The sequence below is a fragment of the Corythoichthys intestinalis genome, chromosome 9 (assembly GCF_030265065.1).
Source record: "Corythoichthys intestinalis isolate RoL2023-P3 chromosome 9, ASM3026506v1, whole genome shotgun sequence".
NCBI classification, from domain to species: Eukaryota; Metazoa; Chordata; class Actinopteri; order Syngnathiformes; family Syngnathidae; genus Corythoichthys; species Corythoichthys intestinalis.
In genome coordinates, this window is record NC_080403.1 from 10843049 (window position 1) to 10949567 (window position 106519).

The 106519-nt window shown below is 38.7% G+C and overlaps 5 protein-coding genes across 6 annotated transcripts; 3 read left to right on the forward strand and 2 right to left on the reverse strand.

Moving 5' to 3' along the window:
* Positions 1–849: 849 nt before the first annotated feature.
* Positions 850–21504, forward strand: LOC130921662 (rho-related GTP-binding protein RhoA-B). Its single transcript, XM_057845812.1, has 5 exons — positions 850–1010; positions 8342–8499; positions 11996–12116; positions 12224–12354; positions 20802–21504. Exons 2-5 carry the CDS (start codon positions 8344–8346, stop codon positions 20973–20975), a joined length of 582 nt encoding a protein of 193 aa, XP_057701795.1. The 5' UTR covers positions 850–1010; positions 8342–8343; the 3' UTR covers positions 20976–21504.
* A 2000-nt stretch (positions 21505–23504) lies between these two features.
* LOC130921661 (transmembrane protein 43) lies at positions 23505–40512 on the reverse strand. Its single transcript, XM_057845811.1, has 12 exons — positions 40365–40512; positions 34568–34708; positions 34178–34312; positions 32587–32681; positions 32437–32486; positions 31882–31951; positions 29651–29721; positions 27089–27216; positions 26959–27009; positions 24613–24714; positions 24442–24559; positions 23505–24050 (listed from the first exon to the last, which is right to left on the reverse strand). The coding sequence occupies exons 1-12, from the start codon at positions 40380–40382 to the stop codon at positions 23848–23850; spliced, it is 1182 nt and encodes a 393-aa protein (XP_057701794.1). The 5' UTR covers positions 40383–40512; the 3' UTR covers positions 23505–23847.
* Positions 40513–42090: 1578 nt separating this feature from the next.
* Positions 42091–55217, forward strand: zgc:112334 (uncharacterized protein LOC619199 homolog). Its single transcript, XM_057846540.1, has 11 exons — positions 42091–42165; positions 43478–43585; positions 43659–43755; positions 43843–43977; positions 47353–47551; positions 47624–47755; positions 48628–48727; positions 48802–48973; positions 49056–49200; positions 50858–50912; positions 50983–55217. The coding sequence occupies exons 1-11, from the start codon at positions 42124–42126 to the stop codon at positions 51124–51126; spliced, it is 1329 nt and encodes a 442-aa protein (XP_057702523.1). The 5' UTR covers positions 42091–42123; the 3' UTR covers positions 51127–55217.
* Positions 55153–63604, reverse strand: ndufaf3 (NADH:ubiquinone oxidoreductase complex assembly factor). 2 transcript variants are annotated; one of them, XM_057846542.1, is made up of 6 exons: positions 63471–63604; positions 58312–58507; positions 57009–57075; positions 56840–56940; positions 55787–55894; positions 55153–55656 (listed from the first exon to the last, which is right to left on the reverse strand). In XM_057846542.1, exons 1-5 carry the CDS (start codon positions 63557–63559, stop codon positions 55787–55789), a joined length of 561 nt encoding a protein of 186 aa, XP_057702525.1. In that variant the 5' UTR covers positions 63560–63604; the 3' UTR covers positions 55153–55656. The 2 variants fall into 2 exon arrangements, with proteins under 2 accessions (XP_057702525.1, XP_057702524.1); XM_057846541.1 differs by having other exon boundaries at positions 55153–55703.
* A 255-nt stretch (positions 63605–63859) lies between these two features.
* Positions 63860–102998, forward strand: LOC130922279 (NCK-interacting protein with SH3 domain-like). The gene is made up of 13 exons (XM_057846955.1): positions 63860–64246; positions 72620–72732; positions 75915–76119; positions 77667–77742; positions 77848–78356; positions 85631–85801; positions 86378–86464; positions 88352–88490; positions 88585–88665; positions 94650–94778; positions 97463–97552; positions 97630–97802; positions 101493–102998. The coding sequence occupies exons 1-13, from the start codon at positions 64067–64069 to the stop codon at positions 101715–101717; spliced, it is 2178 nt and encodes a 725-aa protein (XP_057702938.1). The 5' UTR covers positions 63860–64066; the 3' UTR covers positions 101718–102998.
* Positions 102999–106519: the final 3521 nt, after the last annotated feature.

Here is a 106519-nt window from a genome sequence, read left to right on the forward strand (position 1 = left end):
ACTTTCTTCAGCAAGGGGACACGTCTGGCAGTGCAGGATTTGAGTCCCTGGCGGCGCATTGTGTTACTGATAGTAGCCTTTGTTACTGTGGTCCCAGCTATCTGTAGGTCATTCACTAGCTCCCCCCGTGTGGTTCTGGGATTTTTGCTCACCGTTCTTATCATTTTGAGGCCACAGGGTGAGATCTTGCATGGAGCCCCAGATCGAGGGAGATTATCAGTGGTCTTGTTTGGCTTCCATTTTCTAATAATTGCTCCCACAGTTGATTTCGTTACACCAAGCGTTTCACCTATTTCAGATTCAGTCTTCCCAGCCTGGTGCTGATGTCCTTCGACAGCTCTTTGGTCTTGACCACAGTGGAGTTTGGATTGTGACTGACTGAGGTTATAGACAGGTGCCTTTTATACCGATAATGAGTTAAAACAGGTGCACTTAATACAGGTAACGAGTGGAGCCTCGTTAGACCTCGTTAGAAGAAGTTAGACCTCTTTGACAGCCAGAATTCTTGCTTGATTGTAGGTGACCAAGTACTTATTTTCCACTCTAATTTGGAAATAAATTCTTTTTAAAAAATTGCCTCATGTGTTAGGCAAAAATGTTTATTATGAACTTGTTTCAGTCTTATTTTGTGTTAGCCTAATCCCATACAATTTTTTAAACCCTCTGAACGTTTTAGGGGCACAAGAAAAACAAACAAGAAAGGTCAAAAATAAAATAAAAGATTAATTTAACCTTTCCAGATTACCATAAACTTGATGTCTAAAAATCTACAAAGAAATACAGAAAAAGTAAACTTTGACAAGAACGTTAGTTTTCATATAGATATTGTGTTGAAGCTGATGACGATACTGACATTGACGATTCGTGCTGGTAGTAGACCACCCTCTTCCTCCCCCTCATCCTGACCCCCTTACTTCCCTTCTCTTGATCCTCCAGCGGCGCACTCAGCGACGGAGGCCAACAAAGCACAACTTGGAATTCATTTGGATATATTCGAAAACAGTCACCGGGTAAGCACGTCGTCATTCGAGAACAATCGCACCCGCCTTCTATAATGACAAAGGTTCTCCGCCGGCTGGCGGATGCCGCATCAACCTCTTTTTTCTGGCCGCTGCTCGGCTAATGTTAGCTGAAAAACTAACGGACCCGTAAAGTCGCATTGACTTCCGGTGACGCTAAGCTAATTAGCTAGCTAGCTACTATCTCACCTAAAAGCTGCTTTTGACTTATTGTTTTTGACGGGCATTCCAGCGGGAGCATTATATAGATAATGTTGCCCATTTTAATCTCACTACAAAGATGAATTGTGAATGTTTTGTATTTTATCCAGCCAGCTATTGTGACGCTAGCGTCGATCCTTTAGTAAACAGAAGGACTTCCTCCTTTGGGGAAATCAGGCCTGCTGCGATCCCGAAAGCTAGTTAAAACGCCAACTTCATCGCTTTATTGTTACCTTTACAACGCACCAGCAATGATTTTACATAATTATAATTTACGATCTTGTTGAACGTGAAAGTTGTCCAACCTATCTGCCTTGTAGGTGAGAGTAAGGAAAGACAGATGATGGATATGGCCAGTATTTATCGTACAAATTCAACAGTCTGGCCCGTAATACTCCATTCTGCGACTTTCATGTTTTATATTTAGTCATGGAATTGTTCATTAGACTTAAATCTTTGAAATGACTTTGTCAGGTCATCTGGAGGCTTCTTTATGGCGTCACCATAATCGTCAACGTAATGGTGCAGTGTGAAACTCGTTTGCCCAACATCACCGATCCCGTTAGAGTGGCTGCCATTATTTGATATAGCAGGCAAAGGGCATGCAAAATGCAGGATTATACCACACGATTTTTCATAACAAAACCTTTGTGTGTGTCAAGTGAAACACGCCATTGCTGCTGAGTGGTACCCCGCAGAAAAATAAAATCCTTCATAGTACCAACACAACAAATCCAGCAATTCCAGTACTGTACTGGGTTTACCGGTGCAGGCACTGTCAAAAGACTGTTGTAATCATGATAGGTGTCATTAAACCTATTTCAGACTGACAGGCAAAATCTGATATTTAGCCTATCCAGATAGAAACTGGATGGCTCTTTTTTTAGTCTGAACAGTCACAAAGCCCAGACATGATGATTAATGAATTTTGCGAGACTGATTGAAACCACATACAAGAGGTATTTTCATATTATATATGGACAAGATGCTTCTCAGTCTAAACAGACCAGATGGGGTTTGACTGTCCATGATGTCACTATGCTGCCTGACACTTTTGTTCCCATAGCAACCTGTCGGGTGTGTCAATAATATGGCCCGGTCAGAACAGGCCCAAATCCAATTTGGACACTTGCTACAGTAGCGTGAACAGTCAGCCCAAAAATCAGATTTGAGGAGGAATCTGATTGGAATGAGATATTCCTGTAGTCTAAACACAGCCTAAGTGTCATTCAGTAAATTATTTCACTTTTGATACAAAGTTGTTTCAAGATACAAAGTTATGACACTTAATGGCATCTGTCATAAAAACATTCATTAATGTTCATTACAGGTGTCATGTCATGATTATGACAATTTTATGACTATGTCTTATAAGCATGTCATTAAAGGGCTTAAGCATATATACAGGACTGTCTCAGGAAATTAGAATATTGTGATAAAGTTCCTTACTCTCTGTAATGCAATTAAAAAAACAAAAATGTCATACATTCTGGATTCATTACACATCAACTGAACTATTTCAAGGCTTTTATTATTTGAATATTGCTGATTTTGGCTTACAGCTTAAGAAACCTCAAAAATCCTATATCAAAAAATTAGAATACTTCCTCAGACCAAGTAAAAAAATAATTTTATAACAGCAAAACTAAATCAAACATTTGAAAATGTCCATTGATGCACTCAGTACTTGGTTGGGAATCCTTTTGCACGGATTACTGCATCAATCCGGCGTGGCATGGAGGCAATCAGCCTGTGGCATTGCTGAGGTGTTATTGATGCCCAGGATGCTTCGATAGCGGCCTTCAGCTCATTTGCATTTGTAGGTCTGGTGTCTTTCATCTTCTTCTTAACTATACCCCACAAATTCTCGATGGGGTTCAGGTCAGGGGAATTAGCAGGCCAATCAAGGACAGTGATGCCATGGTCAGTGCACCAGTTACTGGTGGTTTTGGCACTGTGGGCAGGTGCCAGATCATGCTGGAAAATGAAATCCTCATCTCCATAGAGCTTTTCAGCAGATGGAAGCATGTAGTGCTCTAAAATCTCTTGGTACACAGTTGCATTTACTCTGGACTTGATGAAACACAGTGGACCAACACCAGCAGCTGACATGGCTCCCCAAACCATTGCTGACTGGGGGAACTTCACACTGGATTTCAAGCAACTTGGATTTTGCTCCTCTCGAGCCTTTCTCCAGACTCTGGCGCCTTGACTTCCAAATGAAATGCAAAACTTGCTTTCGTCTGAAAAGAGGACTTTGGACCACTCTGCAACTGTCCAGTGCTTCTTCTCCATAGCCCAAGTCAGACGCTTCTTCCGTTGTCTTGAGTTCAGAAGTGGCTTGACCATGGGAATACGGCTATTGTAGCCCATTTCCCGGACACGTCTGTGAACTGTGGCTTTTGATACCTGGACTCCAGCTTCAGCCCACTGTCTTTGAAGCTCCCCCAAATTCTGGAAGCGGCTCTTCTTCACAATTTTGTTAAGGCTGCGGTCATCTCTCTTGGTTGTGCAGCGTTTCCAGCCACATTTTTCCCTTCCAACAGACTTTTTGTGGATATGCTTTGAAACTGCACTCTGTGAACAGCCTGCTCTTTGAGAAATTTCTTTTTGTGTCTTACCCTCCTGATGGAGGGTATCAATGATGGTCCTCTGGACAGCAGTCAGATCAGCAGTCTTCCCCATACTTGTGATTTAGTTTACTGAACCAAGCTGAGTGTTTTTAAGGCTCAGGAAACCCTCGCAGGTGTTTCGAGTTAATTAGATGATTCAGGTGATTAGTTGAATAGCCTACTTGTATACTTTTTCATGATATTCTAATATTTTGAGATAGGATTTTTGAGTTTTCTTAAGCTGTAAGCCAAATTCAGCAATATTAAAATAATAAAAGGCTTGAAATAGTTCAGTTGATGTGTAATGAATCCAGAATGTATGACATTTTTGTTTTTTTAATTGCATTACAGAAAGTAAAGAACTTTATCACAATATTCTAATTATCTGAGACAGTCCTGTATACTGTGTATATGTATATGGTGGAAAACACTCAGGTGACTTGAAGTTCCGCTCTGGGACACCCAGTTTGTCCAAATTTCAAAATTGTCCTAAATGCATGTGTGATACATCATTGGAAAGCTAAAAATCTAAATTTTCTGGGGGAAGAAATTTTTTTAACAGGGGGGCATTTAAAAGAAAAAAATTAAACAGCAAAACACTATCTCGAGGTGAGTGCATGAGAGAGCATACCGTAATTTCCCGAATATAACGCACTTTTTTCCCCCAAAATCAACTTGTAAAATCATGGTGTGCATTATAAACGGGTACATGGATGGAGACAGTAATATATAACATATATATATAAACCGATTTTTTTTATTGACACGGCCACGTTGTGTTGAAGAAACGTATGCGGCGACCCGTTGCCGACCATTACGGTACGTGACGTCACCGTTTTGTTTCGGTAATACTTCACTTTGATCGGCCGAATGATTCCGTCTATGTTAAATTCTGCTTTTTTCACTCTTCATAAAGCACAGGATTTAGTTTCTTAAACTCATTTGAGTCAACGTTTATTGCAGCTCCGCAACTCGGACCATAACAAACGTAAGCACACAGACTTCCTGTGTCCGTCAACTATATCTGTCCTTCGGGAAACTCAGACCCAAATAACAATAGTTCCTATTGTTACTGTCCTGTTGACAGCGATGAGCTCTCACGGATTTCTGACTTAGGTTCTCACTTTCATTTTACCGTATCAATCCATGGAAGAAACATTTATTCATCATGATGAAACGAGCAAGTTATACAGCAACCTTTAAAAGAAAAGTCACATCTGTTTTGTTCTCTCCTAGATTCTGGTAAGTTGGAGAAGTTGTCAAATCATATTATTACCGTAAATATTGTCTGTTTATGGTAATGTTTTGAACTACCAATGTGCTATGCTTGTGCTGTGTTTCACCAGTCAGTAAAATGACATTTCTGTATCTGTACACAAGCTCTGTTTTCTTGTATTCTTCTATTTATTGGTGCTAAAATTAGGGTGTGCGTTATAAACGGGTACAATAATTTTCCCTAGATTTTACAAGTAAATTTGGGGTGTGCATTATACACGGTTGCGCCTTATATTCGGGAAATTACGGTAATTAAAGACACCATGATTTTAATGAGATAGTATCGCGTACTTACCTTGTTTTGATCAAAAAACTCCATGTAGCATGTCTCACCGAGTGTCAAGACATAGCTGTGAATGGCCGCAGCCGGAATTTTTGGGGATTTTATGGGTCAAACACGGACCACGGTAATATAACAAAGGTTGTGATGCAGAAATCGACGACATCAAGGATTGGTCAAGATTTTTTTTTTCAAATATTTCCCCTTTTTAAAAAATTTTTCAATATTTCTTTGTTTGGATAGATTATTTATCATCTAAAATATCGGGGAAAATGCGACAGTAACAAAATAAAAATACAATTAAGCGATAGTTATGAGGTAAATATCCGTGACCTATTTACAGCCACTATTTTTTTCAATGTGATGTAATTTGTTTAAAAGTTTAAAATATGCGAGTGAATAATTTTATAAAGTCGTTTTATTTTTTAACTAAATATTAGACATCAATTAATGACTAAGCTTAAAATGATCGGCATTTCGAATAATAACTATAATTACTTACCTTCTTTTTATGGCTGGGTTGAAACAAAAGCGGTTGCACAGTGTCTGTAAGCGGGGGTCTCCAGGGTAAAACGGACAAATTAAAAATAATTTGGGGGCTGAATGCACCATTAAACTGCTATGGCATCATACAGACATATTGCTCTATCAAACACAACAGTTCTTTTTGCTTAAAATACAGCAGTTTATTTTAAAGAGGGGTGCAAGGGCAGAAACTGATTTTTCAGCCTTGTCTGTGTTTTCCGCCTTATATATACAGCGGGGCAAATAAGTATTTGGTCAACCACTAATTGTACAAGTTCTCCCACTTGAAAATATTAGAGAGACCTGTAATTGTCAACATGGGTAAACCTCAACCATGAGAGACAGAATGTGAAAAAAAAAAACCAGAAAATCACTTTTTTGGATTTTTAAAGAATTTATTTGCAAATCATGGAGGAAAATAAGTATTTGGTCAATACCAAAAGTTCATCTCAATACTTTGTTAAATACCCTTTGTTGGCAATAACGGAGGCCAAACGTTTTCTGTTACTCTTCACGAGCTTTTCACACATTGTTGCTGGTATTTTGCCCCATTCCCCATGCAGATCTCCTCTAGAGCAGTGATGTTTTGGGGCTGTCGTTGGGCAACACGGTCTTTCAACTCCCTCCACAGATTTTCTATGGGGTTGACATCTGGAGACTGGCTAGGCCACTCCAGGACCTTAAAATGCTTCTTCTGAAGCCACTCCTTTGTTGCCCTGGCTGTGTGTTTGGGATCATTGTCATGCTGAAAGACCCAGCCATGTCTCATCTTCAATGCCCCTGCTGATGGCAGGAGATTTTCACTCAAAATCTCTCGATACATGGCCCCATTCATTCTTTCCTTTACACAGATCAGTCGTCCTGGTCTCTTTGCAGAAAAACAGCCCTAAAGCATGATGTTTCAACCCCCATTCTTCACAGTGGGTATGGTGTTCTTCGGATGCAATTCAGTATTCTTTCTCCTCCAAACACGAGAACCTGTGTTTTTACCAAAAAGTTCTATTTTGGTTTCATCTGACCATAACACGTTCTCCCAGTCCTCTTCTGGATCATCCAAATGCTCTCTATCGAACCGCAGACGGGCCTGGACGTGTACTGGCTTCAGCAGGGGGACACGTCTGGCAGTGCAGGATTTGAGTCCCTGGCGGCGCATTGTGTTACTGATAGCAGCCTTTGTTACTGTGGTCCCAGCTCTCTGTAGGTCATTCACTAGATCCCCCCGTGTGGTTCTGGGATTTTCGCTCACCGTTCTTGTTATCATTTGGACGCCACGGGGTGAGATCTTGCATCGAGCCCCAGATCAAGGGAGATTATCAGTGATCTTGTATGTCTTCCATTTTCTAATAATTGCTCCCACGGTTTATTTCTTTACACCAAACGTTTTACCTATTTCAGATTCAGTCTTCCCAGCCTGGTGCAGGTCTACAATTTTGTCTCTGGTGTCTTTCGACAGCTCTTTGGTCTTGGCCACAGTGGAGTTTGGAGTGTGACTGACTGAGGTTGTGGACAGGTCTTTTATACCGATAATGAGTTAAAACAGGTGCCATTAATACAGGTAACGAATGGAGCCTCGTTAGAAGAAGTTAGACCTCTTTAACAGCCAGAAATCTTGCTTGTTTGTAGGTGACCAAATACTTATTTTCCACTCTAATTTGGAAATATTAAAAATCAAAAAATGTGACTTTCTGTTTTTGTTTTTTTTTCACATTCTGTCTCCCATGGTTGAAGTTTACCCATGTTGACCATTACAGGCCTTTCTAATCTTTTCAAGTAGGAGAACTTGCACAATTGGTGGTTGACTAAATACTTATTTGCCCCACTGTATATCAGTGATCCCTCGTTTTTCGTGGTTAATGTGGACAGCACCCCCCGCGAAGTAGAGACGGAGCCTATTTACATATATGTATATTTTTACAAATGTTTTTTTTTAACACTGCAAATGTAATAATTATGATAAACAATTATTTGTCCATGTATACATGCATATATCTTAACATTTTAAAACAAAATAACAATTGCATTAGCCTACAGTAGCTCCTCCCTTAACTGACAATGATGACCATGAAACACCTGTGCACTTCGATAAAGATGACACAATGCACAAGTATCAAGGGAGCCTTTATAATGTACCTCAAAAATCTGCAAATAAGTGAAACCGCAAATTTTGAAGTGCCTTCTGTCATTGTTTGCATGCTATCCTCTTTAAAATATGAAAACCTATAAATGGTTTTAGTTAAAACAGACAGTTTTTTCATCTGTGTAATTTTTTAAAATTATTTGTTATACAGAGTTGATCCCTGTGTGTGTGTGTGTGTGTGTGTGTGTGTGTGTGGGTGTGGGGGGGGGGGGGTCCAGCAACTTCAACAAAAAAAAAAGCAAAATGGCAGCAAATTGGTTACACAGCCTGTTCTCCATCCTCTCATCTGCAGCTATGGCGGCAATCAGGAAAAAGCTGGTTATAGTGGGAGATGGTGCATGCGGTAAGACCTGCCTGCTGATTGTCTTCAGCAAGGACCAGTTTCCTGAGGTCTACGTGCCTACTGTGTTCGAGAACTACGTGGCAGATATCGAAGTGGACTGTAAACAGGTATGAAGCCAGTTGAATCTGTCTTGTTCCGAGAGAGTTACAAGATTCTTGTGCATATTTCTAAGCACAGGTGTGTTCTCACACCCTTGCCAACCTTTAATCTGTGCTTCAATTAGCAAGAACATTTTTATGAGGTATATTTTCAGAGACTTTGTCTTTGATGGTCGTCATACTTTCCGGGGAGTTCATGTTCATGGGAAGACATTAGATTTTTAAGTGATTGGTCAACAAATAGCCTCATAATTGATGGAAATTTGATACTGAAATTGATCCGACACGATTCATGTTTCCCATCTTCACCGCCAGAGGTCGCCATCCCCACATTAATCTGAATCACTTGAAGGTGATCAAAGCATTCAAAAGATTCCAAAGGTTTTATTGGGTCTCAAACAAAGAGAATGAAATCATTTAAACTAGTGGTGTGATACTTCGTATCCCAAAAGGTTATCAATATGCTCCTGCCAAGAATCGAGATATCGTTTTAAAAAGGTGCCAATGTCTTTAAAAAAATAAAAATGAACCAACAAATCTTCCACCATAATATGGTATAATAATAATATAATAATATAACCATAGTATCTCAGTTAACTCTAAAGGCTGAGTTGTACTTCTGCGGCAGACCTACGCCACCAAGGCAGTCCCGATTTACGACTCTTCGGCGTAGCCTGACGTGCATCTCCTCATTTTTCTGACTTTGCGTCGCGTCAACGCATGGAGACGTGACGCTAGTGGACTGTGATTGGTCCGCTCAGACTGTTCCATCCGGTTCAGCGCGAAATCACCGCCATTTGAAAACATTGTTGTGCTATACGAAAAAATAGAGCAAGCCGACGAGAGGATCATCAAAGAGGTCCGCAAGAACGACAACCTCTACGATGTCTCGTCAAGACATTATAAAAATTGCCAAATGGCAAACAATTCGTGAAGATCCACATTCAAGTGTTCCATATTGTATTGTTTATTTTTTTTCTCCGTTGGCATTGTTTAACTGGAAGAAAACTCGAAGAAGTCAACAAGCGTCCCCCAAAACCGTACAAACACAACGCCACACTCTAGTGGTTTGGCGGTGAATTACAGAGCAACGCGTTCGCTTGCGGCAGAACTATCAAATGCTCATTGACGCCATAGTTGCTTCGCTGTCACCGCAACGTAGGAGCATAACTCAGGCTTAAGGCTGCATTGACGGTGCTAGACGCCCAAACCATTTAGACTGGGTTCGTTCGTTCATTCGAAACCAGAGCATTCACAGTCATTCTGTCTGATTTTCAGGGCATTTACAGGTCACTTGCTGTTCACTTTAGGGCATTTACAGGTCATTTCCTGTTGAGTTTGAGTCACTGCCTATTCATTGGGGTGATTCCCAGGTCACTTCCTGTTCTGTAACTCAAAATTACCAGGAAGAGACTCATAAAATACCCCAAAATCAACAGGACGTAACTGAATATCAACAGGTAAATGACATTAAATGGCCCAAAATGACCTCATTGCCTGGCATTGGCTGCCACTGAAGGCCATTGACATTCAATCCGTTTGAAGTGGGAGGGATGGCAGCGAATGAACGTTCGTTCATTCGACGGAGCTTCGTAGGTACAGTCGTTTCCATTTCGTTTCACTCAAACAGCCTACTCTTTCACAGCGAGTGAGCAGGCAAGATCAAGCACATGGGAGAGGCGCGCCTATTGTTTTGTTTCCGGGTTACAACTTTTTTTGTCACGTTGCAACCAGTGGCCACAGTTTATAAAAACTACAAATCCACTTGGTCTCAATGAACGTTAATCTCGCGATAAAAGAAACGACGCCGTTAAAATTGATTTTCGTTAACGCGTTAATAACGCGTTATTTTTGACAGCAACAATCTGAACATTTTAAAATAAAATAACACTTGCATTAGCCTCCAGCAGCTCCTCCCTTAACTGACAATGATGATGATGATGAAACACCTGTGCACTTCGATGAAGATGAGACAATGCACAAGTATCAAGGGAGCCTTTATACTGTACCTCAAAAATCTGCGAATAAGTGAAACTGCAAATTTCGAAGTGCCTTCTCTCATTGTGTGCTCCTCTTTAAAATATGAAAACCTATAAATGTTTGGATGGTTTTAGTTAAAGCAGACACTGTTTTTTCATCTGTGTAATTTTTGCAAAGATCAGATCACATTTGATGGTGATTTGATGTAGAAATGTGAGAAATTCCAACAGGTTCTGATACTTTTTCATACCACTGTACCTTAGCTGAATTCAGCATCTCGAATACCACTTTAAAAAGAGTTTCAGTCAAATTTGTTTTTTTTCTTCACTTTAATCCATGCATACTGCGACCATTGTTAAGACACACACACTTTTGTCATAACATAGCAAAAATATTATGTTAGTGCATGTATTCTTCTCCAATTCCTGCAATGAATTAAGCTCTGGTGGTCCCATTAAAGTTTTCAACGATTGATCAATCTTAATTTGTAAATCTATTGACGAGATAGAAAAATTTCCCCTTATTATCAGTATAACCGTATATGCTAGTTTCTACACACTTTCCTTTCACCCATCCTACATTATTATTTGCTATACAGAGTTGATCCCTGTGTGTGTGTGTGTTTTTCGTTCATTCGCTGCCACCCTCCCAGTTCAAATGGATTGGACTTCTACAAGTGATAAACTCATTCCAATTCACAGCAGAAGCTTGTTATTCTTTTTATTAATTGTTTGTAGAATATCCTAGAATGATTTCCTGACCAATGTATCGATAATCGTTGTATCACCATATCGTCAGATCATCGTTATTGTGTGCTTTGTATCACAAATCGTATCGTATCGTGAGGTACCAAGAGGTTCCCACTCCTAATTTAAACTGTGTGTTAAACCTTTGACAATTATTACTTCTTATATATACCGTATTATTATGACAGAATTTGTGCCATATCATGCCGTCACTGATATTACTGTTGTATTTTTAGTGGTGATATGAATTTTGAAATATAAAATATAAATGATGAGGTTAAGGAAAACGTCACTACAGACATCACTGTGTATACCTTTCTTTGAAATCTTATTTTTTCCTTTCTGTTAGATGTTAAAATGCAAAAACTAAATTAAGTTTTAAACTCTTCATTTTAAAACGTTATGTTGTATTTTATTTCTTACTCGCCGCACTAGATTTGCACTATTTTAAGTAATTGTGTAAAACAAGGTTGGCTTAAATATTGTGTGCATTAAAAATGCTGTTAATCCTAAACAAAGATTACATACATGTTTTTATTCCTATATTGTAAAAAATAAGGTCATCATAAATTTGAATTAGATATCATGATATAGTTTTTGGGGCTAAATTGCCCACAACTAATTACTACTTTTGTGAGGCTACGTGATTGCCAGAGAAGAAGAATTTTAATGTGAATTTTTTTCTTGGAGGGGGACATACAGTGTCCTGTGACTGTATAAAACCCATTTTTAAACATGATATTTATTAAAAGTGCTTGCATGGTTCCCTCTTTTGCCAGGTGGAGTTAGCCCTGTGGGACACAGCAGGTCAAGAAGACTACGACCGACTACGACCTCTCTCGTATCCAGACACTGATGTCATTCTTATGTGCTTCTCCATCGACAGTCCTGACAGTCTTGGTAAGCACAAACGTCCGGCTTTCCATAACTGTTGATTTGAAACTGCTGTGGCCTCAGGTTTAGACTGCCGAACACATGTACTGACTGAACTCTTGTTTTATTTTCAGAGAATATCCCAGAGAAGTGGACCCCAGAAGTGAAACACTTCTGCCCCAACGTGCCCATTATCTTGGTGGGTAACAAAAAGGACCTGCGCAATGATGAGCATACCCGCAGGGAGCTTGCCAAAATGAAGCAGGTAAAAATGCATGAAACTGGAAGAGCACCCATCAAGCCAAATGATGTGGGATTGTCTTCTTGGCTAAGAAATATGATTAAAATATGACTAGTCTTGCTCAACGTTAATTAAGCCTCGATGCCTAAATTTGCATTTAACAAATATACATTATAAAAAAGCATTGGGGAAATACGGTCATGTGAAAAGGATTAGGACTAGGATTAGGATTAACACCCCATGAAATATTCAGTTCTTTATTAAGAAATGTTCACATATCTATGTCTGATCTTGTTTTTCTTTATCTCTGGAAAAGAAAGTGATTTAATTGCAGGTAAATAACAAACATTAACATTGTTTTATTCATTAAACTAAATACAGTGGGGAGAACAAGTATTTGATACACTGCCGATTTTGCTGGTTTTCCCACTTGCAAGCCATGTAGAGGTCTGTAATTTGTATCATAAATTCGCTTCAACTGTGAGGGACGGAATCTAATACAAAAATCCAGAAAATCACATTGTATAATTTTTAAATAATAAATTTGTTATTTAACTGCATGAAATAAGTATTTGATACATTACCAACTAGTAAATGTTTCGGCTCTTAGTTCTTTTTTAAGAACCCCTCCTGTTCTCCACTCATTACCGGAAATAACTGCACCTGTATGAACTTGTTACCTGTATTCACATGGCCAAACAACAAACTCCAACCTCTCCACAATGGCCAACACCAAAGAGCTGTGCAAGGACATCAGGGATAAAACAGACCTACACAAGGCTGGGATGGGCTACAGGAAAATAAGTTAGCAGCTTGGTGAGAAGGTAACAACTGTTGGAGCGATTATTAGAAAATGGAAGAAGTTCAAGTTGACGGTCAGTCTGCCTCGTTCTGGGGCTCCATGCAAGATCTCACCTCGTGGGGCATTACTGATCATGAGGAAGGTGAGGGATCATCCAAGAACTACACGGCAGGACCTGGTCAATGACCTGAAGAGAGCTGGGACCTGAAGAGAGCTGGAACCACAATCTCGAAGAAAACCATCGGAAACACATTACGCCGTCATGGATTAAAATCCTACAGCGCACGCAAGGTCCCGCTGCTGAAGCCAGTGCATGTCCAGACACGTCTGAAGTTTGCCACTGACCATCTGGATGATCCAGAGGAGCAATCGGAGAAGGTCATGTGGTCGGATGAGACCAAAATTGAACTTGTTGGTCTAAACTCGGCTCATCATGTTTGGAGGAAAAAGAAGGATGAATACAGCCCCAAGAACACCATCCCAACCGTGAAACATGGAGGAGGAAACATCATTTTTTGGGGCTGCTTCTCTGCCAAGGGTACAGGACGACTGCACCGTATTGAGGGGAGGATGGATGGGGCTATGTATCGCCAGATCTTGGCTGACAACCTCCTTCATTCAGTGAGAGCCCTGAAAATGGGTCGTGGCTGGGTCTTCCAGCATGACAACGACCCAAAGCACACAGCCGAGGCAACTAAAGAGTGGCTCCGTAAGAAGCATCTTAAGGTCCTGGAGTGGCCTAGTGTTGCGTCCGCTAGGTTAAACGTGTTTAAATTGTGCCTCACCTGCGATCTTGTCCGGGAAAGGGTTAATTCACTGTCAATCGGGAAAGGGGTGTGGATTCGCATTTAAGCGGAAGCTGGGTCGGCGTGGCTGTCATTCACGTTCACGTTGCTGAAAGACACGCACCGCCGGTGAGTTTGTGCTCATTTGCTTTTATTTATGTTGTGTATTGTCACCTACTGCATTGCTTTGGACGGTTCGGTGTTTCTTTCATGGCGATCGCCTGATAGCCTTCCAGTTTGTGTGTTAAGAGATCCGCTGAGAGTTGACAGTTGGCGACTAGCGCGTTGGTTTAGCGTAGCCACTGAGTCAATCTCGCAGCGAATCAACGAGCGGTGCAGGGCTCGTAGTGAACCATGGGTAATGTAGTCTCGGGACCCGCTGTATTGGTGCTTTTAATCTGAATGCTTGCGGGAAAAAACTACATTTCCTCATGCTGTGAGCCGCCACCTTTTCAAAGCATTGGACGGCGTTCGTGACTTGAAGTGTCTAAATGATGCAACTATTGCCTAAAGAATAACGATTAAACGGTTAAAAAATGTAAAAATGTGATTTTAAAATAATGCATAATATTTGGTTATTGCAATCTGAGCAACTTAATTGTGAATGAATTATATATATTATGCACAGCGTATTATTCATTTATATATAGAGAAGCTTTGTATATATTTGTATTTAGCATGATCATTATTTGTATATTTATACACACATATACATTCTTTGTTTGCATTTATAGGTTTATAACCTGCTTGGTGTTTGCTATTTACTACTCCAAAAAAATCAACAATAAAAAAAACAACAATATACTGTGAGCACAAGCTGAGTTATCCAGTGTGTTCTCTTTCGGATCCCTTTCGGTGGGGAAAACGCCACAAAAAAGCGTAAACGGCCGAACACCTAGCCAGTCACCAGATCTGAACCCGATAGAAAATCTATGGAGGGAGCTGAAAGTCCGTGTTGCCCGGCATCAGCCCCGCAACCTAAAGGCTCTGCAGAAGATCTGCATGGAGGAGTGGGCCAAAATCCCTGCTGCAGTGTGTGCAAACCTTGTCAAGGACTACAGGAAACGTTTGGTATCTGTAATAGCAAACAAAGGTTTCTGTACCAAATATTAAGTTCGATTTTTGTGGTGTATCAAATACTTATTTAATGCAAATTAAATGCAAATTTATTATTTAAAAATCATACAACGTGATTTTCTGTTTTTTTGTATTAGATTCCGTCCCTCACAGTTCAAGAGAACTTATGATACAAATTACAGACCTCTACATGCTTTGCAAGTGGTAAAACCAGCAAAATCGGCAGTGTATCAAATACTTGTTCTCCCCACTGTATACAACAAAAATGCATATTCTAACTGAGAACACCGTACCACCTAATAGCTAGTGATACCCCCTTTGGCTGAAATAACTTCAGCGAGATGCTTTTTGTAGCCATCTCCCAAGTTATTGACATCAGTCTGAAGAAAGTTTGCCCCACTCCTCATCCCAGAATACTGTCAGCTGTGAGATGTTTGAGGGGTTTCTTGCGTGCACAGCCCGTTTCAAGTCAGCCCACATTCATCTCTATGGAATTAAGATCTGGGCTTTGATTCAGCCATTCCAGGACTCTCCATTTCTTCCTTTTCAGCCAGTCCTTGGTGGATTTACTGGTATGTTTTGGGTCATTGTCATGTAGCCGGTCCAGTTTCGCTTCAGCTTGAATTTTTTTCACAGATGATGTCAAATGTTCCTTAAGCACCCTCTGCTACACGATAGAATTCGTGGTGGATTCTATGATGGTGAGCTGGCCAGGTCCTGCTGTAGCAAAGCATCCTCAAACCATGATACTTCCACCTCCATGCTTCACAGTTGGTATGAGGTTCTTTTCCTGGAATGCTGTATTGGCCAAACATGTCCTCTGTTCTGGTGTCCAAATAATTCAATTTTAGATTCAACTGTCCAAAGAACATTATTCCAGAAGTCCCGGTCTCTGTCTACATTCACTCTGGCAATCTTCAGTCAGGCCTTCATGTTCTTCTTGGAGAGCAAAGGTTTCCTCCTTGCACACCTCCCATGAAGGTTAAACTTGTGAAGTCTCTTTCTGATTGTAGAGGCATGCAGTTTCACATCAACAGTAGCAAGAGCCTGGTGTAGGTCCCATGGTGACATTTTAGGGTTTTTTGAGACCTGTTTTAGCATCTTGCGGTCTGCTCTCGGGTCCCAGCCAGACCTGGGCATGTTGGCAGTTGTTTTGAATGTCCTCCATTTGTAGACTATTTTCCGGACAGTGGAATGGCTGATTTTATATTCTTTTGAAATCCCTTACCAGACTCATAAGCGTCTACAATATAATTTTTTAAGACCTCAGACAGCTCCTTTCATCTCACCATGGTGTTTACTCTCACTTCAACAGTCAGGGGCACACCAAGCTAAATATGAGGTTTAAATAAGGCAAGCCTCCTTCAAAAAAACTGCGTAATGATGCTCTAATCATGTGCACCTGATGTAATACACTTGTGTGTAATTTTAGCCATTTTAAGTGGGAATGAGTGTGGGGGTGTCCTAATTTATTCCTCAACTGAAATTGCATTTAAAATTACATTTTACAGAAAGCTATAAAAAAATATTTTTTTCAGTTTTAATTGTTTAGTTCTATTACTTGAATCACTCAATCTTGTTAAAATTGATATTTGATATCCATATGACCAAATGTGTGAGAAAACACACAGGCTTCCATAGGGTGTCCTAATTTTTTTACATGACTGCATGACATACAGATACTGTACCTAAAAAAAATAGTAATAATAACATCTACGGTGTGTATAGAAAATAAAATGTAAAAATTCAACTAAAATTGTGAAATCCTTAATTAATAAATTAGATAAATATAGAAAAAATATTGAAAAAGGATTAAAAATACAAAATTAAATACAGATTAATCTATTAATATATTAATGAATTTTTATATATTTTTAGAAATGTTTATTTTGGATTGAAAAAAAAGTTTTCATATTTACGCTTATCCTTTCTATTTTTGATATGATTTTTCTTTTAGTTTAGGATTTTTTTTTTTTTTTTTTTTTTTTGTAGAACAGGTAGTCCCGGGGTTACTTACGAGTTCAGTTCCAACGCTGGCGACGTAACCCAAATTTCCGCCTATGTCGGAATTAACCCTTTAAGTACACCAAAATACCCCCTAAATAAATTTTAAAAAACTATCCAAAAATATGTATTATATGCCATTGTTCTTTCCTAGCCAAGATGTTGGAGCAAAGTCCTAGCTAGACAGCGAGCTCAGCTCCGAAATGATGTCAGACGTCCGTGTGGTTTGCTGACTTTATTCAGCTGCCAATGACACCAACACTTGCAGAATGAAACTAAAATAAAAATGAAATGAAATCAGTTTCATCTTCAATAACAAATTCAAATTTGCGTTTATAACTAGCTGCTGATGCAGCAATAAGAATTCACAGAGACGATTAGCATGTATCAGTTAGCGACCACACATCATCGAAAACAATCACATCAACTCGCCCCAAGTATTCGACCACAATAGAAAACGCACAATAGACAGTACAAAAAGTAATATATACGGGCGTTGCCTCTGTGGATGCTGCATAAGCAACTAATGTGCATGTAGGCTTGCAGCTCTTTCCCCTCTCACTCCAGGCATGCAAACTTGCCACCTTTCGGCGAAATTTCGCCGTTTGGAAATATAAATGGGTCATTCTTCTGAATCAAGTAGATCCGAGGAGAAAAAAATGGGGCGGGGTGGGGGTTTCAACGAGCGAGTGAAACCGCTAACTTCAAAACCGTAGTCCATGCTCAAAACTACACTCTAGTCCGATGACCTAGACCTATCACCGCCACTCTCTTCTCGTGACAACAAATGACTGACAATAGTGAGAGACGGGAGCACAGTTATCACCAATCAGCAATGAGGAGGCGGAACCCCTCCCCATCCCAGCTTCTCGCCCGGACCCGTTGGAAATGGCGTACCGCACGCAGGCTATTTTTAGACCGTGACGTCGCATCGTAAAGCCGAAGTGGGACATCATAGACCCGCCCTCGCATAGACCCAACGTAATTAGTGCTACTTTTCTCCGGTAATCTTTCAAAAACGAACATGCCGATCACGCCTTGCTTTTTTGGAACTTGTAGAAACGACTCTAGACATTACGACACATGAAGGATGTTTTCTTCATACGTTTCCGGAAACCAAAAACTCGGGAGGAAAAAATGTGAAGACCGAATCAACTTGCGCGGACTTTAACACCAGCTCGGCGAATCCATTCACGTTTCATTTGCAGTAAACATTATGTTGGGTTGGCATGGTCTTTAAGAGGACAAAGAGGTAAGCCATTTTTATATTTTTAACTTATTTTTTTTGCGTAACGTTGTGCCGTACTGCTTCTGTCTGACAATAAATGACCTGAAAAGAATTACAATGGTATCTGATTGCCACTGTTACCGTTTCTGTTATATATATATAAAAAAACAACTTTAGTAAGGGGGAAGTGTAAATAAATTATAGGATTAAGATGTGTTATCAATGAAAAAATTAAAAGTGTTCGTTGGCTGTCACTGAGTAGCATTTGCGATCGCTACACAAAGCTAACTAAATTACCCCCAAGAACGGTAAGAGACGTAGGACAACCAGAGGATATATAAGAAAGACAGGGCTGATGGTAAAGGATAGCTTGTTGAAACAGGAGAATGCCATTGTCAGTCGCGTCAATAAAAAGCTAAAGCTATGCTTAGGTCGGCTTGTTTTTTTTTTCGTCTTTTTCAGCCTTCGACACTAAAGCCATCTCTTTAACTGAACATTTTTATGTTCTTCCACATCTTTGCCAGTCATTTGGGCACCAGGCACATCATTTTCGGAGAGAATTGGTAGGTTTAGCTCTGTAAACCTCTCCTTCGTACACGATTTCCATTCATTTCCTATTAGGGACAAACGGTGGCTTGTTCCTACTTAGCAACAGTAGCTAATGTCATGAATATTAATGAGCGGAAGTGACGTGTGGCTTGCGGTACACCATTGCGGCAAGGTAAGGCATTAATGTAAAAAATTGTTAACTTCTTAAAGCTAAAAGTTAGAGTGATGGCCTATAATAGTCTTCATAAATCATTCAATGGTGTCGGTCGATCAATTCCTGCGCTTGTAATGGTGTCCATAACACAAGTATTCGCTTAATTTCTTGATAACTGACTTCAGATAGTCCTCAATATTTCACCGCCTCGTAGAACGCAGTTACTCGAGGTAGCTCTAACTGCGGAGGGGCTAACTAGCGCCTTTTTCACAGGGCTTTGCTAGTAAAGTTAGCGAACGTCACTTGGGATCTGAATTGTCGCCAGTTGGCGTTGTGACGAGTTTTTTAAGGCCCCTTTGTAAAGCGCTTGTTAACGATAAAAAAATTATTTAAAAAATAAATAAATAAATATGAGCAATGAGGTAACTAGAGTGATGAACTAGTGCCTTCCATACAAGTCATGTTCAGGGCTTTGTTAGTAAAGTTCTGAATGGTAAGTTATTTTTGACAACAAGTTATTTAAGGCCCCTCTATACTCACCGATAATTACAGAAAGGGAAGAGTTTTGCCTTGTTGTGGAGGTCGTTTCATTTGTTTAGCCATCGAGAGTTTATCAAACCGGAGAGCTCATTTGAAAGTACCCCCATTCCCGCGCTGTTCGTACACACACCCCGATTATAAAACAGCCTACAGTTGTACTTCTGTTTATCCAGTATGATGCCCTATCACTCGAAGTTAAGGACCATGGGACTAATTGCTTTGGTTGAATGTAAATAGTTATGATCACTACGGTTAATGCTTTTGAAGACTTGTAATTTTTTTTTTAAATTCTATCTATCTATCTATCTATCTATCTATCTATCTATCTATCTATCTATCTATCTATCTATCTATCTATCTATCTATCTATCTATCTATCTATCTATCTATCTATCTATCTATCTATCTATCTATCTATCTATCTATCTATCTATCTATCTATCACATAATAGTTAAGTGAATAGAATTTATACTGTACCTGTAAATTCATATTTTATGCTGTACAGCTTTTCTAATGGGACATACTGTATATTTTATCATTTAGATTTTGTATAATTTGCTACTTAATGCGTCTTGTATGTTCTGATTTCAGGATGAGAGATTTAGACTTGAATATGTTAAATTATGTACTGTGTTTAATTCGAGATGTCTCTGGTTGCACTATGAAATGCACTTTTCCACGCATGCCGTGTGTCCATGCTACTTTGTCACCTTTTTCACCCCTAACCAGTTTGCATGCCTGCACTCGGCTCCGCGAATTCTTTGTGGGAGCAAATGACTTCCTCGTGTGTGCTTGCTCTCTTCTTTATGTGTGCAAATACGTTGATCTTTGTGTGTTTATGTGCTATTACTCGCGTGCGGAAGGACTACCTGGTCTACACTTCCTGCGCCAAACTAAAAGCATGCATCACAAAAATAAGTCAACCTTATTTAAAAAAAAAAAAAAAAAAAACGACTGGAGACTTCTGAAGTAGAAATTAAGTCGGGTACGTTGTAAACCGGGGACTACTTGTATATGCAAGCATATAATTTTATATATTTTGTATTTTTGTATTACTAGTAATTTTAATTACTGATGTATTCCTCCAAAGTTTTATGTATATTTATCAAATGTAAATTCAGGCATCAAGTAGTTAAATGAACCTAGCAGAGCTGATAAAAATCTACTGATTATGATCAGGTTTCAATCGGCTCCACCTTTAAATATTTTCCCCTGCTAACATCATGAGTTCACAACAGGAGACTTAAACTGCTTGGATGAGGTAACACACAAACACAATAGTGCTGTGTATAAAGATATCTATCTTGTGTTGTTTTTTTTTTACCCCCTAGGAACCGGTGAAGCAGGAGGATGGACGGGACATGGCCAACAGGATCGGTGCCTTTGGATACATGGAGTGCTCAGCCAAAACAAAGGATGGCGTGAGGGAAGTCTTTGAGATGGCCACCAGGGCAGCACTACAGGCCCGGCGAGGAAAGAAGAGCAATAAATGCACCCTCCTGTAAACGGGGGTGGCATGGGACTGCTACCTTTTTGATAAAAAGGAGCAGCAGGCCAATGTCCCCTCCAAAGAAACACCCACAAAAAGACTGTTCTCACCAGTTTTTACGAAAGATGCAACGCTTTTACTTTTGTTTGTTTTTGTCTTAAGCTTGAAGTAGGTTCTGTCAGTATTGGGAAACCCTTTTTTTTTAATACTAAAGCATAAATCCATCGGCCATAACGAAAGCTCCAGTATCAGCACGTAGTTTCATGAGAAGTCAGCAATCCTGCCAACGACAGTCAAGTGCTGAAGCCCTGCCTGCTGACCCGACGAATGTTTCCACAGCCAATTAGGGTTCAAGTACCTGATCACTGTGACTTCTTCAAAAAGCTAACGCACACGTGAAGTCAGCGTTTGTTTGCCGAGCTCCATTGACAAATCCTCGTGTGCGTCGTGACCATGTGCACGATATGAGACTGGAATCCCCAATTTTGTTAACACGCAAATGGAAACTTAGTGTTTGTGTAATAAATTACTTTGTAAGAATCTTCCTTCTTTTCAGCATCAGTCTCACAATTTCAGTTCGCAAGAAGAACAACAAGAACTAACAAAAATGGCTATTTCTCCACTATTTGTGCGTGGACCAGAATGAAAATTAGTTGGTATAGTTTAGCCACATATACGCATCGATCCCCAGAGCAGTTTCCAATTTTTTTTTTTTTTTTGTCTCAGGGCTGATTAATTACATTACAGTATTTTCGGACTTCTGTAGCTGTAAGCCACCACCCACCAAATTTGACACAAAAACGGCATTTGTTCAATGATAAGCCGCACCAGACTACGTGCCACAGCTGTCCTCACTGTATTATGTGATATTTACACCAATAGACATTAACCGGAAATACTTTGACAGCGGCGTTATAAGGCCGTCATAATTATGACACTGTCATGAGCATTAATGAATGCTTATGACTGATGTCAGTGTCATCCAGCAAATTATCTCTTTTGAATGGGTGTAAAAGATCCAAGCTGGACATAAATGGAGTTAGTGACAAAATTTGCCAGATGACACTTGATGACATCTGTCGTAAGCATTCATTAATGCCCATGACATTGTCATAATTATGACGCCACTGTCAAAGTGTTACCTATTAACCCAAATAAGCCTCACTTAACTACGGGTAATTAACCGGTAATTGACTAAACGTCCAATCCGATTTGACTGGGAGGTTTGGCAGTGAAGGAATCTGACCTTTTAGCCAGATTGCCAGAATCACGCTAGCTGCGCCCGTGCTGGCGCTGCTCCATCGACCCGGGCCGGTGAGAAACCGACAACCCAGCCAAACTCTGTGCGTTCACCTTAGTCTTAACCTCTTGTAGTGACTCCATTTTGAAAGCTGGAAAAAGGTTTCGAAACACGAGTTGACAATTTATTCAGGTCGACAGCGATCAAACGGCAAGGCAAAACAGCAACAGACCCAGACGAGGAGGCAGACCGGTTCAAGGGTCACCATATCATACGTCAACTAAAGATTCCTGAGAAAAATGACAATTAGTTAAACATTCTTTTAAGGCTGCGGGCAGGAAGAAGGGTGTGTTTGGGCGTTGTGTAGGATTGTCTGTTTGTGGATTGGCTAGGAGGATTTGCGAGTTACTGTTGTCAGGGAAAAGAGGGTTGTGGATTTTGCCATCTCATTGCCACGTGAGTGCTGAGTGTTCACTTCTTGGACGCGGGTTCCTTATCAGATGTTCCTTGTCAAGACAAGATGTCCCGCCATTTATTCTGGACTGTCCGGAATAACTGATCGCGGGAGTTGGTGGTGCTGACGTGGGCTTGTAGATGTCTTGCCTATCACCTGGTAGTCAGCGTCAATCTAGCTGCAGCTGCAAAACACACGCGTTGGGCTTCCGTGTTCAGACGGCATCATGTATCTCTTACGCCCTATGTCAAATATATTCTGCTTGTTTTCCTTTAACTATGATAAAAATGCTATTTATTTTATATTGGGTATGTTAGAGTAATACAAACAGTAAATACTATTACCGGTATTACTATTATAATACTATTCCTTCAGCAGTGATCGTTCAAACATGAGTGAAGAAATGTACATCAAAATCGATAGGGGGTACATGAGCACAGAAAAATTGGTAAATCAAACATTTAAAAAAAACTCAGAAAATTGTAAAAAGAAAAAAATGTTACAATATGTATTTTAATAAAGTATGAAAAAAGTAGGAAATTATAATACCCACCATAACTTTTTAAATGTGTAACAAAATGTTTTTCAATTTTCCAATTTACTGTTTTTATCTTTAAGAATTTTCTCATTTTAGCCCCATTTTTCAATTTGTTTCAATATTGAGTATTGTTCCAAATTATACTATTCTTATGTACTTATTCCTCAAGTTTTTTATGTATACGTGAAATGTCAATTCAGGCAATAAAGGATTAATTGCACTTATTGTTACCTGTAGGTTCCGAGTTAGCCAGCAGAGGGACCCAGTCGATCGTTCATTTTGAACTTGTTTTCTGTGTTTTAAAACGAATGAGTTGCACAATGGATCTTCTGAGCCTTTTTATATGTCAATATTTATTCATCTTCAAGTAAAGCCCAACACATTCCACATTAAAAGTCTTGAGAAACGAACACTCGGAGCTACAAAAGTCTTATTTTTGGTTCAAAAGTGGCTTGAAACATTTCAAACAGAAGAATACACAAAGAACAAAGTATTGCAGTAAAGATATATGTGCCCCAACTATATTTTATCGGCTAAAACACTTGCAAATGTCTGCAAATATCATATTTGGTTGAATTTCAGACTGTTCCTTTTATTGCCTCGGAGTAGTCTTTTTGAAGCCCACATTTGCATTGTTGCTTCAGCCTCGCACTTAATCACAGTTCCTTTTTGGCTGGGAGTTTCGAACGTGCAAGGAGCATGGGAAGAAACGCTAAAGCTCCCAGAGCGGCCGCCATCAGGGGTCTGTAAAAGAACCACCCGGCTGCGATGGTGAGGAGGGAGAGCGAGGAGGACACGCACAAGGCGAAGATCTTCAGCCCCACAGAAACAAGGTCTCTGAGGATAGGAACCCAGTCCACTGTGAACACAAAAGTGGAAAAATACGTCAGTGTTGAATTCAAAGGTCTAAAGTCTAGATCAGTGGTTCTTAACTGGGGTTCGGTGAGTGAGCCTCAGCAGTGAAGGTTAAGAAACGCAGAGCCCTATTTTGTATGCTGACTAAATCTAGGCATAGATCTTGCATAGGCAAAGTGCCATTTTATTTTATATTTTATTTTACAAAGCCACAAAATAATCACGAACAAGGATATTGTCAAAAGAAACAAAAAAAATGTATGTATTGTAATAAATTATCAAATTGCCGAGGTATCGTATGATATTGGCAGTTCCTCAAAATCAGGTGACTTGGACCCAAACTCGGGTGGAAAAACGTGATCGGGGGAACCCTTGCATTGTTTATGTGTATTTACCCAGCGTGTAGATGATGCGCATGGTCAACTGAATGGCAAGAAACATGAGGGCCCATCCAGCAGCTCGAAGTCCCCACGTCTTCATGCTGTTGGACTGCTGCTCCTTTGCAAACACCTCCTGCACATAATCAAGTTATTTTTTGCATGATTTTTTAAAAAAGTCCAACACACCTCTGCGGAGAGATCATCCAGGTACAAGATCTCCAAAACATCTCCGGACTTGGTTTTGAAAGGTAGCAGCTTCTCTCCTTTCTGCTTGGCTACGACGCTGATCTGGAACAAAGTTGTTTGCTTCAAAATTATATAGCATGGATCACAGAGAATTTACAGTACAAATCTACGGTAGCGTTATGATATGTACTTTAATAAAACACAAAATCTGAACTTAAACAAAATTCTATTTACATTTTGACAAATTGAAAAAGTGTAGTAAAATGGTGAATTGAATTTTTTCCTCAAACATTGTGTCCTTCACTTCAGTCATAGATTTTTATCATTTCTATCATATTCCATTGCTTTCCGTTGTAGATGTGACAGAAGTCCTGCTTGATTTCAATGTATTTTTTCCTGTTGTGTCCTAATTTTAAAGGGACACATGTATTCAAAGTTCTTATGCTGGTGGGAGGGGGAATGAAGGCAAGTCAATTTTTTTTATGATTCATTGATTTTATTTATTTTAAACTGCCCACTTTTTGTTTAGCAGCAAACTTAAAGCCATTTTCAAAATATGTAATCATATAACAAACATTTGTATCATCTGTTTTATAGTCAGGTTTTTGAAAAACCCTCCAACATATTGTAGTCATGTACACTGCAAAAACACACCTTAAAACTAGTTAAATTCTCTTGTTTTCTGTGTAAATCTTTCTGTGTAAATCTACTGGAAATAAGTGAAATTATCTGCCAGTGATTCAAGTTAAATTTACTCAAATAGATTTCTTGAAATAAGAAAAATAGCTAGCTGAAAATAAACACTTTTTTTTAAAGCAATGAATTAGTATACAGTGATCTTGCCAGAGACGCTTGGAAGCAAAAACCTTAAAGCGCCACATACGTCAACATCGTTTAACTTGTTAAACAGTTGCTGTGGCAGCTCTTGTGTTTAAGGGAGCAGCCTGACTGGATTTGAGTGGACTCACTCAATGAAGCATTTTAATAAAGACAAGTATTTTTCGATTTTATTCTTGTTTAAAAATAATTCGGTGGGACAGTAACATGTTTAAAACTTCATAATATAACATTCATAACATACTTCAAATGTAATCATAATTAATACATCTGAAGTGCTTGAAAACCATTTATTAAAATTAGGGCTGTCAAAATTATCGCGTTAACGGGCGTTAATTTTTTTAAATTAATCACGTTAAAATATTTGACGCAATTAACGCAGATGCCCCGCTCAGACAGATTTAAATGAAAGTACAGTGAAACGCTCACTTGTTGTGTTTTATGGAGTTTTGCCGCCCTCTGCTGGCGCTTGGGTGCGACTGATTTTATAGGCTTCTGCATCCATGAGCATTGTGTAAGTAATTATTGACATCAACAATGGCGGGCTACTAGTTTATTTTTTGATTGAAAATTTTACAAATTTTATTAAAACGAAAACATTAAGAGGGGTTTTGATATAAAATTTCTATAACTTGTACTAACATTTTTCTTTTAAGAACTACAAGTCTTTCTATCCATGGATCGCTTTAACAGAACGTTAATGTTAATGCCATCTTGTTGATTTATTGTTATAAACAAATACAGTCCTTATGTACCGTATGTTGAATGTATATATCCATCTTGTGTCTTATCTTTCCATTCCAACAATAATTTACAGAAAAATATGGCATATTTTATAGATGGTTTGAATTGCGATTAATTGCGATTAATTACGATTAATTAATTTTTAAGCTGTAATTAACTCGATTAAAAATTTTAATCATTTGACAGCCCTAATTAAAATACATATACAGTATACAGTTTTTTTTTTAAATTATACTTTTGGGAAAAAAAGTGAAAAAAATGTCTTATATGTTTCTCTTTTCAATGATAAATCTGAATAAATACAATACATTGAACACACAATAAATAAATAAATAAATACTTCGCAGTTTTTCACTTATCGCGGCGGGTTCTGGTCTTCATTAAAGCAAAAAATGAGGGATCACTGTATTTAATTTTTAACAGAACATGTTCAAAACAATATTAGAAAGGATTTTTTCTTGATTTAGGTGATTACCAAATTTTAGATGTATTGGCTTAATAAGAACAAATAGTAAAATTTATTTAAAATAAATGGAATCATCTGACGCAATAATCTGTTCACTAGTCTTTAACACTCAAAACAAGATAGAGAAAATTATGTGATTAAGACGTTATAAATTTCCAATGTAACCTCCTTAAAACATATTTAATAACATTTTCAATTGTGTAGTTAATGTTTTTAGACTTTTTAGATTTTTTTTTTCACTTGACCAACTAAGAATTGTAAGCAAATTCTCAGAGAATGCTCAAGTGTTGAGAACTCACAGTGTCACCACTTGTTCCTGCGAAGAAGAATTGCACGCGGACATCTCCGACCTTCCAAAAAATACAAATTTAAAAATTTAAAAAATCTGTTTGAACAGTACTTCATAGATAACGTCGTTAAGGCGCTCACCTCTGGTCTCTTTGGCTGCCGAGTGTGATAAAAATAATCATCACTGATGGTGAAGAAAGGGTCCGACTTATAGGAATTCAAATCCTTTAGGCTCAGTGTCTGGAAGTTATTAATTTTTTCTACCAGTCCTGAGGAGAAGCAAATACATATAAGTCGAACAGTGGAGCAAAGAAGTACCTATTTACTCAGCTACTGATTGTGCGAATTCTCCCATTTGATGAGCAAGGACTGTAATATTCACCTCAACTGTTTTGACTATAAACGACTTTGTATGGGAACCCATCACACGGCAAGAATAAATCTTGGCCGGTGTGAAAACAGCATTAAAGAAGTCAAGGGCGTAGGTTTGCATAGGGACGATAGGGAAATAACACTAGCAACTTTTCCGGATGCTCAAGTTGTCCCCACCAACCTTTAAGCCAGTGTTTTTCAACCTTTTCTGAGTCACGGCACATTTTTACATTGGAAAATGTCACGCGGCACACCACAAACCAAATTACTTTCTGTACAGCATATTTAATTATAAAATAATTTCTCAGTATTTGTACTTTGTCAGTGTGAAACTTGAGCCTGTTTAGATGAACACAAAGACGATAACCTGGCAGGAATCTTCTTCAACAGCTCTGAGTCTCTTTGTTTTTATTTTATATGGCTGTTAGGCTTGAAAAGCTAAGAATTATCAGACAGGGGGACTTAAGCAATGTCTTTAACAGCATCAGGGCCGAGCATCTCACCAACAATGGCTTTGATGGCAGGTAGTATTAAAGCCCTTGTCACAGTGTGGGACTTTTTGCATTTAGCAACAAGTTAAGCAAAAAGGTAACTGGATTTGAGGGCTTTCTCATTTGACCTTTGTAGTTTTTCTATGTTAAGGCCAACAAAATAGTCCAAAGACTTGTTTTAAAGCGGTGGGTGTTTGGTTTGGAGATGACTTTTAAGCTTGCTTGGCACCATGGCACTGTTGGATAGAGTTTAAAAACTGCTTGGATTTCTAGCCATCAGCCAACTTGCTGTCCTCGACAATGTGTTGGAATAAAACACAGGAGGAGGATAAGTTGTCACATATGGATAAAATGGAAAGGACACTTTTGTGTATATCGACGCTTGACGAGTCTAATCAAATGATGTACTGTACAGTAGATGTGCTGGGGTTCACATTGTGGACAGCAAGGTGGCTGAGCGCTAGAAATCCAAGCAGTTGTTGAATGCGACACGAGCAATACCGCGCAAAACTCCTTCCTACTACAACTCCGCACGACAACAACAAAAAAAATGCGATATTGGGGAATTTTTCGCGGCACACCTAACGATCTCTCACGGCACACCGGTTGAAAAACACTGCTTTAAGCAACCTGATATGCATTATATAATGAGTTCAGTTATACAGGCAATTTAGATTGTCTTCCGATATGTTGTAAGGATAGAATTGACCCTACCATTATTAAGTGATTTTTTTTAAATTATATTCAAACTTACATTCACCCCTTTTCACTTGCTGAATGCGGCGCCCCCCCCCCACCCATGCACATTTGATTGGCTGATGATTTGACCCAACCCCGACACACACAAGCACGTTCACACTCACACAGCCCTGACAGAAATACATGTCGACAACATGCCGCCTCCTCCGCCTCCTTCAAGGACGAGGGATATTAGATTTTTTTTTTCGGCCAGCAGCAGCCACTGTAAGTAAGTAAATAAGAGGCGAATGTTGTGGAGGGGGGAAACACACCAATAATTTTGCTACTGAAAGTCTGACCTGCATCAGAGTTAGCATAATATTAAACTGTGTGAACTGTCTAACCTGCAAAACTAGAGTAGGAAGCTGCTTAGAAGTGTCATTCTGTTTGTGTTTTCTACTGTTAACATTAAATAAACTGTGAGAAATGTAGTGAACACTGCTGGAAATTATAGAACTAGAAAAACGTGAGCAAAAAGCTGCTTAGAGAGAGATGGGTGCTGCATAACCTCATATGTTGCTCACACAACACAACATTATCATAATTAACTATGTACATTAAAAAAATTTGATGCCTTGAGCTACCAACACTAGCGTTGCGATCGACTGGTCGATCGTGATCGATATAATGAGCACCCCTGATTTAGCATATCAATTAATTAGGTTCATATTCGTGAGAAACGTAGCCTAGACCCTCACTGACCCAATATGTTTGGTCATATTAATGTCCCGTCCCGATCAAAAAGTGTACATTGTGGTTATGCTGTTATATCGCCCCTTCCAATATTGAGATCAAACCCACACCCTTGAAAGAAGTTACAGGTCTGTGAAATCTCGCTTGTTTGTAGGTGTCCAAATAATTATTTTCCACCATAACTTGCAAATCAATTTCTTTAAAAATCCAACAATGTGACTTTCTTGATTCTCTTAGTGGGGGTATACTTATTATGAAAATAGTTACAGGCTCTCTCATCTTACACCAACTTACACAATTGGTGGCTGACTAAATACTTTTTTGCCCCACTGTACTACAATAAGGCACATACAAAAATCACTATTTTATCACAGCAAAGTGTTGATGGCAGTTGCTTCTGACGGATTACCTTGAGAGAGAGTAAAAGGTCCAACTTGGACTTGAGGAGCTACAACAGTCACGCTCTCAACTGCCATGGCGCTGACATGCAAAGACATTAAAGGTATCTTGTGATTAGGAGTGGGCAATATAGCCTCAAATATTTATTATGGTATTTCAATAAAATTTGCAATGACGATTTTCAAATAGAAATACTGAAAAATTAGTATGCAATCTTTGCTTTGCATTAACAGCCATTTTTATGGCATACAATATTTAAGACTCCTTTGTTTTACCCTATTACACTCTGTGTGTGTGAAGGTGTAGGAATATATTTTCACATAATCATATACTAGTATATTTGATTATTGCTGTTCTGTTACTGTGGGGAAGTGGCTGTCCCAATTTTGTACACAAAATGTACTTTCCTCTAGATAGCTCACTAACGATAAGGTAGGCATTTTTTGTTTACTCGTTGCGGGCAGCTAGTAATTTTCCTCGGGTTTTTAGCCCAGGTTCGTCCTAGGGGCGGGTGTTAACTTGCTCATTTGCATAGGAACGATATAAACTCTGGCCTGGTCGCCACTCGGGTCAGTCCCCCGGGAGAAGAAGCCTTTATACTATTTTTTTACCGCCGAGGACTTTTGCTTACATTTGTTTTGTACTTTTTTTCCACGTTTGATTTATTATTCTTATTAGGGATATCTCGATCTAATCACGTGGTCAGAAACCGGGTTGATCGCGCCATTTTTCAGAGGATCGGAATTGGGTGAAAAGGATCGGGTTTGTAAAAAAATAAATAAAATAAAATTATGTTTTTCTACTTCATGCTCATACAGCATCACGCCTCTCACCCTCCCTCCTGCTAAGCAGTGCGCCCAAACTGTCAAGCTTGCGTTTGGTACTTAAAGTTAATGATGATTGATAGCTTTGTAGTTTTGATTGTGCCAGAGAAGCTTGGTAGCTCTACAATCAACAGCAGAAATGTGTCAATCATCATTAAACTTGCATAAGTGTGCTGTGGAACTCATTGTGTACGTGAGAGGCTGTTCTCAGCAGCGTGATTGGATTTGAGTGGACTCAGGATCAGGTATCGAAACAGGACTCTGTATTGGCAGATTCTCAAAATCAGGTGACTCGCACTTGGACTTGGGCGCAAAAATATGCAATCAGGACATTCCAAATTCTAATTATTGTTTTTGTTATGTTTTGTCATGTCGTCTTGTTACAAAACGTGCATCTTCCAGTAGAATAATACAGTAATAATAATACAAGCTGTAGAGAATTTCGGATCAGACTGTTATTGCAGAAAATTTTTTAATTTTTTCCCACTACAATAGGTGACTGAAAGCTTGAAATGGAAACAAAAATTTACCTTGTCGAATTTAACCTCAGAAGTCAAACGTAACATAACAGTTTAAAAATTGAACTTTAGTTCTAAGAGCAACGAAAATCAAGATGTTCAAGAAAGCTGCAGCCAGTGACATTTCTAGAAGAGTCTCTCAGACTTTCAAAAACAGAAAACGTATTGTTCCACAGAAGCACTTATTTTAACAAGTGACAGTGCCTTATATTATATGGTTATATTTGTAGCAATCAGTGTTAAAATTGTGTAAAGATTTGGCCTACGACTAGAGTTGTCTGATATTATCGGGCAGCTGATAATATGACATTATTGGGTAGCCGATAATATCAGTCGATAAAAGCATTTTAAAATGATATCGGTTAATATCACTAATCGGATAATATCAACATCGGTTCGAAATTATCGGTTTTGGGCCAATACACATGTTGCCTTCAAAGTGAATGTAGAAGCCTTTGTACAAGGGCTGGTCACAGCTTAGCACATTAGTTATGCTTATTGACCATTAGATGTCTCCAAACTGAATGTAGAAGCCTTTGTACAAGGGCTGGTCACAGCTTAGCACATTAGTTATGCTTATTGACCATTAGATGTCTCCAAACTAAGATGTTTGGGATTTGTTATGTGAGCATTATTACTATTATAGCACCCAGGGGAGCATCAAAATACAATTAGGCATAATATGTTGAGTCAACTACTGCACATATCGGTATCGATTTGATGTTAGTATCGGATTTTTTGAGTTGGACAATATCAAGATATATATAGTTAGCAGTTAAAAAGTCATTTTCATGTATAACTCTACCTTTGGCCATTCATAAATAAATGCAATCGAATCGGGTGTGACACATCCAACATGGCGGCTGTCTGGTACGTCAAATAAAAGTTGAATGAAGCACCTTGGGTTCTGGTGACCAATTTCTTTATCAAAAGAGCGACTGTTGATCAGCTCGGTTTTCCACTCGGTATCTAGGGGTGAAAAAAAAGTTGCAGGCAGGCATTTGGGCAATGTTTCCTTTACATAATACAACAGTAGACTTAAAATAAATAAAACATTTAGATTCGTATAAGGCTTTCATGGTCAAGGGATGTCACATAAAAGGCCATTGAATATGATGATTTTCAGTAGCTCAATGACATTTAAAATGCAAGCAAAAAATGCAACCGTTGCATATCTGGTTGGAGCTGGAACCTACCCTGGACTGGTCATCCACCAGTCACTGACAATTTTAAACCTTGGGTGAAAATCATTTATGACCACTGAAGTGCAAAGTATTGAATTTATAAGTCCAAAATGAATCTTATATTATCCAAAACAATGAGGTTTTTTTTTTTAGATGTCTTTAAATACGCCTTTTTATTTATTTATTTATTTATTTTTACATCTTTGAATCAAATCCACTGTTGTGGCATTTATCCAAACACTTCACTTGAATTTAATTCCAACTACTCACTGTAGGTGTATGTGGTCTCAGTTTTAGTTTCACCGTTCTCTTGATAGTCTCTGAAATGAATCATACAGTGAAGAACTCGCATGACTATTCTGTGCTGAAGACAAAAAAAGTTGAGGCCTCACCCTGCCACACAATGTCAGTAACACTCACCTGCTCTCCTGGTACTCCACCCACTGATACATCTCCACCTCTCTCTTCAGTTTTACAGCTTGCACTGCTACATTGTAGTTGGGGTCATGTAAAGGCTATCCACACAAAAAAACACAGATGATTTGGCTATTATCCACATAGGTTTTTGGTTAAGCTGTTTGAGTGCTGCGCTGCCATTGTGGCGGCTTAGGTTCAATTCCCGCGTATGTGTTGTGTCAGGAAGCTCATCCAGCGTAAGAAAGTGTAGGAAACTATAGAATTTCAGTGTTTTGTTTTACCCTGAATCAACGAATATAAAAAAGAATCCATTTTGATAAACTGAGGCCTCTTGGTTCTGGACTAGTTTCTGGACTTTTTTGTTGCTGGACATTTTCCCTTTGTTCTGCAGTTTGTTTCAGTAGGGTAAATAAATATAAATATATGCTGTATATTTTGCAATGTCCTTATACCTCAGCTAATCAGTTAATACTTAAAAATAAATACATACATTTTAAAGAGATCCACAGATAGAAAGACATGTAGTTCTTAAAAGATAAACGTTATTCTGAGTTAAAATAATTTGATATTGAAACACCTCTTAATGTTTTCATTTTCATGCAATTGTAAAATTAGTTTAACTAGTAGGCCACCATTGTTGTTGACGTCGCAGGGCGGTGACGTCACATGGTTACACTGCCGGGCTTCCAGAGTATGACTCTAGCGACATTAACATGTCATCTGCTCAACCCTTTCAATTTGAACCCGAGAGGAACATTAATGAGCATGAAGCACTTTCGATATTTCACAAAACGAGCAGCAAATGCAAAATGAACAGGAAAGACGCGATGAGACGAGACGAGAGTCGGGGGGAAAAAAACAGTGTTCTGCCAAAATGTACTACACCGGTGAAAAGTCCTACAAGAGGCGAGTTTGACATCTAAAGTTCTACCGTGCACTTTCAGCTTGTTTTGTTTAGATGCATACAGACAGAACATACTAAAGATGCCTTAAAAAAATACTTAAACGTAGTAATATCAAATAAGGGTGGTTTTAATATGCTGCTATGTGACTAATGTGGTCAACAGATCAACAATCAATGCTTAAAAGTATGAGAGCACATGCAAAAATTATTTTGAGGTAAAGAAAAGGTAATGAAAGACTCAATAAAAACACAAATAGTAAGTATTTGCCGCTTTTCCTCAATGAGCGCATGTGTTGGATGTCTCGCAGCGTAGAAGGAATTGCAGTAACCCGGTAGTATTCGTCGAGTGATAGTGACAATCTACGTCATCACTCCGACGTCCATTACGTGCTTAAAACATGGCGCCCTCCGTAGGTCAAAAAATGTACTAAATATTATAGATTTTTAAATCAATGGCAATATTTTATGTGTTTCTAATAAGATATTTTAGTAAAACAGGACAATTGTGGCTTACGAGAGCCTACAAGTCTTTAAGTTCAAAGTTCCCTCTAAAAACCCGATCTTTTTGACCCATTTCCGATCCTGTTTAATGAACGAAAGTGGAAGGGTTTCAAGTTGTCCTTAAACCAATAAACTAAAATACAGTCATCTGGATACTACAATAAAGAAAGATGACAGGCTCAGGTCTACCTTTGAAGTGTGCAGTGGTGCAGACAGATGCACCAAGCGGTTGTCGTTCTGGAGGTCAAGGCTGGCTGAAGTTTCTAGTGACACCACTTGAGCGAGTCCTTCATCCAGAGAGGACGCTGTCCGCAGAGCCCGTCCCTAATGTGAGGAATAAACACGCATGTGCTGCAATGACACATCCATTTTTTCTAGTGCTTGCTATGGTCATGAAACACATCCTAGTTGACTTTGGGCAAGAGAAACTTGACATTTACTACTTAAATGTTGACGGTTGAGTGTTTGTTAACATTTTGGATTGACCAGGAGCACGTTGGTTGGACAATAACAAAATGAATCCACAAAAAATACGACCTGCCCAATAACTACGCATGCAGTGTTGTGCATGAGTCTCACCTCATTGGTGAAAAGAATATGGATGGAGAGGAAAAACAGTCCAACACCAACAAACGTTCCTCCCGCAGTGTCACTTAATCGTTCCAGAAATCCTGGGTTAGTCTTAGTTGTTACACGCTTGTGAGAGTCTCTGCCTGAAAACTGAAACCAACAATGTCAGCAAAAAAAAAAAGAAACACAACAACGAGCCAGCGATATAAATGTAGTATAACTTGAACCTAAATTGGACATGTATACTTTACTGTTGTCAAAATACTAACATTTTCAAATCGATATCGATACTCCAAAAATAATTGATATCATTTGCGATACTACATAAATAAAAATACCAAAATTAAATGTTATTTTTTGATTAACTTTTTGTGCCATTGGCAATGACTGACGTCCAATCGTGTGGCATCCAATCATATGTCAGCTGTCGACTGGAATTTGTCTCTAGTAGACGTCCAATCCATTTGAAGTGGAAGGCTAGTTGCAAATGAACATTACGCCATCAATCACAGCCAATAAGTTGATAGGAACGAAATTAAAATATCCTTCAGGTCACTTCCTATTGATTTGGGGCAATCCTATGTCACTTCCTGTTGATTTAGCTCCAATTCCAGGCCACTTCCTGTTTATTTTGGGTCACATCCTGGCTGTGAATGCTTATCTGTCAGTGCCATTTACGGCAATAGACGTTTTTACCGGTCATAATGGATTGGACATCCATCGCCATCAATGGTGGTTAATGAGTCAACAAGGAAAATGCAGAAATTTCCTCCATTACTATTAAGTAGGGTTGTCGTGTAACGGTACACAAAAATCTCGGTTCGGTACGTACCTCGGTTTTGAGGTCACGGTTCGGTTCATTTTCGGTACAGTAAGAAAACAAAATGCAAAATATAAACGTGCTAGTTGTTTATCACACACCTTTGTGCTTTCAACAATAGGAACATTAGCCTATACAAAGCTAGAATTCTGCTCAAAAAGTGGCGGGTATTTAAAGATAATCCAACAACAATTTGCCTTTTAGACCCCGTATATTGGTCAGTTTTCTTTAAGAAAAAAAGAAGAAAAAAGTCCTGTGCTGAAGAGAAAAGCAATCCCAATGACAAAGATTTTAACATGTATTTTACAAATGAAATGCCTCAATGAATCATTTCTTTTTTCTTATGAATGGTTTTCAAAAGCTTTTATTGGTGGATTTTCTCAAGTTAAAGCGCCACACAGAAATTAATAAATTTAATTGTGTAAGCACTAAGCAGGATTTGTGTAATATTCTTATTATTTAATTACAGGTGTTTTAGCTCATTTCAATTTATTTTATTTAAATGGGCTATTATTTATTGTAGTGATGTAGTATTCATTTATGTTGTATATTTTATGTTGCATAACTTTAGTTCCTATGTGAATATTAGTTCCTACTTGTTTTGTTGTGGTAGGAGGGTTTTGTATTGAACACGGGGCCGTGTTGGTTATTATTATAGCAGAGAAGACAGCAATAAGTCAACATAGACAAGTCAACTGTGCCCCGATCTACCACTCAAGAGATCTGATGGACTCAAAAAGTGGGTTACGATTGCATATTAGTTTGAAAATCGACCGGATCCACCGTATTTTTACACGAGTGACTCCCGGTCCTGCCGATCCTAGCTACCGGTAGGCAGTATTGACGCAGGAGGGTCGCGTCTCGCGTCAAATAATAAACTCTGCCGTTCTTTTCGCATGCGTCGTGTTGAGCCGCTTCTGGGACGCGTCTAACACGCGGCTGCACGGCGACTGATGTGCATTGGCTGATTGACTTTAACGCCCGCGTTTCACCGCGTTCTTGCGGCGGCCATGTTGTCGTGCCGTTGACGTTTCTGGGTTATACTGTCCTACCGTGTTGTTCCTCATTATAGTAGAGAAGACGGAGTAAATATAATCTAAACAAAGAAACTGTAACCCGATCGACTCACAGCCTCGAAAAGTAAGGTTTACATTACGTCAGAAACTCGTTCGGTACGCCTCCGTTCCGTTAACTCATTGGCTGCCATTGACGACGCTAAACTTCCAATCCATTTCGACTAGGAGGAGCGAATGAACCCACCTCAATGGCACTGAAAGATGAGCATTACAGCCATAATCCCAGTTTTAATGAATTAGAATGGCAGGCAATTAGTTAATGTTGTGTCACTTACTTGTTAATTTTAGGGTCCTTACAGGTCCTGTTAATTTTGGGGCAATCCGGGGTCACTATGTGTATATTTTGAATAATTTCCTGTTGATTTTGGGGTGTTTCCGAGTAACTTCCTGTTGATTTTGGGACTTTTTAAGGTCACTTTCTGTTGATATTGGGTCATTTCTTTGGCCTTGATTTCGTGATTTCTTTTATGTGTAAATTATGTGAATTGGATGTAGAAATGCAACAACTAATCGATTAGCAAAATGATCGACAACTATTTTGAGAACCGATTACTGTAATTTTCGCACTATAAGGCGAACCTGACTATAAGCTGGCACCCACCAAATTTGACACGAAAATGGCATTTGTTCATAGATAAGCCGCACCGGACTATAAGCCGCAGCTGTCCTCACTGTATTATGGGATATTTACACCAAAAGATATTAACCGGTAACACTTTATTTGACAATGGAATAGTGCTGCAACGATTAATCGATTAACTCGAGTATTCGATTAGAAAAAATATCGAATAAAATGTTGTTGCCTCGAGTATTCGTTTAATTGAAGTGGCGTTGTAATGTTTCGTTTTGAAAGTGTTTACATTTAGTTTATTGATTAGGGTGGATACATTGCCCTCTGGTCTGCCTCATTTCACATGGCTGACTCCAACTGCTCCCTGTTAAGACCAACGTGAGCTAAGTTTTTCTTTGGGCTAATGTTTTCTAATGTATTCATAATTTAGTTTATATGTTGTTTGGCCGTTTTTTGTGGGAATATGAGTCTGAACCATTTGTTAAGAGCATTGGAATTTTTTTTGTTTTTAGCATTTTCTAGCAATTAAGCTAGTGGACTTTTGCCATGTAAGCTAGCCCGTTGTTCTTTTGTTGTACATAGATCCTCATTTATTTATTTCAATACCGTTTGAGGCTTAGCTCAGGTATTTTAATTTTTCATGTTCCTTTTCCGATTACTCGATCATTCGAACTAACTAGTTCATCGATTAATTGGCTACTAAATTAATCGATAGCTGCAGCCCTACAATGGCATCATACGACTGTCATTAGACCAAATGAACCACCATGAAGCTTTGAATCAATTGGCTGCAAACCTTCATTGCTTCAAGAAGGTTCATTTGGGCATCGCTGCTCCCTTAGGAGAGACAGTCAACCTCTGCTGCCACCTGCTGTCAACACTTGTTGTCCAACATACCTCCTAGTAGGCCTGAACGATATTGGAAAAAACCATTGCTGCGATTTTTGGGGGGCTTGAAATATCATATATTCGCTTTTTTTAAAAGAAATTTTCACTAGATGACTTGAATAGCTTTTTGGAAAGACTTTGGATGACTCACAATGACCACAGCTTACAGTGATCACTCGTTTTTCGCGGTTAATGGGGACCAGAACCCGCCGCGATAAGTAAAAAACCGTGAAGTTGCGCCCCCCGCCCCCCAAATTTTTATTTTTTTGTGTGTGTGCTCAATGTATTTATTCAGATTTAGCATTGGAAAGAGATACATATTAGGCATGTTTTTTTCTCACTTTTCCCCCAAAGTATGACTTTTAAAAATGTGTATATATTAGGCCTGAACAATATTGGAAAAAACTATTGCTGCGATTTTTGGGGGTTTGCGATATTATATTGCGATATTAAAAAAAATAATCTTTTTTTTAAAGAAATTTTGACTAGATGACTTGAATAGCTTTTTGGAAAGACTTTGGATGACTCACAATGACCACAGTGTACAGTGATCCCTCGTTTTTCGCGGTTAATGGGGACCAGAACCCGCCGCGATAAGTGAAAAACCGCGAAGTTGCGCGCCCCGCCCCCCAAATTATTATTTTTTTGTGTGTGTGCTCAATGTATTTATTCAGATTTAGCATTGGAAAGAGATACATACAGTGGGGAGAACCAGTATTTGATACACTGCCAATGGGAAAACCCATTGGCAGTGTATCAAATACTGGTTCTCCCCACTGTATAAGGCATGTTTTTTTCTCACCTTTCCCCCAAAGTATGATTTTTTTTTAAAAATTATATATATATATATATTAATAAATGGTTTTAAGCTGGGACTATCGCGCACGCACACATCGTGATGGCGATGTTTAAACGATATATCGTTCAGGCTTACCTCCTAGCATACATTGTAGCGCTCCAGATGTAAATAGCAATCAAAATTCATGTTATGTGATAATTATTTATTCAATTGCTGTTCCAGTTGTTTCATGAATTGCTAGTTATGGTATTTGATAACACTCACTGACAATGGCGCCATAAGACTGTTATTAGACAATCATGATTATGACATGAAACTGTCACGAGCATTAATAAATGCTTAGAACAGATGTCATTTAGTGTTAACTGCCAAATGATCTCACTTTTGAATGGATTTAAAGATCCGAGCTGGACATATATGGAGTTAGTAACATAATTTGCTGGATGACACTTAATGGCATCTGTCATAAGCATTCAGTAATGTCCATGATAGTGTCATGTCATAATCATCATAACAATCATGATGCTGCTGTCAAATAAAGTGTTACCAAATATCATAACTAGCAGTTAATGAAACAAGTGGATCAGGAAATTAATAAATAATTAGCACAGAACATGAATTGTGATTGTTATTTACATCTGGAGCGCTGCATTGCATGCTAGGAGGCATGTGTTACATACTAACCCAAATAAATCAACAAATAAGCCACACTGGACTATAACAGCAGGCTTCAAAATGAAGGAAACAAGTAGCGGCTTATAGTCCAAAAATTACGGGAATCGTTTAGGACCTTCTTCGCCTTAAACTTGTCTAAATTCTTGAAATTATAACACACATATAACTTCTCAGTTGTAAATATTATCAGATTTGTTCATTATATTTTTGTTAAGTCAAAGTAGGACATGAACAAAAATCTGCTTTTACTTTGGAAAACAACAATTCACATTTCTGCTAATTTTCGGACATCTTACTGCCTAAAATAGCTTTTTAATAAGGCTGCAACAACTAATCAATTATATTAAAATTTTAATTAATCGATTTAACTGAATGAAAAAAAATGTAAGACGAGATACATGTGGAAATTTTAAGCATTTTTGCCGTTGGAAACTAATGAAGCTTATGATTGGTTAAAGGGCGAGGGTGTGAATATTATACACAAATAACAATAATAAATTATCTGTGCGAGATGCTTTCCTGGCGCTTGAGGTAAATCCATCGCAATGTGCGTGACGTCACTCGCGTCTGCTAAATGTTCTGGTCCCAGCAAAGATTGAAATCAAACAAACTGCAGTGTATGGTTATAAAAATTTAGCAGTGTCTATTAGCGGTTAATAGAAACATACTAAAACAATGTTTTAAATCGCATTTGCTCCATGTCACGCAGCACAAATTGATACATATTTTCCTACACGATGTCGCGTAGAACTCGGCTGATGGGTTCCTCATGAGCGAGACAACAAGAACATTTATGGAGGGCATTTTATGCCAAAGTATACAATTGAATTACACTTGCTTGCATCATAGTACACTGATACACGGTTCCTGGTCAGAAAGCTAGCCTGATAAGCATAGAGCAAATGCCAACATAACTACAAAATGGTTAAATCTTACGATATAAAAACCTAATCAAGGTATTTATGTGATTTACTTACTGTTGTCGACGAAGACATTTTAACAACAGTCCAGAAGTAAAGTTAATCGCGATGGAGCCAGACACTACAAACTTCAACTACCACCAATGAGATCATGGCTCTTTTTCTTTTTCTAGTTCGACTTGATTGCTGCTTGCAACCAGCAAAAAACTACATACTGCCATCTCATGGTATGTGGCGTGAATTGCTGATGTCAATTTGTGCAGATTTTTAGACGGATGATTCATAGAACAAAGTACAGTAAATGTTGCACATTTACAGCATCTCGCAGAACATTTTGTATGAAATTACAACAATGGTTTTAAAAGTGTTGAACAAGTACCACTTTAGATGTAGGCAAACAGTACATGAATCACAATAGTGCACAAATTAACAAGTCCATTAGTTACAATACATTAGTTAAGAATGGTTCAGTTGCATCTGACTTTAAAGTACTGTACTATAAAAGCATTTCATCTATTTAAATGTATTTATTGAACTATTTATTTATGTTGTTATTTATTTTTAATATTTCAACCGTTTCAGGGACAGTGGACGTCTATTCAAAAGTTTACATTAGTTTAAAGCAACACTGGGTAACTTTTCAATTTTGGTCGATTTTAGCGACGCCGGTGGACAAAAGTGGAAATGTTTTCCCTTAAAGTGCCTGTGAAATCATAAAAAAAAAAAAAAAAATCTTAAATACGATTATTATTTGAATTAAAATCATATTTTGAGACGATTCCACAATAACCAACAATTTGGCAAAGCACAGATGACGAGAAGTGAGTCTTTTAATCTGCCGCCTGTTATTATAGCGCTCTAGCGCCTCCATCTGGGTGATGACGTGAGCAGAGTAATGATTTCTGCTGATTTAGAATTCAGCCCATTGAGGGGGAAGATTCAGAACAAGGAAAATGCGACAGGGAGCAGCAAATGTCATCACTGTTTTAATATCTCTGCTCCTTAATTTCCCTAATTGCTAAATAAATTATATGGTCATGACAAATAACAGTGTTGTGCTAAATGGAATATGAAATATTAAAAATGCATTCATTCAGTACAACAGGGCAAAATTACTGCATAATGGTCAAAACTGCTGACTTCTTAAACCTCCCCAACGGTAGTTTATGCCACCAGAGTTAGTCCGGCTTTTGTCATTTCATTTCATTATTTTATTTAGAATAATTTATATATTTATTTTTTAATACTATTTAAAACTTGCATTTTTTTCTCATTTTTTCTTTCCCCTTAATATTTAAATAATTGATTTCTTTTTCCCGAAATGGACCCTTCAGTTAATTAATTCAATTTATCTAAAATGATTTATATATTTTTCTTTTTTATATTGCCATATGCATACAGGCAACACTAATGCTAATGCTATGATTGTCAAATGATATTGCCCCTTGAGCCGCAATTGGCCCCTGGGCTGCCGTTTGAGACCCCTGTCCTATATGAATGTAATCAAAACCTTTTTATAAAAGAAATAATTTGTGCATGAAAGGGTTAAATTCACTTGCATGGTGTAAAATGTTTGACGCCACTGAACTGCAACATGTAGAAACGGCTGTAGTCAATAGAATAGAATAGAATAGAATTATGTGGTTTTACACACATTTTAATAAATAAATAAAAGATTAGGAACAATAAAATACATGCTTGCAGACACAATAATACATGGATATACCAGTACCATTTGTAAGAGGATTACTGCAAAGTAATCACTGCCACTGATCATCCTGAAACTACACAGCCAGAAAGGGGGGAGACAGTCAAGATGCAGGAATATGATATTATAGTGCTTGGAACAGGGCTTAAGGTAAGTACTATTTTTTTTGTCATCCGTCAACTCAGGAGCTGAATTCCAAGATGTAGAAGTTTGTGGAGTAAAGGATCTAGAGATTAAATATCCTGGTGGTTTTAAACGTCTCTATTAGTCAAGGGCGTAGGTTTGGTCTCAACATTGGCTGGGACGATATAACAGCATAACCTGCATATACACTTTTTGCTGGTGACGGGAAATTAACCAAACAGATTACTGAATGGGTGTCTACATTTCTCGCGAATATGAACCTAATTAATATCTAGGCTGAATGATCAATGCAATATAAATCTGTATTGACTCACTTTTGTTGCCAGGGGTTTAGATATTAATGGCTATATTCATTATTATTATATATATTATATATATATATATTTATTATTATAGTTATTTTGAGGGAGAAATAAATTAACTCTATTCTATAAGCTGCACACAGACTACTTTTCATTGTGTCAAAGTGTCATTTGGTCAGTGTTGTCCCATGAAAAGATATACTTAAATATCTGCAGAAATGCGAGGGCTGTACTCACTTTTGTGATATACTGCAATACAAACAATGATCCTAACGAGGGACAGCTAGCTTGACGTCGTTGTTCCTTGTGGAGGCTGGCCTGACCACAGTAGTGGATGCAGGTCGGATTTTCAATGGCAAAAATAGTGGTGTTTCCCCCACCTCCACAACATTGACGTCTTTTTACATTATATACAGTGGCTGCTGCTGGCTATAAAAACTTCTGATATCCCTCATCTGCAAAGGGGGCTAAGGAGACGGCATGTTTTCTAAATGAATCTGTTGGGGCTGTGTGTGTGTGCGTGTGTGTGTGTGTGTGTGTGTGTGTCTGTCTGTCTGTCTGTGTGGCTTGGAGGGGTCATCAGACAATCAAACCTGCGTTAGAGGGGGGGAGGGGGAAATGGACCATCACATTCAGCAAGTGAAAAGGGAGAAATGTAAGTCTAAAAAATGAAAATAATTCACTTAATAACGGTAGGGTCAATTCTATCCTTACAACAAATGGAAAGACAATCTAAATTACCGATAAAACTGAACTCATTATATAATGCAAATAAGGTTGCATAAAAGTTGGTGGGGACAATTTGAGCATCCTGAAAAGTTGGTAGTGTCCCTATGCAAACCTACGCCCTTGCTATTACTAAAGTATACCTGTACTTGATATTTTCACCTGATAGTGGCTAGAGGGACATGAAATTCGGAGAGTAACATAATGCAATGATTCAGGTTCCAAGAGCTTTCCATCATTTGCCTTTTTTTTTTTTTTTTTTTAATTGTCCCCTTGCCTGTCTCTTTCAGGAATGTGTCCTCTCAGGTTTAATGTTACTAAAAGGTAAAAAGGTCCTTCATATTGACAAGAATGCTTACTGCGGAGGAGAGAGTGCGTCAATATCTCCCCTCGAGCAGGTGTGCTCGCCCAAACAGAAGCACATGCATTGTTACATATATTTGCTCTTACTTACTTGGATTCTCTTTTCAGCTGTACAGGAGGTTCAAGGTTTCTGGACCAGTCACAGCTACTGGTCGTGGTAAAGAGTGGAACATTGATCTTATTCCCAAGTTTTTCCTTGCCAATGGTAATTTCCTGTCGCAGAGAGACTTTTGGCTATTTTTTTCTACTCTCATGTAATCATTTCATGCCATGTGTGTTGTGGATGGATTAGGTCAACTAGTGAAAATGTTAGTGTATACTGATGTAACTCGCTATCTGGACTTCCGAGTGGTGGAAGGAAACTACGCGTACAAAGCGGGAAAACTGCACAAGGTCCCTGTCACTGAGGACGACGTCCACAGTTCAGGTCTGTTATGCAGTGTCGTTTGCTTTGGCATTGCAGGTTTAAGACATCTATTAATTACTTTAAATATCATGTTAACGGGGAAATGTTGCTTGATTACTATATACATACTAGGCATGTGCCGGTATGAGATTTTGACGGTATGATAACCCTTAAAATACCCCGGTTTCACAGTATCAATCATAGCTCTAAAATGTTATTTTGAGATGTATTTAATAAAAAAATACTTTTTTTTCAATTGAACAGGATTTTTTTTTTTCACAACATATTTGAAAATTGGAACAAGAATATAATGTTAAATAAATAAAATATATAACATATAACTGAAATATTTTATATAAAATTGAAATTAGTAGAATTTATCAACAAACCCACAGCCACAGCTCAAGTTGCTAAACATTAAAACAAAAATAATTATTTTCCATATAAACAGTAAAAACACTTCTAAATAAAATTTATATACAATATATATATGGCGGAAAACACTCAGGTGACTTGAAGTTGCGCTCTGAGACCCCCAATATGGCTAAATTTCAGAATTGTCCTATATGCATGTGTTATACATCATTGGAAAGCTTAAAATGTAAATTTTTGGGGGGGGGAGAAAAATTTTGAACAGGAGGGCATTTAAAAAAAACAATTTAAGAGCAAAACCCTAACTGGAGGTGAGAGCACGCGAGAGCATTATTAAAGATGCCATGGTTTTAACGAGATATTATCGCGTACTTACCTTGTTTCGATCCAAAAACTCCATGTAGCATGTATCATCGAGTGTCAAGACACAGATGTGAATGGCCACAGTCGGATTTTGGGGGGATTTTATGGGTGAAACATGGTAATATAACAAGGGTCGCAATGCAGAAATCGCAGACATCAAGGAGTGGTCGAGATGTTCTTTTTCATATATTTAGCCTTTTAAACTTTTTTTCCCCATTTTTATTTGTTTGGATCGATTATTTATCATCTAACATATCGGGGAACATGCGACAGTAACAAAAAAAAAAAAAAAAAAAGCCATAGTTATGAAGTAGATATCCGTGACTTATTTACAGACACCATTTTTTTCATTGTGACGTAATTTGTTTAAAAGTTTAAAATATGCGAGTGAATCATTTTTTCATAGTTTTTTTTTTTTTTTTTTTTTTTTCAAACGAAATATTAGACATCAATTAATGATTCTAAGCTAAAAATCACAGACATTTTGAATAAGAAATATAACCCGACCCCGGACTAAGCGGAAGATAATGGATGGATGGATGGATGGATGGATGGATGGATGGATGGATGGATGGATGGATGGATGGATGGATGGATTACTCACCTTCTTTTTATGGCTGGCTTGAAACAAAAGCAGTTGCGTGACGTCTGTAAACGGGGGTTTCTAGGTTAAAACGGACAAATTAAAAATAGTTCGGAGGCTTAATGCGCCACGAATCTGCTATGGCAGCATAAAGACATATTGTTCTATCAAACACAACAGTTCTTTTGGCTTAAAATACAGCAGTTTATTTTAAAGAGGGGCGCAATAGCAGAAACTTCTTTTTCAGTCTTGTCTGTGTTTTCCGCCATGTACAGTATATATTTTTTTGATATATATTTTGCAGACACTTCACTGACTTTAAAGCTCCATCTCAACATTTTTAGAGACTTGTGCATTTCCTACATATTTCTCTCTCAGTCCAAGTTATGATGAAGGAATGCGAGTATGTTCATCTTTTCTGAGTTAATATACCACTACTACTATTAATATTAATTAGTTGAATATTAATGGAGAGTGAGAGCAAGAGACAGAGCGCGCGTGTATGACTCGTATCATTTGTTACACATTATACACACACACCCTCTCTCAACACAGAAAGAGAAAAAAAAAAAACACAGGCTGTATTATGAAAATGTTATTTTGAACAGATGTTTACAATGGTGGAAGACTTTACAAAAAGTACTCTTTTCGTGAGGAAACTAGCAGGCCATCTTGGCATGCAAACTAACCACGTTAACAAGCTTACGTTATAGTGTTTGTTTTACCATCGCTACACACATGAAACACGCTGAACTCTCGTAGATGGTGGGAAACATTCATGACAGCATTTGCTTACCTTAAAATTTTGTATAAAGTGACGGATGATGGTCGCGTAAATGTGAAATCATGTTGGAGGCGTTGCCTGAATGTCATCTGTCTTTCTTCTTCTAAGTCGCCTGTTTCTTTTCGGTAGCTGAAATACTCCCATACTAGACCAGACTTTTTTGAGGGGGTTTTGCAAAAGCTCAAGTGTAGTTTTGACAGCAACATCTGTGTCACCAACAGAGTGAACAACGGAGGGGGAGGGGTGAGCGCTGCTGCTCCAAGCCATTCCTCGCTGCATTTTTGGGATATAAAAAATAGCTAATACCATACTACAGTATGATGGAAAATTTTAGTGGTTTTGAAACTGTGACATTTTCATACCACGGGAAACCTTGAAACCGGTAACCGGCACATGCCTAATACATACTAAAGAAAACATTATTTAAACACCATCCAAAGAATGAGTTAAATTCCATTTAAAATAACACAAGAAATTAGCAAAAGCAAACAAAAATAATCCGAAGTACCGTGAAGTTGTAAATGCTTCACATTATGCTATTGGTGATTATAGTTTTTATAAAAATTTCCTCTCCCCTCCCTGATGGACATCTACACCTGGTGCCTCAGCAGAGCTCTAAACATCCTCAAGGACAACATCCTGGTTTCCAGCTGTTTGAACTGCTCCTCTGGGAGACGCAATAGGTGTTTAAAAGCAAGAACAAACAGACTGAGGAACAGTTTCTTTGCTAAAGCCATCTGCACCCTGAACTGCCACACGTAACACCACATCACACAATGTCCATTATTCATTTACATGCAATATTCTACTGTATGTGCAGTACTTACTTACGTGCAATATTCATTGCCTTCACTGTCAAACTGCTGCTACTTCACTTCTATTCACACATATTCTATGTGCAATACTTATTTAAGTGCAATATTAACATGCAATATTCAAATCCTTCACTGTTAAACTGCTGCTACTTCACTTCGATTATTTGTACTGCCTGAACATAGGACTACCTCATACACATACTTGCAAGTCACTTTTGATATGTTTACTTGTCCTGCACTGTAAAGGGAGATGCTCCACAATTTCATTGTACAACTGTATAATGACAATAAAGGGCTATTTTATTGTCTTCTAAAAAAAAAAAAAAAAAAAGTCATGGATGAGAATATTTTAACCTCCTGGCACCAGTTTTTTATTGATTTAATTCCAGAATCACCAAATGTGGCGTGCTTACATTTTTGTCATAGTTTTGGATAATTGTTTTTCGGCTTGGCGTTAAACAATCAAACACATCTTTCAGATCTGATGGGCATGTTTGACAAGAGGAGGTTCAGGAAGTTGTTGCTTTTCGCCCAAACATTTGACGTGACAAAACCTCACACACATCAGGATTTGGACCCACAAGAAACCACAACTCGAGATCTGTTCTCTCACTTTGACCTTGGCCTGGACGTTGTGGAGTTTATTGGTCATGCCGTAGCCCTGCACAGCAGCGAGAGGTTGGTCACAAGTGACAAAACAAATGAAGTTGTGGCTTTAAAATAATAAAAATGTTTTGGTTTACGTGGTAGTTATCTGGACCAGCCCTGCGTGGAAACCATCAAACGGATCAGATTGTATGCTGACTCTCTTGCTCGCCACAACACCAGCCCATACCTTTATCCTGTGTTTGGACTGGCAGAACTACCGCAAGGATTTGCCAGGTAGAACTTCTAAATTGAGATTTCATGGAATGGACAAAACTATTGGGACACACAGTGACGGCCCTCAGCATAGGAGAGCTAGTTGCCTAAAACACCATCTTGTAGAGGGGGCACCAAATTGCTTTGGGGGTAAATACTCGGGGAAAGAAAAATATTCGTACTAGGCTTCCCAAATGTTTTCAAACATATCAAGTACATTTCAATATGCTACATATGAAAAAACTTATTATATTAATTGTTTTCAAATTGACTTCTGATCTGAATCCGTAACCGTGAGTCAGGCCATGACCTGGCGCCCTGAACCTCTTGTTGCTCTTGTTTTGTTCCTCTTGCTCTCTTGGTGACAATGAAAGGTGTTGGGAGAGATAGTGAATTATCTCACTTTATTAGCGGCTAATGCTATTGACAAATACATCATCATCATCATCTCAAACATCTCACTTCTGTTCCTGTCGAAATGACACCTATGACTTGAATATGAAAAGGTCTAAGCCCTTAGATGCTCCTTTAAAAAGTAATGAAAGGAGGTGGAGGAACAACGAGCACTTTAAATTGGACTTTAATGCACGGGGCAGAACCTTTATTCACTCGTTTCAAGTCAACCATAAACAGTGACGAACATACACCCTTTACGATGCGGAAATACAATATTTACAAGATATACAATATTTTTGCAAATATGTTCCCATTTTTTGGGGAGGCTCCTAGCTACACTTTTGCCGATGGCACCTAGTCACCCCGGACACACATAATCAATTATTTCATTTGCCGTTCATGGCAGTGAATAAGGTAAACTTCCAAGCTATTGGCCTGATACTTTTGTTCATCCACGACCTGAATGGTTTGTATATTTCAGTAAATATGTGCTTCAGATTGAATGCAGAGTACGGAGGAACGTTCCTGCTTAACCAAACGGTGGATGAGATCGTGATGGATGACGGCAAAGTGACAGCTGTGAAATCTAAAGGGAAGGCAAGTGTGCCTTGGGAATTGTTATGAGGAGCTTATGTGAATTCTTTGTTATTCTCCTTGTTGTGGCTCTCCAGTTGTTCCGCTGTAAACAGCTCATCTGCGGCCCCAGCTACGTTCCCAACCGAGTGAGGAAAGTGGGGCGAGTCATCAGGGTTATCTGTTTATTAAATCATCCGGTTAAAAACACTCAAGAGGCCAAATCGTGCCAGATTATCATCCCTCAAACACAACTAAACAGGAAGTCTGGTGTGTTGTTCTCCAAAGACTATGTGTGCGTTATTTTGCAATTTTACTTCATAATTATGATAATCCCTATGTGTCCATGCAGACATCTTCATATCTGTAGTGTCCTATGTACACAACGTGGCCTCGGATGGGTTTTACATCGCCACAGTGAGCACCATTGTTGAAACCAAACACCCAGAGAAAGAAGTGCAGCCAGCCTTGGAGCTTCTGGAGCCCATCATGCAAAAGTGGGTCAGAATTCACGTGTTTCTTTAGGATATCGAAAAATCGTGTACTGATAAAGATGTGATGAATTTGCAGAGAATTGTCAACTAAATGCAACTTCACTCTCGATTTCATAATGATCAGCTGTATTTTTTATTCCACTGGTTTTGTTTTGTTTTTATTTAGTTATAGAAGGATATTACAATGTTTGGACTAGTGCTGCAATGATTATGGTAATCAATTAACTCGAGTATTCGGTTACAAAAAAAACAAACAAAACAAACAAAAAAATCAAATTAAATTTTGCTGCTTCGAATATTTGTTTAGTTAAAGTGGAGTTGTAATGGTTTGTTTGGAAAGTGTTTGCCTTTAGTTTTATTGATTTGGGTGGATACACTGCCCTCTAGTCTGCCTCATTCACATGACTGAATCCATTTGCTCCCTGTTAAGACAAACATAAGATGAGTTTTTGTTTGAGCTAATGTTTTTGTTAATGCATTCGTAATTTAGTTTAAAGGTATATTTAACCAATTTTTGTGGGAATATGTGTCTGAACCATTTGTTTAGAGCAGACATGTCCAAAGTCTGGCCCGGGGGCCAAATGCAGCCCGTGGTCAAATTTCATCCGGCCCCCAGCCTCTGTCATAAAATCAATAACGTTTGGCCCGCACACAGACTTATTAAATTGGTCAGCCTTTTTGCTACCAGCATATGAAGTAGTTTACACACTAAATGTTGCTCCTCATTCACCCATTAAAAGGCAGCAGCACTCTAAGCAACATTACCCCGTGTGACCCTTTACTTCCAATTTCCTAAAATAGTGACAATCAACTAAAAAAAGAAAGTTGACTGCGGCGGCCGACGCTTCATGGATAGGTGGAAATTGGACTATTTCTTCTCTAAAATACGCAACAACTGTGTCTGCCTCATTTGCAAAAAGACAGTCGCTGTTTTTAAAGAGTTCAATGTGAGGCGATATTACCAAACAAGACATTCTGACGTGTACGACAAGATTACAGGGAAGATACGCAGTAAGAAATTGAAGCAACTTGAAGCTTGTTTAATTTCACAGCAGCAGTATTTCGCAAGAGCTTGAGAGTTGAAAGAGAACGCCACAAAGGATAGTTGCGAGATTGTTGAAATTATTAATTAAAAAAAAAAATAATAAAGCAAATGTGATACACAGATTGGCTTGCTAACCTTTGCTTAAATATATTGTTCTACGTAAATGACGTCAGCCAAGGTCGGCCCCCCACATTTTTACCGCACCAAATCTGGCCCCCTTTGCAAAAAGTTTGGACACCCCTGGTTTAGAGCATTGTTTAAAAAAAAAAAAAAAAACTTAGTATTTTATAGCATTTAAGCTAGCGGATTTTTACTATGTAAGTTAGCCAATTGTTCTTTTGTTGTACCTAGATTCTTATTTATTTTGTATACTGTTTGAGGCTCAGCTGAGGTATTTTAATGTTTTATGTTCCTCATCTGATTACTCGATTATTTGAACTAACTAGTTCATCGATTAATCGACTACTAAAATAATCGATAGCTGCAGCCCTAGTTTAGACTGCCATTGTGAACAGATGTTGTAGATGCCATAAAAATCTGATAAAATAGAAGAAATAGGGTATTGGATTAAAAATCTATGATGTTATTTCATTTCCTCTTTTCTTTTAACTCCAGATTCGTTTCGGTCAAGAGCCTACTTGTTCCAAATGATGACGGAAAGATAAGTCAGGTAAAAGTAAGACTCATCATGGTTAGAAGGACAAAAAGAAAGTGTAAACATAACTTTTTTCCCTGTTCAGATTTTTGTATCTCGCTCATATGATGAAACAAACCACTTTGAGAGTGAGTGTGAAGACATTGAGGACCTGTACCTTCGAATCACTGGCACCAACTTTTGCTTCACCTCACACAGGCATCAGTCACGCAGCTCAGATGAAGACTGACCCTTTTGCAGACAGAAAGTAAAATCCTTTTTCAAAAAAAAAAAAAAAAAACTTTTCAACTTTTTTATGTGATTTGTTTCTTAATTTTGTTACAATTAAGACTCCTGGTGGAAAGCCAGAAACAACAATACAAAAAATACCCTTAATGTATATAGGTTTTCTGTCAGTGGAATACATCTGACCAAATAATTTGATGCATTGAGCATTCAGTAATGTATTGGAAACCTCATATATAGCAATGTGTTATTTAGTCATTAAAACAGGGATTTTGTGAAATTCTGAAAGTGTGGCAGTTGGGCACAGGCTTTTTCTTTGAATACAACACATTTGAACATAGTTTTGAAGACGTGCTTAATCTGCAATAAATCATTATTTGAGCACAGTTTAGTATTTTTTTGTATTTCAGCTGCGTGTTAATGTTTAACGTAAAAGTAATCTTTTAGTATAATGATGGTGGCTGCTTAAATAATCTAAATATGAAAATCATGAATTTGTTAGAACTATGATAATGGAGAAATTAATGTTTAAAAGACGAAAATGACACACTCCTAAGTGCTGACATTGTGGAACCAATGTGAAGTTCTTTTGAGCCAGAGATAACTTGAGGCCTGTCAACCAGGAGGTCAGAACGCCAGAGAACTTTTATATTTTTGGCCGCGAGTTGAATAAAATTAGCAAAAGAAGTTCTAGTTCAAGCAATAAGTATTTATCTAAATATGTTGTATTGGATGCGAGAGCTGCTACAATGTGCAGCCTACAGTCATTGGCGAAATTATTGGCACCCCTGGAATTTTTCCAGAAAAGCATTTCTCACAGAAATGGATGAAATTAACGAATGTTTTCAGTATGAATGTTTTTATTTTTTGATGTGCATTGGAAAAACACAAAAAAGTTGAAGAGAAAATCCAAAATGTACACAATTTTACACAGAATGCAAAAAAATGGGCTGGACAAAATTGTTGGAACCCTTAACTCAATATTTGGTTGCGCATCCTTCAGAAGAAATAACAGAAAGCAGTCGCTTCCTATAACCATCAACAAGTTTCGTGCACCTCTCAGATGGAATTTTGGACCACTCTGGACCACCACTGCTGGGTGCCTTGACAGTGTGCAAGGAGTCATGAAATATGGAGACTATCAAAATGTTTTGGGCCTGTCATTGGTGTTCCAACAGGACACATCCAAAACATACCTCAAATAGCAGCAAGAAATGGTTGGACACCAGTGCCAGAAAAAATAATGAGGCCTACAAAGAAAAGAACACTGTGCCTGTAGTCAAACATGGTGGGGATCCAATAATGTTTTGGGGTTGTTTTGCTGTGTATGGCACTGGGTACCTTGACAGTGTGCAAGGAGTCATGAAATATTGAGACTATCAAAATGTTTTGGGCTAGAATGGAGGGTGTAGTGTCAGAAAACTAGGTCTGCGTCAGAGTTCATGCGTGAGGACAATGACCCAAAACATACCTCAAATAGCACCAAGAAATGGTTGGAGACAGCCCATTTTTTGCATTGTGTGTAAAATTGTGTACATTTTGGCTTTTCTCTTCAGCTTTTTTGTGTTTTCCAATGCACATCCAAGACATAAACTCATTCATACAGAAACATTAATTTCTGTGAGAAATGTCGTATTTTCTGGAAAAATTCCAGGGGTGCCAATAACTTTGTCAATGACTGTAAACCGAGCAGACCATTGGATTTATAATCTACATTGGGAGATGCAATTGACAGGCATCCAATTCAGGGTGTACCCTGCCTACTGCCCATAGTTAACTGGGATAGGCTCCAGCACCCCTGCGACACTTGTGAGGATATGCGGAATAGAAGATGAATGAATGAATTGGGGGAAGAATCAACGTAAGAGACCAAAAAATCAAGGTGTGGACAAATCATTTATCATACTCACATACACTGTTACATATTAATGATAATTATTCTGATCTTTGTGCACAATGTTGGCAGGCACTGTTAGCGCTTAGCAGATAAACGCAGATAGACTCAAACACAAGTATAAGACGTAAAAATAAAGACGTGCATGCTTTAAAAAAAAAAGGTTTTACAGTATGTTCTTTCAATTTCTTATCTGAATTTTGGACACAGAAGAAGACTTTGGTTGGGTGAAATGAATGCCTATAGTGCCCCCAACCACCACCACCACCACCACCATGGTCGTTGTCTTTTTTTGCTACTAATATGATCCTCTTTGTACAGCTAGTAGCCAAACACTGTGGTATATTGACACTGCCTTGTCCTTTTGTGTCGTTTTTCCTTGCAAATTCCATGTAGGAAGCGATTATACGCTACACGTTACCAAATTAAAGTATGGCAAGATAGACTAGCCAACAGCAACATTAGGATAAACTACAGTGTACACACGACTATAGAAGATACAAGTTGCATGTAAACTAAATTGTCATCACAATAGCCTTGAAAATTCTGGATGCATCTGGCATCATGAGCGATGGCAGACTATCTGAAATACAGTGGTACCTCTACAAACGAAGCTAATTCGTTCGAGGACCTTGTTTGTAAGTCGAAATGGTCGTATGTCGGGCAATATTTGCCCATAAGAAAACATAATTCCATTAATTCGTTCCAAAGCCCGAAAACCTTCACTAAATCCTTAATAAATACTGCTTGTTCTATTAAAAATGACAATTACACTTAGCAAAATAAATACATTATAAATAAAAGTAAGAATTTTAATGATAACAATAATTCCTGTAATAATGTTAACGAATCGGGTTCTAATGTGACGGACGTGTTTTGCGTGCTGTACCTAAATGCACCGCGTGGCTGATGTAACAGAGAGAGAAAGGTGCGGTAGACATTTTACTTTCTCTTTTAATGTTTTGTTGTTGGCGTCAACTGTGGCGGACAGTAAGCGTGTTATGTTGCACAAGTTCTGAAATAAATTATTAAAAACCTGACGAACCTGGCAATTTCTTTGGCGATTTTACAATAATATTGTCAACTTAAAGACTGGTGAATGGAGGTTGGAGGAGGACCGTCAAGACTGTAGACATTCTACGGCAATATTGTCGCGCAGGTTCACGGACATGCACACCACGCTCATATTTTTCCAACATTTCCTTCTTCATTTCAAATGGTAAGTGTCACCTTTTTCCTTTTTTCACCACCTGCACTAACATTCTTGGAACCCATGTTGATTTCACTCAAGAAAATCCGCCGTGCGTCCGTTTTGCAGGAAAACAAAGAAACTGCGGCACTGTCATAAATAGTCGAATTTCGAGCATGTCATCTGATGTAGAAACATATGACGAGTCAAATTTTACGTCGGATGTTGAAAAGATCGTGTGTCGAAGCTATCGTATGTCGAGGTACCACTGTACTTGTATTTGATTACGTAGAACATTTCTGGCATTTGAAAATTGCTGCTCACTGCAATTTTGCTTGCTTCCTGAAAATACTATATAAAACCTAATTGACATTTTTCTCCACTATTAAACAGCAGAAAATAGAATTCTGTACTTTTTCCGAATTCTTAAACTGCTGAGATGCACTTGATCATAAGTTTACAATTCCTTTAAACGTGTGTGTATGTTACAGTGGCATACAATCATGTCAAATATTTTTTTAGTAAAATGTTATTAATAATTGGCCTGCTTTCTGACTGTATTCTAACAATGTCAAAACAGAAATGATTCTTCTTATTATTAGGCATAAAGAGTTTCTATAAGGTGCGTTGCCTAAATTTATTTTCCACGACTCAAACTTGTGAATGGAAAAAAGTGGTTACAGTAGATGCTGCCAACATGAGGACACCACAGAGATTAAAAAGGCCTCCATGCCGATATGTGTTTAGCACACAAAGGCCTGCATGATGAGAGATGAATGCAGAGGATTATTAGATTCTGTCGCGGCTTATGTGTGGCAAGGACAAAGCCAGTGAATTATGTCATATGCTGCACACACCCACAGTGGTGCTGCAGGGTGACTGTAAGAGGCTTGGGCGAGTCAAGGACGAGCAACTGAGGTGGAACGGTGTTCTGTACTTTTTCCCCCCCCCCATGCGCAAGGAATGTTGTAGCACAACACCAAATAGCCAAATTAGTTAGGAGAGGAGATCACACCTGTGCTGATGGTGTTGAACTGTAACATGGTCAAAAAGGCAGTAGAACAATCACTTTACAGTACACAATTGATGTCTACACGAAAGCTATTCCAAAACAAAGCATGTGATTATTATGAATACTGTATATATTTAGTGTTCTTTGCAAAAATTATTACATGAATGCATGGGACTCTTTAGCAGCACAAACAGGAACTTTATGCATGTGTAATGCCTTTAAACATTAATAACAACATAAACGACACATATGCAAATCATCCACATACACAGGCTTAAATATATAATTTAGACATATCAAATGAGGTTTATTTACAAGCAGAAAGTCACACATGATGCCAACTTTGGTGCCTGCCTTGCAAACGTCCAACTGATTTCAAGAGTTTTTGAAGCGGCGTCAGTCCAGCTCATCAAACCTCATTTTGAATGACAGCTGAAATCTGAGAAGAGCATCACCACAGAGTTTTTCCTTTGGGTATCTTGGTGACTGAAGTATGAAACCAGTTGAAAATGTTTCCTGGTTATGGGGCTTCTTGAAAGAGTACTCAATGGCGCTTTGTGCAAGCTCACCTACTGATTCTTCACCTCCAGTTCCATGCTCATCGACGGAGGGATGAGACCGGCGGCCACTACCCGGTTTTCACTTATCAGGAAGTTGAAGGTTGCACATGCATTTGCCTGCAAGACAAAACATTAGCCAATGATTATTTGTAGGATTGGTCATCGAGCATCGATGGGAACCAGTTCTAACATTCCGATGCTCCCGGAATCATTCGAACTTTTATATTTCGATTCCTTGTTTTGATGCCCTGAGCGCCGAGCAGGAAAAAAATGGCTCGAGTTCAAAGACTGATATTTATATAAGAGTTAATTTTTTTTTTTTCTAACAATGCCTCTTAAAAGAATCGGAATCGAGAATCGTTCGGAACCGGAATCGAGAATCGTTCGGAACCGGAATCGAAACGTGGAATCGGAATCTCAACCGGAATCATTCAATTTCCATCAATGCCCAACCCTAATTATTTGGATATGAAACAGGGTTCTTGCACCATTTTAAGTTGAATTTAATGCTTTTAAGACATTTTTCAGACCTTAAAGATATATTTTAAGACCAAAACACGTTGCAACAATTTTATTTCACTGTAACCACAGAGCTCCTGCCACAGACTGCTTGTGTTTTCCTGCTGTCATGTGCGACTCAACGGCTTTGACCCCCATTGAAACATAGTGGACGAGCTACTACTGGCAGGAGTTTTGAAGCGGACTGCAGACACGAAAGGGAGTGAAGTGAACGTATTCGCTCACACAATTTCAAACACTTCCGGATTTGTGGCGCTCAGCAAAACTTGAAGTGGGCATCAATGACTGACGTATGAATGAACTAAAATGTGCCTGTCAGGCAGAAAATCACCGCTGGCTGGATTTGGGCCTCCTGGTTGTGACACCTCTGGTTTAGCACACCTGCCTCGCAATTCTGAGATCAAGGCTACCAACCATTAATTAAGTTTCCATTTGGAACATTAAAGTTTCCAACTGGAATGATTAATTCAAATTTTCCTTAAATTCCTGGGAAGGAAATGTTCCAAACCATTTACAATATAAACAGTGCTGTGTGATCTTTACCGTGTCTTGCACCTCCACCGCGATGCCTTTGCTCCTAAGAAGAGTCAGAACTGACGGATGGATACGTTCCAGGCGCGCACCCGTGCCAAGGACGAGAATTTCTACAACAGTACAATAGCAAACATGATGCACAGAAGAGAACTTGTTAACTGATAAACTTTATTTTTACCTATTTGGGGGACAATCATATGGAAAAGTGACACACTTTCTTGCGTGATGTCTTTGGAACCCCCCACCTGCAAAGTATTGATTTCATATGGATGACAACATGTAGACAATGAAGCACAATGTGTTTTTAGCAAGGGCGTAGTTTTGCATAGGGACGGTAGGGACAAAACACTACCAACTTTTCAGGATGCTCAAATTGTCCCCACCAACTTTTAAGCAACTTTATTTGCGTTATATAATGTCTTCAGTTATATACTGTAGGTCATTAGATTGTCTTTCCATATGTTTTAATTGTTGTAATTGACCCCACTATTATTAGGTGAATTATTTTTATTATGTTCAGACTTAAATGTCCCTCTTTTCACTTGCTAAATGTGCCGGTCCATTTTTTCCTCCTAAATGCACATTTTATTGGCTGACGACTTGACACCAACACACAAACACCCACTCACAGACATTAGATATTAGACATTTTTTATTTTTTCAGCCAGCAGCAGCCACTGTAAGACATGTAAAAAGACGTCAATTTTGTGGAAGTGGGGAACACACTACTAATTTTGCTACTGAAAGTCCAACCTGCATCAGAGTTAGCATAACATTAAACTGTGTGAACTTGCTAACCTGCAAAACTTGAGTAGGTAGCTGCTTAGAGAGAAGTGTCCTCTTGTATGTGTTTTCTACTGTTAATTTTAATTAAACTGGGAAAAATGTAGTGAACCGAGTTTAACCCCCGTCTCCCCCATTTTACTTTTTATTTTATTTCTGTGATCAGCCAACTGGAGCTTTCATTTTTTTGTTGAGTTTGGCTGTGCTTGTGGACAAAAGCAGTACTTTTTTACCTGAAGGACCGCTCCATTTTTTATTTTTATTTTTTGTTTTTCCCTGACAAAGACGTTTTTTCAGTTATATTGAATTTCTTTATTTAGACAATGTGGAGTTGTTTTACGGCTAATGTTTTTTTTTTTGCATACCTGGATAGTTAAGAGATGATTAACAAGCTTGTATTTATTGAGTATGTTAAAATAATTTATGTTCAAATAATGAAATAGAAATTTGCACTTAAAATACAGAAATTTTGCATAGTTTTCAAAACGTTTCTTTTACTAATTTTTTGAAAACAAAGGTTTGAATTGAACGGTGTAGGCTGAACCAATACACATAAAAGTTAGTATAAGTCAATACAGACTTATTTTGCATTGATCATTAAGAATGTCCCGTCTAAAGAAAAAAGTGTACATGCAGGTTATGCCATATCGTCCCTACCAATGTTGAGACCAAACCTATGCCCTTGGTTTTTAGTGCACCTTCCACTGCAGGATAGAAGGAGGGAGAACTGCGCAGGGCCCAAAGACTTTGTTGCCATTAATGTTAAATCCTTGTGCGCTGTAACCGAGGATGATGAAGCCGCTTCCTGGCTCCTTCTTCATCACGGACACTGTGGTACGCTGATACATTTCGTCATCACTCGGGCCCAAACGATGGCCCCGGCATTGAAACGGACTGCAAGAAACGTAGTGACATATTACAACCTTTCATGGATGAATTATGATTTTGATTTTTAACCCTTACAGGGCACTCATTTCACTGATTGGCTGAAATTGATGGCGCTAGAAGTCCAATCTATTTTGACATTCAAAGGGGATAGGAAGTTTAGTGCTGTCAATGGCACTGAAACATGAGCATTCACAGCCAGTCTTCCCGGTTGGACGTCTATCCTTGTCAATAGCAGGCAATGAGTTAAATAGTATGAAAAAAAAAACAACAACTTAGAGTGTTACTTGGGACCATAACCTGCGTGTATTTCAGTTTTTATTAATTTTAATAAGTTTCCGGTAATTAGTTTTTAATAATAGAGTGATCTATCTTTTTCACGGTTAATGCAGACCCCACCTCCCCCCGCCCCGAGAAAACTGAAAATCCGCGAAGCAGGTCCGTAGCTTATTTACATTAAAAAAAAAACCTACGGACAATTTAGAGTGTTCAATCAGTCTACCACGCATGTTTTTGAGTTGTGGGAGGAAACCGGAGTCCCCGGAGAAAACCCACGCAGGCACGGGGAGAACATGCAAACTCCACACAGTCAGGCCGGAGCTCTGGATTGAACCGTTGATCTCAGAACTGTGAGGCGGACATGCTAACCACTCAGCCACTGTGCATAAATGATTTTTAGCCACTGCAAACATAATAATTATGATATATATATATCAGGGGTCGCGTTAACCGGATATTTTCCGTCGTTGACCGGTTTTTAAAAACGGTGACGGAAAAAACTGGAGTCCATCCGTCATTTTGACAGGTTGCAATTCACACCCACAGGGTGGCAAGTGAGCATATTAATTAGCTATTGTCTCTCTTGATGCATGACGTCGTTGGCCTTACTCGGAAAAATGTTAAGGCAACTGAGTGTTTGCCTTGCACGGCCAGACTGTTCTCCCTGTATTTTTCAAACACTGAGAGAAAAGTCTGGGACACAGTCTCTCGAGAAGGTACAAAATCAATCGACAAATCAGATTTGTTTATTTGCGTGATGTGTTCTTCACGAGCAACATCACTCTTGCGCGCCGAAAGTTGTCTCTAGATCAACACGGATGGCGAACGGGAGGGCCGAAAATATGTTCCAATCCGCGGTAAATTCAGTTTTAAATAAGCTAAAACACAACGAGTCATTGACAAGTCTGTCTCTCGCTAGCCATGTTGAATAAACTCCGTTCTCCTCGTATGTTTACTTCCGCGCGCAAGTCCCTCGTCCTGCCCTTGTCGCTTTGCTAGCGGCACGTCTGCCCGTCGCCCATTGGTGAACTCCACTGTCTGTTTGCCTCTTGTTAAGTGTAGAAAAGGCAACAAAGTTATGTGATTGTTTGCTTAAGATGTTCACAGTTGCTCGTTCAATGCCTTCAGCATCATTTGATTCCCACATTTGGCTGACGTAAATAGGTGAAAATTTGGATTGCGCATGCACCGTACCAGAATGTGGATGTCAATAGTAAAGCCTGAGTTATACTCCCGCGTTGCGGTGACGGCGTAGCGACTACGGCGTCATTCGACATTCGATAGTTCTGCGGTGAGGGAACGCGTTGCTCTGTAATTCACCGCCAAGCCACTAGAGGGATGTGGCGTTATGTTTGTACGGTTTTGGGGCATGCTTGTTTACTTCCGCTAGTCGGAGAAAAAATAAACAATGCAAGATGGAACTCTTGAAAGTAAATATTCTGCTCATCAACACTGAATAAATATGGAACATACAAATGTTGACGGGCAGGCGACGCAGAAGACGGTTTCGAGGCGGTCTGGCCGACTTTTGATGCCGCAAAGAGAGTTTTAGACTCGGGTGGAGAGAGCTAGCTGTGGCGGCTAGCTTCAAACTGGCGTCGAGCACTGCGTTCAAGGTCTGCAAAGCCCTCCAGCCTGATTTGTTTGCCGTGTCCTACAACCAGCCAGTGGGAAGCCATAGCAGATTTCTGGCGTCTAGGGAACTTCCCAAACTGCGTTGGGAGGCTTGATTTTAAGGTTATCATAAAAAGCACCGAGGCACTCTCAATCAGTGATGATGTATTGTGTGTGTGAACTGTCTGTTATTGAAAATTAAAGATCAAAACAACTCTTTTGACACCAAATCTGTGCTTTATTCTTCATATACTTGAAACATATGTACACAGTAAATGATGAAGTGCACCAACCAAAAATACGACATAAAGTGATAAAAAGTTGGCAGTTTTTGGCCGACTGGGTCACCGCTTCGTGTGGCCACTCGATTCCGACCACCCACGTCTCGGTGGTTCTTCCATTTATTTATTTTTTCGATCGCCGACCTTGCCATTTGGCAATCACAATAATAATTTCTTGACGAGACTTGCTCTTCGATGATACTCCCGTCGGCTTGGTCCATTTTTTGCGTGTAGAAAACAATGTTTGATTCTATTGTACAATGGCGGTGTTTTCGCGGTAAACCGGAAACAACAGTCTGAGCGGACCAATCACAGTCCGTTTTCGCTACGTCATACGCGTCTACGCGACGCGAAGGTTACAAAAATCGAGAGGTGCGCGTCAGGCTACGGCGTAGGGTCGTAACTCGATTCTTCCTTGACGGCGTAGGTCTGACGCGGAAGTATAACTCAGGCTTAAGAAAGTCACGGGTGGATGCACGACATGAGCGTGCGTCTAATTGTGTGTTTGTTCATTGCTGTGCGTAAATGCAAAGTGAGTATCACAAGCAGCATTCATATTTACGTAGACAATTTGTTATGATTACCTTTTGCTGTTGTTATGATAGTTCGTCCGATTGTTTTGCGTGGTAGTCCGTTAGCGTGTTGCTATGCTGCGATTCTAAAATAGCGATAAGTTGCGGCATAGCGCACCGGAAGTAGAGTGAATCCGCCTTCACAATAAGTGCCCGAAACCGGAAGTGCTTAGCTGGAGCGTAGAAAATAGTTCAAGCTTAACTTCGAATATTCCATCTACATGTTTAAATGTAATTAAGTTGAATTTAAGCAATGATTATTTATTTATTGTTTCTTTTCATGTCTTTTGTACAGATAAACCACACACACAGATACACACATATATACACACAAACACCTACTCAAGAATATAACCATTTCCACATCTACATGGACAGTTGGGATGAATGGACTGTATAAAGTTGATTTAAGAGGATTTGCATGAAAGAAAAAGAAGAAATCCAGCCACCTGTCCAAGTGCCGTGATTGCCTCTACTTTGAGTGGGCCTTAAGTGGTGTTTGGCCAACACACTGACGTGAACACAGCTAAAATCAACCTGAATCAGCGAGAATCCAGTTTTCTCCACTACATTAAGCTTATTCGGACAGAATATTAATTAAAAATGAATGAAAACTAAATACTATAGAATATGTCATTATTATCATTTTAAAAATGTAAGTGACTGGTAAAAATAGATTATGACCGGATTTTTATGACACTGTCAGTCAAAATGACAGACAACGAAAAAGTCTAGCGCAACCTCTGATATATATATAAGGATATTTAAGGAAAACAATGATTTTTACAAGTATAAATGTATATAACTAAACATTTTTAGATAAAATACTGTTTTTTTTTTTTTTTTTTGGACTGAAGGCACAAAATTTGAAGCGCGAAGCAGTGAGGGCATTGTATTCATTTACAATTTACAAATCCATTTCCATAATTTAAAAAAATAAATAAGAAAATACAACAATAATTAATAATTAACATAGAATAAAACAATAACAATAATAATTTCTAATATTTAAGTTTTTTTTTTTAATAGCCAAAATAGTCACTTGCCCTTTCAAGAGTTCAAAGGGCATTAAAGGATATTAGTTGTCAACTTATGAATTGCTGTCCACTGTAGTGACCATTGTCCCTGTAAGGGTTAACTACTTGAGAATAATGTAATATAACTTTATTCACAATTCACTAAATTAATTACACCACAATCACTGTTCAACGTGTAATCAAGTATTGTGGGACTAGTGAATTTATAAGAAGAGCAAGGTATAAATTACTAAAAAGATGCAAAATGCAGTTTAGTCATGATTTTGATCATCATAAATAAATCTAGAATGTAGGGCTGCAGCTATCGATTATTTTAGTAGTCGATTAATCGATGAACTAGTTAGTTCGAATAATGGAGTAATCGGATAAGGAACATGAAAAATTAAAATATCTGAGCTGAGCCTCAAACGGTATAAAAAAATGAATACATAAAGATCTATGTACAACAAAAGAACAATGGCTAACTTACATAAGTCCGCTAGCTTAAATGATATAAAACGCTAACGCGTTTTTTTTTTTTTTTTTTTTTTTACAATGCTCTTAACAAATGGTTCATACACATATTCTCACAAAGAAAAAGAAAAAAAAAAACCAAACGGCTGAATATACCAATAAACTAAATTACAAATGCAATAAAAAAAAAAAAAAAACTGTAGCTCAAACAAAAACTTGGCTTATGTTGGTCTTAATATGGAGCAGCTGGATTTTGACATGTGAAATGAGGCACACTAGAGTGCAGTGTATCCACCCATATCAATAAAACTAAATGCAAACACTATCAAAATAAACCATTACAACACCACTTGAATTAAACGAATACTCGAAGTAGCAAGAAATAATTCAAATCTTTTTTTCTAACCGAATACTCGAGTTAATCGATTAATCGTTGCAGCACGACTCGAATGTTAGTATTTTTAAATTATTTTGGGTTAGGGTCGGCACACCGATAACATTAAAAGTATCAAAATGCAGCCTAAGATTTATTTCAATGTATTAAATATTATTAGTAATGTATTCATCAATATCATTTACTTTAACATTTTTAAATTGTTACATTATAATCACTAATGAATAAAACTAAATAAAATACAATGTTACGAGTTACCACAGAAGAAAAGATACCAAGTTTAGTTTTTCACTCCGTGTGTTTTAAATCTTAACAAAATAATTAGGATACGTAGCGCTGTACCTGATGAAAGCCGGCGTTGACCTGAAGGGGAATATTAACCTTGGCGATGATCTCTGAAGAAGGAATTTGGCACAACCCGCAACGGCCATGTTGACTGCAGCAGGGGAAGGGGACAAGAATCAGTGTAACACCACTCTCTTCCGGTACTATTGTGAGGCAAAATAAAAGATCACTTCAGCGTTGTCGATTAATCTTTTTTGACGCAAAATATATTCATATTACTAGGGTTTGAGTGTATTTTATTAAAAATTCAGATTGATACAAATAAAGAGGTGTTGGCTGTACAACTGCTTCGTTCCTCAATTAAAACAATAGTAAAGATGAGTGGCTCTGCTTTCGATTAGTATGCCTAGAGGCGTGTCAGTCCTCAAGCGCGCCCCTAGCGAGTCGGAATGGTAACATCGCCAAGTCAAGTGATCTGATCTGAAGCTGAGCTGCATTGTAAATAGAAAACAGTGGTCCACCGGGGCAATGCCTCCTTCGTAGTCTTTTTCAAAACAATCTAATAAGGCCACTTATTTCCTCTCGGGGACTCTTTATCACCCAAATAAGGGTTTCCTTACTGGTCGGCGTCCTTTGGTGGCTTCTAAGTGTTGATGAGCAGCATGTACCGGTCTCTGTACGCCTTCCGATCGGCGGAGCCCAACTCGCTTCACTTCGCAGCCGGAGAAAGCTTCCTAATCCTCGAGAGAAGCAACAAACACTGGTGGCTGGGCTCCCGGTGCAGCTCGGGGGAGACCGGCTACATCCCCTCGTCGTACATCGAAAAGATCAAGGTAACCTGCACAAATCACTTCGGGAGAAATCTGGTGAATGATGGACAAATGTTCACGGATCAATCATGTGAGGGGTCGGGATCATAGTTGGGATATGCATCGAGATAATTTCAATAGCCAAATATTTACATACAGTAAAATCACAATTGTGACCCATCGGAATCAGAACAAATCAAATATGTTATTTGCTCAAAGCTATTTTATGTCAAGTAGATGCATTAATTGTAGGCATTCAATTTTTTAGTTTACGCCACCCAGCCCTGTCCTTATAAACAAGGCTGTCAACAGACTTGCAGGGGCCCGGGGACAACAGACCATGAGAGGCCCCCCCACCCCACCCCACCCCACCCCTGACACCGGCTTGTCACGACAACATACGCAGTACTTTTGTTTTGCAAGAAATGACAGTGTAAATTTTCAAATTATTTAATCTGAGATGGGCAGTTAAATTTAAAACACCATAATGTGATGTGACACGATCTAAACAAACAATTTCCATCTATTGTCCCATGTAGGCTACAATACAATACAACTGAGAGTGCTATGCCTGCCTGCTAAGCAACAGAACAGTATAACTAAAGATCCTGTGCCTGCCCCCTCCACCTCCCTGGGGTTATCAAACCCTCAATCAATGATGAACCTAGATTTTTTTGACAGCAAAGTCATTTATAACATCAGTAGAGCTGTCGCGACTAGTCGACGTCATCGATGATGTAAATGCGTCGACGGGCAAAACATACCGTCGACGGGTATTGACGGGTTAAAAAAAAAATTACATGCGGATAAAGTTTAGAATGGCGGGCGCTCGCGATGCAAGCGGTTGTTACTAACACCCCCAAGGGGTCCGCTGTTATTTCAGTGTGACCGGCATTGTCAGATTGAGCAAAGAGGAAGAAAGTGGGCGAGCGAGAGAGGGCGCGAAAGAGAGGGAGTGAGATCGGTGAGTTTGGAAAGTGCGCGACTGCGCAGGTAGCCCCTGCGTTTTTGTTTTGGACATTAAAAGTATCTATAAAGAGCCATCCGACACCTCTCGGTGTTTTTTTGCACGCCGCCGCCTTCCTGAGGAGGACATGGGCCGAACCGACGACAACGAGCCAAGTGAATCGCGGTTCATTCCTCACTATGGCGAGGAGTTGAAAACACCGCCAATTACCAAAAAGGGCAGAATTGGTGACACGTGAAAGTGGCATAAAGCCAAAAAAGCGGACCAGAATAGCCAGAGTCTGGAATTATATCAAGGGAAATATGGAGGGTGCCACTATGTGTACTCTTTGCTAAATTGAGCTCCCATACCACGGTAGCACGCCGGCTATGAACACTTGAAGCGCCGTCACCCAAGTATAACTTTCGAAGACAACAAGAAACAACAAGCTAGCGGATTGTAAGTCCATACAACTTTCTAACGATGTTTTTTAAAATGGAAGTTACCTTTATGTGCGTCGTATCAATGTGCATTTTTATTTAATAAAATAATTAAGGTATATATATAATTAAATATATATTTTTGATTATTATTACATTTATTAGGATCATGGAAGCTCCCACTTGGGGAAAATATATACATACATCCTGTATATACATAATATAATGAAAATATATATGGAAACCGCACTGGCCTGCTTACTGTAATCCATGACTGCACTAATGTTAGTCACTTTATATTATAAAGTATCATTGTGTATATACATATAGTCGTATACTATAAAATTAATACTGTATATTTAATTTTTGTTACTGTGAGTATGTGTGCCTCTCATTCAAAATAGTTGTGGTAATATTTCAGTGTGCCCTCTACTTTATCTATTTTCAGGTTAAAACAAACAAAAGTTGAACAGTTTTTCCCCTCCCCCAAAAATGCAGAATGCACACCAGAAAAAGCATCTGAACTCACACAAAGTATTCTGAAAATGGTTCTCTGGGACATTTCGATTCATTTTAACATTTACACAATATAGACAATGACATACCACAAAAAGAGTGAGAATTGTTTTGACTCCTGTTAAAGAGGTGAAGTCTCAGTGTTTCCGTTTACATTTTTTTGCACTAGTTAATTCCAGCATCATTTGACCTCATTGTTTGTGATTTATTATTGATTTATTATTATTATTATTTATTATATTGATTTATGTTATTTATTTATACATTAATAAAGAATGTAGGTGTTCCAAAATGTTTTTTGTGAATTAATAAGCTTCAACAAAAATTTCATTATTAAAGTAGTAGTAAAAAAAAAAAAAAAAAAATTATTAGATTAGTCGACTAATCGTAAAAATAGTCTGCTGACTAATCAGGAGGAAATTAGTCGTTTGGGACAGCCCTAAACATCAGTGAAATCCAGTTTTTGGGCAAGCTCACGCTCTAGCTCGTTTGCTTTAATACACAGTGTGTTGAAAACCCAAGATAAATCCAGCCGCCGGACCCGAGTCTGTTCAGCCTCCCGCACCTTATCCCCACAGAATAACATATATCCCTGATTTCCCATCACTTTCTTGCTTCTCGGCTAAATGCGAGCAGCATGTTATGTGATACTGCAGCTCAAAAGGCTACAAGCGGGTGGTGACAGACTCGAATCGGACTTTGGTCACGGTGATCGCGAATGTAAATGTTCAGTGTGTTAGTGGCTATTGTTCACGTACCGACATCACCGTCCACAGCCAACTCTAGCCCTAATTCTCTGGCTTCTTGTCCTCCTTCATAAAAACTAATTTTTTCTCATTCACCTCTACAATCTTCATCTCTTTTTCTTTTCCTTTTCTTTTCTGCGCACCCGATTTTTATGACGACTTACCATGTTTAGAGTTTATAACAATGACAGATTTTAATTTCCTACTTCAGGGCGTACGTAGTGTAGCCTTGAGTGTGGCAAAGCGCGGTCAAACCATTCTCTGCTAAGACAGATGGGGTTGGGGGGGCCTGTTGTGCAAAAAAAGGAGAAAATATATATTTGAAATATTTATTGTGTTAAAGTTTTTAAGTAGCTATCGAGTAGAACAGGGGTCCCCAACCTTTTTTGCACCACGGACCGGTGTTACTTGGGTCTTTTTTTCACGGACCGGTGTTCTGACAAATTTTGCAACCCATCAAAAATTGCAATGATGCGGTTCTGCGCATGGGCGTAACGTTAAACATGGCCGCAAATGCAGCGATTCCAAAGCAAACACTACAAACTTTAAGGAAAGGAATATTAACTTGCGTTTGATCATGGAAGGACATGTAGAAAAGTTCTCCTCAGATACATCCTGCCATGTTAGCTGCACACAACAACTGCACACCGCTGTCTCACCGTTAACGACTTCGCCTTGTCGTTAAGCATTAAGAAAGAAGCCCGCTTCACAAAGATACGATGTTGGAAATTGTAGCAAGGTTTTCAATGCTCTCGTAGCGATGTCAGGATATTCTGGAATGACTTTTATCCAGAACCTCGGGGTAATTTTTGTCTCAAATGTACGTTTAAGGTTGTCGTCATTTGCGATCTCTACAAGCTGATCCTCCTGTTGCACAGACATGCTCGAATCACTGAGTTTATTCACAAATGGGTCACCAATCCACTCCTTCGCAGTTTGTGGGTCTTCGAGGTTGTATGCTCATCTTCTGACTCGTCAGGTGCCCTTTTTGTAGTAAAAAATATCTCCAAAGACGTATGTTTTCCATTCATCTTCGCCCGTGTGGGGGCTAATTATTTCCGGGAACAATTGTGCTGCGCCCGCGGCCTAGTAATACGTTATTATCGAGGACAAGCGCACATAGATATATTATATACACAAACAAGATGTACTGCAAGCAGTCCAATCAATAGATTTTTTTGACGGCATTCTAATCTATCCTGTAGTATTATATCTGGAGTGGACAGGGATATTGGTGTGTTAAGCAGGGGCACAGGGTTAATTCGGCCAGAATGTGGTCATTAATAAATTATTATTTCTGTGCGGCCCGGTAGCAAATGCGCCACGGACCGCTACCGGTCCGCGGCCCGGCAGATGGGGACCCCTGGAGTAGAACATAATATTTAATCAGACAATGATTTAAATAAATAAATAAATATCTGAATGTAGAATAAAACAATTAAGGGTCATTCAGGGGCCCTATGGTCCTTAGGCCCGGGACAACATCCTGGTTACCCCCCCCCCACCCCCCCCCCCGTCAACGGACTTGCTTATAAATATATATTTAATATTTTATGGCACTGTACAATTATGCACAATTTTAACATTAACTTACTTCACTTAAACACAGGAATTATTAAAGGAAAACATGTAATCCTCTGTAATATTAGTCACACTATCCCCATTTCATACAGTGATAATTTGTCTTGCCAATAAAGTGGGGCCACGTACCACTGGGGCTGCATGATTATGGCTCAAAAGATAACCACGAATATTCTTTGTCCCTTATACAATCACGAATATCATTTATCAGTATTTATGTAATGGTACATAGGCGCTTCACTATCAGTTGACGGGACACGGGGCGTATTTAGGGGCCTGTTTTAAAAAAACTTAAAATTCTAATATTTTCAAAACCAAAGCCACTAGCGACCTAAAACCAAAACAAGCACCTCCCTTAGGCATATAGACCCTACCCACGCGACGTCACAACTCCGGCCTCCTGACTGGTGCCGTCCAATTGTCCGTCAACACATCGTGTTTACCTGTTACGGCTACGTACATTCCTCCTATTTACGGCGTGTTTTTCTGCTCGTTAACATTAATAATCAAAATGGTGAAGGCGTGTGTGGCGGTCGGTTGCAATGACAGAGAAGATAGACTGAGAGACTTGAAGTTCTACCGGATTCCGAGAGACCCGGAGAAGAGAGCAAGATGGGCTGCTGCAATTCGACGAGAAAACTGGGCTCCAAACGATTACCACAGATTATGTAGTAGTCATTTTATATCTGGTAAGATGCATTTAATATATATTTAGAGGGTTTTGGGCTGACAACCACAATTAAGATCATTGCTAGGCTAATCGCCGACAACATACACGTATGTATGTAGTGAGAGTGCTATCGCTAAACCTTATAAACATTAAAAGCCCTAGCTCCATTGACAAATGACATGAAATACATTAGACTTGACAGTGGATGTTAGCAAGAACAAAAGATTTTGAATTGAAAATTTCGTAACTCACCCTTCCAAGCACAAGATAGATTCCTGCCGAATTTTCGTGGACGAGGACCTGTTTCACCCAACCAGCAACGAAGTATTTATAAGCCTCCAAGCTCTTAAAGTTTTTCAAACTTTCGTGAGAATAGGCTGATTTTGTGTGGACAAGATAGTTGTACATATCAGGGTAGCTAGCAGATGTCAGGCAAATACGGTGGAGACAGCGGGTCGAAAAACATCGATTTAGGCATCAAATATGGATCTGGCGAATGGATAAACTGAAGCTTTTCCACATAACGCCTTTTATGCAACGCATCAAGTGAGTTTACGGCATCGGAAAGCACCGGGTTTTCCATGAAATGCATTATAAATTGCTTGATCAATTGAGACCATTGATAATACAGACACAAAATGACGGACAAGGGGGCGGAACAATACAGCGAGCACGTGATTTTGTGACGTCGGTGGGTAGGGTCTATATGAGTCTCCATGAGCAGTGACATAAAAAAATTCAAAGTCATTCCACAATAAAATGCTGATTAATTATTTTCTATATAAGTATAACAACTTAAAATGGCTATAAAATTCTCAGATTTTACGCTAGATGCACAAAAATCACCAAATGCAAAGATAATCATCTATATTTTAAGGATCAATAGCAATATTTAACATATATGTTTTTGCCAGAAATAGCAACTTGATTTTTTTTTTTTTTTTACAAAATCCAACATGGCGGCCGTCACAAAACAAAGAGCTTTTTAAGTTGAAAATTCTTGTAAATAAATGCTTGAATCTCGGAATTTCTATAGATATGAACGTAAAACAGTTTAGATTCTTGGTTAAAAGCAAAAAACGGGCAGTTATCGTTCATTATATGTAACGTTTCAAGCAAAAGTTACGCTATTGTGTAATCCAACATGGCGCCCGTCACGAAACAAGCGCTTTTTAAGTTCAAAATTCTTGTAAATAAGCGCATAAATCTCAGAGTTTCTATAGATATGAACGTAAAACAGTCTAGATTCTTGGTTAAAAGCAAAAACGGGAAGTTATCATTCATTTTACGTAAATATGTCAAGGCAAAGTTACACAAATTTTATCCATTGATTTTTGTCACGTTTCAAAGTGGTGCTATTTAATATAATAATTACCTTGAATCCTTGGCTCACTCTTGAGACACTCCTGCCTGCTTGTATGCAGTATAACCTTCATCCTGTTTCCACCTAAATCCGGCATTAGAACGCAGCGTGTGTTTGAGTTAATCACAGTGAAAGCCTACTCAACGTTTTGCCTGGGTCAGCCCCCTACGGGAAGGCGTGGCGCAATGTCTGTGGGAGCTGTCTTGTCAACTGATGGTGGAGTCTATGAATGATACTTCTTAGAAAATAATATGTAAGCAGTTCTCAGTACAAAAGGAAACTTTAATACTAATTGACTGTCTTTTTAGATTAAACGTTTATTTACAGGTAACGAAAAATGGAACATTCAGTGCACACTGAATAATTATGCTAATATCTAGTTCAGTGTTTTTCAACCTTTTCTGTGTCGCGGCACGTTTTTACATTGGAAAAAATCTCGCGGCAAACCACAAATCAAAAATGTTCCAAAATTACTTTCTGTACAATATATTTCATATCTCAATATATATATTGAGTAAGTTTTTCCTCTCTGTGTTTTCTTGGAAGCAAACAAAATAGTCAATCGACTTGGTTTGAAACGAGAGCAAATGCAACTGCTCGCGTCACGTTCAAGAACTGCTCGGATTTTTAGCCATCAGCTACCTTGCTGTCATCAACAATGTGTTGGAATAAAACACAGGGGGAGGATTGACGGTCTCAAATATGGATGAAATGGAAAGGACACTTCCATGTACAGTATATTGACACTTGACGACTCTAATCAAATGATGTACAGTAGACGTGCTGGGGTCCACATTTTCGCGGACAGCAAGGTAGCTGGTGGCTAAAAATCTGAGCAGTTCTAGAACGCGACACGAGCAATATATTGCGCATTTGCACACGACCGCAAGCTTCTACCTACTCGTCCTTTCCTACTGCAACTTGTAACGCGTGGTAAGTAGGATGCGTGCATAAAAGGAACAAAAAGGGGAGAAGCTTCCACTTATGCACATTTATTCACAAAAATATAATAATAAATCCACCTTGACCACTCGTCACTCGGGAGCTCAGCGGTTCGCACACACGCGTTCGCAGAACTCCAACATAAAAGTAAGCAGCAACAGAAGAAGAACATGTTCAATGTAAATAAAGCAGTGCCACCACGTGGTGGATGTCGGCAGGAACACCATTCAAGGAGATGACTGTTACAAACTCCACCCGACGACGTAAAAAAACAAAAACAAAAAAATGCCACATTGGATAACTTCTCGCGGCACACCTGACGAGCTCTCACGACACACTAGTGTGCCGTGGCACACCGGTTCAAAAAACACTGATCTACTTTATGCTCACGTCTCCCTGAATCTGAAACATCCATATAATGACTGTTGATTCATGGCAGTAACTCCCCACAGTTCCTAAACTCTCAATTTTTGCAGTGGAGGAACATTTTTTCCCATCTCGTAATCATTCTGAAGGTGGCTCTCGCTTGTTATCCAGGCAACTTAATAAATCTTTCACCCCTTGGTGGTTGGCTGACATTATGAAGATGTGCAGTAGAACGTACATTTTTAAATTAAATATTCACCAAAGCTTAAGATAATGTAATTGTGGCTGCAGAAATCATGATCACAATTAAAATTTGACTAAATGACCCAAAAGGTCAGCTTGGAGAGGCTCCACGACATTCAATGAGTAAATTACCATAAAAAATGGATGAATGAGCTTTCTTTTTTTCTTTATCCCTCCATCTGTACATCTCAGCAGACCATCCTCCTCGTAAATGGCATGTTTTCTATGAACTCGGGCCCTCCCACATGTGTTCTTCCAGGGATGGACTCATGAGTGAACTAGTCCTGGCATGTGACCTGCGCCACTCAGGAATGAATGCTGCTTCCACATTTTCTGTGGAGTGTCAATGAGCTCCAATTTGGAGTCTTGCTGAGCATGTGTGACAGTGGCTGAAAGGCAGCTTTTTTGTTAGATAACTGACCCAGTTTCTCCTGTCTTGAGCTCAAACAGTACAGTACACAGCCATAGGCTAGAATTTTGATCTGTTGTGTTTAAAGTTTCATGCAAGCATGAGTAAATATTTAATTCCTACAGCTCCTCATTTTCTGTTGCCTTTTAATGTTTTTCTTTTTTCTGTCCGCCAGGCTCCAGAGCAGGATGAAGTGTTGCAGTCCATTGACCGAGCCATTGAAGGCATCCACAATGTTGCCTTGAAGAATGCTGGCAAATATAATCTGGAACAGCGGGATGTCCTCCAGTGAGCAGAAATGTTCAATGAGTTATTTCATTCAGTAGTGTGTTCTTGCTTGGAAATGGGAAATGCCGAGATGCCAAAATGTCAAGCAAAGATCTGGGGATATGTCACGTTATATCACAGCAATCCTTATGAAAGTTTGTCCAGTAATTGCATATATGCTTTGAACTGATGTCATGATTTCACGAACACATAAAACTAGTGTACGTCCTTGAATTCCAATTTGCACAAAAAATATACCCAGGAAACTTGTTGCTTTTGGGACAAGGCTAACTATTTGCTAATATTTCAAAAGTAATTTAAGAGAGCTATTTTTAAATTGTCACAAACAAGGACAAAAGAAATCAAGATGTAAAAAAGTAAATAAACAGGGGTGGATAGTAACGCGTTACATCTACTCTGATACATTTACTTGAGTAACTTTTTAAGAAAGTACTTTTGACTTTTATTTGAGTAGATTTGAGAAGAAGAAACTCTACTCTTACTCCCCTACTTTGGGCTACACAAGAGTCATTATGTTATGTTACCACACGTTATGTTTTTCTGTTTATTGGACATATTGAGATTATTTTACAAACATATGCCGACAGTGGTTGTCTCGCCAATGAGATGTCGTTATAATATCCAGATTACTCCATTATGCCAATCAGAGGTAAACAATGTTTTTCTCTGGTAGAGGGCACTCATGCTCTTTAAACGTGTGATGTTTCATGTGTGCTGGTCCGAACTGGATGATTTCTGTGTCATCTTTTTGGCCTAATACAGTCATGTAATGGGTTGTAGTTATAGGTTATAGTAAAGTATAATAATAACAGTTCATATAGATGAAGTTGTGCTGAGAAAAAATATACAATTATTTTTTAAAAATCAAGACATTGTTAGCAGTTACTCACAAGGTTACTCATTACTTGAGTATTCTTTTCAACTAATACTTTTTTACTTGTACTAGAGTACATTTTTGGATGACTACTTTTACTTGAGTAATATTATTTAGAATTAACACTATTCATACTTGAGTCAAAGTTTTGGCTACTCTACCTACTGCAGTAAACAAATATGTGTATGATAAGATAAAATCACTGTCCAATTGATCATTCATACCATTTCAAGTTTATGTCGTATTAAAAAATGAGACCAAGATCAATCATTTCTAAACTTTTTCATCCACTAACACCACAGTGTTTTTCAACTGGCGTTATGATAGAGGGGTTGTTGCAGGGCTACCATGAACTCTTTTCATCATTTATTAAGTTACACTAGTAGATGGAGCTAATTTTATTACTAAGATCTTAAAAACACTACCAGAGGGCTGAAAAAAAAAGAAAAAGAAAACAATGCGATCTGTGTCATGTTTAAAAATTATTTTTCTACGTTATCGTAGTTTTAAGAAATTGGTGATGTTCATTTTTCGAATATTTGAGCAACAATTTTTTACATGAAGGCCATGTACACTACGGTTCAAAAGTTTGGGGTCGCTTAGACCTCAAAGTTTTGAACCGTAGTGTATCATATGGGATTTTTCATTATGTACACTACGGTTCAAAAGTTTGGGGTCTCTTAAACCCCAAACTTTTGAACAGTAGTGTATATTGTACTAAACCTTGTTTTCCCTTCAGCAGTAACTGGTATCTATCTATTACAGTTCCCTTGCCACATTTCAAAATATATTAGTTAAATAATATTCAATGGTTTTTGACAAGTTTACAAGATAATTAGTGTTGGAAATACCCAAGATTCACTTCCTCAAGCTATTTGAGTTGATCAAAAAAAATACCTGGCTTCTTTAATGGTTTGATTTGTCATTAATATATTATACTTAAATATGCCTTGCTGTGATTTGAAATAGATCGTTTTCAGTGATAGAAGATTTTTTTTTTCTCACAAAAACCTGGCATGGACCTATTAGTATATTTCAACCTGTGACCACAAGGCCCAGCTCAAACATTTGAATTTTCTCAAAAGCTGACAATGCGTCTTATAATCCGATACGAATCAATCAATGTGGATCAATATTGGTTAATATTGGCATGACATTCCCTTAAGCGCAGATCGATCTAGTGGACGCATAACGCAACCCCGACCACTACTACTACTGTGCCTTATACTGCAGTTTGCCCTATACTGTACATAGTTCATACTGAGAGGTTCGCTTTATACTCCGATGCACCTTTGTGGAAAATACGGTATGTCTTTGGAAAGAAAAAGTAATGATACAATGCTGTATTGAAATTAGGGGTCCACGATATCCATTTATTGAAACCGATATCGATAACTTCCTGCTCCTCAAAGCCGATACCGATATCGATAACCGATAATAAATATATATTTTTTAAATGTATAACCTGAGTTTTTGAACACCTGGAGGTTTAAAAAAAATAGTGGATTCAACATAGATTTGCCTTTGGTCTCATCAGATTTTTCATAATGACATGAACAAAACACTGCGTTTCACTTCTGCACTGCCCGACAGCCAGCTAAGAATGAATGCACTTCCATAAACCACAAGGCTTGGTCTTGTCTTGCTTTTATAGGAAGACACTCGTCTTAAGATTGTGAAAGTACAACAGAAAAATACACATATTCAATACTCAATATACAACAAACTGCACAATACACTTATATACATAACTAATATATGTATAGCATAGCACACTAGCTTGAGCTACTAAAGCATTGGCTGGCTTTTATAACACAACTTATGAAGTTCTGTACATATGACCCTTCACCACAGAAGTAAACATATTTTGCACATCCATATGTAATAGTAAACATAAAATACTTACATATATTTCCAAGGCGGAAACGTAACAGAAAGCATTCACGACTGTCAATGTTACCGCTAGACACCTCAGTGTGTAAGTGATTGAACCAAACTACTGTAACAAAAATAGGTGCATTGAAATATTCTGACCAGCAGGTGGGAGCAATGCCCCACAAATGGTCAACTGATTTCCCATACTATTGTGTAAACTGCTAAGCCGGAACAGGACATATTATCGGTCCTATTATAAATGTTATTGGATTTATCGGGATGACGTCATAATTCCTATTATTGGACCGATAATTATCGGACCAATAATTATCGTGCACCAGTAATTGAAATAGCTTTTGTTGTGGTATACAGCACCATCAACATTTCCAAAATTGCATACACACCTTCTAAAGAGTGGATTCTTCTGTTCTAGAAAGTTGATCCATCACAGAAAGGAGACGCTCGCACGACGAAGCATTTCAGGAAACTCGCAAGGCCTCCCGTCTTCCAACAGTGAAATATCTCTCAGCCAAACTCCTACTTTGCCCAATGGCCTTAACCGAGACCACACACGACAGGGAGGCGTCCCTCTATCAGGAAGTATGGACAGCATGCATGGAGAGCCAGGCTTCTATCAGGTCAAACTAATGTCTCCGTTTTGCCTTATTTTACCATTTTTTTCTGCCTTAATACAAATATGGGTAGCCTTATAACACACTAAACGCACTAAAATGCTGACACTGGTATATGCGAGTACTGACAAACAACACGCCAATGCTATATGTACTCTTTGAGATATTTTTTCCAACCGCCATAAAACCAAAGAAGAAGAATAATACTTGTGTTGGCATGCAGTGTTCAATACCAAAATGTGGTGCCAAAATTTCGGTGAGTTTTACCGTACATTTCATTTAGTTCGTTGTTCACATGCATGACGTCAGTGACCCTAGTCCTAGTTGATTTGATGTACCGTAATTTTCGGACTATAAGCCGCTACTTTTTTCCCCTCATTTTAAATCCGTCGGCTTACAGTCCAGTGCGGCTTATTGTTGATTTATTGGGTTATAGGTAACACTTTATTTTACAGCGGCTTCATAAGACTGCCATAAGACAGTCATAATTATGACATGACACTACCATGGGCATTGATGAATGCATATGACAGATGTCATTAAGTGTCATCTGGCAAATTATGTCACTAACTCCATTTATGTCCAGCTCAGATCTTTTACATCCATTCAAAAGTAAGATAATTTGCCAGATGACAAAAAATTATATCTTACGTCATAAGTTTTATTAATGCTCATGGCAATGTCATGTCATAATTATGATAGTCTTAAGACAGTCTTATGGTGCCACTGTCAAATAAAGTGTTAACAAATACCAAACTAACAATTAATGAAACAACTGGAACAGTAACTGAAGAAATAATTAGGAAAGAACATGAATTTTGAATGTTATTTACATCTGGGGTTCTGCAATGCATACTAGGAGGCATGTTGGACGACAGCAGTGTTGACAGCAGGTGGCAGCAGAGGTTGACTGTCTCCCCCAAGGGAGCGGTGATGGGCAAATGAAGCCTCTTGAAGCAGTGAAGCTTTGCAGCCAATTTGTTCAAAAAGATTCATGGTGGTTCAATTGGTCTCATGACATTTTTATGATGTGGCTGTCAAATAAAGTGTTACCAGTTAATATCTTTTGGTTTAAATATCCCATAATACAGTGAGGACAGCTAGGGCTTATAGTCAGGTGCAGCTTATATTCCCAAAATTACGGTAGTAGAAGCGAGACGATCAAGTGACGCAAAGCAATCACAAGCTTGGCTTAAAGTTAAGGATATTGGCAGCAGTGTTTCCTCTTCATGGGAGTTAAAAATAAAAAAAAAATCAAATTTGTAAATTTTTTCTATCTGCATGGTGTGACTGTGGTCGGTACAAAACCACCACTGACCACTACTTTGCAAATGTGTATAGAAATCATGTGAAAAAAGTGGAAGAAGAACAACTTTAGTTTAAAGCTGGTGGGCAAAAAGTGGGGGAAAAAAAAAAGCTGTTTTTTTTTCATGTGGTCTTTGATGTAGTTTATGTGCGTGTATTTCATTGGTGTTTGTTCAAATGTACGGTTGAATTCACTCTAAAATTTAAACTGACATGCCTTCGTGTTCTGCTTGCATCCCTCCACACAGGTGCCCCCGCAGCCTCGACGCGCGGCTCCGATCACGCCGCCCCCACCTGAGAAACAACGCAATAGCCGGCGTCCAGGTCGGTATTTGAATTCGTTTGAACCATCATGCAAGGCTCTCCTGAAAAACGCTTCATTCTGTGGTGGCTCAGTCAATGTAATACCACCTTTCTTTATTTCTGCAGAGCCAGACATCCCCTCTAGACTGTCTTCTCTGCCTCCGTCCCCCGTCCCGTCCCTCACAATCAGCAGCACTTCTTTGGAGTCTGCGGCGTCCTCTGACGTCAGCCTGCCAAGTGTTTCAAGCACCCCGCCTCCCCCAGTCCCGTCCCGCGTCAAGCCGGCCGCACCTCCTGCAGACTCCCCGGCTCAGTCGGCCCCGGCCAAGAAGAGCCCCGCTCCACAGCCCCCGCAGTCCACCGAGCACCCCGCTGCCGAAGAGGAACAGGTAGAGAGCGAATGGCCAGTGGCCCCGCCGTCTGTTGCCGAAAGCCCCCCCGGGAGCCCCGCTCCCTCAGAGCCGGTTCCTCCGACCATCGGGGCCGAACTGATCGAGATGGTGCGGAAGAACACGGGCTTGAGTTACGAGCTGTCGCGGGTCGCTGTCGGGGTCGTGGTGGGCCACCTGCAGACCACTCTGCCTCACTCCTCCTCCGCCCTGGAGCGAGTTCTCCTCTCGCTGGTGGAGAGCAAGGTTAGACTTGTTTTCATTACGGCACGTGTGCTCGGTGTCACTGAGTCCCGTACACTCAAAAGAGAACACGGAGGCAGTTTAGAGTTACAACTCAAGCTGCTTTTAGCTGTGAGAAAATGAGGGACGGCCAGGGGTGCATTTATCATGTCAACCGCTCATTTCCTGCAAGCTCTGCTATGTCAAACTTGATACATGAGAATTTTGACCTCGGCATAGGCTTCAACTTTTGTCACTTGCCGTTCCAAGGGAACAAGATGTAAAAACGCATGACAACAAGTTGATGACATTTAAACAAAGCATGAAAACACATCTCTTGGTCCAAAAGGAATGAGATTGGGAAAGACATGCAGTGGCATTTTTTAGGCAGAGCCCAATCCATTCAGTCCAAAGAATTTATATATGAGTTGAGTTGCATTAGGTGCAACCACACAGCGCACGTTGTTGACTTTTTACCAGTTTAAGAAAGACAACATTGGTTTAATAATTGTAAATATTGACATGTAGTTAATGGATAACATTTTGCCGCCTGAATTTGCAATATCCAATTGTGTCAGCGGTCTTTGAACAAGGCCTGAATGATACACCGTTTGGAAATCGTAATCGCGTGCGATATTTAGATTTGTTTTTTTTTTTTGAACACGTAAACTCCTTTTTCTTCTTCATGCTCGTACAGCGCCACAATTTCACCCAGGCTTTGACGCTCGCGCTGCCGAGAGCAGCCTCTCACTTATGCAATGAATGAGTTGTCTTTGATCGTAGAGCTAGCAAGTCGTCCATTGCCGTATCAAAGCTACAAATAGGGCTGTCCCAAATGATGATTTTTCCCCCGATTAGTCTGCAGACTTTTTAATTGGTAAATGGTGTTATACTTGTATAACGATTAGTCGACTAGTTTAATAATTTCTTTATGAACTTTTTTTTTTTAATTAATCTTGCAATTAAATTTTTTGACGATTATTAATTCACAAAAACATTTTGGGACACTTTAATTCTTTATTAAAGTACAAATAAACACATAAATAACAATATTACATCACAAATAAACAACGAGGTAAACTGCTGATGACATTAACTGAATTGTGCAAATGAATGAAATGTAAACTGATTCAGAACACTGTGACTTCACATTTCCAACAGGATTCAAAACAATTTTCTCTGTTTTTGATGTGTTTTTGTTGCATTAGTATGAGCACCAGCAGAGCAGATAAATAAATGTCACGTTATCACTGGAGTGAAGTACGTGAAAAAACTTAATGATGCACGTTGATACACTATGACGGAGTATTAGGGCCAAATAAATATATAATGTATATGCCGTAATTTTTGGACTATAAGCTGCTACTTTTTTCCCTCATTTTGAATCCTGCGGCTTATAGTCTAGTGCGGCTTATATGTTGATTTATTTGGCTAATAGGTAACACATTATTTGACAGCGGTATCATACGATTGTCGTAAGACTATCATGATTATGACATGACATTATGATAGGCATTAATTTAGATGTCATTAAGTGTCATCTGGCAAATTATGTCACTAACTCCATTTATGTCCTGCTCAGATCTTTTACATCCATTTAAAAGTGAAATAATTTGCTGGATGACACAAAATGATGTCTGTCATAAGCATTCATCATTGCTCATGGCAATATCATGTCATAATTATGATGGTCTTATGACAGTCTTATGGCGTCACTGGTAAATAAAGTGTTACCAAATTCCATATCTAGCAATTAATGAAACAACTAGAACAGTAACCGAAGAAATAATTAGCACAGAACATGTATTTTGATTGTGATTTACATCTGTAGTGCTGCAGTGCACGCTAAGAGGCATGTTGGATGACAATAATGTTGATAGCAGGTGGCAGCAGAGGTTGATTGTCTCCCCCAGTGGAGCAATGATGGCCAAATGAAGCTTCTTGAACCAATGACGCTTTGCAGCCAATTGGTTTAAAGCTTCATGGTGGTTGATTCATTCTTTTGACAGTCTTATGGCGCTGTCAAATAGTGTTACGGCTTTATGTCTTTTGGTGTAAATATCCCATGATAAAGTGAGGACAGGTGCGACTTATAGTCCAGTGCGGCTTATTTATCAACAAATGCCGTTTTCGTGTCAAATTTGGTGGGTGGCGGCTTATAGTCAGGTGCGCCTTATAGTGCGAAAATTACGGTATGTATTTTTTTTAAAGAACGAGATTAAAGTCGTAATATTGCTACGAGAAACAAAAGTTGCATTGCTACGTAGGGACAATGTAGCTGTGAGCCGCTACGCACTTTACATACATACAGTACATGAACCTAAGCTGGGAGCTACGACGAAGCATTAGTACTTGTATAAATTCTTCTATTGATTATGATTTAATGTAGATGAAGCAAAATAATAAGGATTTCCTTATTTGTAAAATCGATTCTATAACACAAGATGTCATCATATGGACTTACAATCCGCCAGCTTGTTGTCTCTTGTTGTCTTCCAAAATTATAACTGGGCGATGGCGCTTCAGGTGTTAATTCATGGCCGACGTGCTGCCGTGGTATGCAAGCTTGGCATTGAAGAGACTGCGCACAACAGTGTACCCTCCTTTGTTTCGTTGAAATTAGTCCATGCTTTGGTCAGTCTGGTGCGCTTTTTTGGCTTTGTGCCGCACTCCCCGCTTGAATTCCGAGCGTTCACCGCTGTCAACTTTCCACGTTCCATATATGTTTTTTAACTCTTTCTTAACCGTCAACGGGATGGTGTGCTCGGCGACGCATTTACATCCTCGATATACGTCGACTATGTCGACTTGTCAGGACAGCTTTAGCTACAAACCCGTCAATCATCGTTAACTTTAAGTACCATGCCCACTGCAGTGGCGGAAAAGGTTTGGTCACACTGCTTAGCAGGAGGAAGGTGTGAGAGGCTGATTGGACTCACTCAATGAAGCATTTGATAAAGATAAATATTTTTCCAAGTTTTTCTTGTTTAAAAATAATTCATATTATGATGGCTGCACGGTGGCAAACTGGTTAGCGCGTCCACCTCACAGTTCTGGGATCATGGGTTCAATCTCTAGTCTTCCAGTGTGGAGTTTGCATGTTCTTCCAGTGCCAGAGTGGGCTTTCTCGGGGTTCCTGCTGATTGAACACTCCAAATTGTCCGTAGGGGTGAGTGTGTGCGGGAATGGTTGTGTGAATATAAGTTCCCTGCCACTGGCTGCCAACCAGTTCAGGGCGCCTTCTGCGTGGACTTAGCTTTGATAGGCTCCAGCATCCTCGTGAGGGAGATGAATGAATTATATCCCTTTATTGCCAAATGTATCACATTTGATACACCTAAAATTTAATGATTTCGAGAGTAGTTCAGAATTTTGACATTTCTTTTTGAAAAAAAAAAAAAAAATGATGGATGCAAGTCAACACATGCATCTGCAGGTTCCATGAGGAAAAAAAAACAGGATTTAGCTAGGGTTATAGATATTAGAGCGCTTATTACACATATTCATTTTGACATTTCTTTTTACAAATATGAAAAAAAGGTTTCATTAGGACCTTATTTCTCACATTTTGGGATTCTCTGATAATTGCTTCATGTTGCAGGTATTTAAGGGATATGAATGTTATGGAGCGTGATTAAAAGTATGGCGTTAAAGGTGCTGCACTGAAAAATGTGTGTGCGCCTAAATTTTGAGCTGGTGCATCTTAAGAAAAAAGTTAGGCGCACCAGTGCCACCAATGCAAAAAGTAAGTGTGGAGCCTTGGCAATATACACTCACCGGCCACTTTATTAGGTATACCTGTCCAACTGCTCGTTAACACTTAATTTGTAATCAGCCAATCACATGGCGGCAACTCAGTGCATTTAGGCATGTAGACATGGTTTAAGACAATCTCCTGCAGTTCAAACCGAGCATCAGTATGGGGAAGAAAGGTGATTTGAGTGACTTTGAACGTGGCATGGTTGTTGGTGTCAGAAGGGCTGGTCTGAGAACGGTCCGAAAAAGAAAAAATATCCAGAGAGCGGCAGTTCTGTGGGCGGAAATGCCTTGTTGATGCCAGAGGTCAGAGGAGAATGGCCAGACTGGTTCGAGCTGATAGAAACGCAACAGTGACTCAAATAACCACCCGGGACAACCAAGGTAGGCAGAAGAGCATCTCTGAATGCACAGTACATCGAACTTTGAGGCAGATGGGCTACAGCAGCAGAAGACCACGCCGGGTGCCACTCCTTTCAGCTAAGAACAGGAAACTGAGGCTACAATTTGCACAAGCTCATCGAAATTGGACAATAGAAGATTGGGAAAAATGTTGCCTGGTCTGATGAGTCTTGATTTCTGCTGCGACATTCGGATGGTAGGGTCAGAATTTGGCGTCAACAACATGAAAGCATGGATCCATCCTGCCTTGTATCAACGGTTCAGGTTGGTGGTGGTGGTGTAATGGTGTGGGGAATATTTTCTTGGCACTCTTTGGGCCCCTTGGTACCAATTGAGCATCGTTGGAATGCCACAGCCCTACCTGAGTATTGTTGCTGACCATGTCCATCCCTTTATGACCACAATGTACCCAACTTCTGATGGCTACTTTCAGCAGGATAATGCGCCATGTCATAAAGCTGGAATCATCTCAGACTGGTTTCTTGAACATCACAATGAGTTCACTGTACTCAAATGGCCTCCACAGTCACCAGATCTCAATCCAATAGAGCATCTTTGGGATGTGGTGAAACGGGAGATTCGCATCATGGATGTGCAGCCGACAAATCTGCACCAACTGTGTGATGCCATCATGTCAATATGGACCAAACTCTCTGAGGAATGCTTCCAGCACCTTGTTGAATCTATGCCACGAAGAATTGAGGCAGTTCTGAAGGCAAAAGGGGGTCCAACCCATTACTAGCATAGTATACCTAATAAAGTGGCCGGTGAGTGTATATCGCAATGTTAATAATTTTCCAATATCATTCAGGCCAATCCCAAACAGTTATTCAAGTCATCTGGTGAAAATTTGTCTAGTTTTAATATCGCAATATAATATTGCAATATATCGCAAAGCCCCCAAAAATCGCAATGATGTTTTTTTCTAATATGGTTCAGGCCTACTTTGAACGCATCTTGTGCACCGCCCATTCCTTCATTCATCTTATGTACCGTTTCTCCTCAAATGGGAGCTTTTAGTTTTGGTCTTCCGTCTTTGATCCTCTACGTAACGTAATGCCTTGTAGTGGCTTTTTTTTTTTGCAAAGTTATTAAGAATGACATATTTATTGTTTTTGCTAGTGGCTGATTCTTTCCCAATTTACTATCTGTGGCGATGTTTGGCCATACCCTAGCATTTCGCTTACGCCAGGGGCACTAAGAATACTAAAGTGAAGACTAATAAACATCTTCTTAATCCACGGGAGGTGAAAGCAACTGTTTGGGAAACTGCAACTGTGTCCACAATAAATGAAAATGAAACATTTGTAGTGCCCCTGAGACCATGTTGGAGCCCAACATGCAGAGTGTTACCTGCTTATGCGGTGTTGAAGCAGAAAAAGTCAGTAAGTCAGGTCATATTTCAGTACACCACAGCGTTATGCATTTGTCATATTATTGTCGACCTATTGACAACGTCGATGAAGAGCAACCGGGAATGAGACACATTTCTCAGTTTCGCGTCTGCCTTCTTTCCGCGGTGATGTTAAATGCACTTGTGGAGATGATCTTTAGACTTTCAATGTTTCACAAGACATGCTTGCGTACAATCATGCCTGACAGTGTTTTGAACAGGTTTTGATTAAACTCAGGATTGTGTAATGTATGGGCAATTAAAAACTACCGAAATTTTCGCACTATAATACGCACATGACTATAGGCCGCCACCCACCAAATGTGACACAAAAATGGCATTTGTTCATAGATAAGCTGCATCAGACTATAAGCTGCGGCTGTCCTCACCGTATTATGGGGTGTTTAACCCAAAAGATGTTAAAATTGTTAATATTTAACAAGAGCGTCATAAGACTGTCAGAGACCAAATGAACGATCATGAAGCTTTGAAACAATAGGCTGCAAATCTTCATTGTTTCAAGCAGCTTCATTTGGCCATCACTGTTCCCTTGGTGGAGACAGTCAACCTCTTCTGCCACCTGCTGTCAACACTGTTGTTGTCCAACATGTCTCCTAGCATGCATTGCAGCACTACAGATGTAAATAACAATCAAAATTCATCTTCTGTGCTAAGTATTTCTTCAGTTGCTGTTCTAGTTGTTTCATTAATTGCTAGTTGTTGTATTTGGTAACACTTTATTTGACAGCGGCGCCTTAAGACTGCCATTTGACAATCATTAATTACGACATGACACTATCATGAGCATTAATGAATGCTTATAACAGATGTCATTTAGTGTCATCCGGCAAATTATCTCACTTTTGAATGGATGTAAAAGATCCGATCTGGAGTTAAATTGAGTTAGTAACATAATATGCCGGATGGCACTTAATGACATCTGTCATAAGCATTCAGTAATGCCCATGATGGTGTCATGTCATAATTATGACAGTCTAATGACAGTCTTGTGACGCTGCTGTTAAATGAAGTGTTACCATATTCCATAACAAGCAATTAATGAAACAACTGAAACAGTAACTGAAGAAATAATTAGCACAGAACATGAATTTTGATTGTTATTTACATCTGTAGCACTGCAGTGCATGCTTGGAGGGATGTGTTGCCTGTTAATCCAAATAAATCACTAAATAAGATGCACTGGACTATAAGCCGCTGGATCCAAAATGAAGGAAAAAAGTAGCGACTTATAGTCCGAAAATTACGGTAACTCATTCAGTGCACTTGGCAGTAATAGATAAATACAGTATATTTTAAGATCAGCAGGGGCGTTAACATTGAGCCTTGTGGAATGCCTTTGACATGCTTAACTCGTTCACTGTCATTGGTGGTGATTGATGTCGAATCCATTTTGCTGGAGGAGTAAATAGTGATAGTTGCTACAAGCTCTACCTCCCATTCAAAAGGTACTGAATGACCATCACCATCAATGGCAGCCATAGAGTTAATAATGTAAATCTAGGAATTCAGTTTCATGAAAAAGGGTTGACATCCATTCTCTAAAAATATTATCTAGGTTTACATGAAAACAATTCTTTGCTGATGAAAGATTTCTCTGGCTGAGATAATAAACCGTCCAGTCTAAAAATAAGTCTCGCTAAAAGGTTTCACCTGTATTTCAGAAGCCTTTCAATTTTAAAGAGGGTGGACATGGCCTGTTATGTGACTACCTCTTATTTGCGTGCAGGACCTGGGTGCCGCGCTACCTCGTGGTCAGGTGTGTCACGATGAACAGCGACTCGAAGTCATCTTTGGCGACCTCGCCCGCCACAGGGATGACTCCCAGCAACGAAGCTGGGCGCTTCACGAAGACCACGCCCTCATTGCGTGCTATCTGGAGGAGCTTCTCAAAATACTGGTAAGACTCCTTGAGTCCCAAGTTTGAAATTTTTGTTGGACTTTTACATCATTAGCGACTCCCTCATATTTATGGGTGACTTCACAAATTCAAGTATTTGTATTTTTTTTCCTTTGGAACTTACGTCCAGATCTTTGTTATCTTTTCTGAAACGACTGCAGATTCTTCCAAAGTCCCGTCTAAATAGAACAATTTTCAGGAAGAGCTGTTTGTACGGTGTAATGAAAGAGTTTCAGTCTGACGAATGTATGATCCATTTGCAGGACAGGCATCCAGATCCCGCTGGAAATACCAGGCATGTCTGATGGGATCAGACAGGGCAATTTACAGATCCGACCATGTTATTAAAGACTGAGTCAGTCAACTTGACAGCCTGCCAAATCTTTTGGGTTGGCATTTTTACTGTTGACTAAAACCCACTATCAAGCTGGGATGCTCAGATGAGCTTTTAATGCACCCAAAGATCCTTTGGTTGTTCAGGGACCTCATCCAATGAACAGATTACAGAGGAACGAAAAAAGGAAGCACAGTGTATTATTGCCCTTACAAATAAAAGCTTTGTGTTTGTTTTTATAGACTGATGCGGATCCAGAGGTGTGTAAGAGGATGTGCAAGGCCAGCGACTATGAGAATGTTCTCTCTCTCGTTTCCTACTATCAGATGGTAAGAAAGTGCTGTCACTTGTTTTTGTTTAATCAGTTGTTTAATCAATTATTCATGGATTCATCAGACAAAAAATGTTGTGTGTGTTGAAGTGTATTGCAAATATTTGTTTCCAATTACTTTTCAATCATCCACTATTGTAGAATTGGTATTTTGTGATGATTCAGACAAAACCGAGAAAACTGCATGAAGAAATCCTGTATTACACAAAAGGGAGTAATGTTGTGCTGAGTAGGGATGTCCACATATTTCTGCACCCGAGTCCCAGTTACCTGATTCTTAGAATCTGCAGATACCCAATCTGAGTCCCAAATCGATACCGACAAAAAAAGTTCCAAAAATGTTACTATCCCACCGTGTCGCCTTCATAATGTGAACAGCCTCTCACTAACACAATGAGTTGCCACAGCACACTCATGCAAGTTTAACGATGATTGACATATTTGTGCCTTTGATCGTAGAGCTACCAAGCTTCTCTGGCAAGATCAGAGCTACATACCTGTCAATCATCGTTAACTTTAAGTACCAAATGCAAGCTGGACAGTTTGGCAGCACTGCTTAGCATGAGGGAGGGTGACAGGCTGTGGCGTTGTTCGAGCATGAAGCAGAAAAACTAATACAGAGATCCCTCGCTACTTCATGCTTCAAACTTCACACCTTAATGCATAGCAGATTATTATTTTTTCAATAAAAAAATTAAATAAATTCAGATGAGCTGTCCCGAGCCGAGCCGTCAGCTCTCTCTCCCTCCCTCCCTGCTCTTTGTTGGCCAGGCAATGTACTAGAGTTGCTTGTCGAAGTTAAAGATGATTGACAGACGTTAAATGTATGAGCTTGCCAGAGAAGCGAACTTCAAAGCGCCGCATGAGTCAATCATTGTTTAACTTGTTAACAGTTGCTGTGGCAACTCATTTTGTTTAGGTGAGCAGCTTGAGCACATTTGAGTGGACTTAATGAAGCCAAGCATTTTCCTGCTTTATTCTTGTTTAACAATAATTTGGTGGGACAGTATCATGTTTAAAACTTATCATAACTATTACATTTGAAGTGCTTAAAAATTATTTATTAAAATATAGATAAGCAATTTTTTTTTTTTTATTATTATACTTTGGTGGAAAAAAGTGTGAAAAAACATGTCTTTAATGTATCTCTTTCCAATGCTAAATCTGAATAAATACATTGAACACACACTATCTATCTATCTATCTATCTATCTATCTATCTATCTATCTATCTATCTATCTATCTATCTATCTATCTATCTATCTATCTATCTATCTATCTATCTATCTATCTATCTATCTATCTATCTATCTATCTATCTATCTATCTATCTATCTATCTATCTATCTATCTATCTATCTATCTATCTCTATTTATTTATTTATTTATTTTTATTTTATTTTTATTTTTTTTAGGTGGGGGGCACTACTTTGCTTTACTTTGTTTTGGGTACTGATAAATGCAAAGGGTTACTAGTTTGTTACACTAATCATTTTAAATGACCATTATTTTTTTCATATCTTGACAGAAAATAGGGGAAAATGTTGATATTTTTTCCAAATTAAAAGCAAATGTCTCATTTTGATTATATATGAAAGATAATCAACCTGCTTTCACAGAAGAGTTCAAAACTTGGAGAATATTTACTGTTGGGTTTTCTTAAATCAGGGAATTTGAGGAATGTCCAATTCATATCTATTGACAGTTAATCACTTCATCAAAATATTTGGCAATTCAATGATCAGTTGTGATTCAGACCTGAAGACAAAAATGCTTGTTATGAATCCTCTGGGAAAACGTCTAGTGAAAAATCTGGGTGAATGCTCTCACGGTAACAGTATGTTGTGTACATTCTTGGTTTACTGATGTCACATGACTGTGCAGGAGCTTCGCGTGTCTTTGAGGCTGCTGTTGCTCAAAGTATTTGGAGCCATGTGCAGTCTAGATGCGTCGCTCATCTCCACCCTCCTCAACTCCATCCTCCCTATGGAGCTTGCCAGGGACTTACAAACCGACACTCAAGGTGTGTTGATGGATGATTCATCCTTTAGTGAGCTACTCTATGCACGTCTTCGTTAGTTGTACTTAGTATGGTGTGTTTGTTTTTCATCACTCAGAGCACCAGAAAATGTGTTACACAGCTTTGGTACTTACTATGATTTTCTCAATGGGAGAACAGGTGCCATATCATCACTATGGTAAGGCTCGCTGATTTTGTATATGTACAGTTCCGTTCCTACCATGTAGTCTATCCAACACTAATTGATGTTAAAGCAGTAATAAACTTACAATTTCATTAATTTTTTTTACATCACTTCTCAGATGTAAATATAAAAGAATTAAATGAAGAACAGCAAGTATAAAGGTAAATGTGTGTTTACAGTTGGTATGAAAAGTCAGGTAAATGTGTGTTTACAATTGGTATGAAAAGTCTACACATTTGTTGAAAGTCCAGGTTTTGGTTATATCAAAAAATGAGACCAAGATACAGTGGTATAAATAAGTATCTGAACATTTTGGAATTTCTCACATTTCTGCATAAAATCACCATCAAACGTGATCTGATCTTTGTGAAAATCACACAGAGGAAAAAACGGTCTGCTTTAACTTAAAACCACCCAAACATTTATAGGTTTTCATATTTTTATGAGGATAGTGTGCAAACAATGACAGAAGGGGGAAAAATAAGTAAGTGAACCATCACAATTAATGTTTAGTGCCCCCCTCCGGCAGCAATAACTTCAACCAGACGCTTCCTGTAGCTGCAGATCAGTCTGGCACATCGATAAGGGCTAGTCTTGGCCCATTCTTTTCTACAAAACTGCTGTAGTTCAATCAGATTCCTGAGATGTCTGGCATGAATCGCTGTCTTTAGGTCATGCCACAGCATCTGGATGGGGTTCAAATCTGGACTTTGATTTGGCCATTCCAGAATGTGTATTTTGTTCTGAAACCATTCTGAAGTTGATTTACTTCTGTGTTTTGGATTATTGTCTTGTTGCAGCATCCATCCTCTTTTTAGCTTCAACTGTCTGAAAGACGGCCTCGGGTTTTCTTGCAAAACATTCGGATAAACTTTTGAATTCATTCTTCCATTAATAATTGCAAGTTGTCCTGGCTCTGAGGTAGCAAAACAGCCCCAAATCATGATGCTCCCTCCACCATGCTTCACGGTGGGGGTGAAGTGTTGATGTTGGTGAGCTGTTCCATTTTTACTCCACACATGACGTTGTGTGTTACTCCCAAACAATTCAACTTTGGTTTCATCAGTCCACAAAATATTTTGCCAAAACTTCTGTGGAGTGTCCAAGTGCCTTTTTGTGAACATTAAACAAGCAACAATGTTTTTTTAGACCGCAGTGGCTTCCTCCATGGAGTCCTCCCATGAACACTATTCTTGGCCATAGTTTTACATATAGTTTATGTGTGAAAAGAGATATTGGACTGTGCCAGTGATTTCTGTAAGTCTCTAGCAGACACTCTAGGGTTCTTTTTTACCTCTCTGAGTATTCTGCGCTGAACTCTTGACGTCATCTTTGGTGGACGGCCACTCCTTGGGAGAGAAGCAACAGTGCCAAACACTCTCCATTTGTAGACAACTTCTCTGACTGCCGATTGATGAACATCCAGACCTTTAGAGTTGGTTTTGTATCCTTTCCCAGCTTTATACAAATCAACAATCCTTGATCGCAGGTCTTCAGACAGCTCTTTTGACCGAGCCATGATGCACATCAGACAATGATTCTCATCAAGACATTTCTTACCAGGTGTGTGTTTTGTAGTGTGCCGGGCAGCTTTAAACCACTCATCAGTGATTGGGCACACACCTGACTTAAAATGTTTGGTAAAAATTGGTTTGAAATGCTCTTTAAGTCTCCTAAGGCAGAGGGTTCGCTTACTTATTTTTCCCCCTTCTGTCATTATTTGCATGCTATTCTCATTAAAATATGAAAACCTATTAATGTTTGGGTGGTTTTAGTTAAAGCAGATGCTGTATTCTCATCTGTGTGATTTTGACAAAGATCAGATCACATTTGATGGTTATTTTATGCAGAACTGTGAGAAATTCCAAAAGGTTCAGATGCTTTTTCATACCACTGTAAATCATTTCAAGATTTTTTCCACTTTTAATGTCAGTTCTTACCCGTACAAAACAATTGAAAAATTGGTAAGTAAAATTAAGATTACCAACATCTATTTTGCACCTGCTCCACTGTACTCCACCTGCTCAGGCGAGCAATCTCTCTCTGCAGTGCAGAGCATATTCTGTAAACCATTTGTTTCTGCTGCCAAAAGACAACAACAACAGCGCAGTCTGAATATGTGATTTTTTTTTTTTTTTTTTTTTTTTAAATATCTTTTTTTCACTATTGTTAGTATCTTTTTCGTAACTTTAAATTATTTTTTTCCCTAACCTTAAGTGAATATCACTGTATTTCTGTGATTGTATGACTGGCGAACTACAGTATTTAATTTCTCCTCTGCTGGATTCAGTATTTTTACCTTTACCTATACACAACTGTGCACACTTTCTAAGAAGTTAATGAACCTCATTTCAACACAGACCTTCCATCATTTCAAGTACCCAAAATATTTAATATTTAATATTTCCAATTGAGTTGTACAGGATTTAGGTTGTTTGAATGGTGAAGGAAAGAAGAAAAAAATTATGGTCTATGTCCTAACAGTCCTATACCCATTGCCAATACGTTATTTCTGTTTACTGTTTTATTTGTTAATCCTTTCACCAACAGTGGTCACTGTAGTGGTCAGCTATTCAAAAGTTGAGACTTAAAACCTTTAACCCTTTATAAGCGCAAGTGACTATTTTTGGTCATTTAAAGTAAAGTAAAGTATTAGGAATTACTATATACGTTTTTTAAAATCATAAATCATTATTGTATTTTTTTTTTAAAAAATATGTTACTACTATGTAATATATATACAGTAAATATATATATATATATATATATATATATATATATATATATATATATATATATATATATATATATATATATATATATACAGTTGTAGTCAAAAGTTTACATACACTTGTGAAGAACATAATGTCATGGCTCTCTTGAGTTTCCAGTTATTTCTACAACTCTGATTTTTCTCCGATAGAGTGATTGGAACAGATACTTCTTTGTCACAAAAAACACTCATGAAGTTTGGTTCTTTTATGACTTTATTATGGGTTAACAGAAAAAGTGATCAAATCTGCTGGGTCAAAAATATACATACATGGATCTGAAAAAGCGAATCATTGACTTGAACAAGTCAGGAAAGTCACTTGGAGCCATTTCAAAGCAGCTGCAGGTCCCAAGAGCAACAGTGCAAACAATTGTTTGTAAGTATAAAGTGCATGGCACTGTTTTGTCACTGCCACGATTAGGAAGAAAACGCAAGCTATCACCTGCTGCTGAGAGAAAATTGGTCAGGAGGGTGAAGATTCAACCGAGAATCACCATAAAGCAGATCTGCCAAGAATTAGAAGCTGCTGGAACACAGGTGTCAGTGTCCACAGTCAAGCGTGTTTTGCATCTCCATGGACTGAGAGGCTGCCGTGCAAGAAGGAAGCCCTTGCTCCAAAAGCGGCACCTTAAGTCTCGACTGAAGTTTGCTGCTGATCACATGGACAAAGATAAGACCTTCTGGAGGAAAGTTCTGTGGTCAGACGAAACAAAACTTGAGCTGTTTGGCCACAATGCCCAGCAATATGTTTGGAGGAGAAAAGGTGAGGCCTTTAACCCCAAGTACACCATGCCTACCGTCAAGCACGGTGGTGGTAGTATTATGCTGTGGGGCTGTTTTGCTACCAATGGAACTGTTGCTTTACAGAGAGTAAATGGGATAATGAAGAAGGAGGATTACCTTCAAATTCTTCAAGCTAACCTAACGTCATCAGCCCGAAGATTGGGTCTTGGGCGCAGTTAGGTGTTCCAACAGGACAATGACCCCAAACACACATCAAAAGTGGTAATGGAATGGCTAAATCAGGCTAGAATTAGGGTTTCGAATGGCTTCCCAAAGTCCTGACTTGTGGACAATGCTGAAGAAACAAGTCCATGTCAGAAAGCCATCAAATTTAACTGAACTGCACCAATTCTGTCAAGAGGAGTGGTCAAAGATTCAACCAGAAGCTTGCCAGAAGCTTGTGGATGGCTACCAAAAGCGCCTAATTGAAGTGAAAATGGCCAAGGGACATGTTACCAAATATTAGCGCTGCTGTATGTATATTTTTGACCCAGCAGATTTGATCACTTTTTTCTGTTCACCCATAATAAAGTCATAAAAGAACCAAACTTCATGAATGTTTTTGTGACAAAGAAGTATCTGTTCCAATCACTCTATCAGAAAAAAATCAGAGTTGTAGAAATAACTGGAAACTCAAGAGAGCCATGACATTATGTTCTTCACAAGTGTATGTAAACTTTTGACCACAACATATATATATATATATATATATATATATATATATATATATATATATATATATATATATATATATATATATATATATATATATATATATATATATATATATATATATATATATATATCATGGGAGTGACAAAATATCAAAATGTTGACATATTGTGATACTTTGTATCCTAAAAGGTTATCAATATGCTCCTGCCAAGAATCGAGATATTATTTTTTTAAAAAGGTGTCAATGTTTAAAATGAGATTTAAAAAAAAAAAAAAAGAGCAAACAAGTAGCTACCAAAGTCTTCCACCATAATACCGTCTCTATTAACTCTATGGCTGCCATTAACGGCCTTAGACGTCGAATCCATTTAAACAGGCAGGCGCGAATGAACTTTCGTTTGTTCAAAACTAGAGCGATCGCCGCCAGTCTTCCGGATTTTGGGGGTGTTTACAGGCCATTTTTTGTTAATTTTAGGGCATTTACAGGTCACACCCTGTTGAGTTTGAGTCACTGCCTATTAATTTGGGGAGATTCCCGGGTCACTTTCTGTTCTGTAACCCAAAACCAACAGGATATGACCTATAAATGCCCCCCAAAACAGGAAATGGCCCTGAAATGCCTTAAATTTAATAGGACTGAAAATCAACAGCAAACGACCTGAAACGCCCCCAAATTAAACTTATTGCCTGCCATTGACCGCCTAGACGTACAATCTGCTTGGAGTGGGAGGGATGGCAGCAAATGAATGAATGCTGCCACCCTCCAAGTTGCAATGCGATGCCCACTAGTGATAAACTTACAGCAGAAGGATGAAGATAGCTCGCTTTTCTGTTTATTAGTTGTTTTGTCAAATATCCTAGAATGATTTCCTGACCAATGTATCGATAATCATTGTATCGCCATATCGTGAGATCGTTTTCATGAGCTTCGTATCACAAATCATATCATATTGTGAGGTACCAAGAGGTTACCTCCCCTAGTTTTTTTGTTTGTTTGCTTGTTTATTTTACTTAAATCTTTTAACCCCTCCATAAGCCAAGTGACTATTTTTGGCCATAAAACACTTTAATTTTAGCAGTTATTATATATATTAAATGATTAATCACCAATCAGTGTTTTTATCCTGTTTTATATATGAATGTATAAACTAATCCAATGTTGAGAAAGGCTAAATTTATTAAATTAAAATGAGTACAAACAGAAATTGTCCCCAAGTAACACTTTGAAATAGATTTTTTTTTTGTCCATAGCATTTAACTCATGACATGCCATTGGTGGTGCGAGACATCTAATCCATTTTGACTGGGAGGGATGTTCATCTGCCCCTCCCAGTCAAAATGTATGAGAGGACCAGGCCCGTCAATAGCAGCAAATGAGTTAAATGAGTGCCCTGTAAGGGTAAAACAAAAAAAGTCATAGTTGGTGCATGAAAGGTTTACAAAAATTGCTATGGGCTGTAGTCAGGATACACGTTTTGTACAGTTTACTGCCGAAAAGCAATAAATTAATACAGAAAATCCTCTTGACATTGCCCCTTATTGCTCACTCTGGAGCAGTCCAGACATCACCCTGTTCCAAATACTAGTATTTCTGTTAATCCCAATGTGTTGGCTCTAATATAAAGCTATGCCAAAGTGCTTAAAAGTGTCTCATCAGCATTGGACCAATTCTGACGTGTGACAGTGTTGCCAAAATGTACTGTGCATATTGTCTTTGTGACGTAGTCCTCTTCATGTCTTCATTTAGAACACTTGAACCGTGACTTTGTTCAATTCCTGCTGGACGTGGTGGAGGACGGACATCCCTCTGACCCCACAGAGCAGCTGCCTGACCTTTTCCTCAACCTGTTGCTGGCCTTCAACCTGCACCACACAGGTGGCCGTTGTTTACTCTGTCAGAATCTGATCGTCTGTGACTTAAATAGAGGGTTGCACAGCTATGACGTCGCACTGATTTAGTGCTGCAACGATTAATCGATTAACTCGAGTAATTTGATTAGAAAAAAGCTTCAAATCAAATTTTGCTGCTTTGAGTATTCGTTAAATTAGAGTGGCATTGTAATGGTTTGTTCTGAAAGTGTTTGCATTTAGTTTTATATATTTGGGTGGATATACTGCCCTCTAGTGGCAACAGTGAATATGACATAACTCATTTACATGGCTGAATCCAGCTACTCCCTGTTAAGACCAACATAAAGTAAGTTTTTGTTTGAGCTAATGTTTTTTATGCATTCGTAATTTAGTTTACAGGTATATCTAGCCTATTTTTTTGGGAATATGCGTCTGAATGATTTGTTTAGAGCAGGGGTCGGGAACCTATGTCTCGCGAGCCATTTCTGACTCTTTTGACGAGTGCATCTGGCTCTCCGCCAAACCGTAATTTTAAATGTGGAACTGGCCAGCTCGCTGGACCTGAACGAGCTGTGATGAGTTGTACATTCACACATTTTTCTTGGACCTTCAAACATACGCAGCATTTATATGCTTCAATTCGGCGCCCATTGGTGGTCCTCCCGTCGCGGGTTGCACAAAGATGGGTGTTAGTACAGAGCTTGTCTTGCGCATTAAGTCTCCGCTCAGCTAGAAGCAGAGCTGGCCTCTCCCAACTTAATGACGACCAAGCTGGAGTATACAAAAAATGCGTGAGGGAAAATTTAACCATGAAGCAGGGGTTGCGTTAACCGAATATTTTCCGTCGTTGACCGGTTTTTTAAAACGGTGACGGAAAAAACTGAAGTCCATCCGTCATTTTGACATGTTGCAATTCACACCGCAGACCACAGAGTGGCGAGTGAGCATATTAATTAGCTATTGTCTCTCTTGATGCATGAGGTCGTTGGCCTTACTCGGAAAAATGTCAAGGCAACTCAGCGTCCGAACTAAGGCTACGTTCATAGTACAGGTCTTAATGCACGAATCCGATTTTTTCGTGTTTTTCCGACTCGAGTGAGGCATTAACTTGACGGTCTGAACGTGACAAGTCGCATAGAACGGGACCGTTTCAAATCCGATCTGGGCCACATTTTTCCAGACTGTCACGGCGGTCTGTACTGTCCAGTCCCGCAAATCGGATTTAATGCAGCAATTACGTCATCAAAAAGCAAGAGACGGTACGGTAGGTACGGTAGCGATGCAGCTGTGCGTTATTAGCGCCTAGCTTGCCTTGAACATGGCTTTTTAGGAAGGGTCAGACTTGACAACAGTCATAAAAAAATAAAAATAGGTTTGAGGATAAGCCTGAGAATGATCGGTTTTCTCTCTGCTCCATAAAAGCAATATTTCAACATTGCTTACACGGCCGAGAGTCGTAGCTAGGCGCTAATAACACACAGCTGCCTGATGTGTGATGGCGCGGTGTGGATTCTCTGTTAAGCTTGTTCGGATATTAATTAAAGATGAATGAAAACTAAATACTATTGAATATGTCATTATTAACATTTTAAAAATTTAAGTGACGGGTAAAAATAGATTATGACCGGATTTTTATGACCCTGTCAGTCAAAATGACAGACAACGAAAAAGTCTAGCGCGACCTCTGCCATGAAGTGAACTGCATGGTACCCAGAATCACAGAGGCACAGTCAGTTTCACTTTAGACTTTTTCACTTGTCAAAATTGTTGAGACTTCCAGGAGAGCGAGACTAACGAAACGAATGCCCTGAGAGGCTCCATCTGTCTGGGCCACTGTTATGCGTACCCCCCCCACGCAGCACCACACCACATTTCTATTTGTTATTTTACATGCAGTGAGTGTGCAACTGAGCAACCATCGTGACATCTCAAGTAACAATGTCCGTCTTACGTTGTTGTTTTCCAAAGATTTATTTCAATCACAACTCGGCGACTGCTCATAAAAGCTAAGCGTCCCTTCACTCTTGCTCCCGCATGATGCGTTCAAATGCGCTCACGAAAAAAACATCGCTCACAAATTGACTCGGACAAACTCGCAAAAGAATATAAACACACACACACACACACTGTATGGTTCTCATGGAATCCTCTATTAAAATATGTTGGGTGTTTTGGCTCTCTCAGTCAATAAGGTCCCTGACCCCTGGTTAAGAGCATTGTTTAAAAAAAAAAAAAAAGTATTTTATAGCATTTAAGCTAGCGGACTTTTACTATGCAAGGTAGCCAATTGTTCTCTTGTACTTAGATCCTCATTTATTTCCGTTTTTTTTTTATATACAGTTTGATGCTAAGCTCAGGCATTTTAATTTATTTTTAAATGAAAATGCAATTCTTCATAGTTTGAAAGAAAACAGTCGCGAATTATATTTTGTATTGCATTTAATGTTCTTGTGAAAGTGCAATTTTAGCGAGTCTTTGTTTTACATCTCCTAAGATTTATTCTGAAACACATTAAATGTTCCTAATCCGATTACTCGATTATTCAAACTAACTAGTCGATAGAATAATAGACTACTAAAATAATCGATAGCTGCAGCCCTACACTGTTTACATACTATCACGACTCCACATTTCACAGGCCAGTTCAGTGTTTGCACTGTACCTCTCTATTTCTTTTTGACACATTTTTCCCACATTTGTGTCCCCAAGCGCCGAGCCACAACGTGATCATGCAGCAGCTGAAGAAAAAGAACGTCAAGATTCTATCCGAAAAAGTGTTGCTGCTCCTTAACAGAGGAGGTACGTGATTCTTTACTCACGTCTGTCCTCTTTAGGACCTGACCTGACTGTCACCTCCTTCTGTCACTCCTCTCCAGACGACCCTGTGTGTATGTTCAAGCACATGCCGCCCGCGCCTCACGCCGTGCTTAAGTTTCTGCAGGACGTCTTCGCCGACCGAGAGACTGCCGACATCTTTTATCGCACTGACATGATGGTGATGATTGACATAGCGGTGCGGCAGATCTCCGACCTTTCACCTGGAGACAAGGTTAGCTGGGAGTACACTCAGAGAATATGACTTTGGTCATTCAATACTATCATTTTTATTAGGGGGTGGGAACCTCACGATACGATACGAATACGACAAAAGTCACGATAAAAATGATCTCACGATATGGCGATGCAACGATTGTCGATAATGATCAGGAAATCATTGTAGGATATTCTTCTAGTAAACAGAAAAACAAGTTATCTTCATCCTTCTTTTGTAAGTTTATCATCAGTAGATGTCCAATCCATTTTAACTGGGAGGGTAGCAGCGAATGACCATTCGCGCATTCGCTATCAAACCTCCCACTCCAAACGGATTCGACCTCAATGGCGGTCAATGGCAAGCAATTAATATAATTTGCTTGTCATTTCAGGTCATTTGCTATTGATTTTCAGTCACTTCCTATTGAATTTAAAGAATTTCAGGGTCACTTCCTGTTGATCTTGGAGCATTGATACGTCTCTTCTTGTTGGTTTTGGGTTACAGAACAGAAAGTGACCCGGGAATCTCCCCCAATGAATAGTCAGTGACTCAATCTCAACACGATGTGGCCTGTAAACGCCCCAAAAATTGGAAAGACTGGCGGCAAATGCTCTGGTTTCGAAAGAATGTTCATTCGCTCCTCCCAGTCTAAATGGATTGGACGTCTTTGGCCGTCACTGGCAGCCATAGAGTTAATAGTATGGTGGAAGATCTTGGTGGCAACTTTTTTTTTTTTTTTTTTTTTTAAACATTAACACCTTTTTAAAACGATATCTCGATTCTCAGCAGGAGCCTATCGATAAGCTTTTGAGATACAAAGTATCATGATATACAGTGCTGGCCAAAAGTATTGGCACCCCAGCAATTCTGTCAGAAAATGCTCAATTTTCTCCCAAAAAATGATTGCAATTACAAATGCTTCGGTAGTAATATCTTAATTTATTTTGCTTGCAATGAAAAAACACAAAAGAGAATGATGAAAAAAAATCATTATCATTTTGCTAGGGCTGTCAAAATGATCGCGTTAACGCGCGGTAATTAATTTTTTTAATTAATCACGTTAAAATATTTGACGCAATTAACGCACATGTCCCGCTCAGACAGTATTCTGCCTTTTGGTAAGTTACAGCAAGGCTTTTTGTGCTGTCCAACAGCGAACTCTTGTGGTCGCTTTGCGACATGGTTTATTGTTTTCTTGCCAGTTCATTATGGCTGCACGACGTCTCGGGCTGACGCCTACGTTGTAATGTTGTGCTTATATGATCCTTGGACAAGATTTGTCCGTAAGTATGGTTGTTGTAAAGAATGTACATATTGTGTTAGTAAGCGAAATGTTATATTTTTTGTATGAGACGCTTTTTGTTTATGTTTAGTGAACCTGTATAGCGTGCTAAGCTAACGTTGTTGCTAATGCAATGCTTGTGTACTTTTTTTTTGTAGTTTTACGACGGTCTAAAGAGGACAATGGTTTGAGGCCATTTTATTAATAAATCAGATGAAAAAGGAAGAAGTCTGATTATTAAGGCGTCGTTCACTAGCTGTCTAGCTTTGGAAAAAGTAGACGCTTCGGAGTGAGGACAGCATAGACAGATTTAAATGACAGGAGAGTGAAATGCCCACTACAGTCTTTATGTACCGTATGTTGAATGTATATATCCATCTTGTGTCTTATCTTTCCATTCCAACAATTTATTTTACAGAATATATATATAATTTACAGAAAAATATGGCATATTTTATAGATGGTTTGAATTGCGATTAATTGCGATTAATTATGATTAATTAATTTTTAAGCTGTAATTAACTCGATTAAAAATTTTAATCGTTTGACAGCCCTAGTTTTAATATAAAATTACTTCAACTTGTACTCAAACTTATCTTTTAAGAACTACAAGTCTTTCTATCCGTGGATCCCTTTAACAGAAAGAATGTTAATAATGTTAATGCCATCTTATGATTTATTGTTATAATAAACAAATACAGTACTTATGTACTGTACGCTGAATGTTTATGTCCGTCTTGTGTCTTATCTTTCCATTCCAACAATAATTTACAGAAAAATCTGGCATATTTTAGAGATGGTTTGAATTGCGATTAATTACGATTAATTAATTTTTATGCTGTGATTAACTCGATTAAAAATTTTAATCGTTTGACAGCCCTACATTTTACACAAAACTCCAAAAATGGGCCGGACAAAAGTATTTGCACCATCAGCCTAATACTTGGTAACACAACCTTTAGATGACAAAACTGCGAACAACCGCTTCCGGTATCCATTGATGAGTTTCTTACAATGCTTTGCTGGAATTTTAGACTATTCTTCTTTGGCCAACTGCTCTAGGTCTCCGAGATTTGAAGGGTGCCTTCTCCAAACTGCCATTTTCAGACCTCTCCACAGGTGTTCTATGGGACTGGACTCGTTGCTGGCCCCTTTAGAAGTCTCCAGTGCTTTCGCTCAAACCATTTTCTCGTGCTTTTTGAAGTGTGTTTTGGGGCATTGTCCTGCTGGAAGACCCATGACCTCTGAGGGAGACCCAGCTTTTTCTTACACTGAGCCCTACATTATGCTGCAAAATTTGTTGGTAGTCTTCAGACTACCCCAAAACATCATGTTTGACTTTGGGGACCGTGTTCTTTTCTTTGAAGGCCTCGTTTTTTTCCCTCCTTTAAACTCTTATGTTGATGCCTATTCCTAAAAAGCTCTACTTTTGTCTCATCTTACCAGAGAAAATTCTTCCAAAATGTTTTTGGCTTCCTCGGGTAAGTTCTGGCCAACTCCAGCCTGGCTTTTTTTGTCTCTGGGTCAGAAGTGGAGTCTTCCTGGGTATCCTACTATAGAGTCCCTTTTCATTCAGACGCCGACGGATAGTACAGGTTGACACTGTTGTACCCTCGGACTGTAGGACAGCTTGAACTTGTTTGGATGTTCGTCGAGGTTCTTTATCCACCATCCGCACAATCTTACGTTGAAATCTCTCTTCAATTTTTCTTTTCGGTCCACAACTAGGGAGGTTAGCCACAGTGCAATGAGCTTTACACTTATTGATGACACTGCGCAAGGTAGACACAGGAACATTCAGTTCTTTGGAGATGGACTTGTAGCCTTCAGATTGCCCATGCTTCCTCACAATTTTGCTTCTCAAGTCCTCAAACAGTTTTTTGGTCTTCTTTCTTTTCTCCATGCTCAATGTGGTATACACAAGGACACAGGACAGAAGTTGAGTCAACTTTAATCCATTTTAACTGGCTGCAAGTGTGATTTAGTTATTACCACCACCTGTCACGTGCCACAGGTAAGTAACAGGTGCTGTTAATCACACAGATTCTAGAAGAATCAAATGATTTTTCAAAGGATGCCAATACTTTTGTCCGGACCATTTTGGGAGTTTTTGTGTAAAATGATAATGATTCAATTTTCTTTTCAAATTTAATTTTCTTTTCAAATCTCTTTTGTTTTTTCATTGCAAGCAAAAATAAATGAAGCTATGACTACCAAATCATATGTAATTGCAGTCATTTTCTGGGAGAAATTGAGCATTATCTGACAGAATTGCAGGGATGCCAATACTTTTGGCCACACCATTTCGATATTTTGTCACACCCCTTATTTTTCTATTATAAAAGCCTGATATTCTTCACTCACTGTATGCAACATTGAAAACTAAGTTTCGCTTTCTTTTCTCTCCCCATCTTCATCCAAAGCTCCGTATGGAATACCTGTCCCTCATGCACTCCATTATGCGCTCAACGGATTACCTGGAGCACCAGCACCGACTCTCTGACCTGCAGGGAGCGCTGCAGAGGATTCTCAGGGAGGAAGAGGACCCGGGAGAGGATGAAGGGAGCGCTACGGCCAAACAGATGGATAAGCTAATTGTGCAGCAGATCTACAAGGAGTTCCCGCAAATCAATACTAAGTCACCTTAGCAGTATCGCCAGGGTAAAAAAATCTCACTTTAGGTCCTACCACTTCAATGCCGCAAATGTAAACTACGATTTTTCTCGGGCTCCTGTCAGTGTCGTGCATACATAACACACTGTAGTGTGCTGCAGTCAGGAAAACTTGACGCCCTGAATGCTGAGATACATAATCACTAATATGCCAGTGTTTCCTTGGACTTTCTGTCCACTGCTGCAGCATGCATGGGATGTGGTAGAATCACTTATTTTTGTTTGCGAATGGTGTGTTTTAACGATCGAATGAGAAAAAAACATGAGAAATGCGCCAAAACAGCTAAGCTTTAGCTTGAGATCATCAATAATTGGCCAAAATATTGTTTGAGTTGTAAGCAATAATGAGCCTTAGAAAATGTGTCGATTTTCTTCAATTAAAGTAACAGATAACATGTATAAACTATTTTCTAAACAAATTGCACTTGACCAATTGAAACATGTAAAGACTGTGCTTCCCATCGGTTTGAGCAAACAGATGCATTTAACTCAGAGTGGTATTTTCCTAACACAAAATAGAGTATATTCTATTAAAACTGACTTACTCCACCCAACCCCTAAAGTGCTTGATTGCTTATTCAAATTTAGGCAGAAACACAAATCATGTGGAACAAGATGAACAGGTTAACTGGTATGACACTTGTTATGAGCTTTTAAGCAGACTAAGTTGACTTACAGTATATTCTCCATAAGCTCCAAGGTCAGTGGCGCTGCATCTTAATCATTTAACTGAGCTTTTGAATCCACAGTGCTACGTTTCACCTGCGATCCAGTTTTGTAGCTTTGGCTGATGTTCTGCAGTTATTGTCTTGAGAAAATACTACAGCTTCCTATTACGCAAACACTTCAAATTCATCGTATATAATAATTTAACAGAAGCGTCCTTGAGTTATTTACATTGTGTTGTTATCGGTGGTGTTGTCTAAGTTTACAAGTTAATATATCTGGTGTTTTTTGTTTTTGAACTTTGGTGTTTTTCTGTGACATAATTTCTTTGTCTGGAAACATATCTTTTAATACATTGGGCATAAATGTCTAATACGTCTTGCATTCTGTTCAAATATACGTTTATCAGTTCTGTTTTCGTTCTGACAGCCAGTATGACAGAGATGAACGTCTCCCCTTCCTTATCGAAAATAATATGCTAAAAGAAACTAATAAAGTTATTTTTAAAAGCAGAAGTTGTACGGTTTATGATTTGATAATGTACATCTACCGTAATTTTCGCACTATAAGGTGCACCTGACTATAAGCCGCCCCCACCAAATGTGACACAAAAACGGCATTTGTTCATTGATAGGCTGCACTAGACTATAAGCTGCAGCTGTATTATGGGGTGTTTACACCAAAAGATATTAACGATTTAATTAAGAATTAATTAAGATTTAATTAAGAATTAAGATAAAGATATTATCGGTTTGTTTGACATGATACGACTGTCATAAGATCAAACGAACCACCATGAAACCTTGAACCAATTGGCTGCAAAGCTTTATTGCTTCAAGAAACCTCATTTGGCCATCATTGCTCCCTTGGGGGAGACAGTCAACCTCTTCTGCCCCCTGCTGTCAACACTGTTGTTGTCAACGCTACAGATGTAACTAACAATTAAATATCATGTTTGAGCAAATTATTTATTCAGTTACTGTTCCAGTTGTTTTATTAATTGCTAATTATGGTATTTGGTAACATTTCATTTGACAGTGGCACCATAAAACTGTCATAAGACCATCACAACTTAGCCTGGAACTCCAGACTCACCGCTGTTCCAGCTATAGAGTCTGGCGACTGTTCGGCGGCTCAAATTCCCAGGGCGGAGCAAGCCACATCAAACAGACAGCGGAGTGGACCAATCAGCGACAGGCAGATGTGACATTGCTAAAGCGACAAGAAACTCTAACGTGAGGACGTAAACATATAAGGAGAGCGGAGAAAGGAGAAGTTTATTCAACATGGCTAGCGCGAGACAGACTTGGTTTTAGAAACTCAATGTGTTTTTGGTCATTTAAAACTGATTTTACCGCAGATAGAAACCTATTCTCGGCTCTCCCGTTCACCATCTGTGTTGTTGAGGAGACGACTTCCGACGCGCAAGAGTGACATTGCTCGTTTGGAACACGTCACGCAAATAAACGAATCTGATTGCACGGACGATTTTGTTCGGGCTCGAGAGGCCAATAAGGAGCTGGGTCCCAGACTCTATAGCTGGAACAGCGGCGAGTCTGGAGTTCCAGGCTAATCATAACTATGACATGACACAGTCATGAGCATTAATGAATGCTTTTAACAGATGTCATTTAGTGTTGTTCGGCAAATTATCTCATATTTGAATAGATGTAAAAGCTCCAAACTGGACATAAATGGAGTTAGTAACATAATTTGCCAGATGACACTTAATGACATCTGTCATAAGCATTCAATAATGCCCATGATAGTGTAATGTCATAAATATGGCTGTCTTATGACACCACTGTCAAATAAAATGTTACCAAATACCATGTCAAGCAATTAATAAAACAACTGGGACAGTAACTGAATAAATAATAGCACATGAATTTTGATTGTTATTTATACATGTAGCGCTGCAATGCATACTAGGAGGCACGTGTTGCCTATTAACCCAAATAAGTTGACAAATAAGCCGCAATGGACTATAAGCCGCAGGATTCAAAATGAAGGAAAAAAGTAGCGTATTATAGTCCGAAAATTACGGTATATACCGTATTGGCCCGAATATAAGACAGTGTTTTTTGCATTGAAATAAGAGTGAAAAAGTGGGGGCCGTCTTATATTCGGAGTCAAGACATTATACCCATTCACGACGCTAGATGGCGCCAGATATCATTGAAGCGAATGCTGAATTTGAGGAGTAATGTTCTGTCATGACAGATCTCAGCTACTCTCAAGTATAAACAGTTTGCATTATTTTATTGCAATGTTTTTCCTTATTCAGATTAATTTCAAGACTAGTTACAGTTAGACCTCACTTTGATGGTTAATGCAGTTATCTTAAGGGGGGGGGGGGGGGGGGGCAGGGGCCAGAAAGTGTCATTGCATGTAATAGACTTGAAGCTGTTAAGCAATAAAACTGCAACAAAAATGAATGAAATGAACAAAAAAACATATTTTATTAATGGGTTGAAATAATTTTTCGAGCACCTTTTACAGTTATTGCCTATATATATATATATATATATATATATATATATATATATATATATATATATATATGTATATATATATATATATATATATATGTATATATATATATATATATATGTATGTATATATATATATATATATATATATATATATATATATATATATATATATATATATATATATATATATATATATATATATATATATATTGGCAGTGTATCTCTGTTTGAAAATATTTTTGGGGGATTGAACCAACTTTTTGGGGGATTGAATGATTTACACACAAATGTCCTAATCATAATATGGCCTAAACACAAAAAGGATTGCTTCAATCAAAGAAAACTTTTTCAATGAAAAATTAAGTGTTCAAATGCAAATTTTTCAGTGTCAAATATTTTTTCGCATTCAAAAACTTTTTTCTATGATTGAAAATGTTCTTTTTTTTATTGAAGTGATTTTTCATTTTGAAAATCTGTTTTTTTGAAGCAACTTAGTTTTTGATTGAAAAATGTCCTAGCCAAAATGTGGCCCAAACACAAATCAACATTACTTCAATAGAAAAGTTGCTTCAGTTAAAAAAAAAAAAAAAAAAAGTAAACGGTACTTCAGTTAAAAAAAAAAAAAAGAAAACAATAAAAAGAAAAATTAATCAAAGAAAAATGGCTTTTACATGCATTTTTTTTTTTTTTTTTTTAAGTTTTTTTGAGTTTCAAATTTATTTTTGCATTCAAATACATTTTTTTAATTTAGGCGACTTTTTGGGGGGGTTGAAAATATATATTTAGATTGAAACAACTTTTTTTGATTGAATAATAAAGACACAAATCCACCTCTATATGGCTCCGCTCAGGGGATACGATTTTTGACTGGGGAAACTACATTGGCACCACACCACCGTCGTCGTTGTACCACATTTAATGGATGACGATCTTGGCGAAAAGTATTGCCTAAGCAGCCTGATTTAGAATTCCCCTCAAGAATGATGGGAAACAAAAAACGCTCATTGTCAACTTATTATGAATGAATGAATGAATGAATGCTTTATTTGGACATGAGAAAAAAATAAAAATAATAGAGAAAAAAAACAACGAAAAACAAAATTATTATTATTATTATTTTTTTTTTTTTCAAATCAGACAGAACCAATTATATTCTCGAGATAACAGAAACAATAGTTAAGACAATAATAATAATGATAATAATAAAAAAGATCAGAATTTATTCATTGTTTCCAAAAAGGAGTAGGATGAAGCATTTGCTTATTAAAACCTACCCCCCATTTCTATTCCTTAATTATATCTGTCCGCCCTATGTAACTAGTCCTCATATTAACAATGAAATAAACTAAATAACCATATACATAAGATGCAAGATAAAGAAAAATAAACAGGACTTAGCCAATAACAGATATGTGAATACCCCCTATAATTTAACCCCTTCCTCTTCCCTATACCCAGTGAAAACCATGTGCTTATACCGCTTCCTAAACTGGGTCATGCTTGGACATTGCTTGACCCCCTCATCTAGTTTATTCCACAGCTTCACTCCACAAACTGAAACACAAAAACTTTTTAGTGTAGTTCGTACCCTCTGATGCTGTAAGTGAAGCTCCCCCC

Coding starts and splice junctions, on each gene's coding strand:
- LOC130921662 (XM_057845812.1), top strand. CDS start 8,344: ATGGCGGCAATCAGGAAAAAGCTGGTTATAGTGGGAGATGGTGCATGC. Junction 8,500..11,995: donor TCGAAGTGGACTGTAAACAG/GTATGAAGCCAG, acceptor CTCTTTTGCCAG/GTGGAGTTAGCCCTGTGGGA. Junction 12,117..12,223: donor CGACAGTCCTGACAGTCTTG/GTAAGCACAAAC, acceptor TTTTATTTTCAG/AGAATATCCCAGAGAAGTGG.
- LOC130921661 (XM_057845811.1), bottom strand. Junction 34,313..34,567: donor ATATTCTTTTCACCAATGAG/GTGAGACTCATG, acceptor TCCTCACATTAG/GGACGGGCTCTGCGGACAGC. Junction 24,715..26,958: donor CAGGAACAAGTGGTGACACT/GTGAGTTCTCAA, acceptor ACTTTGTTCCAG/ATCAGCGTCGTAGCCAAGCA.
- zgc:112334 (XM_057846540.1), top strand. CDS start 42,124: ATGCAGGAATATGATATTATAGTGCTTGGAACAGGGCTTAAG. Junction 48,974..49,055: donor ACAACTAAACAGGAAGTCTG/GTGTGTTGTTCT, acceptor GTGTCCATGCAG/ACATCTTCATATCTGTAGTG. Junction 50,913..50,982: donor ATGACGGAAAGATAAGTCAG/GTAAAAGTAAGA, acceptor TTCCCTGTTCAG/ATTTTTGTATCTCGCTCATA.
- ndufaf3 (XM_057846542.1), bottom strand. CDS start 63,559: ATGGCCGTTGCGGGTTGTGCCAAATTCCTTCTTCAGAGATCATCGCCA. Junction 58,508..63,470: donor TCAACGCCGGCTTTCATCAG/GTACAGCGCTAC, acceptor CGTTTCTTGCAG/TCCGTTTCAATGCCGGGGCC. Junction 55,895..56,839: donor CGGTGGAGGTGCAAGACACG/GTAAAGATCACA, acceptor TTTGTCTTGCAG/GCAAATGCATGTGCAACCTT.
- LOC130922279 (XM_057846955.1), top strand. CDS start 64,067: ATGAGCAGCATGTACCGGTCTCTGTACGCCTTCCGATCGGCGGAGCCC. Junction 85,802..86,377: donor AGGAGCTTCTCAAAATACTG/GTAAGACTCCTT, acceptor TTGTTTTTATAG/ACTGATGCGGATCCAGAGGT. Junction 97,803..101,492: donor ACCTTTCACCTGGAGACAAG/GTTAGCTGGGAG, acceptor CTTCATCCAAAG/CTCCGTATGGAATACCTGTC.